At 38.8% G+C, this 105104-nt stretch overlaps 1 protein-coding gene across 2 annotated transcripts; it reads left to right on the top strand.

Annotated features, from left to right (window-relative positions):
- Positions 1–358: 358 nt before the first annotated feature.
- ptch1 (patched 1) lies at positions 359–95978 on the top strand. 2 transcript variants are annotated; one of them, XM_086314677.1, is made up of 24 exons: positions 359–592; positions 47624–47816; positions 63657–63846; positions 64661–64730; positions 64843–64934; positions 66212–66407; positions 66541–66662; positions 68338–68485; positions 69851–69982; positions 70100–70255; positions 70605–70703; positions 71785–71910; positions 74864–74982; positions 75526–76186; positions 76709–77018; positions 78653–78795; positions 83635–83818; positions 85522–85802; positions 88216–88353; positions 88534–88676; positions 91948–92047; positions 92159–92512; positions 92643–93171; positions 93285–95978. In XM_086314677.1, the coding sequence occupies exons 1-23, from the start codon at positions 449–451 to the stop codon at positions 93168–93170; spliced, it is 4629 nt and encodes a 1542-aa protein (XP_086170803.1). In that variant the 5' UTR covers positions 359–448; the 3' UTR covers position 93171; positions 93285–95978. The 2 variants fall into 2 exon arrangements, with proteins under 2 accessions (XP_086170803.1, XP_086170802.1); XM_086314676.1 differs by lacking the exon at positions 359–592 and adding an exon at positions 45622–46167.
- The last annotated feature ends 9126 nt before the right edge of the window (positions 95979–105104 follow it).

Raw genomic sequence — 105104 nt, 5'->3', positions numbered from 1 at the left:
TATAAGATATTTACTTATGTATGAGCAGTGTTGGGGAGTAACGGAATACATGTACCGCCGTTACGTATTTAAAATACAAAATATGAGTAACTGTATTCTGTTACAGTTACCGTTTAAAAAGGTGGTATTTAGAATACAGTTACTTTGTTGAAATAAATGGATTACACTGTTTCCCTGTTTCATATTGTGGCGGGTCAGGACTGTTTGCTTTTGTTTGACAGCTACGTTCTGTTGTTCCAGGCGGCAGCGTTACGGTTGCCATGGTTACATGGTGTAAAATATCAACTCCAGTGACATATTTACATCAGGACGCTCTCTCTCTGCGTGTTTCCTGGGTGAGAGAGGCCTTTTTGTTGTTGTTGTTGTGCTAGGCTAATAGGCAGAATGCTACAGGTATAGCTCTAAAGAATGTAGCATCATAGGCAGTGTAGTCCGTGCTGCAGGGAGAATGGACTGCCATACCCGTTATGTGTCTGTGAGCGAGGGAGAAAAAGGAAAAGTCGGAGCTGTCATCGAGCAGAAACGGGAGCTGGGAGCATGTAAATATAATAATAACCACTGCAGCCAAGAAGAGTGCCTGACGAGCCCAGTTGTAAGTACGCTATTAAGACTCGACTGTATGCTGTGTTTGTGTTTTCCTTCGAAACAATAAGCTCCGTTGGAGCAGCCTTTCAACGCCTCTGTCTGTCTCTCGCAAGCAAAGTTGACCCAGACAACAAAGTAAAGCTATTTTTCGGCTACGAGCCGACAGGGACCCCGCCGTATTAGCCAGAGGTCCCTTTACTACAGTTCGGAGACGCGGACCTTCAGTAACAGTAATAAATCACAGCAATAGTACATTCACGTAGTTGTAAGCAGTATGATAATATATTAAGTAATCCAAAGTATTCAGAATACGTTAATCTCATCGAGTAACGTAACGGAATACGTTACAGAATACATTTTGGGGCATGTATTTTGTAATCTGTAATGGAATACATTTTAAAAGTAACCTTCCCAACACTGTGTACGAGAAGTAACATGCATGGTGGTATTTTTGGCCTGCGGCAGTGACTTCTTCTGAAATGTGGCTAAATAGAAACTAAACTAAATAGAAAAAAAATTCCATTTTGCCAAAGAACTCTTAAGTACAATTGCAACGAGTTAGTTTTCACTTCTGTTAAGTAATAACTTTTTTTTATAACATTCTTGCTGTCTCAGCTTTGTGCTTTCTTGAGATGAATATTTAACATTGTAATCTCTTAAAACAGAAAAGAAATATTTTCTAATTTATTCTAATTAGGTCAGAGTGTTGCATTCTCTTGCATTCATGGTGAAATTTCCCCACTGGCTTTCCTAGGAACCCACCTGTATTGACTTAAGAACATGCACTTTTGTGGACAAGGTGTTTCCTGCAGCAGTAGCTTTAATCTCAGTCGGATTTATTCGCCTCAGTTGAGGTTTGATTCAGATAAAACAGTGTTGGACCAGCCATGGGTGAAACTTCTGTCGTACGTTGTAATCAGCGCCTAGAAAGACCTGAATGGAAGTCTTGTCCCGCACTCGGGAGCTTCGGAAATACTCCTGTGTTCCACGTCCTCTCTCTCATGAGTCAGAAAGTCCACTATGAGCCAAAAGCAATTACCACTGTGCCAAAAATGACAGTTTCAACTTCATAAACACTGATTGCACAGATGGAAAATTAGGTTGATAATTCATGCTTTTCTCTTTGTTGCAGTTGTTTCATTCATCTGTTTAATTCATTCATGGTATAAGTGTGTCCTGCAAAAGCTGAAATAGTTTAATTTAAATTAAGTAAGATGTCTAAGAGCAACATATCCACAAAGCCTTAATTAAATGAGTGTGGATTTTTCAAAAAGAGGAACATTTCTGACACGTTTTCACTTTTTTTTGTACCAGTTGCATTTGTTTCATAGTAATGGTCTTTTTGCTGTAGAGCTAATCTTTCTCTAACCATTCGTGGTAGTATAATCCTAGGGAATGATCTTACTTTTATGAAGACTTTCTTTCAATTCCTCCAGTTGTCAATACGTACTTTTCAAATTAATGAAAAATATCAGGAATTCCATGAGGTAATTTCTTTAAACTGGCCACAGAAGGATAGAATAAAGAGATTTTAGATGTGAAATAGCTAACAAAACATCTTTCTGTCATAATTTTTTTAATCCTCACTCTAAATGTGTACTACTACAAAATTTGACAGAAGTGAATCATTTTAATTCAATTCAATTTTATTTATATAGCAGGAAATTTCCCTTTGAGGAAGTGCTTTGGTGACATTGGGAGGAAAAATGTCCTTTTAATGGGACGAAACCTCTGGCAGAACCAGGCTCAGGGAGGAGTCGCCATCTGGCATAACTAGCTGGGGTGAGTGGAGGAAGACAAAAAAATCATACATGTGCAAATGGTCAAAGGAGAAACTTTACTGTGACATTGAAATGTTCCGCAAAACCCCCGAAAAAAACTTCTTGGCCATTATTCAACACCATTACTCAATTATTAACATTTCATAATGTTCATACATTTGGTTGGATACAGATCTTGGGTTCCCACTCTGAACCTGCGGTGACTGTACGGATCTTTTGTCTATGTGCTATGCATTTTAAATATGAATACATGAATATAAACTTTATTTTGACCAGCGGGGGAGTTCTGCAACTCCCAGGCAGTAATTGTAGTTTTGAATACAGTTAATAAGACAATTTGCATCACAGACTTCTGACATGATTACATCCTTAGAGACTGCACCACTCCAAATCATAGGCAGTATGCAATTAAGACTGTCATCTATGTATTTATATTGTTTTAAAGATGCCAGGATGTCTCAGAATCACTTCAAATTGTGTTGTCACAGCTGCAATTTTTTGAAATCCACCTATTATCTTGTCATTGTCTCATTTATCATTATGAATGTAAGAGCTAGTCACAGTAAATAGTGTCCATTTAGCAAGGCTGGAGACAAAAGTGCTGTAGTTCTTTTTAATAAAGTTATATAAGGCTCAAATAAACTTTAATCATTATCCATTATCTCATCCAAACTCCTCTTGCTCTCACACACTCGCTCCTCCAAAAGCTGATAATTAACCTCCCTCTAAATGTCAGAGTGCTCTCAGGCCTGCGGCCACACTGAAACAGTAAAAGGTAAATATACAAAACCACTTTTTGTCATTCAGATTTCATAAGTGGAGAATCCTTCAGCCTCTGTTGAGCAGTTTGGGGCCACAGACAGATGATGACGCAACGTATTCTGCTCAGCAAATTGATTTACAACGTAGAAGCCTCTAATGACCCGAATTTGATGGCTGGTCCCCTTTGTCCTGCAGTAAGATGGAAAACTCTGCAGAGCAACATATTTACAATCACACTGCCTCTCATTACACTGCAACCCCATAGAAGAGCCTTTTGTTTGTCCTCTTTGGCCACACTACCAGAAAGCCCATCAACCAGAAAGTATAACTGACTGTGGAGTCTGTTCATGTCTGTGTGTGTGTGCTCTTGTGCTTGTGTAGCTGGCATCTTGCTACAAAATTCTCCACAGGGCCTTAAAAAAAACAAAAAAACAGCTGATTAGATCGCTGACAACAAGAGTGTTAAACTGCAGGACAGAAACGCAATGGAAAGAGGGAAACGCGTCCGATTTCTGCCTGTGTTACTCCACTCTGGTAATAATCACACTCTTCCTGCCAGGCATGTTGGGCAAGCATGGATTGTCTGATACTGAAATAAAATAACTGGACCCTAGACAATATTTTCCCCACTTCCACTCTTCTGAACCACCCCTAACCCAACACTGACTGCAAGTCAAAGAACTGCATGACTGCACGTCTCAACAATGAGGCCACACAAAAAGCACAGATTCAGCAGAACTGGATGTCCATTTCTCAGGCGTTTAAGCATGCAATTATGCTCCCCTTTGCTCACCAATTCACAAACAGGATTAGGGGGGAGTACAACGTGGTATCTGTAGTAGTTCACTAAGTGCAGAAGGATCTGTGGAGACACTGCTATCTTGATTGGCAGGATTTTAAAGTTGTTGCACGTGAAATACCTAAGGGCTTGTGTAGTTGTGAGATTTCATTTGCGTGAGAGCTGGCAGTTTCATGCATAGTTGTATTTTTATGTATCTTGTGTTAATGTACTGTGTTTTTGAGTTTTTGAATATCTGCATGTGTTTATATATTTGTATGGGTATTCAGTGGGATGTTTTACTGTGGGGAGCAGCCCTGCTGCGGGTAGGCCGTGCATCCATGCATCCACACATATTCACCATATGGGGTCCAGAGGGGCTTTCAGGGCCAGGCCAGGCCATGCTTATGGACCATTTAGCACACATTGCTTTCTCCTTCATGGCTACACTGCATTTCTCCTGATACACAAATCAGAGGTGGAAACTTCACAGTGAATAGAGAAAGACTCCACAGAGAAAACAGAATGATATACAAATCTGTACTTATTGGAATACCAACACAATTTTCCATTTGCCTTTTATGCTGGTTCCTTGATACTTTGGATATTCTCTATTTAAATCTGTCAGCAGTACTGCGGGCAGTTAGTGTGACCTGTCAAAGCTGACTATTGTGAAATGTAATCATATACCAAGTTAAGAGAAATATGGCCTCGGGGTAGTATAGTATAGTATAGTAGTTTAGCGCAGCCATTTCACCTTTTACTTGAACCCAACAGCTGATTTAAATGTGTCCAAATATACAGTGGACACATTTAAACGATTTAAACTCATAACTCATATAAAATGAGTAGTACATATATTCTACTGCATGTCACATATTCAGTTGAAAAAAATGTTTTTATTCAGTATTCTTGATTTGAGGAAACATTTTGAGATTCCATTAAGAAGTCTAAATGTAGAATGAGGCTGTTAAAAAACTAAGTACACCTCATGATTCAGTAGCTTGTAGAACCAACTGTAGCAGCAATAACTTAAAGTAATCGTTTTTTTCTATTACTTTATCATTCTCTGACATCACTGTGGACGACTTTTGGCCCACTCTTGATAATATTGTTTCAGTTCTCTGAATTTGCGTCATGCACAGCTTACTTAAAGCTGTGCCACAGCATTTCAGCCGAGTTAAGGTCTGGACTTTCACTGACCACTGTAGCGCTTTGATTCTTCATTTTCAGTCATTCTTTTGGAGATTTGCAGCTGTGCAGGGGTGTAATTTCCAAGGGGGGTTAGGGGGATTATGATCCCCGCAATAAACAGACCCAACCAATATAAGACCCCAATAAAATTATGAATTGTTCAGCACAAAGTTACGCCGATGCAGCTATGCTTAGGTTTGTTGTCCTGTTGCATGACACAGTTTGGACCAGTCAGGCAGATGGCCTCACATCTCACTCTAGAGTACTTTAGTATACAGAGTTTATGGTTGACTCATTGAAAAGTGCCAAGGCTGCAAAACAAAACAAGCTCAAATCGTTACCCCTCCACCACCATGCTCGACACTTGGTATGAGGTATTTGTGCTCATACGCTGTGTTTGGATTCCACTAAACAGGGTGCTGTGGGTACTTGCTGTGATTGATTTATATTTTAGCAACAGAAGAGCGTATAGCCTTATTTGATGTCAGAAGTGTGCAGACTGTCTAAAGAAAATAATTTTTGTTAATTTTGGGTTCACTATGTGGTGGTCTTTGGTTGGAATGCACTTACGTTTGTAATCCAAAGGTGTTATTTAATTTAATGAGTGCCTGCAGTTCAGTGATTTGATATTATTATCAGGATAAGTCATTTTCTGCCCCCAGAACAGCTTAAAATATATAATTCTATAACATTAAAACAGGGCACATTTAATCTTCTTTTTTTGTTGTTGCTACTTTTCCATATCTCCACTCTCCTTTCATCCATCCCTCACTCTTCTGATTTGTCTGTGTGTGGTCTAGAGACATTGTAAATCCCCAGCTCATGCATGGTGCCACCCAATGCGACGTTTAGGTCTCCTTATCCGCAGTATCAGCCCAACCCAGTCAAGGTCATTTATGCCTTTCAAAATTTCTCAAAGAAGACTTAATGATCTCTTTCTACATACATAAACAGACTGTATCTTAACACTCTGATATGCAAAAAACTCTTAACTTATCTGTCCTTGTGGAAAAGTTAGCTATGTTAATACAGTTTTTACAATTTTCCTGATGGATGGATACTCTGACAGTCATGTAAGATAACTTACTTCTTATCTATTTGTTCCTCTCGGTCAGTCATTGTCAGTACAAATCAGTAGAAGTGTTCATAAATGTTATATTTTATATGGAATTTATTTTAAATTATGTGTAACTCCAGTGTACAAATACCTAACGAAGCATTTGTGTTGTCTCCTAATTTATTTCCTAATTTTTTTCCACTGGAAAAATCCTTCTTTATATGACTCGACTGTTTCTTTCTTTTTGTCTGTTTTGCACATCCTCTCTTTTACCTGGATATTCCAGAAGTGACTACTATGCAAGCTATAGCGTTAGACACAGATGGTGGTGACAGAGAAGGGATTAATCTCATTCAGCTCTGAGGCCCTGGGAACAGTGGAGGCGTTGAAAAATAAAGCCTTAATTCCTGAGTTTTGGCCTGACTGGCTGGGTGGTCTCACAGGCACAAATATCATACTAAGTGACCATCCTCTCTACAGTTCACATCAGCCTTTTCAAACAAACACTGGGGCAGAACCCATTGCTAGAATGGCAATTGAGATATGCAACAGTGGGCATGCAACCTCTGCTCTGCCTGGGTCAGGCTGGCCTGAGAGAAGATGAAATGTGGGAACAGTGTGAGAGAGCTATAATGAAGAAGGAGCAAAACTGAACGGGTGACCATTTAAAACAGTGGGAACGAGTTAGACGGTATGAAGGGAGGAGAGGAAGGAGAAAAAGAAAGAGAGTCATGGAGAGATCTTTGCTTGCTCTGTGTGTGGTCTGAAGACCTCCAAGCTTGTTCCGGGCTGACTGTGTCCTTCCTGGGCTCAGAGAAGAAGGGGCCAAAAAAAAAGGAGAAGACGCCTGCACAATAAAAGGGAATGTTTGCCTTTGCTTGTGTAAGAGCACGAATGAGTAAACTTTTCTTTTATGTGGAATAAGCAGGCAAACACTGGCATGTTTGGCCCGCCATGGGGAGATTACTGTGTTATTTGCAAATATATCAGCTAGCCTGCCAAACAGAGCTCTTTTCACCGGGCATTCACCCAGGAAGAACGGAGCCTCGCTCTGTTTTTCGAAACACTTGTGCACCTGTGTGGATTTTGGTGGATGAACTTGACAAGATGAATTTTCCAAATAGCCAAAACATATTATAGATATCCTTATATTACATGTTGGTTTTCAAGCTAGTAAAATAAGTGCATTGTAGGCGAGCTGTTGTGCATTGAATTGCTATAAAGCATGTGCTTATCTCCATTTAGGGCAGTAAAAAAATTTCAAAATTTGTTGCAAAACGCAAAAGTAGCCAATTTAAAGATGTTAAAACTCAAACTCATTTAAATTTAAACACAGTCATGGAAAACAACAGATATCACTGCACATGCACAAATACTTCAAATGTGTCTGCAAGTCACAGAAATGTGCACATGCATGCACAATATGTAAGCAGTGGTTCCCTGGACAACCCAATAGCTGTGTGAGCATAATTATATAAATGCATGAATATAGTACACGCACACACACTCACAAACCCAAACACAGCACACGCCCACATACATCAAATACAAATACTTGTGTTCAATTAAAATCAACACTGACTGAGGTCTCAAACCCTGAAATCATTTCCAGAGACATTTTGTGTCTCTCCAGTGAAATGTAGGTTGTGCCTCAGTCGAGGGGACTGTAAAGGCTCGGAGTGAGGAGGTCTGGCCCTGAACAGACAGGGTTACATATGAGTCCACTGCTGTGTGCCCCAAATACAGAGAACTGAATACCCTTCTTCAAATAAAGACTCTGATTAGACTCCATCAGTCATCTGTTAGCACTGAACCACAGGGTTTTTTCACCTTCAAGCTGGAGGAGAACAGATGTTGACAGATAAACACACTTATGCACAGGCACACACACACATTCACATGCACAGACAACATCCTGAGGCCAGATATGGGACCTATATGCAACCCTAATTCTGTTTAATGTAAATAAAAAACAGAATTAAATGATTTGAAAATCTCATAAACCCATGTTTTATTCACAATAGAACAGAGAAAACATATCAAATGTTTAAAATGAGACATCTTACAATTTAGTGAAAAACATTGGCTCGTTTTGAAATTAATGGCAGAAACATGTCTTAAAAAGTTGGAACGTGTGCAACAAAGGGCTGGAAAAGTAAGTGGTACTAAAAAGAAACAGCTGGGGGATCATTTTGCAACTAATTAGATTCATTAGCCAGTAATCAGTAACATGATTAAATATAAGAAGAGAATCTTTGAGAGGCAGAGATTTTCACAAGTAACGATGGGCAGAGGTTCACCAATCTGCAAAGAAAAAAAAACTGCATCTACAAATAGTGGAATATTTTCAGAATAATGCTCCTAAAAAATTGCAAACAAATAATATCATCATCATTCTGAGAAACTGGAGGAATCTCCATGTGCTGGGGACAAGGCTGAAAATCTGTATTGGATGATCTTAAAGCCCTCAGGCAGCACTGCCTTAAAACAGGCATGATTCTGTCATAGAAATCACTCTATGGGCCCAGTAACACATCCAGAAATCATTGTGTTTTATCCTGTCTTCCTCCCACCACCCTAAACTGGCCATGGCAAATGGCTGCCCTTTCCTGAGCATGATTCTGTTGCGGTATCTTCCTGTTAAAAGGGAATTTTTCCTTCCCACTGTCACCTAGTGCCTGTTTAAATGGGTTTGTTTGATTGTTGGGGATTTTATCTCTATTATTGTGGGGTCTTTGCCTTACAATATAAAGTGCCTTGAGACTGTTGTTGTGATTCAGTGCTACATAAATAAAATTGAATTGAATTGTCTGTGAACATAGTTCACCTTGCCATCCACAAATGCCGTTTAAAGCTCTACCATACAACGAAGAAGTCATGTGTAAACATGATCGAGAAACCCCACCATCTTCTCTGGGCCAAAAATCATTGAAAATGTGCAGAGATAGAAACGTACAGAGACAAAGATGAAAACTGTTCTGTGGTCAGATGAATGTAAATTTGATCATTATTTTTTGGAAAGAATGCATGCCATCTCCTCCAAACTAAAGAGGGGACATCCAACTTGTTGCCAGCACTCAGTTCAAAAGTCTGCATCTCTGCAGTTTAGGGGTTTATCAGGGGAAATAGATGGGATCTATACTTAAAGCTCACAGGCAATGTCAAGTATGATATTCCTGTTCACTGACAACAAACGGTGTTTATGGGTTGTGTTAGGGTTTATCTGTGCTTCTGCAAAAATATATTTTGGGCAGAATCCAAAAAAACCCTCCAAAAACAAAACAGTGATTTATATTTTATGAATGATGTTATTTGTTATGTAGCATCTGGTTCAGGGTCATATCCAAAGTATTGCTATCTTCTTTTTCCCCATAGCACCTGATAGTTAACAAATTAGGGTATTTCCAGTGGGTCAGCTTCATCATCAGACAAAGTACTGGAACATTTGGAAAACACATGAGTATTTACATAGTGTTAGTATTCTCTACAGCACCTATTTCAACAGTGGGGGAAACAAACACATTAATTTTACATGCATGCAGAATCAGTTAGGATGAGGTTATCTGCAGGCAAACACTGAGGTATGGATGTAGTGTTTATCAAGTCAGGACTGCTTCTCAGAATTACAGCATGTGTTGAGGTCATTTGCCACAGCCCCACATGGATCCCAGTGCAAACAGGATGTCCTGTCTGACAGCTAGAAATAATCAGTCATTAGTCACTCTACCTTAGCAACGCACAAAGACACAAATACACAGTGCACACTGCTCACAAAGACTCTAGTCTGGTGTCTTTGTCACATCTTCAGCCCTGCTTTCATCTACAGATTCCTGCAAGTGGGCAAGCGTACAGATAACACATTATTTCTATATATCCAGACTTTACAATGGGATTGCGCCACCTGACGTAGTGAGCAAACTGGTTTTAGATTATGATAATTTACAAGATATACTTTTGATCAGCTGTGTTTTGTAGAAGAAGAAGAGTATAATGGTTAGAAGGCCATAAAAGGCATGGCTGTGAGGCTGTTACATGCACTTGTTAAATCCACTTGTCACTTTTATACACATTCAGAGACATATCCTGTGGTCCTTGGTGGGGTCATTCATAGCCTCATCTTTACTGTGGTAGTCCCTGGAGATGTAAACAGTTTGTGATGGGTCAGTGGTGTTTCTGCATAGGCACTGTTTGTCACCCAGCTATAGAGTCTAGGCAACAGCACAGCGGTAATGGTTTAACACTGCAACAAATCCTATATGCCAGATATGTTTTTATCAAATTTGAGGCAAAACAAGGTGTGTTGTAATGCTTCTATGTCATAGGAGGGGCAGATTTATTTATTTTTTTATTACAACCCATGGCTTGGTATTTTGCCATCAAACTGAATTAAAGCTGGAACAAAGGGGGAAGTCAAATTATATTATTTAGAACTTAGGAGTCTATCTATTTCCTATCTCCTACCACAATCTTACATGAGTTGAATGGGTAAGTGTTTTGGGTTGGAGGTCTTTACTTTAATGGCAAGTGGCAAATATTCTGATACTGGAAGGTAAAAATTAAAAAATTAATTAAATTAATTTTTTAATTTAAATGAACAAACTACAGAGGTCATTGTGTTTGGTCCCTGTGACTACTATGACTTTGGCCCTTTAGAAATTTATTTTAAAAAGACCCTTTGCGAGGAGTGATTTTTGACAGTAATCTGATGTTTGATAAACACATCAATGCTGTAATCAAAACCAGTTTCTTGCATCTTCAGCTACTTGTAAAAGTGAAGCCATCTCTCTGTTTTAGAGACTTTGAGAGAGCTATTCATAACTTCATTTCATCTCGCCTCAACATTTGTAATAGTTTGTAATAGGTTGTAATAGGTGTCAGTCTGTCATCAATTAGCCGACTGCAGCTCCAAAATGCTGTAACACGATTACTAACTTGCATGCGCAAGTGAGATCACACATCCCCAATACTAGCATCCTTACACTGGTTGCCAGTTAGTTTTTGAATTGATTTTAAGATTTTATTATTCGTTTTTAAGGCATTGCACGGGTTAGTACCCTCATACCTTTCTAATCTTTCGAATTGGTACACTCTTGCAAGATCATTGAGGTCTGCAGATCAAGTGCTCCTAGCTGTCCCAAGCTCCAGATTAAAGCACAGAGGAAATTGGCCTTTGCTGTGGCTGCTCCTACACTGTGGCACAAACTGCTCCTTCACATCAGGACCTCCCCAACATTAGATACTTTCAAAACCTGTTTTAAAACCTTTCTCACTGAAGTCTTCTCATTTTATGCTTCTTTTCTTAAATTTTGTCATTTCTTCCTATTTTTATCTCTTTTGATTATTTGAAATGTACAGCACTGTCAACAGTTGTTGTTTTAAATGTACTATATAAGTAAATTTGATTTTTGACTAATTTTACATTAGTACAATGTAAAATATTAATCTAGTCAACTGAAATTTGCTTGATTTGTATATATTTAGTTTATACTAAGCACCTTAAAGATTAAGTATTTGAATAAATAAACCTCTTACTTTATACATTTCAGTTGCATTTTACTCCGAATTATCGGTTCATGTTAGCTGAGGTTGAAATTTTTTTTCTTTTAAAATGAAAACAAAGGATTTTGAATGAAAACAACGGAATTAGAATGTACAGAACAGAGTTTGAATGAAAACAACAGAATTTGAATCAAAACAATGGAAGTTTAAAACAAACAACAGAATTTGAATCAAAACAATGGAATTTGAATGAAAACAACGGAATTAGAATATACAGAACAGAGTTTGAATGAAAACAACGGAATTAGACTGAACAGAAAAGAATTTGAATCAAAACAATGGAATTTGAATGAACAGAACAGAATTTGAATCAAAACAATGGAATTTGAATGAACAGAACAGAATTTGAATGAAAACAATGGAATTTGAGAATAAACAATGGAATTTAAATAGAAAGAGTAGAATTAGAATGAAAACAAAAGCATTTGAATGAAAACAACAGAATTTGAGAATAAACAATGGAATTTGAATGAACAGAACAGAATTTGAATGAAAACAATGGAATTAGAATGAAATGAACAGAGTTTGAATGAAAACAATGGAATTAGAATGAACAGAACAGAATTTGAATCAAAACAATGGAATTTGAATAAAAACAACAGAATTTAAATGAAAACAACGGAATTTGAATGAAAACAACAGAATTTGAGAACAAACAATGGAATTTGAATAAAAAGAGTAGAATTAGAATGAAAACAAAAGCATTTGAATGAAAACAACGGAATTTCAATGAAAAGAACAGAATTTGAATAAAAACAACGGAATTAGAATGTACAGAAAAGAGTTTGAATGAAAACAATGGAATTAGAATGAACAGAAAAGAATTTGAATCAAAACAATGGAATTTGAATGAAAACAACAGAATTTGAATGAAAACAACGGAATTAGAATGTACAGAACAGAGTTTGAATGAAAACACCGGAATTAGAATGAATAGAACAGAATTTGAATCAAAACAATGGAATTTGAATGAACAGAACAGAATTTGAATGAAAACGATAGAAATTGAATGAAAACAACGGAATTTGAATGAAAACAACGGAATTAGAATGAACAGAAAAGAATTTTAATGAAAACAACGGAATTAGAATGAACAGAACAGAATTTGAATGAAAACAATGGAATTTGAATGAAAACAACAGAATTAGAATGAACAGAACAGAATTTTAATGAAAACAATGGAATTAGAATGTACAGAACAGAGTTTGAATGAAAACAACGGAATTAGAATGAATAGAACAGAATTTGAATCAAAACAATGGAATTTGAATGAACAGAACAGAATTTGAATCAAAACAATGGAATTAGAATAAAAAGAGTAGAATTAGAATGAAAACAAAAGCATTTGAAGGAAAAAAACAGAATTTGAGAACAAACAATGGAATTTGAATAAAAAGAGTAGAATTAGAATGAAAAAAAAAGCATTTGAATGAAAACAACAGAATTTAAATGAAAACAACGGAATTAGAATGAACAGAAAAGAATTTGAATCAAAACAATGGAATTTGAATGAAAACTACAAAATTTGAATGAAAACAATGGAAGTTTAAAAGAAACAACAGAATTTGAATCAAAACAATGGAATTTGAATGAAAACAACAGAATTTGAATGAAAACAACGGAATTAGAATGTACAGAACAGAGTTTGAATGAAAACACCGGAATTAGAATGAATAGAACAGAATTTGAATCAAAACAATGTAATTTGAATGAACAGAACAGAATTTGAATGAAAACAATAGAATTTGAATGAAAACAACGGAATTTGAATGAAAACAACGGAATTAGAATGAACAGAAAAGAATTTTAATGAAAACAACGGAATTAGAATGAATAGAACAGAATTTGAATCAAAACAATGGAATTAGAATGAACAGAACAGAATTTTAATGAAAACAACGGAATTAGAATGTACAGAAAAGAGTTTGAATGAAAACAATGGAATTAGAATGAACAGAAAAGAATTTGAATCAAAACAATGGAATTTGAATGAAAACAACAGAATTTGAATGAAAACAACGGAATTAGAATGTACAGAACAGAGTTTGAATGAAAACACCGGAATTAGAATGAATAGAACAGAATTTGAATCAAAACAATGGAATTTGAATGAACAGAACAGAATTTGAATGAAAACAATAGAATTTGAATGAAAACAACGGAATTTGAATGAAAACAACGGAATTAGAATGTGCAGAACAGAGTTTGAATGAAAACAACAGAGTTTTAATGAAAACAACGGAATTAGAATGTACAGAACAGAGTTTAAATGAAAACAACGGAATTAGAATGAACAGAACAACAGAATTTGAATCAAAACAATGGAATTTGAATGAAAACAACGGAATTAGAATGAACAGAACAGAATTTTAATGAAAACAACGGAATTAGAATGTACAGAACAGAGTTTGAATGAAAACAACGGAATTAGAATGAATAGAACAGAATTTGAATCAAAACAATGGAATTTGAATGAACAGAACAGAATTTGAATCAAAACAATAGAATTTGAATGAAAACAATAGAATTTAAATGAAAACAACGGAATTAGAATGTACAGAACAGAGTTTGAATGAAAACAACGGAATTAGAATGAATAGAACAGAGTTTGAATGAAAACAACGGAATTAGAATGAATAGAACAGAATTTGAATCAAAACAATGGAATTTGAATGAACAGAACAGAATTTGAATGAAAACAATGGAATTTGAATGAAAACAATGGAATTAGAATGTACAGAACAGAGTTTAAATGAAAACAACGGAATTAGAATGAACAGAACAACAGAATTTGAATCAAAACAATGGAATTTGAATGAAAACAACGGAATTAGAATGTACAGAACAGAGTTTGAATGAAAACAACGGAATTAGAATGTACAGAACAGAGTTTGAATGAAAACAACGGAATTAGAATGAATAGAACAGAATTTGAATCAAAACAATGGAATTTGAATGAACAGAACAGAATTTGAATGAAAACAATGGAATTTGAATGAAAACAATGGAATTAGAATGTACAGAACAGAGTTTGAATGAAAACAACGGAATTGGAATGAACAGAACAGAATTTGAATGAAAACAATGGAATTTGAAAGAAAACAACATAATTAGAATATATAGAACAGAGTTTGAATCAAAACAACGGAATTTGAATGAACAGAACAGAGTTTGAATGAAAACAACAGAATTAGAATATATAGAACAGAGTTTGAATCAAAACAATGGAATTTGAATGAACAGAACAGAATTTGAATGAAAACAATGGAATTTGAATGAAAACAACAGAATTAGAATGAACAGAACAGAATTTGAATGAAAACAATGGAATTTGAATGAAAACAACAGAATTTGAATGAAAACAATGGAATTTGAATGAAAACAACAGAATTTGAATGAAAACAACAGAATTTGAATGAAAACAATGGAAGTTTAAAACAAACAACAGAATTTGAATCAAAACAATGGAATTTGAATGAAAACAACGGAATTAGAATGAACAGAACAGAATTTGAATGAAAACAATGGAATTTGAATGAAAACAACAGAATTAGAATGAACAGAACAGAATTTGAATGAAAACAATGGAATTTGAATGAAAACAACAGAATTTGAATGAAAACAATGGAATTTGAATGAAAACAACAGAATTTGAATGAAAACAACAGAATTTGAATGAAAACAATGGAAGTTTAAAACAAACAACAGAATTTGAATCAAAACAATGGAATTTGAATGAAAACAACGGAATTAGAATGAACAGAACAGAATTTTTATGAAAACAACGGAATTAGAATGTACAGAACAGAGTTTGAATGAAAACAACGGAATTAGAATGAATAGAACAGAATTTGAATAAAAACAATGGAATTTGAATGAACAGAACAGAATTTGAATCAAAACAATGGAATTTGAATGAAAACAATAGAATTTAAATGAAAACAACGGAATTAGAATGTACAGAACAGTGTTTGAATGAAAACAACGGAATTAGAATGTACAGAACAGAGTTTGAATGAAAACAACGGAATTAGAATGAATAGAACAGAATTTGAATCAAAACAACGGAATTAGAATGAATAGAACAGAATTTGAATGAAAACAATAGAATTTGAATGAAAACAACGGAATTTGAATGAAAACAACGGAATTAGAATGAACAGAAAAGAATTTTAATGAAAACAACGGAATCAGAATGAATAGAACAGAATTTGAATCAAAACAATGGAATTTGAATGAACAGAACAGAATTTGAATCAAAACAATGGAATTTGAATGAAAACAACAGAATTAGAATGAAAACAACAGAATTTGAATGAAAACAATGGAAGTTTAAAACAAACAACAGAATTTGAATCAAAACAATGGAATTTGAATGAAAACAACGGAATTAGAATGAACAGAACAGAATTTTTATGAAAACAACGGAATTAGAATGTACAGAACAGAGTTTGAATGAAAACAACGGAATTAGAATGAATAGAACAGAATTTGAATAAAAACAATGGAATTTGAATGAACAGAACAGAATTTGAATCAAAACAATGGAATTTGAATGAAAACAATAGAATTTAAATGAAAACAACGGAATTAGAATGTACAGAACAGTGTTTGAATGAAAACAACGGAATTAGAATGTACAGAACAGAGTTTGAATGAAAACAACGGAATTAGAATGAATAGAACAGAATTTGAATGAAAACAATAGAATTTGAATGAAAACAACGGAATTTGAATGAAAACAACGGAATTAGAATGAACAGAAAAGAATTTTAATGAAAACAACGGAATCAGAATGAATAGAACAGAATTTGAATCAAAACAATGGAATTTGAATGAACAGAACAGAATTTGAATCAAAACAATGGAATTTGAATGAAAACAACAGAATTTGAATGAAAACAATGGAATTTGAATCAAAACAATGGAATTTGAATGAAAACAACGGAATTGGAAAGAACAGAACAGAATTTGAATGAAAACAATGGAATTAGAATGAACAGAAAAGAATTTGAATGAAAACAATGGAATTTGAATGAAAAGTACAAAATTTGAATGAAAACAATGGAAGTTTAAAAGAAACAACAGAATTTGAATCAAAACAATGGAATTTGAATGAAAACAACAGAATTTGAATGAAAACAACGGAATTAGAATGTACAGAACAGAGTTTGAATGAAAACACCGGAATTAGAATGAATAGAACAGAATTTGAATCAAAACAATGGAATTTGAATGAACAGAACAGAATTTGAAAGAAAACGATAGAATTTGAATGAAAACAACGGAATTTGAATGAAAACAACGGAATTAGAATGAACAGAAAAGAATTTTAATGAAAACAACGGAATTAGAATGAATAGAACAGAATTTGAATCAAAACAATGGAATTTGAAAGAAAACAACGGAATTTGAATGAACAGAACAGAATTTTAATGAAAACAACGGAATTAGAATGTACAGAACAGAATTTTAATGAAAACAACGGAATTAGAATGTACAGAACAGAGTTTGAATCAAAACAACGGAATTAGAATGAATAGAACAGAATTTGAATCAAAACAATGGAATTTGAATGAACAGAACAGAATTTGAATCAAAACAATGGAATTTGAATGAAAACAATGGAATTTGAATGAAAACAACGGAATTAGAATGTACAGAACAGAGTTTGAATGAAAACAACGGAATTGGAATGAACAGAACAGAATTTGAATGAAAACAATGGAATTTGAAAGAAAACAACATAATTAGAATATATAGAACAGAGTTTGAATCAAAACAACGGAATTTGAATGAACAGAACAGAGTTTGAATGAAAACAACAGAATTAGAATATATAGAACAGAGTTTGAATCAAAACAACGGAATTAGAATGAACAGAACAGAATTTTAATGAAAACAACGGAATTAGAATGTACAGAAAAGAGTTTGAATGAAAACAATGGAATTAGAATGAAAACAATGGAATTAACATGAAAACGACGGAATTTTGATGAAAACAACAGAATTTGAGAATAGACAATGGAATTTGAATAAAAAGAGTAGAATTAGAATGAAAAGAAAAGCATTTGAATGAAAACAATGGAATTTCAATGAAAACAACGGAATTAGAATGAAATGAATAGAATTTGAATGAAAACAATGGAATTAGAATGAACAGAACAGAATTTGAATCAAAACAATGGAATTTGAATCAAAACAACAGAATTTGAATCAAAACAATGGAAGTTTAAAACAGACAACAGAATTTGAATGAAAACAGTGGAATTTGAATGAAAACAACGGAATTAGAATGAACAGAACAGAATTTGAATGAAAACAATAGAATTTGAATGAAAACAACGGAATTAGAATGAACAGAACAGAATTTTAATGAAAACAACGGAATTAGAATGTACAGAACAGAGTTTGAATGAAAACAACGGAATTAGAATGAATAGAACAGAATTTCAATCAAAACAATGGAATTTGAATGAACAGAACAGAATTTGAATCAAAACAATGGAATTTGAATGAAAACAATAGAATTTAAATGAAAACAACGGAATTAGAATGTACAGAACAGAGTTTAAATGAAAACAACGGAATTAGAATGTACAGAACAGAGTTTGAATGAAAACAACGGAATTAGAATGAATAGAACAGAATTTGAATCAAAACAATGGAATTTGAATGAACAGAACAGAATTTGAATGAAAACAATGGAATTTGAATGAAAACAACGGAATTAGAATGTACAGAACAGAGTTTGAATGAAAACAACGGAATTGGAATGAACAGAACAGAATTTGAATGAAAACAATGGAATTTGAAAGAAAACAACATAATTAGAATATATAGAACAGAGTTTGAATCAAAACAACGGAATTTGAATGAACAGAACAGAGTTTGAATGAAAACAACAGAATTAGAATATATAGAACAGAGTTTGAATCAAAACAATGGAATTTGAATTAACAGAACAGAATTTGAATGAAAACAATGGAATTTGAATGAAAACAACAGAATTAGAATGAACAGAACAGAATTTGAATGAAAACAATGGAATTTGAATGAACAGAACAGAATTTGAATCAAAACAATGGAATTTGAATGAAAACAACAGAATTTGAATGAAAACAACAGAATTTGAATGAAAACAATGGAAGTTTAAAACAAACAACAGAATTTTAATCAAAACAATGGAATTTGAATGAAAACAACGGAATTAGAATGAACAGAACAGAATTTTTATGAAAACAACGGAATTAGAATGTACAGAACAGAGTTTGAATGAAAACAACGGAATTAGAATGAATAGAACAGAATTTGAATCAAAACAATGGAATTTGAATGAACAGAACAGAATTTGAATCAAAACAATGGAATTTGAATGAAAACAATAGAATTTAAATGAAAACAACGGAATTAGAATGTACAGAACAGAGTTTGAATGAAAACAACGGAATTGGAATGAAAACAACAGAATTTGAATGAAAACAATGGAATTTGAATGAAAACAACAGAATTTGAATGAAAACAACAGAATTTGAATGAAAACAATGGAAGTTTAAAACAAACAACAGAATTTGAATGAAAACAACGGAATTTGAATGAAAACAATGGAATTTGAATGAAAACAACAGAATTAGAATGTACAGAACAGAGTTTGAATGAAAACAACGGAATCAGAATGAATAGAACAGAATTTGAATGAAAACAATGGAATTTGAATGAACAGAACAGAATTTGAATCAAAACAATGGAATTTGAATGAACAGAACAGAATTTGAATGAAAACAATGGAATTTGAATGAAAACAACAGAATTAGAATGAACAGAACAGAATTTGAATCAAAACAATGGAATTTGAATGAAAACAACAGAATTTGAATGAAAACAATGGAATTTGAATGAAAACAACAGAATTAGAATGAATAGAACAGAATTTGAATGAAAACAACGGAATTAGAATGAACAGAACAGAATTTTAATGAAAACAACGGAATTAGAATGTACAGAAAAGAGTTTGAATGAAAACAATGGAATTAGAATGAAAACAATGGAATTAACATGAAAACGACGGAATTTTGATGAAAACAACAGAATTTGAGAATAGACAATGGAATTTGAATAAAAAGAGTAGAATTAGAATGAAAAGAAAAGCATTTGAATGAAAACAATGGAATTTCAATGAAAACAACGGAATTAGAATGAAATGAATAGAATTTGAATGAAAACAATGGAATTAGAATGAACAGAACAGAATTTGAATCAAAACAATGGAATTTGAATCAAAACAACAGAATTTGAATCAAAACAATGGAAGTTTAAAACAGACAACAGAATTTGAATGAAAACAGTGGAATTTGAATGAAAACAACGGAATTAGAATGAACAGAACAGAATTTGAATGAAAACAATAGAATTTGAATGAAAACAACGGAATTAGAATGAACAGAACAGAATTTTAATGAAAACAACGGAATTAGAATGTACAGAACAGAGTTTGAATGAAAACAACGGAATTAGAATGAATAGAACAGAATTTCAATCAAAACAATGGAATTTGAATGAACAGAACAGAATTTGAATCAAAACAATGGAATTTGAATGAAAACAATAGAATTTAAATGAAAACAACGGAATTAGAATGTACAGAACAGAGTTTAAATGAAAACAACGGAATTAGAATGTACAGAACAGAGTTTGAATGAAAACAACGGAATTAGAATGAATAGAACAGAATTTGAATCAAAACAATGGAATTTGAATGAACAGAACAGAATTTGAATGAAAACAATGGAATTTGAATGAAAACAACGGAATTAGAATGTACAGAACAGAGTTTGAATGAAAACAACGGAATTGGAATGAACAGAACAGAATTTGAATGAAAACAATGGAATTTGAAAGAAAACAACATAATTAGAATATATAGAACAGAGTTTGAATCAAAACAACGGAATTTGAATGAACAGAACAGAGTTTGAATGAAAACAACAGAATTAGAATATATAGAACAGAGTTTGAATCAAAACAATGGAATTTGAATTAACAGAACAGAATTTGAATGAAAACAATGGAATTTGAATGAAAACAACAGAATTAGAATGAACAGAACAGAATTTGAATGAAAACAATGGAATTTGAATGAACAGAACAGAATTTGAATCAAAACAATGGAATTTGAATGAAAACAACAGAATTTGAATGAAAACAACAGAATTTGAATGAAAACAATGGAAGTTTAAAACAAACAACAGAATTTGAATCAAAACAATGGAATTTGAATGAAAACAACGGAATTAGAATGAACAGAACAGAATTTTTATGAAAACAACGGAATTAGAATGTACAGAACAGAGTTTGAATGAAAACAACGGAATTAGAATGAATAGAACAGAATTTGAATCAAAACAATGGAATTTGAATGAACAGAACAGAATTTGAATCAAAACAATGGAATTTGAATGAAAACAATAGAATTTAAATGAAAACAACGGAATTAGAATGTACAGAACCGAGTTTGAATGAAAACAACGGAATTGGAATGAAAACAACAGAATTTGAATGAAAACAATGGAATTTGAATGAAAACAACAGAATTTGAATGAAAACAACAGAATTTGAATGAAAACAATGGAAGTTTAAAACAAACAACAGAATTTGAATGAAAACAACGGAATTTGAATGAAAACAATGGAATTTGAATGAAAACAACAGAATTAGAATGTACAGAACAGAGTTTGAATGAAAACAACGGAATCAGAATGAATAGAACAGAATTTGAATGAAAACAATGGAATTTGAATGAACAGAACAGAATTTGAATCAAAACAATGGAATTTGAATGAAAACAACAGAATTAGAATGTACAGAACAGAGTTTGAATGAAAACAACGGAATTAGAATGAATAGAACAGAATTTGAATCAAAACAATGGAATTTGAATGAACAGAACAGAATTTGAATGAAAACAATGGAATTTGAATGAAAACAACAGAATTAGAATGAACAGAACAGAATTTGAATCAAAACAATGGAATTTGAATGAAAACAACAGAATTTGAATGAAAACAATGGAATTTGAATGAAAACAACAGAATTAGAATGAATAGAACAGAATTTTAATGAAAACAACGGAATTAGAATGTACAGAAAAGAGTTTGAATGAAAACAATTGAATTAGAATGAAAACAATGGAATTAACATGAAAACGACGGAATTTTGATGAAAACAACAGAATTTGAGAATAGACAATGGAATTTGAATAGAAAGAGTAAAATTAGAATGAAAACAACAGAATTTGAGAATAAACAATGGAATTTGAATAAAAAGAGTAGAATTAGAATGAAAAGAAAAGCATTTGAATGAAAACAATGGAATTTCAATGAAAACAACGGAATTAGAATGAAATGAATAGAATTTGAATGAAAACAATGGAATTAGAATGAACAGAACAGAATTTGAATCAAAACAATGGAATTTGAATCAAAACAACAAAATTTGAATCAAAACAATGGAAGTTTAAAACAGACAACAGAATTTGAATGAAAACAGTGGAATTTGAATGAAAACAACGGAATTAGAATGAACAGAACAGAATTTTAATGAAAACAACGGAATTAGAATGTACAGAACAGAGTTTGAATGAAAACAACGGAATTAGAATGAATAGAACAGAATTTGAATCAAAACAATGGAATTTGAATGAACAGAACAGAATTTGAATCAAAACAATGGAATTTGAATGAAAACAATAGAATTTGAATGAACAGAACAGAATTTGAATGAAAACAATAGAATTTGAATGAAAACAACGGAATTTGAATGAAAACAACGGAATTAGAATGAACAGAAAAGAATTTTAGTGAAAACAACGGAATTAGAATGAATAGAACAGAATTTGAATCAAAACAATGGAATTTGAATGAAAACAACGGAATTAGAATGAACAGAACAGAATTTTAATGAAAACAATGGAATTAGAATGTACAGAACAGAGTTTGAATGAAAACAACAGAGTTTGAATGAAAACAACAGAATTAGAATGAATAGAAAAGAAATTGAATCAAAACAATGGAATTTGAATGAACAGAACAGAATTTGAATCAAAACAATGGAATTTGAATGAAAACAACATAATTAGAATATATAGAACAGAGTTTGAATCAAAACAACGGAATTTGAATGAACAGAACAGAGTTTGAATGAAAACAACAGAATTAGAATATATAGAACAGAGTTTGAATCAAAACAATGGAATTTGAATGAACAGAACAGAATTTGAATGAAAACAATGGAATTTGAATGAAAACAACAGAATTAGAATGAACAGAACAGAATTTGAATCAAAACAATGGAATTTGAATGAAAACAACAGAATTTGAATGAAAACAATGGAATTTGAATGAAAACAACAGAATTAGAATGAATAGAACAGAATTTGAATGAAAACAACGGAATTAGAATGAACAGAACAGAATTTTAATGAAAACAACGGAATTAGAATGTACAGAAAAGAGTTTGAATGAAAACAATGGAATTAGAATGAAAACAATGGAATTAACATGAAAATGATGGAATTTTGATGAAAACAACAGAATTTGAGAATAAACAATGGAATTTGAATAAAAAGAGTAGAATTAGAATGAAAAGAAAAGCATTTGAATGAAAACAATGGAATTTCAATGAAAACAACGGAATTAGAATGAAATGAATAGAATTTGAATGAAAACAATGGAATTAGAATGAACAGAACAGAATTTGAATCAAAACAATGGAATTTGAATCAAAACAACAGAATTTGAATCAAAACAATGGAAGTTTAAAACAGACAACAGAATTTGAATGAAAACAGTGGAATTTGAATGAAAACAACGGAATTAGAATGAACAGAACAGAATTTTAATGAAAACAACGGAATTAGAATGTACAGAACAGAGTTTGAATGAAAACAACGGAATTAGAATGAATAGAACAGAATTTGAATCAAAACAATGGAATTTGAATGAACAGAACAGAATTTGAATCAAAACAATGGAATTTGAATGAAAACAACGGAATTAGAATGAATAGAACAGAATTTGAATGAAAACAATAGAATTTGAATGAAAACAACGGAATTTGAATGAACAGAAAATAATTTTAATGAAAACAACGGAATTAGAATGAATAGAACAGAATTTGAATCAAAACAATGGAATTTGAATGAAAACAACGGAATTAGAATGAACAGAACAGAATTTTAATGAAAACAACGGAATTAGAATGTACAGAACAGAGTTTGAATGAAAACAACAGAGTTTTAATGAAAACAACGGAATTAGAATGTACAGAACAGAATTTTAATGAAAACAACGGAATTAGAATGTACAGAACAGAGTTTGAATGAAAACAACGGAATTAGAATGAATAGAACAGAATTTGAATCAAAACAATGGAATTTGAATGAACAGAACAGAATTTGAATCAAAACAATGGAATTTGAATGAAAACAATAGAATTTAAATGAAAACAACGGAATTAGAATGTACAGAACAGAGTTTGAATGAAAACAACGGAATTAGAATGTACAGAACAGAGTTTGAATGAAAACAACGGAATTAGAATGAATAGAACAGAATTTGAATCAAAACAATGGAATTTGAATGAACAGAACAGAATTTGAATGAAAACAATGGAATTTGAATCAAAACAATGGAATTTGAATGAAAACAACGGAATTAGAATGTACAGAAACGAGTTTGAATGAAAACAACGGAATTGGAATGAACAGAACAGAATTTGAATGAAAACAATGGAATTTGAAAGAAAACAACATAATTAGAATATATAGAACAGAGTTTGAATCAAAACAACGGAATTTGAATGAACAGAACAGAGTTTGAATGAAAACAACAGAATTAGAATATATAGAACAGAGTTTGAATCAAAACAATGGAATTTGAATGAACAGAACAGAATTTGAATGAAAACAATGGAATTTGAATGAAAACAACAGAATTAGAATGAACAGAACAGAATTTGAATCAAAACAATGGAATTTGAATGAAAACAACAGAATTTGAATGAAAACAATGGAATTTGAATGAAAACAACAGAATTAGAATGAATAGAACAGAATTTGAATGAAAACAACGGAATTAGAATGAACAGAACAGAATTTTAATGAAAACAACGGAATTAGAATGTACAGAAAAGAGTTTGAATGAAAACAATGGAATTAGAATGAAAACAATGGAATTAACATGAAAACGACGGAATTTTGATGAAAACAACAGAATTTGAGAATAAACAATGGAATTTGAATAAAAAGAGTAGAATTAGAATGAAAAGAAAAGCATTTGAATGAAAACAATGGAATTTCAATGAAAACAACGGAATTAGAATGAAATGAATAGAATTTGAATCAAAACAATGGAATTAGAATGAACAGAACAGAATTTGAATCAAAACAATGGAATTTGAATCAAAACAACAGAATTTGAATCAAAACAATGGAAGTTTAAAACAGACAACAGAATTTGAATGAAAACAGTGGAATTTGAATGAAAACAACGGAATTAGAATGAACAGAACAGAATTTTAATGAAAACAACGGAATTAGAATGTACAGAACAGAGTTTGAATGAAAACAACGGAATTAGAATGAATAGAACAGAATTTGAATCAAAACAATGGAATTTGAATGAACAGAACAGAATTTGAATCAAAACAATGGAATTTGAATGAAAACAACGGAATTAGAATGAATAGAACAGAATTTGAATGAAAACAATAGAATTTGAATGAAAACAACGGAATTTGAATGAACAGAAAAGAATTTTAATGAAAACAACGGAATTAGAATGAATAGAACAGAATTTGAATCAAAACAATGGAATTTGAATGAAAACAACGGAATTAGAATGAACAGAACAGAATTTTAATGAAAACAACGGAATTAGAATGTACAGAACAGAGTTTGAATGAAAACAACAGAGTTTTAATGAAAACAACGGAATTAGAATGTACAGAACAGAATTTTAATGAAAACAACGGAATTAGAATGTACAGAACAGAGTTTGAATGAAAACAACGGAATTAGAATGAATAGAACAGAATTTGAATCAAAACAATGGAATTTGAATGAACAGAACAGAATTTGAATCAAAACAATGGAATTTGAATGAAAACAATAGAATTTAAATGAAAACAACGGAATTAGAATGTACAGAACAGAGTTTGAATGAAAACAACGGAATTAGAATGTACAGAACAGAGTTTGAATGAAAACAACGGAATTAGAATGAATAGAACAGAATTTGAATCAAAACAATGGAATTTGAATGAACAGAACAGAATTTGAATGAAAACAATGGAATTTGAATCAAAACAATGGAATTTGAATGAAAACAACGGAATTAGAATGTACAGAAACGAGTTTGAATGAAAACAACGGAATTGGAATGAACAGAACAGAATTTGAATGAAAACAATGGAATTTGAAAGAAAACAACATAATTAGAATATATAGAACAGAGTTTGAATCAAAACAACGGAATTTGAATGAACAGAACAGAGTTTGAATGAAAACAACAGAATTAGAATATATAGAACAGAGTTTGAATCAAAACAATGGAATTTGAATGAACAGAACAGAATTTGAATGAAAACAATGGAATTTGAATGAAAACAACAGAATTAGAATGAACAGAACAGAATTTGAATCAAAACAATGGAATTTGAATGAAAACAACAGAATTTGAATGAAAACAATGGAATTTGAATGAAAACAACAGAATTAGAATGAATAGAACAGAATTTGAATGAAAACAACGGAATTAGAATGAACAGAACAGAATTTTAATGAAAACAACGGAATTAGAATGTACAGAAAAGAGTTTGAATGAAAACAATGGAATTAGAATGAAAACAATGGAATTAACATGAAAACGACGGAATTTTGATGAAAACAACAGAATTTGAGAATAAACAATGGAATTTGAATAGAAAGAGTAAAATTAGAATGAAAACAACAGAATTTGAGAATAAACAATGGAATTTGAATAAAAAGAGTAGAATTAGAATGAAAAGAAAAGCATTTGAATGAAAACAATGGAATTTCAATGAAAACAACGGAATTAGAATGAAATGAATAGAATTTGAATGAAAACAATGGAATTAGAATGAACAGAACAGAATTTGAATCAAAACAATGGAATTTGAATCAAAACAACAGAATTTGAATCAAAACAATGGAAGTTTAAAACAGACAACAGAATTTGAATGAAAACAGTGGAATTTGAATGAAAACAACGGAATTAGAATGAACAGAACAGAATTTTAATGAAAACAACGGAATTAGAATGTACAGAACAGAGTTTGAATGAAAACAACGGAATTAGAATGAATAGAACAGAATTTGAATCAAAACAATGGAATTTGAATGAAAACAACAGAATTTGAATGAAAACAACGGAATTAGAATGTACAGAACAGAGTTTGAATGAAAACACCGGAATTAGAATGAATAGAACAGAATTTGAATCAAAACAATGGAATTTGAATGAACAGAACAGAATTTGAATGAAAACAACGGAATTTGAATGAAAACAACGGAATTAGAATGAACAGAAAAGAATTTTAATGAAAACAACGGAATTAGAATGAATAGAACAGAATTTGAATCAAAACAATGGAATTTGAATGAAAACAACGGAATTAGAATGAACAGAACAGAATTTTAATGAAAACAACGGAATTAGAATGTACAAAACAGAGTTTGAATGAAAACAACAGAGTTTTAATGAAAACAACGGAATTAGAATGTACAGAACAGAATTTTAATGAAAACAACGGAATTAGAATGTACAGAACAGAGTTTGAATGAAAACAACGGAATTAGAATGAATAGAAAAGAAATTGAATCAAAACAATGGAATTTGAATGAACAGAACAGAATTTGAATCAAAACAATGGAATTTGAATGAAAACAATGGAATTTGAATGAAAACAACGGAATTAGAATGTACAGAACAGAGTTTGAATGAAAACAACGGAATTGGAATGAATAGAACAGAATTTGAATCAAAACAATGGAATTTGAATGAACAGAACAGAATTTGAATCAAAACAATGGAATTTGAATGAAAACAATAGAATTTGAATGAACAGAACAGAATTTGAATGAAAACAACGGAATTTGAATGAAAACAACGGAATTAGAATGAACAGAAAAGAATTTTAATGAAAACAACGGAATTAGAATGAATAGAACAGAATTTGAATCAAAACAATGGAATTTGAATGAAAACAACAGAATTAGAATGAACAGAACAGAATTTTAATGAAAACAACGGAATTAGAATGTACAGAACAGAGTTTGAATGAAAACAACAGAGTTTTAATGAAAACAACGGAATTAGAATGTACAGAACAGAATTTGAATCAAAACAATGGAATTTGAATGAAAACAATAGAATTTAAATGAAAACAACGGAATTAGAATGTACAGAACAGAGTTTGAATGAAAACAACGGAATTAGAATGAATAGAACAGAATTTGAATCAAAACAATGGAATTTGAATGAACAGAACAGAATTTGAATCAAAACAATGGAATTTGAATCAAAACAATGGAATTTGAATGAAAACAACGGAATTAGAATGTACAGAACAGAGTTTGAATGAAAACAATGGAATTGGAATGAACAGAACAGAATTTGAATGAAAACAATGGAATTAGAATGAACAGAAAAGAATTTGAATCAAAACAATGGAATTTGAATGAAAACTACAAAATTTGAATGAAAACAATGGAAGTTTAAAAGAAACAACAGAATTTGAATCAAAACAATGGAATTTGAATGAAAACAACAGAATTTGAATGAAAACAACGGAATTAGAATGTACAGAACAGAGTTTGAATGAAAACACCGGAATTAGAATGAATAGAACAGAATTTGAATCAAAACAATGGAATTTGAATGAACAGAACAGAATTTGAATGAAAACAACGGAATTTGAATGAAAACAACGGAATTAGAATGAACAGAAAAGAATTTTAATGAAAACAACGGAATTAGAATGAATAGAACAGAATTTGAATCAAAACAATGGAATTTGAATGAAAACAACGGAATTAGAATGAACAGAACAGAATTTTAATGAAAACAACGGAATTAGAATGTACAAAACAGAGTTTGAATGAAAACAACAGAGTTTTAATGAAAACAACGGAATTAGAATGTACAGAACAGAATTTTAATGAAAACAACGGAATTAGAATGTACAGAACAGAGTTTGAATGAAAACAACGGAATTAGAATGAATAGAAAAGAAATTGAATCAAAACAATGGAATTTGAATGAACAGAACAGAATTTGAATCAAAACAATGGAATTTGAATGAAAACAATGGAATTTGAATGAAAACAACGGAATTAGAATGTACAGAACAGAGTTTGAATGAAAACAACGGAATTGGAATGAACAGAACAGAATTTGAATGAAAACAATGGAATTTGAAAGAAAACAACATAATTAGAATATATAGAACAGAGTTTGAATCAAAACAACGGAATTTGAATGAACAGAACAGAGTTTGAATGAAAACAACAGAATTAGAATATATAGAACAGAGTTTGAATCAAAACAATGGAATTTGAATGAACAGAACAGAATTTGAATGAAAACAATGGAATTTGAATGAAAACAACAGAATTAGAATGAACAGAACAGAATTTGAATCAAAACAATGGAATCTGAATGAAAACAACAGAATTTGAATGAAAACAATGGAATTTGAATGAAAACAACAGAATTAGAATGAATAGAACAGAATTTGAATGAAAACAACGGAATTAGAATGAACAGAACAGAATTTTAATGAAAACAACGGAATTAGAATGTACAGAAAAGAGTTTGAATGAAAACAATGGAATTAGAATGAAAACAATGGAATTAACATGAAAACGACGGAATTTTGATGAAAACAACAGAATTTGAGAATAAACAATGGAATTTGAATAAAAAGAGTAGAATTAGAATGAAAAGAAAAGCATTTGAATGAAAACAATGGAATTTCAATGAAAACAACGGAATTAGAATGAAATGAATAGAATTTGAATGAAAACAATGGAATTAGAATGAACAGAACAGAATTTGAATCAAAACAATGGAATTTGAATCAAAACAACAGAATTTGAATCAAAACAATGGAAGTTTAAAACAGACAACAGAATTTGAATGAAAACAGTGGAATTTGAATGAAAACAACGGAATTGGAATGAATAGAACAGAATTTGAATCAAAACAATGGAATTTGAATGAACAGAACAGAATTTGAATCAAAACAATGGAATTTGAATGAAAACAATAGAATTTTAATGAAAACAACGGAATTAGAATGTACAGAACAGAGTTTGAATGAAAACAACGGAATTGGAATGAATAGAACAGAATTTGAATGAAAACAATGGAATTTGAATGAACAGAACAGAATTTGAATCAAAACAATGGAATTTGAATGAAAACAATAGAATTTAAATGAAAACAACGGAATTAGAATGTACAGAAAAGAGTTTGAATGAAAACAATGGAATTAGAATGAACAGAAAAGAATTTGAATCAAAACAATGGAATTTGAATGAACAGAACAGAATTTGAATCAAAACAATGGAATTTGAATGAACAGAACAGAATTTGAATCAAAACAATGGAATTTGAGAATAAACAATGGAATTTAAATAGAAAGAGTAGAATTAGAATGAAAACAAAAGCTTTTGAATCAAAACAACAGAATTTGAGAATAAACAATGGAATTTGAATAAAAAGAGTAGAATTAGAATGAAAACAAAATCATTTGAATGAAAACAACAGAATTTGAGAATAAACAATGGAATTTGAATAAAAAGAGTAGAATTAGAATGAAAACAAAAGCATTTGAATGAAAACAACGGAATTTGAATGAAAAGAACGGAATTACAATGAAATGAATAGAATTTGAATGAAAACAACAGAATTAGAATGAACAGAACAGAATTTTAATGAAAAAAACAGAATTAGAATGTACAGAACAGAGTTTGAATGAAAACAACGGAATTAGAATGAATAGAACAGAATTTGAATCAAAACAATGGAATTTGAATGAACAGAACAGAATTTGAATGAAAACAATGGAATTTGAATGAAAACAACAGAATTTGAATGAAAACAATGGAATTAACATGAAAACGACGGAATTTTGATGAAAACAACAGAATTTGAGAATAAACAATGGAATTTGAATAGAAAGAGTAAAATTAGAATGAAAACAACAGAATTTGAGAATAAACAATGGAATTTGAATAAAAAGAGTAGAATTAGTATGAAAAGAAAAGCATTTGAATGAAAACAATGGAATTTAAATGAAAACAACGGAATTAGAATGAACAGAAAAGAATTTGAATCAAAACAATGGAATTTGAATAAAAAGAGTAGAATTAGAATGAAAACAAAAGCATTTGAATGAAAACAACAAAATTTGAGAATAAACAATGGAATTTGAATAAAAAGAGTAGAATAAGAATGAAAACAAAAGCATTTGAAGGAAAACAACAGAATTTGAGAACAAACAATGGAATTTGAATAAAAAGAGTAGAATTTGAATGAAAACAATGGAATTTGAATGAAAACAACGGAATTAAAATGAAAACAACAGAATTTGAATGAAAACAACAGAATTTGAAAGAAAACAATGGAGGTTTAAAACAAACAACAGAATTAGAATGAAAACAATGGAATTAACATGAAAACGATGGGATTTTAATGAAAACAACAGAATTTGAGAACAAACAATGGAATTTGAATCAAAACAATGGAATTTGAATGAAAAGAACAGAATTAGAAAGAAAACAACGGACTTTGAATGAAAACAACAGAATTTGAATGTAAACAAAGGAAGTTTAAAACAAAGAACAGAATTAGAATGAAAACAACAGAATTAAATGACCACTCATTCAACTGTGTTATTCAGGTTCGAGTGGTTGGGAACATCTAAAAATAATATGTGATACTTTAAGACAAAGATAATACACAGAATGAATGAACACAGAGAGTGTTCAATTAAAAGCAGCCCAAGGTGCATTCCCACCTATAGCTATCATTCATACAGATGTGCCTGCATGGGAAACCTGTGTATATGTTGTAAGGTCACATCACTGTTTGTTTACCCAACCGTCTATCTTACCAGACACACTTGCCATTTAGATCCAGTATGCAGGAATGTTTACGACACTGTTAAATATAACGACGGCTTGGTTTGTCTCTATGAATTAAGGCCTTTCTCGTAAAGAAGAAGAGGAGGTTCCCCTGGGGCAAGTTTGGGGCTCTCTCATCACAGCACAATGGTTTTTAAACACAACTCTGGAGCGCTGTAATAGTGTTCTGTATATATGCTGTGACTTCACGATGTCTGCTAAATACAAGGCAGAAGCCATATATGATATTCACTGGAATTTTTACTGTAAGACATTCAACCCAAGCTCTGTTCTGCTTCATTTCTCTTTAAAAAGCATAGCAGCATATGTTTTTTGCAGCCATGCTTCCAGAAATACTAGGAAAAACACACGCAGTAGTTACTAATGCCTTGAATGAGTAATGGCAAATTTAAAAAAAACCTCACTGTAGTATGTTTGTTTTACTTTTCAGGCTTGTGGTGTATTGATTTGATATAAACCAATGTGATTCAGTGCCACAAATATGTACTCATAAAAGTGGGCTGTCAAAATCTGCACTCCTGTTCAGATGTATGAGAATGCATAAATCTGACATATCAATCTGCAAGAAGTAGGAAACTACAATGCCGTCTTTGTCAATAGCAACAGATATCTACATCTAACTCTAGACTTTATACACTGACCAACATTAAAATCATCTCTGTAATTCTGTGTCGGTCCCCTTCATTCCAACCACACAGCTTTGACCTGTTGGAGCATGGGAACACGGGACCTCTGTCACCAGGAAGTGGCAGTGAATGTGAAGTGATGTGAGGCCGCGCTTTTTCAAGTGGATGATCGGATGATTCCTTGAGGGGTCCTTGAATAGGTTTTGAGGTGTGGGAGGGCCCATTCTCCTCTTGGAGGAGACCACTGCCATCAGGGTGTGCTGTTGCCACTGGGGGTCTCCTTGGTCTTCAGCTACGCTTAAGTGGATGGAACATACCACCTACCACCTTGTTACGTTCTTTTTTCTTTACTGTTGTGACAGATATTGTCTAAAAGTAGTAGACAGTATGTGACAGGTTTAGCCATTTGTTCCTGAAAATACCAATGTTTTGCATACCAAGCATTTTGTTTTTTCCCTCCTGTGGCATGCAACAAAATAACTCTGAGGAAACAATTGAACATTGGTCTCTGAATCTCAACCCAGGCCCAAATTCGACAAGAGCCAGATGTGGCTCTAAAGATGCTGATTATGTTTGTGTTGTTTACAAATGCTGCTCAAAGCAGATTCCTCCATTTTTTGGCCTTTTTCCCTTGCTGGGTCTATATACACAGACGCCCATTCTGACATAAACTGCAAACAATGAGGGTTTTGGTTTTATCATATAAAAGGTTCTGTTTGTTAGAGACGGCCCTCAGCGCCATGGTTTATAGCAAATATAGGGTTAGGCTCGGGTTGGGTAAAAGTATAGCAATGACACTATTTTACCTAAGCATGATCAACAAAATGAAGCTGGCCTTTGTAACACTTTACATAATAAAGTCATTTACATGCTGCTGTCCCAGTGTATCAGGATTTGGTTTCATATAAATAAGTGTCTTCCAAGCTACTAAAACTCCGCACATTATTACAAAATATGGTGCCCTTCTGCCGATGTCCCTTACCTTCTGGCACCCAATTCGAGGTCAACCAGTTTCGCCCCCTTTTGTCCCTCACAGTGACACTGGCAGGAAATGATTTCACACACGGAGAATGGATCCGCACCATCAGACAACAACCTCCTTCACCTAAGGTCAAAGGTCAGTGTAGTCACAGGGGGATTCGGAGTGTGTGTGTTTGAAATGTTTGTGAAGCCAGTCTCTGATCAGTTGTCAGCAGTGGACAGTTTGAGCGACTGATGAACTTGTGTGAGCAATTCTGTGGTATGTCAGGCATCTGTAACTGTCCATGTGTGAATCCAAATATGTTTTTTTTAAGGCCCCTTGGATTTTCTTTAATGTCACGCATGACCTTTTTTGAAAAAAGACTGCTTGAAACGACGACAGTAAGGCCACGTACCGGAAAGCCTCCTCCTTGAAGCCGAGGTCCATTTTTCTTGCACTTATTAGCATGTATGTGTAAGCCTTCTTAGGTGATTACTAGTGAAAGCTCTGTGAGTTTTTAAAATAAGGAAAATGGTTATTTTAACCGAATTGTAATTAATCCTTCTCGGCAAAATGAGCCACCTGAACAATTCTTTATGGGGCTATTTTACACTTTTGCTACTGTAACATTAAAAAAAACCCCATGGAAACAAAAGAGAGGGGGAAAAAAGCATGTGGGTTCAAGCACAACCTTGCTAGGAATTTATTTGTGCAAGGTGAAGCCAGGGCAGTCCTAGTGAAACTATCCACATGGGATCATGTGACTATTAGTCATCTGCAAGATGAATAGATCGTTGGCTAGAATCCCATCAATCCCCACTCAACAACTGAAAGTTTGACTTTATCTTTATGATAAGGATATGACTCGGGATTGGATCTGTGTTAGTCAGTGATGCTTTTATTTTGATAATTCCACTCTAAGGCTTCATACTTGCCTAAAATGCACACATGTATTCAGAAAAGTAATGCAAACAAATTTCTATTTAGTTTACAGCTCAGTCCACAAAGATCGCTGATTTTCATGAAGTGGAGCGTATCACTGATAATTGCATTTTATCTCCAGATGCTCAAAGGAAACTGTGCCTTTTTCTGCACCTTTGTGCCTTCAAAACCTGTTTACACATTCATTTCAGCTCTATAGTATGTCAGGGCGGCTCCACGTTGTGCTGGGTTTTCCATTAAAATGTTTTGGTGTGAGGACAGATGAATAATACAACATCTGTACTTTGGATGAAGTAACTTAAGTTCCAGTACTTTATTTCTCGAATCTCTTGAGTCTGTAGTCTTTGTCAACATGCTCCTCACGAATGATAAAACCAAGAGCAGCTTTCAAGCTGACATTCCCCCCATTGCAAATTTCAGAGTCCCTCTGTATACAAGCGCATGTTGACTTTGTCTCGGACTGTTTGACATTTCTGTGCTGCACACCACCATGGTGGCGAGAGCACTGATGAATGGGTGTTTCTCTGATGTCTAGAGACCAAAGCCTGCAAACAATGTGTTAATATGATGCATGATATCAACTTACTTTTATTTCTATGAACTTCCTAAGTATTTCACCCACTTATTTCTCTTTTAACTTCTTTTGTCCCTCATTATTTATTGAGAAATGATTGCAACAGACACACAAAAAGCTCTGGTTGCATCACACTTGACTACATGATGAAAATCTTAAACAATGCTGCTTTTGAAATGTGCAGATGGATATCTCCTGAGTTCCAAGACTTCTGAGCAAGTACCTTTGCTGCAAAACATGAGAGTCAATTCAGATTGATATTCTTTGTATACATAACAGCCTTTGGCAGTCTACAGAAAAGCAAAGCAATAATTTAAATCAAACTAATAAATACTCTCATCCAGCTGTGTTTACACTGATCCATTCCTTTCTGAAATGAGAGAAGGCATACTGACGTTCTGGCTGTTACCATTTCTTTTGCTTCTTTAATGTATTGTTTTATCTCTTTGAAATATTTACATATTCATGCACACCTTGCGTGGAAACTGCCGTGTCATTCTCTTGCTGATGAAAAGGGGGACCCCTCATTCTTCAATTTAATGTGAAGCTGTTTAAAGTTTTCAGCAGAAATTATGGTTGAATGTTCACCACTAACAATTTTGGCAGGACTGGAAAAGAGTTACAGAAGGGAATGCCCACATCTCTTGACCAATACGCATAAATTAGCAAGATTGCTTGCAGGCGGTAATTAGGAAACAGGGATTGGATTTCAGCTACAAGATACAGGCTTGGGTAATTATGACAGCTATTTTCCCCTGCTCAACTCAGACCTCACAGTAAGCACACTAGACACTTAACCAAAACAGCCCTGATGCCCAAAGACATAAACCAGAAATGCACATAGCTAAGCGCACAGAAGTGCAGGTGTGATGTTACCGTGATGGGGATAAGTTAGACAGGTTTCATAATCCTCTGATTGCAGATGTCCAGTGAAGCAACCATAAATACCCCTCTTCGTTCTGCTCATGCTATCACCGTATATGTCCCGGATTTAACCGTGTTTGGGCCGCTTAAGCTATGACTTCATGGTATTGTGAAGAAAATAAGCAGACGATGACTGTGACGCCACATTCATGAGTCAGAAGAAACCCGAGTCAGACGCAGTGGTTTGGCAGCAGGTGGTCTCAGCACATATTCTATAGGTATTTACCACAGTTTAAGCAGTGTTATTAAAATGAATATAACCTATAGTCCCAGCTTGTTTCCCTGTCTCTGTTCCACTTATTCATTCCCCCCTTTTTTCCTCCACTCCATAAACGTGGAAGAAATGTGACTTGAAAAAGAGCAGCGAATGAGAAAATTCCCTTGTTGTGTCTGTATTTCAACTAGGGAGCAACAATTTTTAAAAAATGATCCATGTTCCAACATTTCCAAGCCTGGTGTGTCCTCATTATCTCTTTTTTCTTAATGTGTTCTGATGGTCAAAACAATCCAGAATCAAATGTGGCTGCACCAAAGTAAATTTTCCCAAAGAAATATTGACATTTTGTCAAAAAGCCCAAATTCCAGCACAGCTGATGCAAAAAAGCATCATAATTAAAAGTCTTGCAAACATCCCAATCAATGTAATGAGAGGGTTTAATGATAGATGAGCTTTCACCCGCATGCTGTCTAATTCAGTCCACAGTGCAAAGCTGTGCTTTTATTCATCTTTCGTCATTATTTAAGATTAGGGTAAAACATCCCCAACAAAAATGTGGTGAAGAGAGACATTGCTTGAATAGAATTGTAGTGCTTTTGCCTTTGTTGTCTGTTGTTTGTCTTTTGAGTAACAATGTATAATTATACAGTATATAATACACAATATAATGCTAGCTTTGTGAAACGCTGCTGTAGTTGAATTTAAAATACAGACTGTATATAAAAGATTGCCACAGTAACTATGATGTCACCCACTTTTTTGTGAATCCCGGCTTTTAAAACTTTAGTGTTAACATTTTTGGACCAGAACAAGAAAGTGGAGTGCTAGGTTATCAGCTATGATGAAGCCTGGTTAGTGTGCCACGTCTATTAAACCTTTCTAATTAAGATAATGAGGAAACACAGTAGAATTTACATAAAGACTATTTTCCTTACTCAGTGCTTTAGACCTACTCATAGACTGTGTACATAAAGGATGGACATAGGCATGGTGACACCATCCAGTACTCTGAATATTTGGTCATTAAGCACACTTCAGTCAGAAATCAAATTATTGTATTTAGCGATTAGACTCCAGCGACCCATCAAGGCAGAACAGAATCCCAGCAGTCCTAGGATTTAGGACAGGACCCCCTGGAATCTAGACACTGGTGGTGGTGGTGGTGAAGATGAAGACTGAGGCTTGGACTGAGTTCTGACTGAAGTGGTTGTGAGGTGGAGATGGGAAGGAAGTGAGTTGCACAAATGAGAGGCACAGAAAATGATGGAGAGCACAGATTTTAACCACGTAGAGTAGAGGCTGATTTGCACAATGAAGGCAGGTAAGAAGGTGATTGGACCAGAGTAATGATGGCAGTACTGAGGTTGACAGAAAGGTTGTACTGATGAAAAGAACAGCCAAGAAGCCTAACACCTAACCATGAAGGTAGAAAGCGGGCATGAGTAATTACAGATTTTCCTTAATGAACTTACATCGAAGCTGTATTTCATTAAGGTGCAGCAACATGGAAAACAGTGACACTATAAGAAGTTGGAGAAGTGTATATCTTTGCCCAATCAGCTGGTAATTGATCATCTCAGCGGTGAGAAATGATGAGCCTACTACCCAATGAGCTGTAGACTTAGTGGACAATAGCATGTCGAAGCTGGTAACTTACTGAGGTTTCACATTACGTCAGACATATATTGCTTAAGAGTTATCTGCCATATTGGATGTGATACAACCACTGGTTGCTAGGGAAAAATCTGTATTCCCTGACTGGTTAGCAGTGGTTCCTGGAGGTTGCTGGATGTCCCTGGATGAAATTGGTTGTAAGGAAGGAGCCATGTTAAAAACCTTCTATTGATTGCTTTGGTTGCTGAGCAGATTGCCAGGGTTTCCTCTAGTTTTTTTATGTTTGTCTGCAAATACGTGGTAAAAAATTAGCCTAGCAGAAGTAAACTTGAAAAACTCAAACCCCAAAAGCCCATTTGTGTTGCACATTTCACAGAGAAGAGATGGGTAGTGGAAATCTATAATTTCCATTCAAACTATGACCACAACAAAATACTTGTTGACCAAAGCAATCACAAGGAGATATTTTCCAACCATTTTTACCTAGTAACAAGTGGCTGCTAGGCCTGCGTGACTGGGTTTTTAGCAATAATTTTCTCAGTTAATGCCATCAACCTCTATAGCAAACACTCACCAAAATGGTGAACAAGTTAGCATCACAAGTCTTTTTTTATATTCTCTTGGCAGATTAAAGCCAAACATGGCACACGAGTCCCAGAGCACAGTCATTTTATTGCACGCAAAATTACACATGGCGATAAATGTAAACATGAAAACAGATTTTTCTTCTCTGTTTTGGCCACCGTATTTCCTTCCCTTCCCTGGCTCTCTTCATCCAACATTTCAGTAGTTTTAATTCTATACATGATGCTGCGGCATAGTTTACGCTCAAGAAACTGCTGTTTTTTGCACTCGATATATTGGATTTATTTACAACTCTGACATTTCTGCTTGATTTAAAATAGACATTGTGAATCTATTTCTAATTATTTTTACATTTTCAGGACGCCATATGTGCACTTCATTCCTCTGACAAACCAACACAAAATCCTGCAATTATAGGTTTATTACGCTATTAGGCACACCTGAGAAGAGCGCTGGTATTCCGAGAACTGCTAAATACCTTTCATTCCCATTAATACAGCTCTTGAGCTCAAACTGCCACCACTGACACACTACGGACATTTACAAGGAAGTTGTATTAAATTATAAATTTGAAATGCATCATCAATATTTAATAGGAAACGTTTGAAAGATGCATTTACAAACACCAAAGTGAGCATCCATTCTCTGCGCAGCTGAAACAATTTTCCCCTAACAAGAATTAATGCAGCTTGTTTATGAGCTTACATTCCAGAAAGGTAACAGTTCCCGCTGTTATTGCGACCAAACTGAACAGGAGGTCTGAGTGAGTAAACAGAGGTCTGGACAGCTTATTAGTTTCATACTCTTAAATGTGTCACTTTTTCCAGTGGCCCTCCCACAGAGACCTACCTCAGTTCAAATACAAGTAAATCTTCCATTAATATGCTGCAGTCAAGATGCAGAGTGCAGATGTTTGAATTTAAACAAATATATTTGTTTGTGAATGTGTGTCTGTGACTCAAAATTTCCCTTCTTTCTTTGTGCAATTTATAAAAATGAATTTTTTGTGAAACTAACTCCATCTGTCTGCTCTCCCTTCCTCTCAGCCTATTTTGGACTGTATAACTTTCCTTCCTTTTTTTTTGTAAGCCCTTTTTCTACAGAGCCACAGCGTTGATATTGTATTATACTGCTTATTTGTTGAGGCCATGTGTATACATTGAGACCAGCACACATTTCCTGTTAACATTGGAGGCTCAGCTCGCTTCCAAAAATTACAGCTTCTCAGGCCAGTTCTGCAGAACAGACCACTGCCTTGTCTAAATATCTGCTTGCTCCAACATTGTCCATCCCGGATTTCAAAGTAAATGTCAGCCAAACAGCAGACTAACTGTCAACTGCTGCACATAGTTCCAATAAAACTGACACAATTTAAAATTTTTAGTTTCTCATTAGCAGTCACACACTTCTTGTCAGGAAAACCTCATCTCATATCTCTATTCTCACATCATGCCTACTGACTTTTGAGAGACATCACTAGGAAGACACCCAAATCAGCTTGCTTTATGTAAGCTTTATTTTTTTCACATATCACTGTGATTTCACAAAAGAAGAAGAAGAAGAATCAAAATCTGTCCTGCTTTCTTCACTGTGCCAGTCAAACAAACAAAAAAAAGCATTTTCTTGATTTTCTTATAGTTTTGGTCCACCTCTCTATGTTCCTGCTAAATGTATCCTTGCCGAGCTCCTCTTATTGTACATACAAACCCTCACAGAAATTGGAAGAGGTAAACAGAGGCCAAAGTCTGCTGCTGCAACCCGTCAAACAGCTCTACGTATGATTGAAGACAATCTTGAGCTGCAACATAAACATCCCAGCAGGCTCTCACTCTGCACTCAGCCCCTACTCCTTCACAGGGAGCCATGGTGGTGCAGAGGTTGGGGGGGTGGGGGTGGGGGGCAGTTAAGATGGAGGAGGACGGGAGAGCTTTATGACCTGGCAGAAATATTGGAAATGGTACCTATATGGGCCTTCCAAAGGGGAATACCGTAAGGATGTACTGACAGAGAGATTTTCCGCTGACTAAAAATGTCCAGCCTTACAGATAGAAATACACAAAGAACATTTCCCGTTTAATACAACTCGTCTTCCATTTCCATAGTTTGGAGAATTAGTGTATAGAGCGAAAGACAAAAGCACCAGAGTATTTGAGAGGAAAGGCACTCCACAGCAGGTTTGGTATTAAAAGCACTGAATAAATGTGTGAGTGCAAAAATGGGCTTAGAGTAAAGGAAACTCGATTTAAAGTCCACAAGTACAAATAGCAGCTCTGTTTTAGGATCATATATTAACGCTTGTAGAACAATAATATTTTTGTAAGATTGTTAGCGGAAAATTGGGAGGAAAAAAATCAAACAACAAGGTTGCATCTAAGAATTTTCATCAGGGAAATGCAAAGACATGAGATGCTATTGAAAAACTTTAGACTCTGCTACTATCTATGCAGGAGTAATGATGCAGTTTTTCAGGAGAATTTATTGGTCAGTAGGTGGTGATTTTGCACATGTTCCTCTCTAATCTAGAACCTAACCATTGCAGTATAAGTTAGCACGGTGATACAGCCCATCGTATCACAGCACTTTATCCTGCTGCACAGGCCTGTGCACAGAAACACACATAAAAAAATAGTTACCAAAATGAACTGGGAAGACAGCTGTACAAACACATGGATGAGATAGAGGAAAGATAGACACTAGGAAACTAAACTAATAAAATCAACCGCAGATCAAAAACTCTTTTAGTTCAATTCAATTTTATTTATACAGCGCCAAATCAAAACAATAGTTTTCCTCAAGGCTATCATATATAATTATATCCTTAAACTTAGTTACAGCACTTTCAGAAAGAAATCTACTGTAATGAAATTTATTCCCCACTGCTGTGAAAACCATTGTTGTAAATGTAAATGTCATTAAGAAAACAGTCAGAAAAAATAGGCTTTTTGGGAATACTGTTAAATATTCCATTTCTATGGCATATGTTAGAAAAAGATGCGACTGCGATTAAAGTGGTGGGTGGGCTCTTTTGAATTTTGCGAAAAGCCAGTAGACAATGGATGGTGGATGATTTGATGAGCAGCTCTAAGGCCGAGTAGATATAGAAAAGGGCGTAGCTGGTCCCCTTTAGGCATTACGATATTGGTCAGAACAAAACCAGAATGTTACTCTTTATTTATGTTTACAAAAGATGGTTGAAACGAAGCTTTGTTTTCTTTTTCAAGGTTTGGCTAGCCAGGATTTTGTATCAAACCTCTGTTATTGTCTTATTGTTTACTGTGTTGGCTGTTCTATAAGCAAAGTTCCCATGGTTCAACAGCAAACTATTCAACTTGGTTAGAAGTTTGGGGCAAAACCTAGAAAACAACATATGATTATCATAGTCACAGCAATGTGTGCATAAGGGCATACAAGAAAACAAGCAGTCATGTTAGGGGCATTTACACATTTTGCAATACCTGTTTTCTTTTTGTTTTGTTTTGGTTAACAATCAGTGTAATGCTGCTAAAGCTAAATTGGACGTATAAACAACACTTTTGCCCATGAATGGAACATATCACATAAGCTTTCAAGCACCAAGAAACCTTCACTCCCACGCATCCATATTGATTTTCCTTCACTTTACTTTTTGTAAGTGGCATGAAAAACAAAAGTAGAGGATGTTCTTGCTTAACTGGGAACATTTGTTTTCAATAAACAGGTGTTCTTCTGTTGTTGTTGCCCCTTTTGGTCTTTTTTTTTTCAATACACTTCACTGTAAGTGACTTACACTTACTGTAGTCTTATAACGACTGGAAAAAACAAACGCTTCATAAATACTCAACTAAACTGAGTATTTATGAACTTTCTGCATTTACGAGACTTTTTTTTAACTATTGGTTGGTTGGATACTGCTACTGTTTACTGATGTGACAGAAAACGAGTTGACTAAAAATGCAGTGGTTGGACTGGTTAAAAAAAATTCAAAGTATGTCCATAACGCCGGGTAATGGAAATAGTATTGATTAGAAATCTTTGTTTATCCCTGCATCAAGCATAACCATGGTCCTGGCTAAAAAGACGCTATTGTTTTGACTCAGGGATAGTAATGTTTTGGCACAGTTCTGCTTGGAACTGTAATCCACCTGCAAATCATAAATAAACGCATGCACTAAGCAAGGTTTCTCAGTGTTTTCTCATGGCCACTGGCCAGCAACCAGCCTTGAGGGGTGTGAGGGGCCCTGCCAGGGGTCACCAAAGGTGACTTGTTGGTGAAGTCATTCTGGGATCAATGCCCAATACCTCAAGCACCTAAATGAATACTTCATCTCCTTTCCTCATTAAGAAATCCATGTGGCTGTGAAAGAGGGCTAGATAAAAATTAAAGTATGTCTTCTTGACAAAACTTAACATATTAATAATAAAAACGAACCTAGAGTTAAACAGTTCGAACAATCAACTTGAGTAAAACAAGCAAACTAACTCTGAAACAATTTTTAAAAAATGTAATGCATAAGAAAAGCTAACAAATATTTAAGAAAAATATGATAACTCTCTCTGTAGGACATTGTTTTGAACAGTGAGTGTGTCACAGCAGATGCAGAAGAGCAGTTTAACTTATTTCTTTGTAGATCAACATGTAACAAATGATGTTTACATACAGATTTATTAAACATATTCGGTCACAAAAAGGGGAGTAATCTGATTTTGATGACAAGTATGAAAAGGTGACTACTGAAACCTTTTAGTTTGTTGTTTGTTGCTCCATGCCTTACAAGTTGAATGGAGTTGTTGATCTTACAAAATCTGAAATCCAAACTGTTTCCTGCATTTACAGATCAGAATAAGCTGGATTAATTTCTCCCTTCCTAAAGCCAGCAATTAGTGCATCCCATCCATGTTAATGGTCAATAAATAAAAAATGATATATGTTCATGTTTGGTCTAGGGTGTTTTAGTGTTGTTTGTGCATATGTATTTCATTAGTTCACACAGATGCTTGCAATATAATCTCCCGAGAGCATTTTTACAGGCATATCTTTACAACTTTTAACTACAGTATTCAAATGGGGGGAGGGGGACTATTTTCCACAATGACCTAAGGCACATATATGGAGTCCTGCAGCGTTACTGTCATGACAACAACTTGAACATGCATAGCACAGATATTGTGCTGCACTTACGGCTCCTACTTCCTCCTGTTCCACTGACACAGGCCTGGTTCTTCTCAGGAGCATTAGGGGGCATCGCAGCCTAACTTTGTTCCCCCTTGGACACTTTCCCTCACTCGGATGCTACACCTGCAGTATCTGATACTACACCTGGAGTATCTGATGGCAGTTAAATTGTATATATTTAAGGTTGGTTTTCTCCATCACAACCAACCTTCATACTAACTGCAAAGAAGAATCTTAGTATTTATGATACAGACAGATCAGAAATAAGCATTTATATGAATGTTATGTTATTTCCAGTAAAATGGACAGTTTCTGTCCAGACCAAATGTAAAGTAATTTGCTCCAAGGGTGACACTAAGGGTAGTAAAATTACTTACTTTGATAGTAACACAAATCGGTCTTTGTAAGTTAATATAATCTGAGACTATGTGGCTGAGGACATGTGATTGTATTAATCTGTTTGTGGTTTCCTTATTGTACAGCATCTACAGTCCCTTATGCATCAATGGAAACAATCTGTATGCTTGATCCTATGTGCTTGTTCCTTAAGTACCCACATGTGCACATGCGTCTCTATATTGCATTGCATTCACTTCTTTGATGTCAGAGTACACAGGTGTGCGTTGCGGGCTCTTTTTCTTTTTTTCCCCTTCAATTACCAAAGCCTAAAATACTGGAAGCTGCTGCTGCGTGATTGGCACAGTTTAAGACGAATCACGTGACAATCAAAGGGTCCTGCCTATGAAGCTAAGGAGACCACCAACGTGGCCAAAAAAGGAACAGTCCTATAATTGGGTAAACTTTTTTTCTGAGCATTCTGACTGTGACCAAGACAGATTACGATGCATCTCTTTCTCTCCTCACAACACTTAATCATTCCTTTTTATCTTTATTATAACTGACTCGTTTCGCTCTCCGAGGAGCGGGAAATCACGGATTTGTTCTGAATGTTCTCCCCACCAGGACAGAAGATGGTAAGAGCTCGGCTGGCAGCCACACGCCCAGAGTCAGCTTAGATGGCTTAGGTGTGAAGTACACCTGATGCTCTGGCGAGCCAAGAGTGGCTGCTGGAGTTAATTGTTTTGCTTATTATAACCTTATTATTTTGACCCGATGTCTGTTTATTTGAATTAATTTGTTTTTATCTTTATTTCATGAAAAAAGTTATATCAGAATAAAGTCAATTATAAAAATGATGCCTGCAGCACGGATAGATAAATGCTACCTCCTTTGGCAGTTTAGGGACATGAGATTATAATGAAATCCTAAAATCCGCTTGCTTACTGTGCAGCAAGATGTAAATGCACAAATAGTTCTTATGTATATCTGCATCTATATGAAATGTGATTTTTTTTTTAGCTAAATAACCATAATACTGTGATATTACCCTGTCGGATCACTAGACTAAAGGGGAGATAATTAGGCATTTGTATGCGTAATTGCGCATAAACACATCGCAGTTCTCTATAGGTAATATTTTCCCAGTTAGACGTTTTATCAAAGGGCTTTTGTTTTGCTTTGTAGAGAGCTGTGGTCCTGAGGCTGTGGCGTATTTTGATATGTACAAAACACTAATGAGCTGATTTTGGCGGTGTTGGACTCTAAAGATCGCAACAACAGTATAGCCTACAAGCCGCCCCCCTCTCATTGAACCAGTTAGAGGATCATCTGAGGGGAAAAAAATAGTTAAAGTTCTGACATGCCAAAAAGCCCCCTCCGATGCACAAACGGGTAGCTTGTATTTGACTTCGGGTCCTCTCGGGGAAACGCTTCATTATTGTAACGGAGCTCTACGTGAAAACCTGAATGCACCAAATGGGTTCGACTCTCGGCGAGCCTCCCCTGAAGTTGGAGATGCTCACATGAGGTCTGCCTGCCTGGGTGGTCTCTCTACTTTAGTGAGCTGTTGCTAAGCAGCTAATAATAGTCGTGTTTGCTGAGTAATTTCTGCCCTTCTGGAACCAATCAGATGCAAGAAACTCCTGCAATCTGACAGCCCCAGAGGCGGGATCTCGAGTATTTTTTTCCTCTTCTCACCCCTCCTCTTTCTCTGCCTCCAAATGGAGAGAGGTCTTTTTCTTCATTTCTATTGAATCTCAGAGTTGGCCGTGACGCGCGGCCCAGGGGAAGACCACATAGATGTCACCAGAATGCTACGACTATCGAGGTTTCATACCCGACAACTTGTGTATGGAAATCACTTCGCGAAGCTCGCTTTTTGAGAGAAACTTACTTTTTTAAGAGACACGGTGAATGCGGTGAAAGCGGTGGAGACCTCCGGATCACGAAATGTTGGGATGGAAGGCGCAGACTTTGACTCGCCGTCTCCAACAGGAGTATGAAGCCCTACTTCACGGGTGTGAGATCTCCGAGAGTGAAACTCTGTTCTCTTGGGATATCGCTACACGCTTTCGGGGAAATACTATAAAGTGGGAAACCATATCGCTGTCCCCGCAACATGGCCTCGGCTGGTAATGCGCCCTCCGAGCAGGAAAACAGAGACCCCGATCGGCCGAGGATAACGCGGAGGAACAGGGGGGACTATACCCGCAACACACCGCTGGATTTGGAGTATTTGCAGCGGCCGAGTTACTGCGATGCGGGCTTTGCTCTGGAGCAGATTTCAGAGGTGCTTTTATTTCTCATCTTGAACGGGAAAAGGCTTTGTGATGCTGCTTTCATTGTATTCGTCGAAAAGAAAAAAATGTGGCCAAACTGTCCAGTCGCTGCTAGGTAACGGGACGGGCTGGGCACGGGGTACACAGCGGTAAGGCAAGGTTGCAGAAAAGCGCAAAGTAGTTGTGTTTGATTTCACGCGACTCTTCCGATGCAACCGGCTTATGATGAAAGATGTGCTGCAAGTTCTAAGTGCCCGTTTCCCCAGTACAAACACGCGATTGTTTCCAGTGCATCCCCAACCTAGAGCAGTCCCGCACCAGGCAAAAAACATGCAGCTTTTACTCTCGCAGGCAACGCTGCCATTGACCGTTTCATAACATCCAGCCTTTCTTTTACGCGGAGCACCCAAAGCTTTAAAGAGTTTCGGTGACACTGTCTAAACTTGGGTGACTCGTGTAAAGAGGAGGAAAGTAAAGAATCCATGTGGCTGCCCTCTTCCGTTCACAAATATTGTGATTCCTCCCCGTGATAGCTCCTTCACTTCCCCGTGCAGGCCGGAACACACGAGCGGCCAGACGGGGAGAGCGCGTGTGAGTGCGTGGTGGTGGTATTTGTGGTTTTACCACATGCGCCGATTCAGGGTATTTAATATCACCGGGCGATGTGTGCGTGCAGGTTACTTCAGTAGCAATCACACTACACCTCAAAATGTAACAGTTTCTGTCAAGTGGGGAGCATGTGGTCTACAGTGCATTCAGTATTTTATTTTATTCTGTCTTTTAAGACTTATAGTCTGCTACTAACAGCAGTATTGTGCTTCCAATGGCCATTTTACATAAAGAGTAGAACAAAGACACAAGGGAGCCTGCTTAGTAGTTGTGGTTTGACAGTTATGTCCTGTTTACCTGTGTCTACTCTGGAGGTCCAGATGTACTTATTTTGGACTATTAAAAAAAAATTATATATATATTAATATTATTATTATTATTATTATTTGTATTCACAACTGGTTATTGTGGCTGTGAAGTGACAGGGAATGTTGGTACCTTCCCAGTGCATGTATTATGCTAAGGATTCTGATCTGACAGGACCTGTAGCTCGCACTCTGGGGAGTCCTCAGCACTGCCCAGGATCCCCAGCAGATTTGTGGTTTTTCAGTGAATAAAGGTTAGCAGAGGGATTTAGTGGATGTGTTGGAAGATCCCAGCTCTCTGACTTTAGATCCCCGGTTGTAGGTAAATGTGCAGTCTTACTGAAAAGAGAGCAGGTGGGATTCTTTGATCAAAGAGAGGCTTGTACTTTAAAGCTGTAAAGGTTCTTTTAAGTGGACACATTTATTGTTGTAGCTTATTTGCATGTATACCATAAAATCTTTTGTCTTTAACCCTACAGCCTCACCTGAGCAGGTAAGTATGGTGCTTTGTCTGTTAACTGACAGTAACTCTGGGACTCTTGTCTTATCATAGGGGAAGGCAACTGGGAGGAAAGCACCTCTGTGGCTGAGAGCGAAGTTCCAGAGACTTTTATTTAGGCTGGGCTGTTACATTCAAAAGAACTGCGGAAAGTTTTTGGTTGTTGGCCTCATGATTTTTGGAGCTTTTGCTGTGGGCTTACGGGCAGCTAATTTGGAAACGGATGTGGAGAAACTCTGGGTGGAAGGTAAGACGCTCTTGATTATTTTGTTTTTTGACAAGCTGTGCAATTCATGATGTTTTTAAGTGTGACCTGCTGGGACTTTTCTTTATTTCAGTGCTTTTGAAACTGTTTGACTTCATATTGCATGTTTCCAAGAATTTGACACAGTTTAGTTTGGAGGAAGAAGGTTTGTTGGTGTTACTTAATGAAGTAGGTATGGGGATTGTTTATTGTATAGGTGCTGGCAAGCACCCAAGCAAAACTTGAAAATACTTGCCTATTCCCAACACACTTAGCTTCTAAAACCGTTCTAGATGCACACATAAGATGTGCAAGGGCTGAGTGTAACTATGCTCATAACAAGTTGTAATTAAGTTCATAAGGGGCTTTCGGGGTAGAAGAAATTTTTGTGAAAGCCGCCATTTTGTGAGATGTGTGTGAGTGTGTGTGTGTGTGTGTGTGTGCGCGCGTGTGTGTGTCTGCCTGCCTGCCCCCAGCAGTTGACTGTGTGTGGTCCCGTTTTGGACAGCTCTCAACTTTCCAAAAAGATTTGTCTCTGGCTGCAGGGAAAAAGCGGAGTGAGGGCAGGAACTCGTGTTTGCGGGGTGGATGGAACATTTGTTAGTTTTCCTTGTTTTTGAAATTCCTAAACAACTTATGAAGAGTGAAAATATATAAGGAAGAAAGAAACTGTGCATATGGGTGGTGCTTGTGGGGGGTTTAAGGGGAATGGGCTGAGCTTTTTTTCCTTTCCTTTGATCCACATTCCTGCGCTTATGGGTAGAGTTGGCTGTAGGAGTCATGAATGGAGGAGCAGACTTGTTGAGAAATTGAAGTGGAGTACTGTTTGGTTATAAAAATGAATGCATTTTTTTAGCGTGTGCTTGTGTGGTTGCCTTTTTAACTTTTTTAAACCACTTTGTCTCAGGTTTAAAAAAAAAAGTTAACAAGATCAAGCACTAAAGCAAACTGATTCCTGTACAGATCAAACACCACACCTCCTGCCCGGGGTTGGCTGTTCTCCCCTTGCGTGCAGCTGCAGGGGTCTGACAGACAGCGTGTTCTTCTAATCTGCGGCGCAGGCGCAGTTGGCAACAGTTTAGGCAGAGGGGAGCCTCTTTGGGATAGGAATCCTGATTATACTCAGAGGATCGCACTGTTTTCACACCCTTTCACATGTCTGACCACGGTCGCGTATACTAAAGTGACCGGCACCTTTTGGAACTGAATATTATTGCACACTTCACAGTGCATCCTTTACTCTTACACACAAGTGCTCAAATGAATTAGTAATATATTTATAACTTCTTGTAATTTATGTAAAAAAATGAATAAATCAAAGATTTGCAGGGACCTGTCGCCGTTTTGTTGCCTGTTTGATTTAATTTTAAACGCTGTGTGGGATTTTAACAAAAATTACTAAAAAATACTAAGAGCATCACTTTGGCGTCTTCCTTCTCATACTGCTGCCCTTCTCAAAGAACGGGGTTTAGAAACATTTTGGCAAACTTTTTATTTAAAGCATATTTAAAAGGACAGCAATGAAGTCTTTTGGCTTCAAGATACATTGCAAGTGCAAACTGTAGACTTATTTCAGCTTCTTCAGAGTACTGAGGTTAAAATTACTAAAAGCTATAGCTTCAGAGTTATTGATTCAGTAGGTAAACGGTCTTCTTGTAGCTTCTCAAATGTGAGAATTTTTAGATTTTCTCAGTTTCCCATTATTATTTGCACCTTTTTGTCCTTGCAAGGTCTGGTAACTTGTGATTTATCAGCATTTTCAGATGTTTCAGCTGATTCTGTTGCAAGTTTAGCGCTGCTGGTGTTGCATCAAATTCAGGATACTCAAACCCAGAGTGACTGTACACTTTTGTTTTGTTCCACCAATAAATTTTGGTGTTGACAGAACTGAACCTGACCTTGACTGACACACAAGTAGTGTAGTGACCTCTGGTAGGCATCTACAAAATGGTCTCATACTGGCTCACACCAAGATGCGAACCCCTGCTCGTACACAGGCTCTGACTACAAGACAGGGCTGCTGTGGTTTTCTACATCCCGATAAGTGAGGGGTTCCAGATGCTGGTAGGGAGAGATCTGTTTGTTTAGATTAGACTGCACAGCTGAGGGATAGATTAGTTCTGCCTGGACCGTGGAACGCTGTGCTGGGCCGTGCTGGGGGACTGGCCCATCGTCCGAGAGGAAAAAGAGGAGAGGACAGAGTGCCTGTTTATGTTTCATTTGGTTGGAACTGCAGGCGACCCATGGACGACCCCACGTGGAAGCTGTGTGGCCTGTGGATGCGTGCGCTCATACAATACAGCCCAGCTCCCATCAGATCTCTCAGCTCCTCCAGTGTTGACCGGAGCAACATTCACGTTTGCGATCTCGTGTCGTGTCGGTCGTCACCTGCTTTCTGATAGCTGCAGAGCAGCTGAGGTCTCCGGCAGACCGCCGTTAAGTCTCTACTGCAGTTAGCTTGTAGGTCACGTGCCACAGCTTTTGCAGGGATTGTCTTTTCTCACACAGTGCTCACTCAGCACTGTTTATAAATACTCTGACACAGGAAGTTCTGTTTATTAGACAAAGTGACAGAGACCAATTGGGAGTGAGATGCATGCCTGCACAAAGACGCAGTGGTGTCAGACCTCTGAGGATGCATGGAAGTTTGTTCTTTACTTAACAATCGGGGCAAGATCGTAAGATTTTCAGTCTTGTTTTCCCACTTAGAAAACATCAAAGTGACCGTGGTTTCTATTTAGGGCAGATTGTATCCACACTACAGACAATCTCTGTGTTTATATCCACTCACAGGAAATGATTAGTTCAAACAGGAAGCTGTAGTATTGTGGTGTACTGTCTCCCCACACACAATTGTGGTCTGAAGCTCTCTGTGTGCTTTCCTCAGTGTTGGAAAACATGCTCACTGGCTTGCGACCTCAGATGCATCCTCAGCTTAAACCTGAAGATCATCTAGATGATCTTGCAGTGATTAACAATAAGCCACATTCATGGAGAAGAGACATGGATAAGCGAGGAATGAGAGTCCTTTAGGTTTCCTCCTGGCTGCAAATGGAAAATGGAGCCATCCCTTGGCATTCTAGGTTATGGCAAAAACAGGCCAAATTGTAAAGAAAATAGGAGCACTGCCTGCCACTAATTAAAACAGTATCACATAAACATTGGCCTTCCTGTAGGACAGCCCCTCTCTCTTTTGCTCCGTTTCTTTGCGGAGAGAAAGGCTGGAGATTATGGAGCTGTGCTGATTGGGAAGAGGAGACGCAGGGAGGGGATGGTTTGGAAGTTGGGGCTTTTGAAGCTTGAGCTCTGGGCAAGGGTTGAAGTTGAAGCCAGGGGTGAAGCCGACGATGTGGAGCTGTGGGGTAATCATGGCTGGAGTTTTATTTAGTCTATAGATTCAGCCTAGACTGAAGCGAGGATGAATTAAGTGGCTGCATTTTGTTCTCATCACACCTCAGGATCCAGAATTGTGAATCTGTGGACCAAAGAGGTTTGATGAAGGATAAGTGAAGAACAGTAACTGGAGGAGAAGACAGAGGCTTCGTGTTAACACTGGCGACTGCTACGTAAACGGCATGTTTTTGCAGTATTGACCGATGTCAGAGTTTATTTTAACTTAGCTGTGCTCCAATCTTAAAACCACTGACATGTTGACATGGCTACACATCAGTGTTGACCTAGAAATATATTACATCCAGTCAGACACTTTGCTCCGTAATGATTGGTTAAGGAAAATTGAATCTCTTTCCCCTATGGAAACTTATTACCAAGAAGGAAAAAGAGTGTAATTGCCTGACAGTTGTGTCTGATATCAAATGTATGGCAATTATATGAATGATTCAAGTTTAAAAAGAGCTTGTGGTCTCCAGATTTATGGCTGGGACTGGGGCACAGGGCAGTGGATTGTAGTCTCAAGGTTGCAGACTGAGGGGAGGGCCTCGGTCCCGGAGTGCTTTCTTGGGGGGCATAAGTGCAGAGGCTGGGGGCCACTGGGGTAGACCCCTGAGACCCTGAGGTCATCTTGTGGAGGCCCCACTATTTAAAACCTTACCTGATACTCACCCTGTGGCCTGGGTGCAGAGTGAAGACTCACAGCAGAAGTGGGAGGGGGGGGGTGGAGGAACTGCAGCAAAGGTCGCAGCTGTCACCGGTCACTGTTTGTATATGTTCACGTGCGGGCATGTCGCATGTGTATGCCTACTGTATAATAGAGCGCCTCAGTGCCAGCTGTTTTGTTTCGAGTTTGCACTCTTTTCTCATTGTGTGATGATTCAGTTTTGTGAGTTTCTGATCAAACTTTTAAAATCTCTTCTCCAGCAGAGGGCAGTGAATCTATTTTTTATTTAATCTCTGAATTACTGTATAATAATTTTATGTCAAATAAATATCCAAGTGCAACAACAGCGCACATCATCATTCCAGCTTCAACGACAGAATACACTTGAAGGAGCGACATGTCACAGAGGGAGTAATTTCAAAGTCATACTGCAGAAATTTCACAATTTAATTTCCTTTTAAATTGAAAGTGGAGCGCCTCTAGCCTGTCCCTGAAATCAGTATGGTAACAGTTACAGTGGTGCCAGGCTATGTTTGTGTGGAGCCGGATTTAAGGTTTCAAAATCCAGTCTGATAGGATCAAATGTTGTTGTTGTTATTTTATTTTTTTTCTAAAGCCATTCCTTGCCCGTTCCTCCGTGTCTGTTTTGTATCTAGTATGATTAAGAACTGAGTCAACAGAGCTGGTGGTTGTTTTGTTGTTTTGCTGGTAATGGCAGTGGAAAAGGGTGCAGTATAATGTTAAGTGCATGCAGAAGAAGCCTTGACATCCTTTTTTGTGGAGGAGGAGGAGTGCCCTGAATGTGGTGTCTCCACTGAGAGGATTGTGGTTTGCATGGCTGAATTATTCAGCTTTTGATGTGTATACAAGCATAGATACATGCATGGGTGCATGTGCACACACACATGTACGCAGAAAGAGGCTTTGGAGTTTTGGTTCTGTGAATGAGTGGGTGGTTGAGCAGGGTTGGCATGCCAGTCTATTTTGGTAGTATCTTTTTTTTCCCTTTATCTTTCTTTTTCTCTCTTTCCCTTTCACTCTTTCTCTCACACTACACCTCCTGCAGCTTTCTTTCAGCAGAAGCAGCAGCAAGCGATCAAACATACAAACGCCCCCCCCCACACGCAATATTTCTCCCTAGTTAGCGCGGCATACACGACATAGAGTCATCTATTCTTCTCTCCTCATCAGTTTCGCTCCCTGACATCAAATGTATACAGTAATACTCAAACGTGAGCGCACCTACACATGCGCGCTTGTTCCAAACTGCACTCCGCTGAGTTTGTGTTTATCAGTTCACTACAAACATGATTAAACCCCTCTATAAGGAATAACATTCCAGTGTGTTGTGTTAAACTTTACGAGTTGATGAAAAGTGCAGGCTGGCTGGTGAGGGATTTAGTGTGGGGAAACATTGCGCCTCTGATACTGTACACAGACTCGCTGCGCTGTTTTCTCAAGCTAGCGTTTGAAAACAGCTTTGTGTATATTAGGCCTACCTGGCAAAAGTGAATGTGAAATACCATTTAAAAATTTGCTCGTCAAGCGTTCCCCGCGTGTGTGCGGGCGTGTGTGTGTGTGTGTGTGCTCCCAAGGCAAGCATGCTCCCATTCATAAACAACATCCTGAGATACCTCCAAGCACTCTGTTTACATTTTGCATTCTTTCAGGCGCTCTTATTCAAAAACCAGAGCCCTGCGAATGACCGACCACAGGAGACTGTGGAGAGAATTACTCTCCCCCTCTACCTCCCTCTCTCTCTCTCTCTCTCTCTCTTCTGTTCTTCTCTTTTTCTCTCTGCCAGAAAGGTCTCTCTCTTTACCCGAGCCTCCTTTCCCCCCCTCCTGCCCCCCACCCTCCCACCACTCCCCCGTCCCTGGCTGGAGAGAGAGTGGCCTCAGAATGCCAGATGTATTACAGAGTGAGCCACGGCAATGTAAACACTCAGCCCTGCCATGAGAGCAGGGTGGTCTGGCCTCCCTCCTTCCCTTCCCTCCCCTCGCCTCCTCTCCCTCCCTCTTCCCCTTTCCTCTGTTCCCTCCCTCACAGCGATGACTGCCAGAAGGGTGGAGAAACACCCTTCTGTACAAAACAGCAGAGGGAGAGTGTGTGTGTGCGTGTGTCTGTGTGTGTGTGTTGGAGAGGAGACTGAGTGAGGGAAGAAGCAAGAGTATAGTAGCAGTAGTGTGTTTGTGTTTTGGCTGCAGTGCCTACCGTACACTAGGAAAGAGAGATTGGGGTGTGGATTGATGCTTCTCAGACTGCAGAGCAGAGAAATTTTCTCGCTAACATTTCCAACTGTGTGTATGTGTGTGTGTGCGTGTGTGCGTGTGTGTGTGTGTGTGTGTGTGTGTGTGTGTGTGTGTGTGTGTGTGTGTGTGTGTGTATTTTGTTTTATTTTATTTTTTTTAGCCCCTCTGGCACACCACAGTTACATACGTAGCTGTATATTTCATTGCAATTCCTGCAGCACGTCGTCATAGAATCTGGCAACCACGGCAGTTACACAAGTACCACACATGCACATGCAAGACATAAAGATACAAAGATAACATTTCCTCTGTCAGATGATTGAAAAGTCAGGAGCTCCAGATTGAATCAGCATGCAACTGAGTGAAATCGTCTCTTGCACTGTAACCTATCTGCATAAAGAGCACTGGGTGTTATAAAGACCATGTTTACACTTAAACATTTTCTACTTCGTTGTTCCCTGGCACGTGCACTACTCCAGTGTTTTTGGACCTGTGCATTTGTCCATTTTATTATTTGCTCACCCACCCTATGTTGCAGAGGGTCTAAGGCATAGGTGTCAAACTCTGGCCCGCGGGCCAAATTTGGCCCGCAGCCTAATTACATTTGGCCCGCGAAGCCATACCAAATTACTATTAGAGCTGGCCTACTGGTATTATACAGCTAATATATATATTGTTTAGTATTAAGCTTTGCTTGTTCCATATTCAGTTTTTCAGCAAAACGTGTTTGAGTCCATTAGAAAAGATTCATTCTTATATCTGGAGGAATAAATATATTTCAATAAATATTAACGTTAGCCCGCAACTTTGTTTTAGTTTTGAATTTTGGCCCACTGTGTATTTGAGTTTGACACCCCTGGTCTAGGGCCTACTGGAGCTGACACAGAGCAATAAGTATTGCTTATAGTACATTGGATAGATTTCAAGTCCATCACAGGATCCCAGAAATGGGAAGCTTTTGTATACTTCTAATGCTCTTCAAGTTTGGACACCACTGTGCTGTCTTTCAGTCTGAACTCTTCCTGTCATGCTGGGTTTTATCAGTCACTAAATGTCATTCTCTAATTTGTCACTCACCCCCATTGCATGACCCTTTCCAGAAGAAAACAAAAAAAATTAGGAAATCTGTCTTGACTGTCAGCAGTTAATTCAGCAAGAAGAACAAATTGCAGGCGTTTTCTAGTATAGTCTGTGTCTATACTAGCGCTGATTTCTAGCTAGCTACACATTCACTGTGTGTGCAAATGATCATTTAATATGTATTTCTAGGCTTTTTACAATGGATTGAGATTGTTTTTGGTTTAAAAACAACACTTACAGTGACAAAGGTAGCTGAATGCACGGGTTTGATATTTAGGTTAGATGCACATTAAAGTATCGAGTTGGGTCAGTTTCATATATCTTCCATCTTCTTGTTTCAAAATAACTATTTCATACACATTTACAGTTGTTTTATAGTTGATGTATTTACTGTGTGAATTATTAATACATACATTGTAAATGTATATGTTCATTCAAAAATGTATGAATTTCACCAAATAACATGTTTCACCACAGACCCTAATACTGTGATCCATGTAAACCATAAACACTTTGCCTCAAAATAAAGGGACCAGTGCTCTCACTATAATCCGCCCTTCTGTAAAAGTTTGGCTCTGGTTGTTGGGCAGACCTATACATAACAGAATGGAGTATAAACAACCACCATTTGCTGGACTTATAAACTAGATGATAATTGCCATTAACAAAAAAAGAGAAAGTTGTAGTGCATTTCACTCTTACCTTTGTCAGGCACAAAGTGATGGATACATCCCAGAAAGCTGCACGAGCAAGCAAGACACAGAAGGTCCATGAGATGCCCTGAACGCAAAAATGAGATCACCCCTTATCCAAATAACCTCAACATCCTGTCTGTTTTAAACTCGGTGGGTGCACTGCTGGGAATCTGAGCAAGTCAGATTCCCAGCAGTGTACTAAGTTTGCCCATGTTTAAAACAGACTGGGCGACTGGTTGTTGTGATGAGTGCAGAACAGATGCAAGTTCAGAGGTTCCTTGATTTATTAGTAAGATGGAATAATAGTTGAATTATGAGGGTGGTAGCCGTGAATCTCAAAAAACAAATACAGATCCTGTTGGTTTTTCTTTGTCTTACTTTCATACTGTTTCTGTGTCCTTTATTGCACACTCAAGAATGTGTGGTTTCTTTTTGGGATCCCTGAAATCATTGACCATCTTTACAGGAAATGACAAAGAGATAGCTAGTTGAGATTGGTTGTTGAGGCTCATGTCACGGTCTGTTATGGTTTGGTTGTGAGCCAATCACAAGGCTGTAAATGCAGCAAAAGGCTGGCTTAAATTTGACAGGCACTGCAGAAGAATACAGAATGTGATGGGGTTTTTTTTCCCTGTCCTGGAGTCTTTTTTTTTTCTTCATTATCACACACCTGAGAATGCAGAAAATCTGCTGCAGTTTAATTGGACATTATCTGGTCTTTACCTGCCAGCTTCCTGGAACAAAGTACGTGTGCTTTCAGATTTTACAGATGTGTGAAACCACACAATTATCACCGGCATTCACCGCTAGTGAGTGAGCGTAACGTGTGGTGCATCTTTTGCATTGCATTCAAGCAGGTCCCTCTATAAAACCAAACAGAATATTTACAGTTTTATGAAGCAGACAACTGTAGAAAATAACTCAGTTTGATTCTCTAAAAAATGTACAGAATTCATGGGTAAAATCGGCTAGACTTTATCAGAGTAAGAGGTGTACTATCGCTGAAGAGTTTATAAAGCTTTCGCGTCACTTTAGTGATGGTGGCTTCAGATCTGCCATGTCTGTTTGGCTGCATTATGACATCACTTTTAATTGAACTACAACCACTGCATGCACACATGCTACAAAAACAGACTTTCTGTCAATGTTTCCTTCCCCAACTACTCTTTACACAGCTCTCTGAATCCATTGGCACTGAATAGGATTTTTTTTTTTTCGTGGGGGGTGGGAGAGGCGAGAGGGACCTGAATGAAGGCAGCAACGTGGAAGAATCTGCCCATTGAGGAGTGTGTGAATGTACACCTCGGGCCCAGGGGAAGCTGCATTGGGAGCCAGCCGACTGCTAAATACACCCATTTTAGGGGCCGCAGAGGCCGGACAGGTGATTAGCATAATCAGGGGAGAGGGGAGCTATACATATGGTAATGCAGTAGTTGGGGGGTGAGGTTTGGTGGTATGGGTGGGGATTCTGGGGGCAGTGGTTGGCAGCTGGGGTGTGTCGGGGGTCGGAGTGTTTCGGGGGTGCGCTGCTGCATGAGGAGACCCTCGGCTACAGCTGCCAGCCCGAGGACTTCCAGTCTCCGTTCTGTCACTCTCATGTTTTTTTCCTCATTTTTTTATTTCACAGTTTTCCACTCTTGACCACGATTGTTTTACACTCCCCTCTCTGTGTGGCAGCCCCCTCTTCTTATAAGCTGACAGGAGGGAGGGAAAGAGAGTGCAAGGGAGGGAGAGCAGTACAAGTGAGGGGAACTCACCACGGGTCAGATAGGGTCTCGGCTCCCAGTAAGGCCTTTCACCACATATTTGTGGCTGTGTGCACACCTGCATTGCAGAGTGAACATTGGAAACTGCTGTTAATGCTCTGTGGATTGCTGTGCGTGCTGCTGCAGTGAGCGCTCCTTCTCCTGCTCGCAAAGTTGTTCTGAGCCTTTTGCATCTCTTTACACACTGGCATCTCCTTTGCCAGTTCCTGTCTCTCTTTTTCCTCTCATCAAACCCTGTCCTCATATTCTGTGTGCTCCTGGATTAAAGCCTGGACTTCTTTCTTGCTTGTTCCTGTGGCGGGCTGATCATAATCTTGTGCCCGCCTGCAGTTCAACAATTCTCTAACACTTTTTGACAATGCTTTGACAGAAATCTATGCCACTTTTTTTCCCCGCTGCAGCTAAATATTTTAGATCGGTGTATAAAGTGATAAACAAATGCATTCTAGCATAGATCTGTTGATGTTTATCTACTTTTATTGAGAGGGTCTGTCACATTGCAGTGATGATATCCTACAGAAAATGGGAGCAGCAGAAAATCTAAGAAAAAAGATGAACTCAGAGCCGTGGCAGCAGATGGATAAGAGAAAGCAGACAAATGGTGGAGGACAGAAACAGGTGGGGTCCTCTTAGTGATCAAAGCAGGTTATTGACAGTAGCAGCTGAATGGGAGACAAACAGGAAGTAGGAGATGTCACTGGACAGACCTACTGTGGGAAACTACCTGAGCAGTGTGACCAGGAGCAGATACCAAGCAAGTTCAAATAAATGACCAAGATAGCCAAGTAACAGATGTCCATCCATCCATTTGCTTCCGCTTATCCTTTTCAGGGTCGCGGGGGGCGCTGGAGCCTATCCCAGCTGTCATAGGGCGAAAGGCGGGGTACACCCTGGACAGGTCACCAGTCTGTCGCAGGGCTAACACATAGGGACAGACAACTATTCACACTCACTAACACATTCACACCTAGTGGCAATTTGGATTATCCAATTAACCTATCCCCACAAGCTGCATGTCTTTGGACGGTGGGAGGAAGCCGGAGTACCCGGAGGGAACCCACGCAAACACGGGGAGAACATGCAAACAGATGTATTTTTATTATATTAGTATATACTCTCTTTCCAAACCTCATGAGAAAGTTTGAAATCAGCCATAGTCTAAATAAAACTATGTCTTAAACATAACTGAACTACCAATGAGAAAAAGATGACCTTGTGTGCAACGGCATGGAGTTAAAGATGAAATATTCTTATCATTTTAAAAAAAGACAAATGTTTTTATTGTCTCTTGTGCAATTTTATGTTGGAAGACAAAAAGAAAGGAAGAGTTATATAATTTTTCTCTATACTCCTCAAACTTTGCCTCAGGATTTAGGACTCCTATAGCCCAAGGCTGCCTCTAAGCACCTGCCTGAAAGTTTAAAGGAGTGTTGCTAGAAAACTGCAAAGATTTTGTAGGTCGCTGTTTTTTTGCAGTTTGTAATGTAATAAGAAATGGCAGTATACAGAACCGGTGGAGATCAAGTAACAAACTTTGACAAGAGTACTGCAAATAGGATTGCTAAAACGGAAAATGAAAACCATCGTCTGACTCCTAAACCTACAGGAGGATTTGGCAAACTGCTCTGCTGCCTACATTACTTTAGTGTCAGAAGTTCTGGATGTTGTTATGGACTGAAAATTTTCTTATCACTGACTGAGCATCTCCACGAAGAAGTCTTCACCCCTGACTAAGTGGTCAGACCAAGAAAGATTCTTGGTAGGAAGAAAACCACCATTTAAGAATTCTGCAGAAGTGTTCCTCTTCCTCAGATCCAAGTATTAATACAATAATGTTTCAAGTTCGCAATCCTGTTGACTTCACTTCTTGGTTTTCACTCTGGCTTATATCATCCACTGTGAGACCTGCTATGAATAGGTGTGTGCCTGTGCTCAGTGCGTTGAATTAATTCACTTAGGACAAAAGTTAGGATAAGGTTCTCAGTATGTAGGTAAATGGGATATTTATGTTATAGTTATTTAATAATTGAACAGAAAATACCAAAATGTCTTTATAGGAGATTATGGGTTGATTCATTAGAAAGAAAATGGTTAATAATATCAATCTTTTAATACCAGCCTATGGAAAACTTGAAAGCACAACTTGAAAAACCACAGTAAGAACCTTTCATACCTTTGCAAATATTCATTAAGTACCAGTATTGCTAAACTCCAGAGAAACCCAAAATATCAAGCTCTTGTATGAAAGCATCATTTTTCTGTCTCATGCAACAGGTGTCACTTCCCAAGTTTAAAAGATCTTTTCAGTGTAAATCAACTTAAATTTGATTTTCTTTACACAACTTTTAAAGCAGCTTTTTAAGTACATGCCGTTGTAGTTTCATGGGGTGGTCGTCTCTTTATCCCTTTGATAATACTGGAGGTTCAGATTTTGGGAGGTCGCTGTAGACTTGGTAGCAGTGAGATGACCTGGTTTTGGGGGGCTTCCTCTTCACCATAGGGGGTGCCTGCTGGGATGGAGGGCTAATCCAGCTAATCCGTTCTCTGCAAACAGACACACACACCCACACACACACACACTCACACACAGAGATGTGTTCAGCCGCATGCAAATACATATAATACATTATGTCACAAATCTTTAGTTAGTGGAGCAGGTCAGGTGTTTCAGACTATTTATTCATAGATGTGTAAATATGTTCAGGTGTACACTGAACATAATTGGGATTGGAATTATACCAGCATCACTCACAGTTACAGGAGTGGTTGCCGCCGGTGGTGCGTGTTCTCCTCGAAAGTTATGGGCTGCTTCCGTTGTCAGACATAAGAGATGTGCTGGGGTGGGGACAAGCTGTTGTGTGTTGCATGGAAAGGAGAGAAAGCTGGCGAAAGGATATGGGGGGTGGTTTGGCTTTGACAGAGGGGCCGGGCTGATTGCCATCATGATCTGGCCAATCACAGTGTAGAGCTGAATAGAGCAAAGAGAGAGAGAAAATGAGAATGAGGAGGGGGCGTTCAGATCTGAAAGGAGGAAGGGGGTGATGTCAGTTCCTTAGAAACCTACTTTCTCTCCTTTGGTGCCCGCCACCCCCCACCATTCCTCTACTTTGAGAATAGGGGGACCAGGGGTTAATGTTATGCAACATGCTGAATACCCACACCGAGGGCTCCACTACAGTGACAAGCATAGGCCTCTTCTCTTCTCTTCTCTTCTCTTCTCTTCTCTTCTCTTCTCTTCTCTTCTCTTCTCTTCTCTTCTCCTAAGGTTTTTGGTTTCGTTTGTCAATCATTAATAACTAATAACTCATACACTACAAACCCATGTAGTCAACAGTGCGCACTAACTCAGTAAAAATAAATACAGACATGATTAGCTAAATAACTAACTAGTCATATGCTGCTGATTACTTTGATTAGCAGTTTGATCTATTACAAGTAAGAAAATAATAAAATATTTCTGTCACAAGTTTCTGGAGCCTAAGTTCATGAACACAGGTGAAGAAACTGGACTTTTGAAAACCAGAAAGCAGCTTGCTGATTCCAGTTCTGTCAGAATACATATAAGTTTTGTGATTTATTGGAATGAAAGCATTTTGGCTCAAAACCAGTTGATGGATAGTACAATTTGACTTCACCAGACTCTCTTAATTATCTATTTTGGATGTGTACTTTTCATGTCACTCTAAAACATTACAAATGATTTTTGTTTTCGTAAGAGACCGAGGCCGGTAAGGGAGGGATTGAAAATTATTTCCACTTTGTTTTGGTCTCAGCAGCTGAGCCTGGAGCGGGACACCTTCAAGATATCAACACATGCTGGGGTCAACCAGTTTTCTTAGGAGAAGGAATATGGGAATATGTGTCATTGAAGAAACACAGCTGTGTGTTCACGCACACTCGTGTGCACATGCTTGCACGTATGCTGAGTGTGTGCGCACACACATACATGTTTTCTTGGTCCAGCTGGGGTGTTAATTTCACCCCAAGGCTGTGTGAGTGTTGACCCCAAAACTTTGTAACCTCGTGAAGTGTGGAATTCTCGAAGCCCGAGGCTGTAATGTGCTGTTTCCTGTAGCGGGAGAGTACATTCCTTTGACTTGTCCCATTCCTCGCTGCTTGCTGTAAACTCAGGATCTTTGGGTGGCAGTCCACGACTTGGAAAGAATTCAAAACAGACAGTGGGTTCTTTCTAAACTTGATCCTCCCATCCCCCTGTGCCATCTCCACACGTGTAGAAGGGTATTGACTGATGGATGCACCTTTTTCCATATACCCGTGTTTCCGTTGTCCCTCCTGGCAGTGCACTTAAACCAAGCCTCAGGCTAGCATTGCCTTTGAGCGTTGAGTGTATCAGACAAGCCGACTTGTTAGTGCGCTGTCAGTGTGCGTCAGATCTTAATCAGTTCCGTGCGCTTTCCTTTGAAGGGAGGGCTGGTGTAACGGACCTCTGTAGCTGGCCTAGCAGTGGAAAGCATGTCGCTCCAGTTAGCCTAGGCCTGCTATTAATGATGAGCATTATAAACATGCATTCAGACAGGTTCAGATAGGAATGCTGTTTGAGTCCAGAAAAAAAGAAATCAAATGTGTTTTCCTAATGCCCCAAGACATGGCCCATCTCTCCCTTTTCCCTTGGTCTGACTGGGTGGTCCAGCCCAGCAGAACAGGCATGCTTATGTTCAACTTTAATGCCATTACAGTAGACAAAAAAATATTCAATCCATGCCCACTGTTACACGGATTGAGCAGAATTGTTAAATTGGATTAAGGCATAATAAAATGCTACAGATTTTTCACACAGTCTGCTCTCTCACTGGACAGTTTTCTTGTTTTGTGTATGTGTGTGGCTGGGTGACCAAGTGAAATAATATGAGTATAAATTGCTCGAGCTTTCGCTGAACGGCTCAAATTATCAGCTCGTAAATTAGAAACAGACACACCAAACTGGGGGATGCATATGAAGACACATGAATCTTAAACCTGAACACAAAACGTAAACAATTCTGGTACTTTTTTAAAATTTAATTTGCCTTATAATTTTGCTCATATCTGCCCATCCTTGCATGCCCGCATTCGTTTGCATGCATGTGTGTGTTTATGTGTGTGCGTGTGTGTTTGTGAGGGATACTTTGCCAGACTTTCCTTGGATGTACTTGGGTGGAGCTGGACAGCTAAAGGGTCTGAAAGGCTGCTTTTGTAGCTCGGGCTAGCTCAGGGCTCAGAGCGCACGCACAGGGCTTAGTCTCACCACGATACTGGGAGCAAAGCCTGGAAGACAGCCTCTCTCTATCAAACACACACACACACTAGTGTCACACACAAATGCAGACAACGTGTTTTGGCGCTGCTGACAAGTTAGCAAATTTAAGGAGAAACACTGAGCTGTTTGTGAAATGTGGATTTGTTGAGGTGATGCTGCTTTTGTGGATTCAAAGGACTTGGGATGTTTGCCATTGTAGTGTTACAAGCTTACTGTGAGGAGAGTGCTTTTATTTAAGATACAAGTCAGATAATGTCACAGACAGGCTGCGATGTCTGTGGGTCTGCTTTGCAGAACGAGCAGGGGATCTCTTGTGTGAGTCGCAGACTTTATAGCACACCATGCTGTTTGTGTGTGTGCATTATTATTATCTTGTAGTTCAGAGCAAAATAATGCATTACAATAAAAAAAGTATGCATGATCTGGAATGGATCTGGTAGCAGTGTGATGTTTTCTAGTCAGCTGTACTCCTGTTTTACTTGAAGAACCAGAACGAAAGTCAGTGTTTTAACCTTTACTGTGTCTATATTTTGCAGATATTTGTGCCTTTGTGTCAGAAAAACACAGACTTTTTAAGCACATATTCAAAGCCAGCACAATTCTGGCCCCTAACCCTTACATGCAGTTTTTCTTAACCTTTAACTTTACTAAATAAGATTTTGTGAATCAAATGCAATAATGGTCTGGATGTTTTCACAAAAGCCTTAAATATGTAACTTCACTCTTCTTTGTCAAGTTGGCGGGCGTGTGAACCAGGAACTCAAGTATACAAGACAGAAGATAGGCGAGGAGGCCATGTTTACCCCTCAGCTGATGATCCAGACGCCGCGGGAGGAGGGAGCCAATGTTCTAACTGTGGAGGCGCTCCTGCAGCACCTGGAGTCAGCTATCCGAGCCAGCAGAGTTCATGTTTACCTTTATAACAGGTAACGTGCCTCTTGTCATTTTGTATCTAAGCATCATGTTTTCCAATTCTGGACAAGTTAATTCAAGTTTAATATCTTTAGTCCAATAACTGTATCTGGCTTCCTCTTTATTCTAACACAGTGGCCAGTAATCTGTGAGTGTAGCCCTGTTATAGGTCCAGGTATAAATTCTCTTACTTGTGTGTCAGTCAACATTTCTCAGCTACAACGCTGACACGATGTGCTCAGCTCATTCAACATTGTTGGAAGTAAACGAATAAGCTGATCCCAACAGTGGAGTAACCCTCCTGCAAACTAGCATTTGGAGGTGTGATTGCAGAACGGCACAAAAAATAATTTTTTTTAGTAACCCTTTTACTTTATGAAAAAAGCTCTATCCTACAAGCTGGAACAATTTATTTTGAAATATGTCTGAGTAGGAGTGCTGAAAGGTGCTGTAATGTGGTGCACATGTGCAAACTTTTTTCTGTATGCTATCAACTCTTGTGCTTATTTAAACAAAATCATATCAGCCAACACTATAATCAGCAGGAAAAAAACAAATCGATGCACCTCAAGTGGTAATCTCTGAGTGAATTCATTGCTGTACATGACGAGATATAGCAATTATTCTGTGTGTACAAACACAAAGAAATTCGTAATGATGAAGGATATATTTGTATTATTCCTTGTTCAGTTGATCCTGGGTGCACTCGTCGTGTTTATGTGGTGATGAAAAAGTTAAACTTTTGTTCTGGATGAAGCATTCTCATTGGGATGAAAAGTTTCGTCACTCATCCAAGTGACTTTTTCACTCTCTTTTTCTCCTTTTCAGACAATGGAAATTAGAAGACTTATGCTACAAATCAGGGGAAGTAGTCACAGAAACACATCACCTGAATCAGGTGAGACACAACCAGCACAGTGTGTATAGTTTTTCTGTTTTTTACTTTTTATCTCTGTATTGTTGCTACTTCTTTAGTGTTTGTCAATTCTATTATTTGCTCAACCATTTAGATCATAGAAAGGCTACATCCCTGCCTCATCATCACACCTTTGGACTGCTTCTGGGAGGGGGCTAAGCTCCAGCCTGGAACAGGCTATCTCCCGTAAGTACTTAAAAGCTCTTTTTGACTAGACAGAATCTGCATTTGTGATGTGATCATTACTACATATCATTGGATTGACCAAACTCTTCCAAGCTTATGGCCAAATGATCAAATCCTAATTGGGCTTACATAATAGCTTTATCTACTGTGAGGCCAGTTGGCAAACTGATTCAGATGATGTTGGGACAATAAGACCTGAAGTGCTGAGCTCAGCTCATAACGGTAGTGTATACAGTAGCAGTGGCAATGTGATAATGAGAAAGAGATGACAAGAGATGTGAATCTTTGGATCTTGCATTAGCCCCTTTTATAAGTGGCAGCTCTAACACACTCAACCCATCTAAAGAAACACCACAGAGAAACAAGTGTGTGTGTGTGTCCTGAACTCGTCCCCTCTGAAGGCTCTATTGTAGTGGTTGCTGGCATGCGTATCGCTGGCGATGGTTTCTCTCGAGCCCTGGGCCTCACACCATTGTCTGGCCGTTCTGTTGCTAATGGCCTGCTGCTACAGTAATACTCAGCAGACCTTTACCTCTGCATGTGTTTATGCATGCCCATATTGTGCGTCGTCTTCATCAGTGCATACATGCGTTTCTGTCGATGTGTAAAGGTGTATCAGCTTGAGTCACCATCATCAGAGTGCGTGGATGTGTGTCTATCTGTGTGAGTGTGAGTGTCTGGACCTAGATGGTAAATAAGGTTTTTACTATGTTCTGGTTGGGAGGCTGGGAATAATAACCCAAGCCTGGTTAAGCACATACAATGTCGTCTGAATGGCAGAGAGAAAAAGAGAGATCGGAATGTGTGAGGAAAAGAGAGCATAGAGGGACGAGGTCTGGGTTGGAGCAGGAACTCAGCTTTTGCATGATGGGAAATTATCGCCACTTATTACATAGCAAGAAAGAGATTAGTTACCGTTATCAGAATTGTGCCTTTTTCATCGGCTAAAATGTAATCTTGAACTTTTTATCTTTTTGTGGTTTTATTCCCTTCAATGAGAAATAAAAAGTGATGGGCAGATAATGTTTAAGAACATAAAACAAAACCTTTCATTCAAACAGGTGTAAGGTAATCTTTTGTAATCATCCAGATAGGCCAGAATTTGAATCTAGTGTTGACCTGTCAACTCTAATGGATATAGTGGATGGCTTAGGTAACATTTTTTATTGTCATTTGACTATAAGATTTTACTTTTTGGGGATCCAAATGCAGCTATTCTTAGGAACAGAAACCTAGCATCATAAAAGCACACTAACATTTGCCTTTAACCTTTGCAGAGGCAAAGGACTTGTGCAGTGGACCAATTTTGACCCTAAGGAATTCCTTGAGGAGTTGCCACAGCAAAACCACGTGGAAATCTTTGAGGAGATGTTAGAAAAAGCGGACATTGGGCACGGCTACATGGATAGACCCTGCCTGAACCCAGCCGATCCTGACTGCCCCCGCACCGCGCCCAATAAGAACTCGACTAAGGTGGGCATGCATCAAGCCTCAAGCTTTTGGCTCGGAATATCTCAATAAGTGTGGGGTATTAATATGTTTCGCTCAAACGTAAAGTGTTTAGTTTGAGATTAGTTGTTGACAGTTATTGCTTTTATTGCTCCAGCCATTCGATGTGGCACGGGCTCTGAGTGGAGGCTGCCATGGTCTGGCCAGGAAGTACATGCACTGGCAGGAGGAACTGATTGTTGGAGGGACCACCAAGAATGGCAGCGGACCCCTGCTCAGGTAACATAACCGAACTTGCTTCTTCGTAAACACTGTAGTAATCATGACAGCGCGTATTCTGGACAGACTGTGTGGTTTTTGTTCTCTTGTGCAGCACGTGCACATTTGCGTGTGTGCTGTGTGCTATAAATCTTGCAGTCATTAGCAAATTCCAGTGAAATCTTAGAGCTCCAGCTGTTCCTGCTCAGCTCTGGCTGCTCTGCTTGGACACTACCCACTCACACACACATGTGTATGCACAGAGTGATGTATTGCCTGGCTAGTTTGTCCAAATATACAGCGATATGTGGACTTAATTCCAGCACAAGAATCAGGTAAAAGCCTAAAGATTTGGTTGTATGCCGTCCGACAACATACAAGCTCAACGCATGATAAGGGAACAAATTAAAGTCTTGCACTTTTTGTGTGATGTTTATGTAAGTAGAAAGCATGAAATTTGCATAGAAATGAAAAATGTTTCTTCAACAGCAGCTACAGCAGCAGTAACATCTTTTGCTTGTGGACCTCCTACTTTAAGGCTAAAATGCACTTTTGGTGCAAAGCAAACTCGCACGCACACACATTAACACACATACTGGTCACGGAGTACAGTGGGGTGCGTTGTTTGTGTTTTGTGGTTGTGTTTTTTCCTGGCAAGGTTGGGTCATTAGAGTGTCTGTGCGTGCCTGGCTGCTTGTGTGTGTCTGCGTGTGTGTGAGTGAATATGTGTAGTATGGCTGCTCTCTCTGTTGGGCTGTTACTGCTGGCACTCAGCTTCTTCACCTTGTTTACTAACTGCCACCATTACTGTGATTATCACCATATTACACAGCACACATTCATAGAGACGGGCAAATGTCTTTTGCTTTGGTTTATATAATTTTATGATTTGAAAATAAATCCACTCAGTAGACTACTGTTAAAAAGCTGCACTCTGGTCCAGAGTCCTTTATTATTACCTAATCCGCCATATTACTTTATTACCTTCATAATTTATCACCCCATTAGCGGTGTGCATTTTTCATTACACTCAATGTCTTGGTCCTTAAGATCAGCAACCCATAGAAGGGCTGAAGGAGAGCTTGCATGTGGGAGGGAGAGGATGCATGTGAGGAAATATGTAAATACACAATTATATATATATATATATATATATATATATATATATATACACATATACACAGAGTGGAGGCTGCCATATATATATATATCATTGTTTATGATGACTGATATCCAATGTGCTCCAGGCAATGTGACTTTGGTTTTGTTTCATTTTTCTTTCCCTTTTACTGCTTAAATTAACACATTCTTTGTTCTGGGATTAGAGATTAAACTGAAAAATTAAAAATTTTCCTGGGATGATTTAATCTTATTCTCTCATCTCCCTGTTGGTTTGATGCTTTTGAGGGACCATCATTTTGATGAACACCTAATTTATTTTTACTTTATATTCATGGAGTGTTAGACATCGCTGTGAATCAAAGAGCCTAAAACTTTGCAAGTCCAAGTTTTGATTTTGTTATTATTTCCCACAATCCAGAGAGCCTGCTCATCGCCCCACGCTTCCTCTCTAGATGGGATGTTCTCACTGAAGTCTTGACCTCCTTCCTTTTGTTCTCTCATCCTTTCCATGTTTTCCTTCCCATTTCCCTCCCTCATTCTCTCTCTGCCACCTTCCCCCTTAACTCCCTTCCAGTGCCCAGGCCTTGCAGACCATCTTCCAGCTGATGACTCCCAAGCAGATGTTTGAGCACTTTCGGGGCTACGATGAGGTTTCCCACATCAACTGGAATGAAGAAAAGGCTGCAGCTATACTTGAAGCCTGGCAGAGGCGGTACTCTGAGGTAAGGGCCAGAAAATTTAGAAATGAGAGCAAGAAAAATTCAGAAAAAGAGAGAACGAAAGAGAAAAGAGTAGCGAAATCTACCCTAAGTCCTCTATAGCCACGTTGTAAATCACAGACCGGATACAGGTGAACATGGGAAGGCCCCATCCAAAGCCGGGGCCCCTGATAGATACTAAAACCACTGTTGGTGTGTGGTAAAGGACTAAAGTTTTCCTCTCACTCATGAGTAGAGAGGGGCAATAGAGCAACAGGGTGAGCATGTCTGGAATACATTAAGTGAGTGCTGGATATCTCTCTTTTTCTTCCTCGCTCTCCCCCTTAAACTTACACACAATCACACATGAACACACACTCACAACTTCACACACAATCGCTTTCCCAGCTGTGGCCCCATTGGTGGCTCATGTGTGACATCATCTGGTCTTTGTTTTGGGGGCCCCAACCTCTGTTCCACATGGTGTGACCTTGTGTGTATGAATGTGCGTGTGTGTGTGTGTGTGTGTGTGTCATTTATCTTTGGGTCCAGAAATCACAGATTTTTAACAAAACGTGATCATATTTTTAAACACATAGTTTTATTTTTTTTAAGCTTCAAAGTGAAAAAATATGCCAAAAATTGCATTTTTTATTTGTATTATTCACATTTAGGCGTGTCTGCAAGAATATGTCGGTATGTGTGAGACACATGTGGAAGTTTACATGTGGGTGCGAGTGTGTGTGTGTGATCTAGAGCATGTTTCTTAATGTGTGTCAGCCGTCATTGCTCCCCACTGAGCAGTAACAGCAGTTCAATGCCGAAGCCATCTGTCTGTCCTGAGATAGTAAGAGAGACAGAGGGAATAGGTCAGGATACTGTCTGCAGAGCCTCCTGATTCAAGGCTTTTTTTTTTCAGAGACAGCCTGTAATATTTAGTTAATTTAAACCTAGGGAAGATGTTATATTACATAAAAGAGGGACAGCTTGCGCTAAATCACTGAAAATTAATTCCCTTTTTCCAGAATGTGCATTTTAGATACCACTGAGTAAGCGGCAGCAAGGTTGGTCAATTATCTATTCTGCTAAAATTAGATTTAGTTGTATTTTGATAGCTGATGCAGATCTAGTTGGTATATTAAGGGAAAATGAGATAGGGATAAGAAAATCTTGTTGCAAAGTTCCAAACCAGTAAATGCTTTACTGGTCAGTAAACCAGATTTAAATGTTGATGGAGCTACTGGTGCTGCATTAAGAGTTCATTTATAAGTGACCTATTTTATTATTTCTAATCTATATACATATATATTTTATAGTGTGTATATATAGGATATTTAATCCTATTTTAAAGAGTTTCTTCCTCTTTATTTACTATTGTCTTGTCTTCAGGCGGTGCAGCACAGCGTGTCAGCAAACTCGTCTCAGAAGGTCTTATCTTTCACAACCACCACTCTGGAAGATATTCTCAAGTCTTTTTCGGACATAAGTGTTATCCGCGTGGCCAGTGGGTACCTTCTGATGGTAAGACTAGAGGGAAGGAAAATTTTATTCAATTTTTCTCTGCTTTGCTTGAAACTGAGAAGGGACTTACAGACAAAAGGGTGATTGATTAATGGTTTGCTTGCTGTTTGTGCCTAGCTGGCCTATGCATGCCTGACCATGCTGCGATGGGACTGTGCCAAGTCTCAGGGGGCTGTGGGGCTGGCAGGTGTCCTCCTGGTGACGTTGTCAGTGGCAGCTGGTTTGGGCCTCTGCTCCCTCCTGGGCATTTCCTTCAATGCTGCCACTACGCAGGTAACTCACACACATGCCACTGGACCCAATGGGCTAAAGGTCAACACAGCAGCTGCTAGTAGACTTGAGTTGAAGTCTCTGCTAGACTTAAAATCATTTTCTTAAATTGCCTAATTGAAGTGGGTCAACACCAGCAGAATAATGTACAGAAGATAATGTAGTAGATATTATTGGACACTGGAGACAGGTTTTGACGCTTCATTTTAATTTACCTTAGCACCAGAATTTGAAAAATATTGCATGGGTGTGTATCTATAATAATATGCACTTGTGGCTACCCCTAGAATAGCGAACCTCTGAGGTAAAATCATGCAGGAGCTCATTAAGTTTGTGGGTGTGTGTGCCACAGGTGCTTCCCTTTTTGGCTCTGGGAGTTGGAGTAGATGATGTGTTTCTCCTCGCCCATGCCTTCAGTGAGACCGGGCAAAACAAGAGGATCCCATTCGAGGTGAGGCAAACATCCACCATCACCCATTCCTGCACATCCCCTTTGTTGTTTTATCTACTCCGCGGAGGAATGTGTGAAAGCTTGTCTGTGCCTGTGATGTAGCATCAAGCAAACCATGTGCCACACACCCAGCCTTCTTATCTCGGCAATGCTCCGAATTAAAGACGTTCATTTTTAAATGGATTAATATGTCTGTTTCTTTTAGATTATGACTTCCTTGTTTCTGCTTTACACACAGATTGATAAGTTACACACACACACTTGTGAGTGGGTCTAATAAAAAAAATAAATTAATTAATTTGATGCATTTAAAGTATTCTGTGCGGTCTGAAGTATGGATTAAACCAGGAGCAAGAGCTTTCTCATCCATTAGCTGATGAAGTGTACAGAATCTAATAAATAGCATAAAAAAAAAAAGAACTGGCTGAGTGTGTGTGTGTGTGTGTGTGTGTGTGTGTGTGTGTGTGTGTGTGTGTGTGTGTGTGTGTGGTAGCTTTTCATCTCCAGAGGGGAAAACACAGGCATGTATTTGCTTGTTTTTGTTTTCCCCTGCCTCCCTCTCGTTCAAGCCCTCGTCTCTATGCCTCCCTCATCCCCGAGCTTCTATTGTGTGGCTGAGATGAAAACTAAACAGAGCCAAACCTGATCTCTCCTGTCTGATGCGCACACACACAAACACACACAGACACACACAAAGATGCGCATGCCTGCAGACGCTCTCTGTGTGGTCCTGCACGTCTTTAGATCTTCACACAGTTGCCGCCAAAGTCTTCTAGAGTTGTGTGTTTATCACTGTTCTCTTTGTGCGCATTATATTACAAGTTTTCAGCAGCAGTGATTTTACCAAGCGTTGTTTTGTTCTGTCGGCTTTTTCCTCCGTTACTTCAAACAGAAGTAGACAGGCCCAGGTGGATTATTTAAGCACTTCAGGGCTTCAAGAAACATCGTAATCACTGTCAGTCATATCAGTATCACGATAATGATACATAATCTCCAGTATTACACGTGTGCCTCTGGCTAAACTCTGATCAAAAGTTTCATTGCTTTTCCTCTCACCAACTTCTCTTTCTGTCTCGACAAGGATCGCACGGGGGAGTGTCTGAAGAGGACAGGGGCCAGTGTGGCTCTTACCTCCATCAGCAACGTCACAGCATTCTTCATGGCAGCGCTCATCCCCATCCCAGCGCTCAGAGCCTTTTCTCTACAGGTACAGTGGCTAGTGAGTGAGGGTTGTATGCGTGCGTGTGCGTGTGTGAGAGTTCAGTCGTGTGGGGCCTCTCTCTTACTAATAGTCCTGTTCCCGTCTTCATTGGCTCCAGATTTCTCCAGACTGTTGTTTTATTGATTTCATTCATCACATTGAAAGTGTGTACGTCTGTGTGCGTTTGTGTGTGTGCATGAGGAGAAGTGTGCGTTTTGTTAAATCCCCCCCTCCTCCTTCTTTGAGGCTGTTTAGTGGTGGGCCCGGTGTCTGTCCAGATTGTGGCTGAGGTCCTAGTAACTGAATCCCTCTGCGAGTGTGTGTGCGCGTCTGTGTACTCACATACCCTCACATCCATGTGCATGTGTGCGTGTGGGGAGTTGTAGTATCTGTGTGGGAGGTTTGAAACGCAATGGCCTAGATGTTTGCATGTGCGCATGTGAGCGAATGTACGAGCAAAGGTGGGGGAACACGAGAGGGGAGCTCTGACTTCTCTAACATCTGTCAGTAATTACAGACATCACCAGAACAGCGAAAACTAGTACAAAATGCCTCCAATAATCAATGAATTCCTAATTCATTTAAACAGTCAGTCATAGCGATACGTGCGCTAAAGAGAGGATAAGGTCAGATAAAAATCTCTGGTTTGAAGTTTGAGTCACTGCAGCACTAACCAGATGGATAGAGAAAGAAAAGGCTACATACATGTTTTAAAAAGTGATGGTTACAACAACAACAAATTTGACATCTCACCTTTGTGTGATGATCACCTTAATCTTCTAATCACATGGGTGACCCTCCATTAATGTGAGTGTAGGTTTTGCCGTTTTGTCAAAAATCTGGTTTGTTCAGTTTATTTACCCAAAAGAGTTTCTGTTTTATTGTTTACATAAGGTTTTCTTGACACCATCTTTATAGTCAGAGGCACTCTTATGTGGGTTAGCAAGCCAAAGTGGATGATCACAAAAGCCAGTTAGTTCACCCAAGACAGGACGCCAATCTGCCACTAAGACAAAAAGGCACTCATTAAGACTCAAATATACTTTTGTGACAGAATAGGAATAACCACTTATGTTAACTTACTTGCCTCTGGTCTTTGGGGAGGATGCCAGAGTACCTGAAGGACAGTCCACTGTACCACTGAACCATCACAATCAAGCACACACAATAAAAGCATTCAGCTGAGAATTTCAACACATATTTTGCATAAGGAAGCTATGAAAACTTGTTGTAATACGCATTTGCAAGTATTTGCAGTTACATAAGTGATGTATCACTGACTATATGAAAATATTAAGTGATTTCCCCCTCCTGTTTCTTGCTCTTTAGTCCTCACGCACATGCATAGACTCACACACACTTGCATGGACACACAGTGTGAGGTAAGATGTTGCCACATTGAGTACAATATTAGCATGTGTGGATTGATGGCTTTAGTAGAGAGAGTCTGTCAAACATGATCCATTTACCCCATGGGTCTAATCCATGGAGCTTCGTTTTCTACACACGCACATTGGAAAAGACGCATGCTCAACACACACACATACGCATACCATGCATACTTCACACTAGTGGTTTTGTTACCGCTAGACGGTAAAACTTCACGAAGTCGACATTCACGGTGATACTCATCTTTTATTATCGAGTGCATCCACACACCGCAACCTTGTGTCAGTGCCTGCAGTTTGTGTTGGCGTGCATGTGTGCGTCTCTTTATCAGCATTAAACACTTCCCATGGTCGACTCCACCTTGGATTCATCGCTCTTTCCCGCGCGCTCCTGCGTTATGTCTCATTCACTTCCTCCTATCAGTATAAACATAAGAAAAGGAATCTTGTCCTGATAACAGCAGCAAAACACACACACACAGAGGAACACACACATTCATGTGCAGAAAACAGATGTGATGATAAATATCCCCACTCTGGGGTCAGCTCACGGTCACTGTGTGTGTGTGTGTGTGTGTGTGTGTGTGTGTGTGTGTGTGTGTGTGTGTGTGTGTGTGTCAGTGGACTCATACTGTATCTGTCTGGATGTTAGTGGGCCAATTGAGAATTAATTGTTCTGCTCTACTTACAGCTTTTTCTTTCTCCACGTCTCCTTCATTGACATTATATCTCTCTCGTTGACTGAGTAGCGAGCTGAGGAATGAGGGAGGGCGAGGATGTGTGTGTGCCTGTGTCTGGTTGGTGTTATGGTGTGGTTTAAGTAGGAGGCTGTACGTTTTTTAAGGTGACAGATATGTGTGTTTATGTGCATTTTTCTGTGTGAGTCTGTAAGGGGTGTGTGTGTGTTGTCTGTACAGCCACAGCGACTGCTCATCACCTCAGGCCCCGCGGGCCTCTGACTCCTTGGGTGGTCTGGCACACACACGGGATTGTGTGTGTGTGTGTGTGTGTGTGTGTGTAGTGGTCTGGCAACTACGCAATATCCAGATTGTACTCTGGGCAGGGCCCCAACCTAACCTCAACCCCCACCCTCTGCTCTAGTGCACCACCTTCAAATACTTAACCACAACATTGTACTGGCTTCTATTACACATACATATGCCTCACTTTTTCTCTGCACACTCAGTGTTTTTGCCTTGAAAGGAACTGGAAATGTGTCGAAAGGCAATTTTTCCCTCACTTGAGCCTATTCAGCTTGTGTTATTCTGATTTATATTCAGAGCAACACTGTTTTTGTTAAACAGTAATTCTTTCATTTAATACACTTTCAAAGTAGTTTTGTAAGTTGCAGCATGTGTATGGATGATAATGCAGTTAAATTTACAGCAAAATGCCCTTTTTAAATGTTACATATCATTTCACATCTTCACTGTCTACACTGCATATGATCACCTGTATTTTTTTCCCACTGTTTGCAACTACAAAAAAAGTCAATCTGATCCTTTTTCTTGATAAAAAGCAGTTTTGTTTGGGTTTTTTCACCTGAAATAACCTTTCTGTTTTTCTTGCAGGCTGCAGTGGTGGTGGTGTTTAACTTTGCCATGGTACTGCTCATCTTTCCTGCCATCCTCAGCATGGATCTCTATCGGCGAGAGGACAGGCGTTTTGACATTTTCTGCTGCTTCTACAGGTGTGCACACACAAAGACGCGCTTTCATATCTGACGAGACACTTATTGCTTTACCGTTCCTCCTTTTATGTTTTCCACCGATCTCTTCCATGATAATGAACCGTGTACGCACAAAGCTATCTTTAAAGATATCTTCACCGTAATCCCCCTCAGTTAAAAACTAATTACTGCAAAAGTTGTCTCTTTCCGTCTGACTGCTTGCTTGTTTGACTGTATGTTTATCTTTTCCAGTCTTCATTAAAGTTTGCCAGTCTGCCTGCCAGCCCGGGCATGCTCGTTGGCTCGGTTATTGTACAGATGTGTACACACACTATTAAATTCCACGGTTGGGTCCCGGCCCTATATTTCATGCTGCTGGCAAAGGAGAGAAGATTCACAATAACATAGGGCTAATAAATATTTTTTGTAATGCAACACTTAACTGTTTCACAAAATCAGATGTTGTACATGCGTACTGGAATGTTTTTTTTTTCCGTTAAGTCTGGTTTTAAATTTTGTTTCACAGCAGTGCCTGACAGTGTTTCATCGTATTTATGTCTGCAGCCCTTGTTCCAATCGTGTGATTCAGATAGAGCCACAGGCGTACCTGGATGGGACAGAAGGGAGTCGCTACAGCCCTTCCCCGTCATATCGTACCCCTCCTCCCTCATATCACATGCCTCCCCCAAGCTACAGCAGTCCCCCTCCTTCCTACAGTAGCCATGGTTTTGCTCAGCAGACCCAAATCACTATGCAGTCCACAGTGCAGCTCAGGACGGAGTACGACCCCCGAACTCAGGCCTTCTACACCACAGCTGAGCCCAGATCCCAAATCTCTGTGCAGCCCATCAACCCAGCTCCAGCTAGGACCAACCGTAACAACGAGTATTACAGTAGCAGCAATCACGCCAACATCAGCAACAACAACAACAGTGGGGGCTTGAATAATGGGGGGTCTCGAGGTTCTGCCAGCTTCTCCCATCATCATCATCCCGCACCTCCTCCTGCTGCATCGACCCCAAGTGCTAGCTCAGTTGCTCAGGGTGATGGAGCCTCATCGACTGGCCAGAGTCCAGAGAACAACAGCTCCACACGGGACCTGTTGTCCCAGATTGGAGAAGCCTCGCTGGGCCTACGCTGCCTCAAGCCCCCCTGCTCGCGCTGGACCCTGGCCTCTTTTGCTGAGAAGCACTATGCGCCATTCCTTCTGCAGCCCACCACCAAGGTGAGTTCAGTTGCTCTCTGTGTTTCTGTAGAGTAGGGAGACAAAGAAACAAGCGGAATAGCTTCTGTATGAGGTAAAAGTGGGTTTGTGTGCTGACTCACTGTGGTGATAATTTGAATGGGAGGGTTAGTCACCGGAGTGTGTAAGGAAGGAGGAAATCGGGGGTGGAAATTGTGGTTATGTCCTATCTGAGACACACACACACACACAGACACACAGTGGGTGGCCAGACCTTTTAAAGCCTTCCAGAACTGAAATCATGTGGTGGTCTGTACTTGACATTACAAAATGTTCCTCAGTTTCTTTCTTCTTCTTTTTTTTAATTTTATATAAATTGCTTCACGTAGTCCTGCAAGGCATTAATCCGGCACTTTACTTTTTGCAGAAAAAAGAAAAAGTAGCACTTTTGCTACATTGTATCAAAAAGCATCTGACAGCTTATAAACAGCTTATAAACAGGCAGATGTTTTAATTGGATATTTGTTTTTTGATAAAGCTGTCTCTTCATCCCTCTGATTCCAGGTGGTTGTGATTGTGCTGTTCCTCTGCCTGCTGGGAGTCAGTTTATACGGGACCACCCAAGTGAGGGACGGCCTGGAGCTGACAGATATTGTACCAAGGGAGACAAGCGAGTACGACTTTCTCGGCGCCCAGTTCAAGTTCTTCTCCTTCTACAACATGTATGTGGTAACACAGCGCGCCGATTATGCTCAAAACCAGCCACTGCTTCACCAGCTCCACCAGAGGTTCCACACCATTCGCTACGTGCTGAAGGAGGAAAATGGACAGCTGCCTCGCATGTGGCTTCATTACTTCAGGGACTGGCTGCAAGGTAAATCTAAGTAATTTTAAGCTTGACGTACACATGCCACCTCAACCCGACCTAAACAGTGAATAAAACCGAATATGTCAAATTTTTGTGGCTCAGCACTGAACACACCAATGACTGGAGGTGTCATATTTTGGGCTCTCCATAATCTTCTCATGAGCGTCAAAGTTCACCTGGTTTCAAGGATGACCAGAATTCATCGATTAAAAGTCAAGGTTACTGTGTCAGTCAGTAATTTTAAGGTAATAGGATAAAATGAAAAAATATCAAAGGTTAACTTCGATGTAAGATCTATAAGATTTTTAATTCTGTAACTCAGGAGCTAAACGGGAAATTGTGGTCATATTTCACATGTGGTTGGATACTGAGTTAGTGACACTAATCATTTGTGTCCACATCATAAATTCCTTTCGAATTTTCGGGTATGAAATGAGTGTGGACAGGTATGGACATAAACTGCACCTTCTGGTTGAGAATAAAATGGGTCAGATGTGGCATAATGGTGTAGAGCCAGTGTTAGTTCATTTGAAATTTTACCTTTGCTTATTTAACTTATTTAACTTTGCTATTCAGGATAGTTTAGGCATGGGAATAATTTACTTTCCCATGAAAGCATTTTGAGATCACAATTTTATTCCGTGTTTTGACATAAATCCGCAGAAAACAAGATGTTAGGCAGGAGTTCAGAAGTAGGAGGGACTGCATAAATGGACACTGACAGTAGCTGATTAAAATCACTTGTTTCTTCCATAAGTGGGATTGATGGCGAAGAGTATAGTGGGAGTCAATATTTTTCAACTTCATCTTGGGAAATGTACAATATTCAAAAACCTTTGGCAGCAAATATGTTGTCAGTGCAAATCGGCACATATTGAACCAGTACTGCCTGCTCTAGTGTTTTTGTTTGTTTTTCTAGATAAAAATTTAATATTTGACACGTAAGACATGGTACACAACGCTTTAAATTAATTTTGAAAGGAGTGATGGATGGATTTATTGTTTCATACAGAATTGCAAAGTATCAGTGAACAGTATTTTCTTTCATATGTCAGCCCAATCTATGAATGGCTTAATTCTCAGTGAGGAAATGTACTTAACGATAAAACACATCGTGAGAGTCTGTGTGTGTGTGTGTGTGAGCCGGCTGGGAACCACACAGGGAGTGTGTGTGGGTGAGAGAGAGAGAACTGTGTCTGATATTGCTCTCTGCAATGGTGGGACAAATTGGAGCCAGACAGGCCAAGGAACGAGACCCAAAACAACATCTCCCACAGACGGACCACAGCATGGGCCTTGGGGGAGAGCCGAGAAAAGAGGAGTGATACACATATGGATCAGAGAGTAGTATAGAAAAGAAGGCAGATGTTACTGATAAAGCCCCATAACGATCTCTTTGAATTAAAAGCAGCAGATTTTCTGTTTTTGAAGTCATGTTTAGTGGTTGAGAATGGAACTGAGTTATCATATTAAATCAATCAAGCCTATTATAGAGTTAGGGTTAGGTTAGGGTGTTGTGTTATTTACTGTGTTGGGTTATTGTTTGTTGTGTGTTGCAGTGGGAGAATGAAGATAACAAGGCATGTAACCTTTTTAAACATCCACATCTAACCAGTGTGTTTTGCTGTGGTTTCCTACAGGTCTCCAGCAGGCTTTTGACAAGGACTGGGAGGCTGGCCGCATCACCCACAACAATTATAGGAATGGCTCTGATGATGGCGTCCTAGCATATAAACTCTTGGTGCAGACAGGGCGCAGGGACAAGCCCATCAACTTCAACCTGGTACGTTTAGGATTTAAATTGAATTTATTAAAAGTGGATAAGCGATTCCTCTTGTCATTAACACGTAAAAGTTCATCCGTCTATCAAATGCATCAGATGTAAATTGAATGTGCTGCTATGGTGATGAAAGGGGATAATAATTCACAGAGATCATGAAAAAAGCTTCCTGGTCAATGCCCAGGTGCAAACTGTTGAAAGAAAACAAAGCTTTGATCTGAAACAAAGGCTTTAGATGGATGAACACACCTCGGTAAGCTTTTATTGTTGCGTTAGAGAAATCTCCTTCTCATTTGTCAGTTCTAATACTGGAAGTTAGCACTAGCCTGCGAGTGAATTGGTTCCTGATGAATGAAATCCTGGCTATCTGAGTGTCTATTGTCTGGCTATTTGACTGTCAATGGTACACTGCAATTCAAAAGATGTGTGGACATGTTGGGTTAGCAGCTTGATTTGCATTATATGAGGAAGTATGTGCAGATGTTATGTAAGCATAGACCATGCAGACTGTATTACATGGACTACAACTTGATAATAGCCTTGAGAGATGCTTCCACCACTTTCAAAGCTCTTTTGTGACGCTGTATGTGTATGCATATCTGTACATTTTGTTATGACTCTAGGGGAGCCACACCCAGCTTAAAACCATCTCTGACTATTCATATTTTTCTTTCTTTCTCTCTGTCTGTGTTCGTGTGATGACTTTACCGAGCTCAGGAATTTAAAGCTCTCACTGGAGCTGCAGCCTGACTCTGAAAAACCTATTAACTCTTCATTTAAACGATTTGTCAGTTTGCGTGTGGGTTTTTTTTTTGTGTGTGTGTGTGTGTGTGTGTGTGTGTGTGTGTGTGTGTATAGCAGGGCCTTGACAGTGAGCTGTTTCCCTTAAACATCAAGTCTTTCAGCTTGACACATCGTCAGTGCTTCCAGCCACGGTTTACAGTATGAGAGGCTGGGATGGCTGAAACTGGTGCAGAGAAATGCCTGCAAACCCCAAAGTGTCTATAAATAATTAATCTGGATTCTGTGGCTCTAAGTAGAAACCTGAATCTGATTCACTGAGAACTAAATTTTTAAAACATATTTGCATGTTTTTCTAATATAAACAATAGCGTCTGCTTCGTCAAACTACTTTCTGAGAGGAGCAGTTGAGGTTTACTGGTGTGGTATAGAAATGCTTGTCTGTTGCAGTTAATACATTCTAAGCCTTGAAGGACAAAGAGTGTGATAAACTAATGTCATTATTGCTTATATAGATAGCCCTATGAGCTGACACAAGGCTTCCAGGGTGACTCTGGTTTTGGTTGCATTTGTTTAGGTCTGAGATGCTAGTCCTATATCCACTGCACATAAAAGTAAAAATGTCTCCTCTTTACACATACTTAATTCCATAATCAGAACATGACTGTTTAGCTTCATCTCTGGTACTGAAGTAGTTCTCCATGAGCTTCTGAAAAGTTTGCACAGCCATTGGTGAAGCTGAAGTGCAAAATTAAGCCATAAAGTGAGTATACAACAAAGCATGTTATCTGAATCATGTGGTAAACTCCAGCTGAGCTGTTGAAACTGTCTCCTGCGTGCCACCGAATGAGTGTTTGATGTCCAGCAGTAACTCGAGTGTAGCGACTTGAGCACCTTGGGTCTCGGAAGGAGGTCGAGACAGGAACTTATTGAGGAAGATTAAATCAGGTCTCTTGTATGTCAGTGGAAAGATACCAACCTGATAATGTGAAAGTCTGGGGGAGAAACAGGAGGAAATGAGGGGAAAGATTGCATTTGTGGAGCTGGGTAAATGTTCTCAGCTTCAACAGGGCATTGAATGCTTTTCTTAGTTTAGTATCACCTCCAAAAAACAACATATGTGGATGCATGGCTGCATTCTTTGGCAGGAAAATGCAAAAACAGAAGATAAGAAACTGGAGAAATATAAAAACAAAATTCTTGGCCAGAATATCTGCAAACCTCAAACACAAAACAAGCCATGTCCGTTTCAACATCGAAATCATTTTCATCAAGGGTGATTAACTTTGACGCATAGCTCTTCTGTGTCTCCTGTTTATTTGTATTTAGAATTTGTGCAACTCTGTGTTCCAATCATACAGCTCTACAGATGTTTATTAAGGGTTGCCCACCTCTCCCCTTTGCTCTTATGGCTATTTGTTTATCCAAATAAACTCCATTGCAGCAGTTATCTAGCTGACAGGAAACAGGGCCAGTCCTGGTGTGCGGCCCCGTGACATCACTTCCTCTGCCTGTGAGAGAAGTGTACTTGCCGTGAGGCGTGGGGGCCGCCAGCAGAGCTGCCTGGGCTTCCCGTGACAGCTTGAAGACATACAGTTGTTGAGTATCCTGCTGTTAAATTCGATCCAGATCCACTGGAATCTAGCTGTCTCTCTCTCCTGCTCACAAACTCCAGCTCGCACCACCACTCGCTCTCTCCCTCTCACTCCCTCTGTCTTTTCCTCCCTCCCTTTCTCTTCCTTTTCTCCACTGCTCTGTCCTCTTTCATTGAGGGAGCTAGAAACAAGTGGTTTCTTTTAGACAGCTCTGTGTGTGCATTTGTATGTTTTGAATGTGTGCTTCTCCTTTTTCTTTGTGTGTGTACTTGTTGAGCAGTAGCTTCCTTTTTGTTCCTTAAAATGAGGACCAGATCTTCAACATCCCTGGTAAATTGCATAGCTAGATGTTTTATTTTGATATGCCACTCTTTGGATCTGTGCAGAGGTGTTCTGCTTTTGATTTGTCCCTACTCTGTGCTGGTGACCATTTGTTCCCTATATGTGTGGCTTAAAGCTATTTGCATCGCAATTAAAAAATCTGTGGCGTGCGAGATAAGTCCTAAGAAAGGCCATGCTAACATTATCAAGAGCTCTTTTCTTCGTAGGGCAGGTCCATCTGTGGCGCCAGGCATTCTGGGTACCCACAGGGGTCAGGAGAACCAAGTGTGAGGAACATTTGTACAGATGTTGTGTTATTTTTATAGCTCTACTCCATTTGCTGGGTGGCATTTCCTTCAGTGTTAACAACCAGGTTAACTGCACACAGACGCGCTCAGGGACTCCAGCCAATTTTTTTATTGTTACGCTAACTCAAGCAATTTTTCTCTCCCAACCCCCCACCACAAAAAAACTACTCCTTTCTTGTACCTAACCCCACGAGTCTAGCTTTAACCCCCAGAACGCTCCCTGCCTCTGTGAAAGAGGGATTTATGGTTCCTAGAAGGGAGAATGGCAGAGTGGTGCGCAGTAATGGTTTTACCTCTCAGGAGGTAGCAATGCTAGACTACACTCCTGTTTCCACATGGGAGGGCAAAACTAACAGCCCTTAGTGAGACAGTCATTCGCGTCTACCTACTGACTTTTGCCGTCAAGGCAAATGACGCTGAATAAAAGAGTGCAATAAGGCAGAATCACAGACTCACACGCTCACAAAGATAAACAAAGTGCCTCAGAGAGTTTATCCTAAAGAAATCCAAGTGGAGTGACAACTCCACTTGGATTTCCTTTTGACAGTTTGATGTGATGTAATTACTTGTACCATTTTCGCCTGGATGCACAGACAAAAGGTACAATACAATGGTGCAATGATGTTTAGCCCAGGATGCTAAAATATAATATCATGCTTATGTTAACACAGTAACTAAATAGCTATGTCGCTGAGGCAAACGGGTAATTAGCTTTTCAGTATTGTGGTAATAAAATATGAGAAAATTACAATTTGAACCTGATAGCGCTGTATAAAACATAAACGTATTATTCAAATTCTACTGAGGGGAATGTCAATCTTTGTATTTTTATGTCCTGAGTCCGAATCGAATCCTTTCATGTTCTTCCTCTATCTGTGTGAGTTCTCTCCGGCTACTCCCACACTACCTGCTTCCTTCCCCCATGGATGGATGGATGGCTGATCCAGTAGCTCATAAAGTCACACAGATTCAGTATTTGAATGAATGAGCCTTGACTATGTTTCTGAGATATTTAGCCTGGACCAAAGTGGTGGACCACCTTACCAAAGTCAACAATGCATTCATTGCACTTATTCTCCTAACAAGACCAATTAGAAAGAAAAATACTTTTATGTTTTTGTTCACCTGAAAGTGCCCAACTCCAGAAACTCAAAACACAACCTGCACAGCTCTAAAATAACCAGAATGCCTGTTTAAAGCTTCCTTGCTCAGATTGCTTGGTTCTACAGGCAGCAGCAACAGCTACTTCTTGACAGGAGAGCGTTGCAAGGCTTCCTTTAGAAATTTATTCAGAGTGGTCAGGACGTTGGGTCTGAGGTTGGCCAGCCAATATCTACTATATGTAAAGGGAGAAGCTGATTCAACATTTTCCATGTTTTAATGTGGCATGATAATTCTGGGAAGCTGTGATCAGAAGTACGGGAATGTTCAGAAAGGCAACCAGTGTCTGACTTGTTGGTTTTTCTTTGGTTGGAAAGAGAGAGGGGCTAATATTTGACTCATATTTTGAAAGCTGCTCCGTTCTCTTGCGCTCATGCGTGTGTATAAATAAGCATTTCTGTGGTCAGCTCACCTGTAGAATGTTATGGTTAAACATCCCTTATTTCTACAATACCTTCATTTCCAGCGTGTACTTAACAGCCGCAAGCACTTCAATTTTTTTCTACTTTTTTTCCCCCCTCAATTACATTTTTTCCATTTTCTAATAATTCCATTTCAGTTCAAATTTTGACAGTTTGCTTGGGTGTAGTAGACAGACGAATGACATAATGCATTCGATGAATTATGTGTTTGAAAATTGTAATTTAAGAGGCTATACCAAAACCTATAAGTCTAATATTACAGTCATTAATTCATCTCGTTTGTGGGTTTTGTAGCTGACTCGCCAGAGGCTTGTGGATGCAGATGGGATCATCAATCCCGGAGCTTTTTACATCTACCTAACAGCTTGGGTCAGCAATGATCCTGTGGCCTATGCTGCCTCACAAGCTAACATTCGTCCACACCCTCCCGAGTGGCTCCACGACCATACCGACTCCATGCCCGAGACACGCCTCAGCAGTAAGTCTGCATGACCTATGTTCACATTATTTTACCGCTGAATACTGAGTAGTGCGACAGAATGGAAGAAATTTGAAATAATATTGCTTTTAGTTCCAACAAGTTCGGTAATCCAGCTCCACATTAATTTGAAATGTTACTGTAAGGTACGGCCAAACATACTGCATTTATTATCTGCTTACTGAAATTTTATGCCTAACTTTTGTGAGGTTTATGAGTCTCGGCTGCAACTTTTTCAGTTTCCATAAGGCAGCAGCTGCATGTAAGCAATGTTCACATCTTGTGGTTTGAGTTATTGGTCCTTTTTAGCTCTAAGTGAGGTATTAGACTTTACTGTACCACTGCAATATGTGTGCATTTGTGCATGACTGAGCTCACTCTGCTAACCCGAGGACCAAGACACAACTTGCTGTTATTCTTTTAATAGTGCCTGTGGTAAATGCTATAATCCTGACTACCATGGGGCTCTAGCATTACACACACATACACACATTATTAAAACTCAGCGACCCCAAAAACAGCACCCACCCTGTTCTCGTTTCCCTACCACACACACACACACACACATAAAAAATATACTTACATTGTTATTTGACTCTAGCCTGTGATTTGGTGTAAGAAGGTGTTACAGGACAAGGAAGGGGGATGATTGGATAATTAAAAGAGAGAGACAGGGTTTGGGTTGGAAGCACAATTGGATAACAAACAGGAAGTCCTTGACAGCGGGGGAACGTGACTGGATAAACTGCATGAAGTGTTTGGCTGTGCGGGAGACCCCCGGAGCAGATCTATGTTTGCCAAAAGCTGCAGGTGTTCTAATCGAAATTTTATAGTTGAGACTATAATGGGCCATACCATGTTAGCAAGCTCTTCCATCTAACCCTACACTTACTATGAAATGAATACATTCAAAGCAACATTAGACAATACTACAACATGTTCTATAAGATAAAAAATAGGCAGTAGACTGGTCTAGTAGTCTGGTCTTTAGTAGTGATACTGCAAAGCTACTTCTAAATGTGGCAACTTCTAAATCTTTTGTAAGCACCTACTATGCCTCCATAGCATCGTGACAGGCAGATATATACGTGATCACACATTTATATTGTGCCTTACGTGGTGGTGCTAAGATTAGGGTGTGGTAATGGCAGTGATTCTGACATTGTAATTAGCTTGAATCATCGTTAGCTCTGACAGTCTGCTGTGTCTGGAACTGATAGGCCCTCATTAGCCAGGCTGGGCCACAGGCTGGCCAGGACTGAGTCAATGGAGGTCTGTTTCACTCTCCTCCGCCACCCCCACAGAACACACACACATGCAGATACGCACACATGCACATACGTCTGCAAACGTAGCTTCTCTTGGAACAGAGCTGCATTAGGAACGGAAAGCCTTGGTATTCGTGGTTTGGATATAGAGCCTCAATTATTTCTGCAGACACACGAAATGATCAGAATATAATGAGAATTTATCAGAATAGACAAATGTGATCTGCAGAAGCCACTGTTGATTTATCCGATTGCTTCGTCAATGTCTACAGTCTTGAAACGTTATCAGCTGTGTGGTGTTTGCTTCCAAGGCCCCAAAGAGAATACTTCACCAGTTGCTTCATGGCATATGTCATATAATGAAAAATCTTAAGTCGGGGGGGTACAGCTTTGCTAACAATTAAACCAACCTTCTCTGATTTTCTCACCATCCAGTCCCGGCTGCTGAGCCCATCGAATACGCACAGTTCCCCTTCTACCTCAACGGGCTCCGGGAGACGCCGCAGTTTGTGGAAGCCATCGAGAGCGTACGGGCCATCTGCACCAACTACAGCCGACAAGGCTTGCCCTCCTACCCCAACGGCTACCCTTTCCTGTTCTGGGAACAGTATGTTAGTCTACGCCACTGGCTTCTGCTGTCCATCAGTGTGGTGCTCGCCTGCACCTTTCTCGTCTGTGCCCTTTTTCTGCTCAACCCTTGGACCGCTGGCATTATAGTAAGTGTTGGAGAAAACACACCACATGCACAGAGACAAATGCAGTAACTATAAATATGTGGTATGACAATGCCCAGGGAAACACACGTAGCTCCATAGATTGCAGCAGATGTTCTGAGAGATAACTTTAGAGAAAGATACAAATGTGTCTGCTACTTACATAGAGAGAGAGAGAGATCTTAGCTTTCAATTATTTAAAAGTCAATTTCTTCCCTCTCTACATGTCATTTCCTGGTTTTTGCGTGTGGTCCAGAATGCATGTCAGGAGGAGAGAGTCGGAAAAGAGAAGGGGCTGGTGTGTGTTATCGTAGCCCCAGTCACCAGTGTTTATCTTGTGCTGTTTTGTTAGGATCAGTCTGTTTAGTCTAGTCCAATACTCCCAGACACAAATTCTGAAATAAATGGGAAGAGGACAAAAAGTTGCCCCAGCAACTGGCTCCCACTCTAAACCTATAAAATGTTTGATTTTATTTCCGTCTCTAACATTCATCCACTCTTGCTCCTCTCAGACAAGACGTTTCCAAGGATATTGGCAAACGTGTTCGCATACACAAGCCAGTTCTCAAAAACACTTTGAGCACTCTAGTGCATGTACATACTTGCACACACATACAGTATGAATGTTTAAACTCGCAGGTGATAATTCACACGGAAACACGTACAAAGAGTACTCTGGTTTTTCTCTCTAGTGGGTTGTATTTTACAACCGGCAGTGGCCAGGCCACCCGAACCTTGAAACAAGGGAGGAGGGGACTTCATGTTCATCCTCTTCAGGCCTTACTAGTAAGATCAAAACATCAGTTATAAGAGAGTTCTATCAAAGCCCAAAGCACAGGCAGCCATACAACATCAAACTCTCAAAGCCTTCAAGCCCTGAAATCCACCATGACCATGTAGACAGAGGCTTTGTGTAAATATCATGTCTTGTGTTTAGATTTATACAGTTAGTTTTTAATCCACTTGATTTTGACTCCTCTTAACACTTAAAATCTGAATGGGTCTCAGTACATTTAGAGCAGGGGTGCCCAATCCCAGTCCTCGAGATCTACTATCCTGCAGCTTTTAGATGCATCCCTACTCCAACACAGCTGAATCAAATGGTGTGATTACCTCTTTAGCATGCCATCAAGTTTGGCAAAGGCCTGATAACAAGCCATTCAGTTGATTCAGGTGTGTCAGAAGAAGGATGCGCCTAAAAGCTGCAGGACGGTAGCTCTCGAGGACTGGGATTGGGCACCCCTGATTTAGAGCAATCCTTTGTAATCTCAATCTGTGTTCCTGATCATAGCCTTTTCCTTTTTTGTTCTCTTTAGGTCACGAGCAGTTGTCCAAGCATTTCACTACATATCGTACTGTGTATGACTGTGTACGTGACAAATAAAATTTGAATTTGAATTTGATTTGATTTATGTTTTATGTTATTTATAGAAAAAACATTGCTTAAAAGAAACAAAAAGGCAGGTGTATACAAGGTTTTACCTCACACAGAGAATTTTAGTAATAGTAAATGTAATATAATGCAAGAAAATGTGTTAAATCTAGTAACATCTTTTCCTCAAACTATTTTATTTTAATATACAGTATCTGCACACTTGTAATTAGATCACCCAAAATGCCCTTCAGAATAAAGTGGCAGACACACCACACAGTACAAATACCCTTTGTGGATGTGCACATACTCTGTGCTGGGTCACCTATAGGTGCACGTACACATAGTTACCTCCTCTGCCCACCTTAACCCTCTTCAAAGGATTTGGGCCCCGTGTAACCTGACACCTGTCAGCTGATAATAGCAGCTCCTGTAATGCTTTGCTCCGGAGTCTCCACAAACACACACATTTCACCCACATGTATGGTTACTGCTCAACACATTTATAAGGCAGATATACTCACACATATCACCCTCATGTGTTATTTCTCTGCCTCATCTGTCTTGTATGCAGTCAAATTTAAGGTCAAATGGAAGTTCACACAGTTAAAGCAGGGAATAATGATTTGTTCTTTCTATAATAAAACAGCATAAAGTAGAATAACTCCATTTGTGGTAATTAAACGCACTGTGCTCACAGACAAGTTTTACCTGTTTCACCTAGCAAATGTGCATTATAATTCTGAATTAGCTGGCATTTTCTTATCCCTTTTAAAGGTATTGTTTGTATCTTTTAAAGTCAAACATCGAAGAGAAAAAGACGATGTGTCCTGAAAAACCTACAGAAACCATTTGAATGGATATTGGATAAAATAAAACGGTTGCAAACACTGAATCGTGCAGGCTTTTTGTAACAACTGGCACTTTCTATGTGTAAAAATGTTTTAGAACTTTGAGTTTATTAACTACACAAGTGTAACTAAAGGTTCATGTAAATTGAACAACTACCCACATTTCTCACAGAAACTCTTGCTTTCTCTTCAGGTGTTGGTGCTTTCTCTCATGACTGTGGAGCTGTTTGGCTTCATGGGGCTGATGGAAATTAAGCTGAGTGCCGTCCCTGTTGTCATTCTCATCGCCTCTGTGGGCATTGGAGTGGAATTCACTGTCCATGTGGCCCTGGTAAGTTTAAAAATGAATTAGTGAATTTACTTACTTTCTAATCCTACATGCTGCTTGCTGGAATGGTGAGGTCTATTGCTGGATGGATTCAGGTCTCTCTGATGGTTGTGGAGAAAGTTAACCTTTTGAGAACAAGACATAAATTGTTTTTTGTTTTTTTGTTTTTTCTATGTGTTGTAGGCATTCCTGACAGCCATAGGGGATCGTCACAAGCGGGCAGTGCTGGCACTGGAGCACATGTTTGCACCGGTGCTCGATGGCGCCTTTTCCACGTTTTTAGGCGTCCTGATGCTCGCAGGCTCTGAGTTTGACTTTATTGTCAGGTCAGTTACAAAATCAAACTCACAAGAAACTACTGCTTTAATTTGAACTTGAAACCATGCATATTTGCACATACAGAAGTTATCATATATATTTAAATAATGTTCTTAGACCATGCCTCAACCTGTATACCACACAGGAATCCACCTCAGACCCCGATCATGCATGACAGCTACTCACTTCTTCTTTTGCTTCTCCTCTTTAAATCTCATCCAATTTTCACTACCACTAGCAATTATTCATTATTATTTACTATTATTATTTATATTTTTCGTCTCTTTCTGGGGGATGATCTCCAGGAAACCTCACCAAAAATCTCTTTCCTTTTTTGTCTTTTCTTTTATCTACCTCTTCCTCCTCCTAATATCTGTCGTGCCTGACATTTTATGGGAAACCAGGGAAAGGGTTGAAAATTAAAGGTGAAAAATAGGTGGGGGGGAGTAGGCTGTAAGGGAGGTGACAGAGGGGAGCAAAGTGAAAGAGAGTGAGTGAGTGAGGGAGAGCAGGAAAGACCTCTGGCTTTTGTAATCTCCCTCAACTGGTTTAACTGCCCTCACTAGACATTTATAAGCAGGGAAAGGAGTAACAGAGTGGGGGGCAAGAGAGCAGTTGTACAAAGACAGGAGAAGTGGAAATTAAAACCGACACACTGCCGGAGCTCCGTGCAGGTGGCTGCTTTTGTGTTTGCACCTTCTTAAGCGTCAGACAGAGAGGTAGCAACCAGCTGCCGTTCAAGGGAGGAGTATGAATAATTCTGTATGTTCTCAACTCCTACAGTATTATGAGAAGTTTCCCCAGACTTTAGTGTGTAATTTAAACAACCTTATGTCTTTACATGGCCATATGTACACACATTCTTGGTTGCTGCCAGATGAGGTAGCTGTATGATTTGGCCTTCTTCTTTGAGAGCTAGAATCACTGAACTCCATGTGATCTGCAAGCGTTCATCTGTGCACAGTTCCCCCCTCGTATAGACACACCAACCTGCTCCCTGACCCTTTAATCATGGGGGTCAATGATGGTGCGCCTGCCAGTGAGAGAACACACAGATACACACTCAGAGAGACACATACAAACATACGCACACAAACTATAGAGGCCTATAGACCTTCTCTCCGCACCTCCAGTGGTGTGCTCTGGTTTCTGGCTCAGTCTCGGGCCTCCATTTAAAGGTTCTGCTGTTGTCTGAGCAAACAAAGCAGCGCCCCAAGACGGTGCAATAACAACAGGCCCAGCTCATATTTTTCTGCTTGCGCCGAAAGAAATGCTTCCCTGACTTTCCCCATCAGCCCTGTGAATGTTTTCACTCTAAACAGCCTGGCGGGGGCATGCAACCTGGTATGTGGGCTGGACGCGTGCACTCGTACATATGTGTGCACATGTTTCTTCAAAGGTGACGTGGCTTTTACTCCTGATGCTTTGTATGGAAATGCAAACCATAATTATGAAACTGTTATTTTAGCTCTAGGTAGCTATATTAAAAAAAAATCATCCTAGGACCGTAGTTGATCATTATCCAATTTAGGAAATGCAGTCCTTCTTTTGCTCCCTGCATAGACTATTTATCTCTATGCAACTAAATCCTGACTCGCTGTAATTAGTTAACAGAACTTTCAAGTTATTTCAAGTTAACTACAAAAATATGCTGCTCTTGTCTATAGATTGTGCCTCGCTGCCTCATCATTGCAGTATCAGAATTTCTACAAGTCACTTCATCCATCTTTTGGGTCGCTTTGCATTGGTTTTTGGGTTGTTGCTTTTTACTCGATCTTAGCATGTCTGTTACTTTCCAAGTAAACCAAATGGAAAGGGTGAGACTGTTTCACTGTAATTCGGTTTTCTAGAACTGTGCATGAAAGGCCACCCCTGCTGTGTAGACAGGGACCCTTGCTCCGTACTTGTGGATAGTCTTTTCCACAGTGTCCCTTCATTCTCTACACGCACACATCAATAAAACACAACTGAAGGATTAGTTATGAATGTGCACTTAATCTGAGGCCCAGCTGCATGGCACATCTACACCTTTGTTAGCTCCTATTTACACCCACCCGTGCACACACAAACAAAGAACATAGTCAAGAGTCAAGAAAAAGCCTTCATGGCGTGTCCCTGAATACCTGAGAGCTTCCAGCGGAAAACCAATGGGTGGCTGTGCGGGGTATGGGGTGGGCTTCCATAATGAAGGAAGCAGGGTTAGTGAGAGAGGGAGATTTAGAGTGGAGATTGGGGAGTCTTACCTGATACATTGGAGATTTAATTAGATGGAGTGGCTTGTGGAGTGGCCGGGAATTTCACAGGGGCTTAGCTGGAAGGAAGGGAGGGAAAAAAGCAAGGAAGAGAGAGAGAGAGAAAGGAGAGTGAGAGAGGCCAGGGAGGGGTGGCGCTGAGGGTCCCCTTCTCTTCTTCCTAGACTAAATTGTTTAAATTCTATACCCTTCACTTCATTTATTTGCTTCTCGCTTTTCTTTTTCTTTTCTTTTTTTTTTTTTTGGAGAGCTAGAGAGAGAGAGAGAGAGAGAGAGAGAGGCCCCTGTCCTCTTGTACCCCCCACCCCCCATGCCCCAATGTCACCCTCCCCACTTTTGCTCTCTTTTACCACTCCCCCTTCACATTCCTCACTGCTTTGTTTTCTCCTTGTTTGCTTATACACCACACACACCCAAGAGAGTACCCTCACCCCCCAATAACCCCCCACCCCCTGTCTTTTTTCCTTTCCCCCCGTGCCTTTGAATTAACCAGCTCTGGCTAATTATGTTTCCCCTTTCTTTTCTCTACATGGCTTCTTTAAGACTAACCCTCTTTGGCAGGACTTAGAAACGCACAAGGTACATTTATGTTTTGCTCCTCAAGACTGCAGTGCATGCCAGCCTGTCTGTGGGGGGTTTATATATATATGTGTGTGTGTGTGTGTGTGTGTGTGTGTGTGTGTGTGTGTGTGTGTGTGTTTGTTTTGGGAGTGGTGAGTGTCTTTGTGAAAGTATTATTTTGGGCATGTGTAATGGTTGATCTTGCACATGTCTCCCCACGTCTAAACCTCTGTGGTTTTGCGCAGGTATTTTCTTTGTTTCTTCAGCTTGCTTAATTTCACTTCTTGTGTGTCCTTGTTGGTATGAGTGACTTTGCTTAAATCTTTTATTTTTAATAAATGTTATTGTGTTGTGTGACGCAGAAGCCACAGGAAAGTGTTGTGTTTTACATGCATTATTTGCTCATTGTGTTTATAGCTGATATTAAAGTTAATTTCCCTTTGTGAACTCTTTCTTTGTAATGCAGGTACTTCTTTGCAGTGTTAGCCATCCTAACAGTTCTTGGGGTACTGAATGGATTAGTCCTGCTCCCAGTATTACTATCATACTTTGGACCTTATCCAGAGGTAAGATCTTACAAAATGCAAATGCAAGAAAATCTAAATCAACCAGGACTAGTGACTTTTTTTTAAATTCAAAAGCCAAACTATAGACAACTCTCTGTACTCAACACTCAGGTATCACCAGTTGATGGTCGCAGCCGGTTACCAACCCCATCTCCAGAGGCCCCTCCTCATGTGGTCCACTTCTCAGTCCGTCCTCACCACACCACTGCAGCCACCACCACCTCTGGTGCAGTTTCAGACTCATCAGACTCAGAGTACAGCTCAAACACCACAGCATCTGGTATCAGCCAGGAGCTGCAAAATTCTAACCTGCACTCACACAGAGGACAAGCTCGAGCAGACGAGCAGCAGTACCACCTCCAGATCAGCAGGGGAAGAGCCAGGACAGAGGAGATGAGGAGGGGAGCATCAGGACATCGGCGCTCAGCTAGACAGCCTGACCCTCCAGCTTATACTGTGTCCTCGGTAAGAGAAATATGTCATATTGTGTCTCCTGCATGACTCTTTTGATTGCATATTTTCTCTTGCTTGTCACATTATGAAATGGAAAGATAATTTTGTTGTTGTTGTTGTTCCATATTTTGTCTTCTCTCAGGGTTGTGATCCTGGGATGCAGAATGGAACTACTCCAAACAGCAGCAGGGACCCCAAGAGCCAGGTGCACTGGCAGGGCCCGCCCCCAGCCCTGCCGCGCATGGACGCTTTTGAAACTGCTACTGAGGCTGGGGGCCATTATGGCTCACATAGCCATAGAGAACACTCAGCAGGCCACAGAAGCCGCTCTTCCCACAACCCACAACCTAGTCATCACCTCCCGCACCAACACCTCAACCCTACTCCATATGGCCAACCCATCACCACGGTGACAGCATCGGCCTCAGTCACCGTCGCAGTTCACCCACCCCCTTTGTCCAGCCAGACCCCTGCTTCCACTTACCCAGGATACGCTGCAGCAGACAGTTACTGCCAGTCAGGGACAGAGGGGCCAGAGCCTGCCTTCCAGGACCCACATGTGCCTCTCTACACCCACACAGGTACCAGGGGAGTCAAAGTAGAGTCCATGGAGCTCCAAGATTTGGAGTTTGAGGCAGCTGAGAGCAACAATGGCAGACGGGCTAGCTGAGGTGAGATCTTATCAAGTTGAGGAGCTTGACGTGTAGCACAACTGTCCTTTTTTTTAAAATAAATGTCTGTTTCATCATAAACCACTGACAGTATAATCTCCTTTGGTTTTCAGGTCTGGAGAATAGAAGTACTATGGCCAAAGATGGACTCTTCGGTATTACTGAGCAGCTGACCCAGTCTGGCCCAACCCAGCCCAGCATAGCCCAAGTTGGCTCACCACCAATGCTAAGCAGCGAGAAACTTGCCAGTGTTCCCATAATGGTGCTCATTCTTACTGTAACCCAGTGGACTATTGTCTTAGATATTTCTATCTATATTTAAAAGATGTATACATATGTAAATATGAACATAAAGTAGGTATAATTTTAGGAGCTGTACAACTCCTCATGTTAACAAACTGGGGCTGCCATATTATTTGTGGTGTGTACATGCATGTGTGTTTATGTTGGTGTGTGCGTGCGTGTGTTTGTGTGCGTGCAAGAGATAGATAGATCTCTGATTACTGTCGACCTATCTGTGGATCTGTGCCATTAGAAAACTTCATTTTGGCAAAAATCATCTGTCAGCATTCACTGCTGCTGCTGAGAATATTTTTTAAGTGATATACATTTATAACTCTATGCAAATCTCTCTTTAAACAAAAGAAGAGATCTATCTGTGTGTGTGTGTGTGTGTGTGTGTGTGTGTGGGTGTGGGTGTGTGATAGGAGTGTGTAGGGCTGTATAATGTGAAACAGCATCATAATTTTCTGGCTTACACATCAGATACATCCTCAGAACTGACTAACATTTAAACTCATTTAAAACATGAAGGAAAGTGTTAGAATCATCAAACAAAGCTATGGTACATATATATATATACATATATGTATATGTATATGTATATATATATGTATATGTATATATGTATGTGTGTGTGTGTGTGTGTGTGTGTGTGTGTGTGTGTGTGTGTGTGTGCGTGTATTGTAAGAAGGTACGTTTGTAAAACTATTAATTTTATCACAAACCTGTGGTAGTTATGAAACATTTACTGTTTAACTTGACACGCTATGCGTGCTATTTAATATGAGCTGATATGAAGAATTTTAAAAGCTGTTTTTTAAATTTTGTTTAATTTTATCGCCTCGGCATTGGAACCTGTTTCTGCTCTCAGCTTTGTATCACTGTCTGTTAAGCTGGTTGTATTTTACTGTATGAGGTTATGTATTGTTTAACCCTAGCAGGCTCAAAACAGGTTCCGTCTTACATACTGACTTATGAGCAGTAAACCCACCTCAAAAACTCACTCTACCTTTACAGGGACATTCATGTTACTGATTCTGGAACAGGGTTAACACAGGGTGCTAACTCTGCACCCTAAGTGGTTGTGTCTAGTGGATAAGCTAAAAAATCAGACTGTATACTGTATGACCCGATTAACCAAGGCACTTGACTGCATTTAAACTTTATTCACAGGAAGTAAAGTAGCTCTTTCTGTCCATCCAGTAAGCTAAGCCCATGCAGCCTGCTAAGGGCTAAGCCCTATATGGCCTGACAAAGCGCTCCATGTGTGTTACAATGTGCATGTGTGTATAATCGTTCGTGTATGTGTGCGGGTCCATCATCTTACTGCCTATGCTCAATTTAGTGACAGTAAAGAGAGCTGGTTCCAGTTTAGCAACAGCTGTCGCCACTGTCTTCATCTCACAAAACATCCACAGCTAAATGCCACGACACTAATTGGACGTCTCCCCTCAAAATGCTGCATTACACAGCACAGAGCCTCAGGGGTCAGAGTTTACACCGCCAGCCCCTCACTCCACCACCAATGGCCATTTTATACCTGCATGTGTACCCATAGACTCCCCATTCCCCTTTGGCACCCCGTGAGTACCCTCCTCAAAACCTTTACACTCATATCCTGTTAAACACTTGTAGCTTTTCCCAGAAATCTTTGCAGTTTTTCTCGTCCTGTTACATCAGCTGCTTGCATGAAATAGGTGGTTGTTCTCTTTGTTTTGTTTTTTATGTTTTTTGTTCTGTTTTCTCCCAGTGTCACATTGGCAGTAGCGGAGAGAATCATAGCTGGCAACTATTTTATTCATTTTAAATGTTTTTTGTTTGTTTTTCAGTCAATTGCGATATTTATATTTTTGTAATATAAAAAATGTTTGTTGTTTTTTTTTCTTTCATTATTGTTGTGATGTGGATAACAAATGCAGGGATTTTTATGTCTATTGAAAAAACACTATTACAGTTTAATGTTTTTACATTAATGGATTTTGATCTGTATAAAGTGCTTACTAATGTTAAATAGGAAAAAAAGAGTATATAACAATATTACACTACAGGTCTCATCATAGCTCTTAGAGGATTTTAAAAGGAAAAAAAAAATTGGTTCTTCCAGACTGCCTTTCTGGTCTTGCTTGGCGTGGATGTATGCTGTTTTCAGTTACAAAGATAAATGTATGCCATATAATTTATTTATATGAAAATTTATTTTTGTAGTGTACATAGTAGTTGTCAAGGTATTTGACAGAAGTATATTTTTAAAGAGTTTATATGTAATGATATACCATAACAGAAAAAAAGCCTTAAGGTGCACACTTTCATTGCTAACTGTCTTGTTAGACAACATTGACACCTCCCCTTCAGTATTATGTTCCGATCAGCTGTTTCTATGGGTTTGTCGAAAGCTAGTCATGAAAGTAGAAATTGTACTAGCTCCCTAAATATTAATGTTCAAACACTGATAGATTTCTAACAAATAAAAATATAACTTATTTGTCTTTTTGTTCATAACTTTAATAAATGGAACTTAAAACGTTTGCTTTGGTCTGATTGGTTGATTCTTCTCCAGATAAACATGATCTTCTTCCACCCCTCTCTCCTCCCTCTGACACGTCCTGCAGTTTTAAACTCTGACATCTGGTCTGGAGGCCTGCAGCCCTTCCCCAGCAGCCCCAACCACCTCCACTCCGCTCCTCATTCTGCATGATTTTGATTGACAGCTTTATAGACTGCAAGGAAATTGGTTGTAGTTACAATACAGCTGGCCTGTTCGGAGTAATGAAAAAGGGCATGTGGCCTTAAGCTTGCTGCAGTGATGGTGAAAGAGTGCGAGCGCCTTGTCAACTGCATGGGTGGCAGCTATTTATTCTCATATTCGAAGGTTGTGAGAGAAAGTTTTAGCCACCCCGGAGGAAAGTGCTTCAATCAAAATACAAGTGTCCTTTCTGGTGTTCTTAACTACAAATACAAGAGCTATTTTCCTAAGCTGCAGTCTGAACCTGGACCTCAAGGAGGCTGAGGAACTCGCTGACCCTGGATCAGCAGTAAACGGTGGGCAGTAGGCATGTCATTATCTTTTAAAGCCAATAAAGGCACACAACTCTCCTGCATCCTGTCCAGCCAGTGCAAAGGGGCAGGCTGACAACTTACAAATGACAGGGTGCACTTGGAAAACTGGGTGGTAGCCTGTTGTGTATCGTGTTCTGAACTTTTCTAACTAGACTTGACTTTTTTACTTTGCTGCTTGATGAGAATTCAGAGCCGAGGTAATGTGGCACATGCAGATTGTGATGTGGCACTTAAAACAGTCAAATAGGTTTCAAGCTCTTATAGTCTCTCAAAAATCACAATTCAAACCATTAATGAAAAACAAGTTGCTGAAAGGTAAATCATCGTGGTTGTTTGTAGGTGACATGGTTCACTGAGTTCTAATGTTGTTAAAGTCGCTCGCACCAGCATTTCCCTCATCTGCTGGAGGACCCCAGGTCACCAAACCTGCACACCCACCTCCTCTGGCCCTGCCTTACCCTTTAGCCCCCCCTCACCTCTAAGCCCCTTCACAAACACATGTATGCGCACACACTAAGAGTTGCCCTCAGAGGTGGAATTGCACATATTCTGAAGAGTACTTCACCAAAGCTAATGAGCTCCAGGTTGTTAATGAATGACTGTTTCCTGTACCTGTCCTCTCAACAGAGAGAAAGGGAGGTTGTTTGGCCATGGCTCTCTGCCCAGGGTGGGCGACAATGGAACGGAAATGCCCCATACAATGATAGCTTTTACCTTTTTAAAGTTTTAAGCTGTTTTTTTGCCCCCTTTCCTTTCTCATCGCCACCCCACACTTGTGAGGAGAATTCCACAAAGAGGTTTATGGATTCTTCTGTTCCACTCCTTCTTTTCCAACCATCTGTCTCCCTCCTCCCTCTTTCCATCCCTCACTTGTTCCCTGAAAGGCTTGTCCATCATCACCTGCCAGCAGAGCTAAACCCTCTAAGTGTATGCTCTCCTTTACATGAATGATTGCTCTGTTGACATGACTGCATGGGACACACACACACAGAGCGAGATCCAGGGAAGCAGATTTGCACATTCTTTATTAAAAAGGGAGTTCAAGAATAAATCTGCAAGAAACATCACATAGTGTTGTGATTCAACTCCAGGTCCAGACGAATGGGAGTTTTACCTTTGAGGCCTCACAGACACCTTGAAAGGCATTTAACCGTCGACTTGTGTTTGCTTCTGTGTCCATGTGTCTAACAGCAATGATTAAGCACTGTTTGCCAAACTGACGTCAAGATCGCTGGAGGTTTGTGAATACCTGAGTCGAGAAAGAAAGGCATGCATCAGTTTCTACTGATCATTCATCAAATCAACATTAAACACTTTAAGATGGTGCCAGTTTGTTTCAAAAGGCATTTGAATGGCATTTTAAAAGGGGTTTTCAGTCATTCACTTAATTTTTTGTCATCAGTATTTTGATAATAAGATAATCCCCAGGCATAGGGTGCTAAATATGAGCTAGACGATCCTTAGCTTAGCTTAGCATTTAAGCTAGAAACAAGGAAGAATAGCTTCTTTTTTTCCATTTATCTGTAATTTATTAAAAGCATGCAAATATTTCTTTTATTTGCTTGCAATAAATTGTTTTTTAAGGGAAAATTATTTTTAAGGGAGATTTAGAAGCTCCACTGTCATTACAACACATACCTCTTCTGTGCGGATCTATTCTGTAGGAGCAACAAGGTGGGTGGTTTAGGGAAGGTTTTGCTAGAGTTCAGCTCCATTCTGGGACCTGTTTTACTTGGCTGACTGCTTTATCTCCTGCAGAGGAAGATAGCTGTTCTTTCTACAAGAGTAAGCCAGATGATTTTTTTAGGTCCAAGTCCCCAGTGCCCAGATTTACACAAGTGTTAAAGAGCAGTTCAGCAGGGCGGGCAGTTGGATAGTTTAAGAAACAGGTCCCTGTGAAATATCTGAGAAATATGCAATTCACAAATTTGAGAAAACAGTTTATCAGGATGCTAATTCTTAGTGGCTATCTGTGCTGGATTTCCTAATGTTGATAAAGTGAAAGCCCTTGATTCTTGAAAAAGTTGTTTTCAGAATTTAATCAATAGTAAAATCAAGTTTGACCTTTTAAGGATCCATTACCTGTTGTGGTTTATGGGTTTTGTCATTGTCATGGTTTTTGTTTTTTCTGTGTTTAATTAGAATCACAGAAAATGTTTTTGTTTGCCCCTTTTGTATTACGTTATATTTGCGCTAGTTCTGTAGAGTTTGGTACTTAAGTTTATTTTTCGAGCTTTTAGTCTTGGTTCTCTTTTAGTTCTAATTACTATTTATAATTTTAGAATTCTGTTAGTTATTTTTTCAGTTAACATTTCCTAATTTACTTTGGTAATCACACATCTTGGGTGTCTTGTAGTTTTACTTCTTCCTGTGACTGATTGTCCATGTTGCTAGCCTCCTGTGCCAAATTCCCCGATTGCCCTGACGTGTATAAAAAGTCCTGTCTTTGCTGCAGTTTTTGTCACATTGTGCCATGCATTCACTGTATTCCCGTGGCCTGTTCTTGCCTTTTTTTTAGCTATTTTATTTAGATTACCCTTCGTTTGTTGTCTTTTCTGGACTGGAACTAATTTCTAGCTTTCTAATAAAACTTGCCTTTAGTTTATCTCTCTGAGTCCTCACTCTAAATTTGAGTTCTTTAACCTCACAAGCCATGATATTACCTGACTGACAGTCTGATAAGCAGGTTATGCTTATATAAATTTAGATTAGATTTTGCAAAAAAAAGAAGTGATGTGTCTCAACAACATTGGGTTGGATAGATTGCCATGATGCATGTGTATGCTGAGCATGTGCCCCTTAGAATAATTACGAATGCAGCGACTCTCGAAATCCCTTTTATTAGAAATTCAAAAACTGATCAAATAAACATGTAGCGTATCATAGCATGGTGAAGATCATTGGTAAAATGCTATTCAGCACATGGTCTACACTGAAATCTGGGTGGCATGATGCTGCAGTGGTTTGCACTGTTACCTCACAGCAATAATGTGCTCAAACCTCATGGTTGGCGAGGACTTTTCCCTATAGAGTTTGCATTTTCTCTCCATGGGGTGCTGCAGCTTTCTTCCACAGTCCAAAACGCAAAACAGTTAATCAAAACAATTTCCAAAGTCTTGGGCATCACTACTTTTATTACCATCTGTATTAGGGCACAGATCCCTGCCTAATAAATCATCCACAATGTTTTCTCAGCCAATCTTCAACACTGTATTTATTTCTGATTGAATTTTCTGATTTCCCATGGGCCTCCCTGCCCAGTTCTTGGTTCAACATATGCCACCACATTCTTTAAAAAAATAATAATCCTGGAATAGCCCAGGAACACATTTTTCAAACAACATACTACAGCTTTCCAGGAATCATATGAGAAATGAGAGAAAGAGAGCTGGGGAGACAGAGTAGCAGAGACATCCAGGACAGCGAGGGAACCACATCCAGTCTTAAAAACAGCTGATATGATCCACTGTATTCACCCAGCAGCATTCAGAGGTTTCTGCTGCAAGATAGTCGCCTACAGAGCCAAAATTCAAAACCTTTATTTGATTAAGAAATGTATATGCCATTATTATTGTTATTGCTGGCTTATGGTTATTGGCTATTGTCTTCCCCAACTCAAATGCTGATCTCCTGATTTTTCGAACTCTCACAGCCTCATATTACTTCTGTAGATCCAGACCCCCCAGATCTATGGCCTGAAACAGATCGGTTAATTTGGAAATAGCCCGAAAAAAAGAAACTGAGGATTGGTAAAAGAAGCGTGTGAGCGAGAGAGAATCGAGTAAAAAGTGTAATCAAGTCAAGAGACTGGAAGTTAGGACAGATGGAAAATAGCAGGAGTAAAAGAGTGAAGGGAGGAGGGATGGAGGATGGTTGATGGTGGATGGGAGTAGCCGTATGAGAGTAATTATAATGACTGATGTTGTTTACTCCCATTTCCCTTCGCATCATTTATTCTGTGAGGTGGAAAACCCACCCACTCTTTCTTTGCGTTACAGACGAGCGCTACGGAGTGGTGCCAAGCCATGCCATAATCTCTTCTCTTCCGCTAATACTGGAAACATTTATTCTGCCCTCAGCTTCTCTTTTTCTCCTTCGCTAATATTCTGCTTCCATCTGACGTCTCTCGTTTTTCTCTTTGCTAAACTTTCCTTTGTCTCTATCCATCTCTTTCCCAGCTCCCTCTTTCCAGCCTTTTGTTTTCACTGCTGCTGTGTTGACACGGCTATGTGCGGCTGCTGCGAGCACATGCAAGATGTTAGCGTGATGCACGGCCGTTTACACTGCAGATGACAAACTGAGGTTGGATGCTGTCATCCTTTCTTCCTTTTGTTTAATGTAGTCCTGGTGGCATGCACGCACACACACCAGATGAGCACACACCACCCACCTCTTTGTTTAAACAATTCTGTTTGTCTTTGCCAGCCAGCGAACATGCAACAATGTATGGAAACAGATGTATCATCTGAAGATGAAGGAGGGGGGTCAGAAGAGGGAAAGAGCAACAGAAAGAAACCCACAACTAAACATTTTCATCTGTGTCTGGAAGAGTTGAGAAAAGACATGATATGCCAAAATGGAGCATATGATTTTCACATATATGCACCACTTTGTGTGAAGGCGGAGGACTTAAAGTTGTTTTTTTAAAAGATGGAAATAATACGACTAAAAATTACTCAAAGTACAGTAAATCTGGGGAGGGTCTTTCCTTGGTGATGATGGTAAACACTTTGGAATTCGCTAATGATCACCCCATTCACAAAGAGAAGAAGAGAGGAGAGGAGAAATATTTTTCTCTTCCATGTGTGCTTATTGATTCTGGCACCATGACAGATGCTTAATGAGGAACAGGGCTGGAAGGAGGCTCTGAGGACCCCAGAGAAGGAGAGAGTCGGTCTGCAATATATATACAGATATGAGTGTGTGAATACGCGGAGATGAGCCCCCGAGTATTTGCACACCACAAGGTCATAACTTGTCTAACGATCGGTCTTTAAACGCTCCTTTTGTTCCTTTACAAAACTTAAAGAAGGCAGGATCCTGTCCTTCATCTATATGTCAAGTTTGTTAAGTCTACCTCAGTCTTTCAGTTATCTCAGCTAATGACAAAGATTAACAACTAGAATAGGGATGAAACAGATGAATAAAATACACATATAGATATAGATGATTAAAGAAAAACTATATGCTTTTAAAAAAGGATATTATGAATCCCAATTCAGTTTTGATTTCATCACATCCCTGCAAATGCAATGTTACATTTGATATATACCAAAATTTATATCTGTGAATTTTGTCTGAGTCGCCACTACATACAGAATAAAGACTTAGAAAAAGCATTTTTTAATATATCACAAATGTATTAAAATGCTCCAAAAGTCACAAACATAACTAAAGGTTACAGCTCTGTGACTTGAACTAATGTGGCTGAAACCTAGCAGGCCGCTAGCAGCTACGGCCACCTGTGTTGCCTGTTTCTGCTGTAAAAGTGGCTCCCATGTTAAATCGCCCATGTCTGCATCATTAAAATAAATCTTTAACTTTGATTAATCATTCATCTGGATACCGGATTTTGAGAAGTAGACACTTTGACTGACATGGGCTGAAACAGGTAGCTGTGCCAAGTAGCTGTCTGCTAAGTTTCGCCTCTGCTAAATGTGCTTTATGCTGTGTTTATGTGGCACAAGACGTTCGCACTTCAGTTAATGTGAGTGATTAGTAAAATCAGCTAATAAACCAAACTTGCTTGCATTAGCCAATAACGTGTGCACCACTTTCTCGTCCAAGTATGGTTCCTTCTAGCTTAAAAAAAAAACCCCACAACATTGTAAAACACTAAAACAGAGACTTAAAAATGTAGTGAGTACAAAACCGATGAATAATATCATGGTGGCTTTATTCCTCTTTGATACAATATGTGTGAATGATTAGCTTTCGTGGTCATTCTCAAAGCACCATTCTGTTGAACTGCAGCGTTTGGAACATGTACACTTACTAGCTACTCTGTTCGGTACAAGTTCATCATACCAGGTTGGACCCACCTTTTGCATTCAAAGAATTGAGATCTGGTGACTGTGGAGGCCATTTGAATACAATGAACCCACTGTCATGTTCAAGAAACCAGGTTGAGAGATTGTTTGTGCTGGAAGCAGCCATCAGAACCAAAATTCTGATAATGTGATGCTACTTGCATTACTAATATTATAAAATTTTTAGTACCATGAGAGCACAGCAAGAAAACATGGTTCCAATTCATCATACGCAAGGAAATAAACAGGGCTGAGGTAGAATACATTTACTCAGACCAGTATTGTTCTAATATTTAATTATTTGTTCATTTTAAATGCCTCTTAATTTTGTAATGTTCCCCTATATTATTGAAAATTGCATCAAAGTGTGCAAGAAAAATACCCCTCACATATTATGAGGCAGGGTGGATCCATGATTTCATATTTCCATGCTAAATTCTGACCATACCATCTGAGTGACCCGGCAGGAATGGAGACTCATCAGACCAACCAATGTTTTTTTCAGTCTTCTCTTGTCCAATTTTCTTGAGCCTGTGAGAATTTCAGAATTTGTCTTGACCATGTGTGCATGCCTAAATTCTTTGAATTGCTGCCATGTGATTGGCTGATTAGGTATTTCTGTTAACGAGCAGTTGAAGAAAGTGGCCACTGAGTGAGTGCATTTGTGTGTTTATACAACTGTTCATTGTTTATTCCTACAACAAAATGGGAGCTTCTGTTACTGCTTTTAGTGTTGTTGTGACACACTACGATTTTAGTTGGTTTCATCTGGCCACCCCTAGGAATATTTTAGAGGCGCTAGAGTCAAATATTTGCTTGAAGTATGTGTCTGTGTTGCTAATGATGAAGCGATGCAAACTTACGCATCTGCTAACCGAACCCCTCAAACACACACACCTACATATGCACATTCAAACCTAGATTGGAAGCTGTTGGAGAAGGTTTTTAGAGCAGGAAGTGTGTAATTATTGTGGACAGAGGGGCAGATAGATGGATGTGTGTGTGTTTAACACTCCCACTCTTTTTCCCTGCAATCTACTGGACTAATAGAAAGCAGGTGTCCCAGTGTGTGTATGTATGTGTGTGTGTGTGTGTGTGTGGTAATTGTGTCGGTATGAATTCAAGAGTATGTGTGTGTGCACTGTACAGTATGTCATGGCAAAAATGTGCACACGTCTCTGGTATCAGCTTGTTGAATTTAGGCGATGAATGAATGACATGAACAAAGTTGTGTTGCTGTCATTTTTAGCTCAAGTGGAGTCTTTAGGGGCTCAACAGAGCCAGGAGTGATTCCAGCTTTGGCAACAGCACAATCAACTTTTAGCTCATGTTCGTTAAACTAGTGATCCGACTTACATAAATAGTTAAAAGTGTTCACTGCAATAATGAATATATTTATAATGTACTGTTTTAAACTCTGGCAATCAGTCAAACATGGATTAAACTTTGCTTAGAGAATTTCTGGGCTTGAAACACAAATTGTGGAGTTCAAAGAAAGTTTTTACATTTCTGGATTTGACATTGAGAGGGGCAATTAGAAGCTAAAGATGTCAGACGTGACAGCTGCCAGAGTTTCAGTGCTGATTTCTTGCTTTTTTCAACTAACTGATTGCAAATTTTGACTTTCAGCTAAGCCCAGAGAAATGGGAAGAGTTACGTCAGGAAGCGCCAGCGTAAAGCCTTTGCCAGATCAAACATTCACATCATCAAGAATGAGATTTCCATGTTGGATCGATTGAGACCTGGTTTAACAATGAGCGGCTCCGGTGCTGTTGGCCAGCAAGGTGCCGGTGGAAGGCAGCAATAGAAGGAACGGCAGGAGTGCGGAGGGAGAGTAGGGACTTTAAAAGTCTATTAAAGGGAGAGAACTGGCTGATGATAGAGAGAAGGGAGGCTGTGGGCATTGGAGGTTGATCCAAGCTGTTCTACCATGGTGTAGATAGGAAGAGAAATGGAGCAAGTGTAATCTTGAAGTAACAGGATGTGAATAGAGGTGAAGAAACTATCAGACAGGATGATGAGTTTGAAGCAGGAAACTGAAAGGGTGATATCGGTGCATATTCCCCACAAGCTGGATGTCAGTCAGCAGAGTAAGAGCTATTCAGGAGTAAATCAGATGAAGTGAAAGAGAGTGTCCAAAAGGGGGAAAGGGCAGTGATTGGAGGAGACTTCAGTGGACATATAGGTGAAGGGAAGAGAGATGATGAGGAGGTTTTGGGTAAGTATGGTTTTAAGGAGAGAAAGGCAGAGGTACAGACAAAAGTAGATTGAAACCTCTACATAAAATGTTTCAATCTAAAAGAGATGCGAGACTTCAAGGACATGTCATAAAAAAACGCACACAGTACCAAAAAAGCACTCTATGAATACATTCAAACATAAACATTTGTGTAAATACTTACAACCTCATGCAAAGTTCCTGTAAGTATTCAAGTTCACTTCACTGTAGAAAGTGTGTATTTGTGTGTCCATGCATGCCTGATAGTGTGATGGTGTATACAGACTGTTTCACATTGGTCCAAGAATCGCTCACCCTTTCTCAGCCAACCCCCAGCTTCCTTCTCA

This window comes from Aulonocara sp. 'chitande type north' Nkhata Bay, linkage group LG12 (genome assembly GCF_057382095.1).
Source record: "Aulonocara sp. 'chitande type north' Nkhata Bay isolate Kocher_YH1m ecotype deep benthic linkage group LG12, A_spYH_male_GT1.1, whole genome shotgun sequence".
Taxonomy (NCBI): Eukaryota; Metazoa; Chordata; class Actinopteri; order Cichliformes; family Cichlidae; genus Aulonocara; species Aulonocara sp. 'chitande type north' Nkhata Bay.
This window is presented reverse-complemented; position numbering and strand designations above follow the sequence as displayed.

Coding starts and splice junctions, on each gene's coding strand:
- ptch1 (XM_086314676.1), top strand. CDS start 45,997: ATGGCCTCGGCTGGTAATGCGCCCTCCGAGCAGGAAAACAGAGACCCC. Junction 74,983..75,525: donor ATTTTCTGCTGCTTCTACAG/GTGTGCACACAC, acceptor TTATGTCTGCAG/CCCTTGTTCCAATCGTGTGA. Junction 78,796..83,634: donor AGCCCATCAACTTCAACCTG/GTACGTTTAGGA, acceptor TGGGTTTTGTAG/CTGACTCGCCAGAGGCTTGT.